Consider the following 130716-nt stretch of genomic DNA (forward strand, 5'->3'; position numbering starts at 1 on the left):
ATCATGATGTGCAGAAGTGCAATGCATTTACTATTTTGTGTTATTACACAAAAAGAAATACTGATGGATCTAAAATTGGATCCAATCATAATTTGTTGCTCTGTATATTCACACACTAAAATAAAGAAGCTTAACAATTCCCATCGAGTACAATCTGATCAAATGTTTAATCAGTTCAGCCTTCGGATGTGCAAGACATGAATATCAGATTCAGGTCAGAGGGGCACATTAACCTAGAAATTTTAATACACCAAAATGGGTGTGTCAGACAGGCATTACGGTTGAGTGCTATCAAAACCTTGAAGAACAACAAGGCCGCTGGACTTGATGGAATACCAGCCTAGGTCTACAAAATTGGAGGTAACCTGCTTCATTACCAACTGCATCAACTTCTTATCAAGATCTGGATAAATGAAGACGTACCAGCAGACTTTAGAGACTCAGCAATCGTTACCATCTATAAAAGGAAAGGTGACCGATCCAAATGAGGAAACTATCGTGGAATTTCCCTGTTAGCAACAGCAGGAAAGATCCTCACCCGCATCATGAACAACTGGCTCAAGCCTTTAGCCGAGCAGATCCTTCCGGAGACACAAGCCGGTTTTAGACCATCATGTGCAACAATCGACATGATCTTCACAATGTGACAACTACAAGAAAAATGTGGTGAACAACTTCAACCTTTGTACATGGCATTCATCGACCTCACCAAAGCCTTTGACTCGGTATCAAGGGAACTCCTATGGGATGTCCTATCCACCTATGGATGCCCTGAAAAGTACATTCGAATCCTGAGACTCCTACACGATGGCATGCTTGCCACAGTCATAGTCAGCAACAGTAACTGTGAGCCTTTTCAAGTCAAATCAGGAGTAAAACAGGGATGCGTGATTGCCCCAACTTTGTTCACCATCTTCATTGCGACAATCATCCACATCATCAAGGACGACCTACCCCCAGGAATCGAAATTGTCTACAGAACAGATGGCAGACTTTTCAATCTTGCCCGTCTCAAGTCCAAAAACAAGACATCCACGAGTTCCCTCATTGAATTCCACTACGCAGACGACAACTGTTTTGCAGCTCTCTCAGGAAACCACCTACAACAGATTCTGACTGCCTTCAACCGTGCGTACACGAAACTTGGACTTACCATCAATTCCAAGAAGATTCAGATCATCTACCAACCGTCACCAACTGAGACAAATTGGATAGAACCATCAATCCAACTTGGCAAAACAATCCTGGAAAATGTGGACCACTTTCCATATCTTGGAAGTTACCTCTCCTCCAATGTCAACCTTAATGACGAGATCCAACATCGTCTTAAATGCGCTGAAACAGCTTTTGGATGTCTCCGAACAAGAGTCTTTCATGATCGTGACATCCAAACAGACACTAAAGTGTTAGTGTACAAAGCAGTGGTGATCCCAACACTCCTGCATACATCAGAAACTTGGACAACATACTGACGACATCTGAAGGCACTTGAAAAGTTCCATCAACGCTGTCTTTGAAATATCTTAAATATCAGCTGGGAAGATAGAAGAACCAACGTCAGCATGCTAAATGAAGCAAAAACAACAAGCATTGAAGCCTACGTTATCAAGAACCAACTAAGATGGAGCGGTCATGTTGTTCAGATGAAAGACGAATGTCTGCTGAAACAAATCTTCTACTCCTAGCTCAAAGTAGGCAAACGTAAAAGAGACGGACAACAGAAGAGATTCAAAGACATCTTAAAAGCCAACATGAAGAAATGTAACATCAACATCAACAATTGGGAAACCAATGCCAAGGACAGGAAACTCTCAACCATCATCCGAGAAGGAACAGCAACCTTCGAAACCAACAGATGTGCAGAATTAGAGGAAAAGAGAAGAAAATGGAAAGAGAGGCAGCAACAACCAAAGCCCAATCTGCCACCTGAAACTACCTGGCCTGAATGCAGAAGAACTTCCAGAGCCAAGATTGTACTCATAAGCCACTTGAGAGCCCATAAATAGATCAACGGAACGAAGACCATCATCCTCGACCTCGAGGGATAGCCACGACAACGACGACAGTTGAGTGCTAATAACTGTTTCAATCATGGAACTCCTGCTGCTTGGAATTTAGGTATTAACCAGTCCCAAGGCCTCAGGAATTCCCAAAAGGACATTGCACTTTTCCTAGGCAGGGTCTGGGACAGAAGGGGATGGTGTGCACGTGGGTGCCGAGGGAAGGGGGAATGGGGAGGGCCAGCAGCCAGGAATCATTGCTCAGTATTGGTTGCTGAGAAAGGGAGGTGGCTGAGGAGGAGGAAAATGGTGAGCCTTAAAGGAGAACTGGTGTTTAGGGTCAGAGGCAGCAACCTGTCAAGTGGGCAGGGACTGGAGATCATGGAAGGTCAAACTGGGGATGTAGTAGGCCAGGGTGTTAAATTCCTGAGACTCAATTAACTCCAGATACTGAGGTCAAAAGCAAAATTGGAGGATTGGGCCCAAAGCATCAAAGATAATTATGAGACTTGCCTGATGGGATCCCAATTCGGCATGGTGTTTACAAAGTATAGTTATCCTGGGCCAGCAGTGCCCAATGATGACAGCTCCCAGAACAATGTAGATTAGGTCCTATGAAGACAGTGTCATGCAATTGGAAAATTGAAGAGACTAGCAATATGGAGTTGAATTTCTAACTCACAATTAAATTAAAGGAAATGCATTAAGAATGCTTATTAGTGCAAGGTACCTACACCACACCTGATTTTGTGGTAAGTATGGTGACATTATTTTATCAGTGCCAGAGAATGTATTGTTCAAAGCCTGGTATTGGTTTATTGTTGTCACCTGTACCAAGATACAGTGGAAAAACTTAGTTTTGCAAGCCATCCATACAGATCATTTTAAAACATAAGTACTTGGAGGTAGTACAAGGGAAAAGCAATAACAAAATGCAGAATATAGTGTTACAGTTACAGAGAAAGTGCAGAGCAGGTAGACAATAAAGTGCAAGGGCCATGACGAGGTAGATTGTGAGGACAAAAGTTCATCTTTAACAAACAAGAGGTCCATTCTTTAGATTTAGCTTCCAATGAGATACAAACTTGGGTCTGGTGGGCAAGAGCATGCCCTACACCCCCAACCTCACTATCTTTGCTGACTTTGCTATGATAAAAGGCACTGTATAAATGCAAGTTATTGTTGGTCTTCTTGATAATCACAACATCATAGAAAGATGTTTCACAAGAGGAGGCTGTTCGTGGAAACACAGAAAACTGAGAAAAGGAGTAGGTCACTCAGCCTTCAGGTCTGCTCCACTATTCAACACAATTATGGCTGATCATCCACTTCAGTGCTCTGGCATTAAGAAACCTATCTACCTCCTTCTTTAATATATTTAGTGACTTGGCCTCCATTGCTTTCTGTAGTAAAGTATTTCACTGGTTAACCACCCTCTGGTTTTTCTCCTGATCTCAGTTCAAATGAAATACCCCATATACTGACAGTGACCCCCTGGTTTTGGGTTCTCCAGCCATCTGAAACATCCTTCACGTATCTAATCTGTCTCATCCAGCCAAAACTTTACAGTTTTCTCAAATTTTCTTATGGCATAGGAGGCCATTCGGCCCATTGAGTTTATGTCAGGTCCTATCATTTCCTTTTCACCTCTCTCACACGTCCACCAACTCCAACTGTTTCTCCTGACAACCATCAATACCAGGGGTAATTTACAGTAACCAATTAACATGGCAACTAACATTTATTCAGGATGCAAGAGGAAACCAGAGCACCTGAGGGAAAACCATGTAATCACAGGGAGAACATGTACGCTTCATGAATGGCACCCAAGTTCAGGATTGAATCTGGGTTACTGGAGCTGTGCAGTAGCAACACTAGCTGCTGCATCACTGTGCCGCCTTCAGTGAGATGCCCTTTCATTCTTCTATACCCCAATGAATATACGCCAATCTGTAACAATCTGTCCTCATACATCAGTTCTGCCATCCAGGCAATTAATCTAATAAACCTTCATTGCATTGCTTCGACAGCCAGAATATCCTACCTCAGATAAGGATTCCATATGGGGTCCCGCCAACACCCTGTACAGCTGTAGCAAGACATCCTTGCTCCCGTACTCAAATCCGCTTACACTGAAGACCAATTTGCCTTCCCAATTGTCGGCCGCACTTGCTTTCAGTGACTGGTGTACGACAGCACTCAGGTCATATTGTGCCTTCTCTTTTCTCAAACAATCACCAAATGTACCCATGTTAACTCTTGAAGAAGCATATAAAACCCTTGCTGTAGCTCCAGGGCTGCAGAACATGGTACAAACATAAACACCTCTAGCTCTCTGGTTTTCTCTCATTTATGGATGAAGGCAATAGTGATAAAAAGGGACAAAACCATATTGCCCTTGAGATGATGGGGTGAGCCACCTTCTTGAACTCCTGCATCCTATACTATTAGGTAGGGTGTTCTAGAATTTAGACACAGTGATACATCTCCAATTCCAGATTTTGAGATATGTGAAGGAGCACCGACCTCTGGGCGTATAGTATAAAAATGCGATGGGGAGTTGCTGTAATTTGTATAAACTAAATACTTTTTTTAAAAAAATCACTAGGTCAATTATCTAATGATGCAACACGTTTTCACTTCAGTAATTTAAGACAATGGCTCACCAGCTGCTTTACAATGACAGTAATGGATAGGCAATAAATGCTAACTATGCCAGCAATTCCTAATCCCGTAATTGAATAAATTCTGTTAAAAGCATCAGACGTTTTTAAAAAAAACTGGGACGAAGAGTCCAGAACTAGGGATCACAGTCTTTGCATACGGGGCGTGCCATTTAGAACCAAGATCAGGAGAAAATTCTTTGCCCAGAGACTAGCGGACCCATGAAATTCTAGTATAAAGGTTATTCATATTGTGAGCAGCTGGGCGTTAATTTTTTTTCCATGCTAAAAGAGTGCAAACATATGAAATCAACCACGTGAATGTTTCCACAGCATTTAACGTTAGTGATAGCAGCTAAAAGTTATTGCGTTCTTGGACTACAAGTGTAAGAACTTGGATCTTTTTTTAAAAGCCCATTAAATCAACCACACTTCCTCACCACCTTTCACACGTAGTAAATGGGGGGGGGGGGGAACAAGGTTTGTGTCGTACTAACTGCAGCAAGAGCCGGCGAATCCCACGTAATTAACGGAACAATAGGCAGGAGAAGAGACAAAACAAAATAAGAGGGGGAGAGAGAGGGGGAAAAAAACAAGAAGGGGAAGGAAGGAGTGAGACAGATAGAAGGAGGGAGGGAAGAGAGAAGAGGAAGGGGGCGGTGCACATGTTGCCAGAGAGCTAGAGGGGGCAGCAGAGCGTGAAAGCTGCTCCAAGTAGGAAGACGATCAAAACCGAAAGAAGACAGAGAGAGAGAGAGGGAGGCAAAAATACCTTCCTCCACTAATTTTTGTATAGATTTTTTAAATAATTATTTAATCAGTATTTTTGTAAAATACGTCCAAGTACACATTGGAATTTGTGTTTATTTTTCTCCTTCCCCCCCACCTCTTGTCCTGGCATCTTTGTGGTGGTTGAAGGGAGGATTTATCTTTGCAGAGACCCATTGAAAGTTGAACTTGTGCAGGGGAGGAGGAGGAGGAGGAGGAGGAGGAGGTGGTGGGGGGGGGGGGCAAAGGAGCTGAAGTTGTGGAGCAAGGCGACGGAGGGGGGTAGTGGGCAATGAGGGTGAAACTAGGCTTCCTCTTACGCAGTCTGCTGATCGTCGGCACTTTCCTGGCTCTGGTGACGCTCTGGTCCCGGCTGCTGTCGACGCAGAGCGAGGACGGCGACCCCTTCGCCCGGCAGATGGTGAGTGAAAGTGGGGGGGGTGGGCGACTGAAGGAGGCCCGAGGTGGAGCCTGCGGCCCTTGAAAGGCGCCGTTGCCATGGTGACGGAGCCAGTCGCGGGGTCCCCGCCGCCTGAGGGCGAATGGAGCGGAGTGCTTCTCTCCTCCCGCCTCTACACCTACCCCCTCTTCCCCCCCACCCCTCCCCTCGCTAATTTCAGCCCCACCAGAAATTTTTAAGCTTCGGACCCGTTTATTATTTGAAGAATCGCTGGCGAAATAACGGGTGAGAAGCAGGCCAGAGCAGGCCTCGGGCCCCAGGATGCGACTCGTGTTGAGCTCTCCCTTCGTGGGTAAGGAAGGGGGTGTCTTGGGGTCAGCTGTGGGATGTTCTGCATCTTGCATTGGTTTCTGTTCTGTTTCACGTGTCTAATTCCATATACCTTCATAGCTGGGCTGACGTTGTAAAGGAAAAAGGTGGTTCTGGTTTTAAAAAAAGTCAAAATATTTCATATTCCCAGCCCCTCCCTTTTTATGTGCTTTGTATCTGTGCTCCTTGATGAAGAGGACTCTGGCTCACTTTCCAGAAGTCTGTTTTAATGGTTTTGTTTCACTGTACCCACGATGGATAAGTTTAGGGAGTTATTGTGAAATTGCTCTCCCTGCCAAGCTCGCCCTGTTCTTTCGACTGGATTTATGGCCGTTGATTTTGAACCCTCGGGAATAATGCATCATTCCCTTCAGATGAAAGTTACGGATATTTATTGCCTCCAATCCCAGTAGAGGACACTCCTGATTCTGCTATTTAATTCTGTTGGCGAACTTCACTGTCGTAGACAGTAGAAGGCACTACAGTCTATTGCATTTGATTTGATTATAACTTTGGGCTTCCTTTCTACTTCTATGTATTTGTCACTGCTTTAAGTCGTGCTTTGTTCTTCTGCGTTTGTTCTTTTTCACCTTAAATAATCTTGTCTACAACTTTTAGATATGAATTGTCGTCATTCACAATAACTAGGTGAAGAAAATTGTCAGTTGATAAACTTCTTGTTTGCTGAGGAATAATCTTTATTGCATTAATTGCACAAAGAAAGACGTGAAATACTGACTATTAGTTATTATGCGATATAAGGAATTCATCACCAGCCTCTGAGATATTTAAAATTTAAATTTTGAATTGACTGGGATTCAGTCGTATATTGTATTTTAAGTTTTTAAAAAGCTACTGTGTATTTATTACATGTGTTACTATGTAATAGTCACTTTTGCTAGATGATAGTACCAGTAATAATGGGGTGCCACAGGGATTGATACTAGGGTGTCGGTTATTGACTTCTATTATGACTTGGTTTAAAAATACATTGTATCATCAGTAGCATTGTATATGATACAAAGTTAGGAAAGAAAGTGGCCTATGAGGAAGGTGCAAAAAATCTGCAAAGGACTGTAGGCAAATGGGCAAGAATTTAGCAGATGAAATATAATCTGAGGAAAACGTAAGGTTATGCACTTTGTTCAGAACAATAGATAAAGCTGAAATATTTTTAAATGGGGAGAGACTTAGTAAATGTGGTACAGTGGGTGTTTTGCTTCGTGAGATACAGGCAATAAGTAAGCAGATACAGCAAGCAAATAGGCAAATTGTGCATTGTCCATTATTGCAAAAGTATTGGGGTGCAAATGTAAGGAAGATATTCTGTGATTATACAGTGGTTTGGTAACACCTCATGATCTCATTCAATGGTGGAGAAGGCATAAAGGGTCTAATGCTTCTCCTTCTAATATTCTCATTTGCAGTATTGTGTGCAATTTTACCCATAGCAGGAAATAAATGCAAAGGGTAAAAGTTGAGAAACTGCATATGCTGGAAACCTTTAAATCAGAAAATGCTGGGAATGCTCAGCAGGTCAAGCAGCAGAATAGAGAAAAACGGGGCTAACATTTCAGGTTGATGAATCAGAGCTGAGAAAAGTTAAAGTCAAACATGGTTTAAATTGTAGAGGAGAGCCCTGGAGGGATTAAATGGATGTCTGTGAGAGGTTGGAAACTAAAAGGGACTGAATCACAAAGTAGTGCTGGTTGAGGGGGTGGGGGTGGTGGTGAAGGCTTGTGAATCAGAGATGATCTATTTTCAGGCGATATAAACAAAGAGATAGGTGAAAACAGAGAAATTAAAAGGGAAAATGCTGCAACTGTAAGATAAAAAAAAATTCTTTGCTTCATTACTGAGAATCATTTCCAATAATACTCATTCCCCTTGGCACCTTCCGATGCAGCTGCAGGAGCTGTAACACTTTCTTGCTATCCAGGGATGCAAACACTCCTTCCAGATGAGGCAGCAATTCACTTGTACCTTTTCCACATTATGTATTTAGTGCTCACATTCTAGTCTCTATGTTGAAGAAACAATGCAGATTGCATGAATGCTTTGCAGAACACCTCAGTTCAGTCCACAAGGGTAACTGGAAGTCCCTGAACTTCCAGTTGCCCATGCTCTAGTTTTCCCATCCCACTCCAACTCTGGCCTCTTGCATTGTAAGCTTGAGAAATAGCTTCTCATTATCTGTTGGTCCATTAGTGCCTTCGGGATTCAACACTTCCAAATATCCAGTCTTTTCAGTTTGTTTCAAAACTAACTAGTTCACGTGAAATGTTATGAAACTCATGTTGCTGGAGTTCCCCAGACTTGTGCTGTGGAATCCGCCTCCCTGGTCCTATTCCTGGTCAAACCTAACACAGGATTAAAAACATCAGTCATTTGAATTGGATCTCTCGGTTTGTAGAAAAGAAGGAAAATTATTATGTTAAAAGCTACTTAATGCTAAAGTGATTTTGGGCTTTTTATTTAAGTAATTGTATTTTTAAGTATCTCTGAATGTCCAAGACGTTCTAAAAGTTAAGTTCCTTGTCAGTTTTGACAGGTGATGATAATCAGCCCCAATTTTGCCTTCTGTCAAAGGCTATCGGGGTGCTGCCTCAGCACCTGATCACCTGAAGCTTTTTCACCACTGAGGCCTTGCCATGTCTTGCCAGATGCCTCAAGGACCCAGCGGCCAAGCAAAATCCAATGCATCAGTATCATATTAGCATGACCATGGGGAGAATGTAGGTGGTGAGTTCAGACAGTAGGCTGGATCCAGCACAGTTTGATCCAGTGAAGGACAGAACAGGCTTGAAGGGCCACATAGTGTGCTTCTGCTGTTCTCTTTGGTGTCCTCTGTGCATGAAGAATAAATAAAACCTAAGACTTGACATCTCCACTAATGAGATCCAGAATCTTCCTTTGCTGTCATCAATGCATAACTTATTTGCTTCCAAAATCTTTCTTCACATTTCTTTACTACCTGTTTAAAATATTTAAAATGAGGCATAGTCACACATCCTGCAACAAATTCCCGTCTTTTTTTCTACAGTGCCTTAGTTGTTTAATTTGATTCTAGTCCAAGTGGTAAGTTGGATCCAATACCTAAGTGATGCCCTGGGCGGGTAATCTGAGAAAGAACTGCAATAAAAAAACGATGTGAATAATGCACAAAAACTGAAAAGGCAGACAGTAATTAATAGACTGAGAGTAAAGGTTGAGGAATCCTGGATTTACCCTTGTGATATTAGCATTTTTTTTTAAACTGTGAAAAGTGTTTGCTCTGAAATTAATTATACAAAGCTACCTAAATAGGAAATAGTTTCAAAACTATACAAACTATACTCTAATTTTGGGCCTTGGCTGTTGGATATAAGCAACTCAGCAGTGGTGTAGTATAAATCATCATCTTCCACTGAAAGACAGTTTTATCCTTGCAGGTGCTAGAGATTTTGCATTTGACTCTTGGTCTTCCAATGTAATTCTGCTTTTCCTCTTATTTATTGATGTATGTAGTTTTATGTATTAATTTATGTAAACCTTTCCTGCATTTTCAGCAATGAATTCGGACTGCTAATTTTAATCATTGTACATGGAGTGAAATTTGTTTTTTCCTCTTCTGGCTATGGTGCAGTGAAGGACTGTGTGAAGTCTTTTCTGACGAACTGTTTAAAATGGAAGTCATGAGCAAAGTACAAATAACATCTACTAAATTTAATTTTGGACTATGGTATAATGCAGTGATTTTTTTTTCACTGGCACAATGCCTGTCGATGGTTCCTCTTTTAAGGTATTTACTTTGACGTAATTCATGCTTGGGTAAAAATGTGTAGATTGGCTCATTAAATCTGTCTAATGCAGAGAAAAGTTTTCTTGCTTAAAATGATTTAGTGACTCATGGAAATTTCAGGAAAGATCCTATCAAATCGAATACTGCAATTTGAATCAGTTTTACAATTTCAAGTGGGGCCAGTCTTGAGTTTTGACAGCTTTGAGAAAGGGTCTTCACAAAATGCTTTTAGCTAATGAATTTGCTTGAAGTGTGATCATGTTATTTGTAGGTAGTCAAGATCTCCAACTGGATGAATCGATCTCCCCTTAAGCAACTCTGCAAAGGAACAAAAGTTGCTTGGGATAATCGCTAGGTCAGGTAGCATCTGTGGAAAGTGAAGCAGATTTAATGTTGCAGGTCAACGATCCTTCATCAGAACTTGAAGTGAGAAAAATAGGTGGTGAATTTGCTCGATTTCGGTTTCCACTGATGCTGTCTGACCTGTTCAGTATCCCCAACATTTTTCAGATGCCGATAATCCGGCATCTGATTGATCAGAGATCCTGACAGTCTGACTTCTGCCTCACTTATTCACCCAGAATGTGAGATGGGATCCCAGTGTGCAGACGGGGTGCGCACCAAAGCTGGGGGTCTGGAGTGCAACCAGGACCAGGGTGCAAACTATGGGCCAGGTGTGTGGCCAGAAACATGGTAGGTTTGCATCGGGAGCTGGGGTTCAAAGTGCTTGTATACATCGAGCTCCCTTTCAAGTCATCAAATCACCTAGTTCCCTGGAAATTTTATTATATTGTGGAGACAAAAAAACTGAAATAAAAATGTTTTGATATTAATAGGAATAACATCCAGTAGTCCAGAAAATCTGCTGGTCCAGTACTGACAAATTACCAGGGTGTGGATTATCAGAAATTTACTGTATCTAACATCTGCAGTTTGTTTTTCAATGACTGTGGTCTGTTTCTAGTGATTGTTGCACTTAAGTATTGCTGAGGAAAATTACTTTGTCCTTCAAGAGTCCCATAGTATCTCTTTAATTCTTCACTTGGTAGATGGCATTTTATTGCAGTACTCCCTTGGTGAGTTATGGCTTCTAATAATAATTAATTCTGTGTGCAAAGAGGAACTTCTTAGAAGTAGGGTTATCCAGCGCTCAATGACACCATGTATTACCTGACAAATAAAGCAGAAAATTTAGAGATAATGGAAAGAACAGAAACAAAATTGAAATACACTTTATCTTCAATATTTTGCAATTGTTGAGCTGTTAACCAAAATTTCTGAAGTAAAAACCTTTTGAAATTACTCCTTTTACACGTTGTCAGTGGAGAACAAATGCTGATTGCAACATCTATATTTGGAGACCAGTGGTTCAAGTTGTCTTTATTCACCTTTGTCACTGGGTTGGCTTGATAGGAACAGGCAGCAAGTGCTGAACTTCACATTTCATCCACCTTTGTTGATGTGATCATACATACAAACACACAAACTAGACTAGAAAAAGTGCAGAAATGATTTACCAGGATATTGTCTGGACTTTGGGACCTGTTACAAGGAGAGGTTGCGTAGATTAGTACTTTATTCCTTGGAACGTTGAGGGGCGACCTGACAGAGGTATATAAGATCATGAGGGGGGCATAGACAGGATGAAAGCAGGTAGTCTTTTTCATAGGGAGGAGATGCTAACAACAAGAGGGCATAATTTAAGATCGTAGATGAGAGATTTAAAAGGAACATCGGGCAGCAGCTTCTTCACGCAAAGGAATGAGCTGCCAGAAATAGTGGTTGAGGCAGGCACATTAGCAATATTTAAAAGCCATCTAGATCAGTACACAGATAGGAGAGGCTTAGAGGGCTATGGGCCAAACGCGGGCAGATGGAACTAGCTCACTGGACGATACAGTCTGCATGGATGAGTTGGGCCGAAGGGCCTGTTTCCATTCTGTCTCTATGACTCTATGTCTCTAAATTAGGAGCAGGATTAGGCCTCTTTGGCCTGCTTCACTATTTAATAAGATCATGTCTGATCTGATAGTAACCTCAACTCTGCATTTCATTCTACATGTGGTAAATTCACCAAATTGCGCTCTCAAAAATCTATTGACTCTGTCTTAAACATATGTAAAACTGCACACAATATTCCAGGTCCAGTGTCACCAAGCTCCTGTGTAATTTTAAATAGGACATCCTTGTTCCTTTATTCAAATCCTTGTAATGAAGGCCAACATATTATGTGTCTTCCTAATTACTTGCTGCACCTGCCTGTTGGCTTTCAGTGACTTGTGTACAAACACACCAAGGTAGCTTTAACCATCAACATTACACAATTTATCACCAATTTAAAAAAAAATACTGCTTTTCTATTTTGTGCATCGAGGCGAATAACTTCACGTATTCCACATAATATTGCCTCTGCCGTGTTCTCACCCATTCACTTAGCTAATCCATATCAACATGGAGTCTGTTTGGATCTTCCTCCCTCTTCACAATCCCAACCACTTTTAAATCATCATCACAAATTTGAAAATGTGGCTTTTGGTCCCTTCACCCAAATCATTGATGTAGATCCTGAATAGCTGGGGACCCGAACACTTCCTGTGGTAATTCACTGATTGCAGTTTGCCAACCTGAGAAAAAATCATTTATTGCCACTCTGTTTTTGTTCAATCTACATTAACATCTTACCTCCAACTCTGCTCTAATTGGTTAATTGGCCTCCTGTGTGGGATTCTTTGACAAGGCTTCTGAAGATCCAAATAGATGGCATCCATTTGTTCCCACTTTATTCTACCAGTCATATCCTCAAAGAACTCCAGTAGATTTGTCAAACCTGATTTTCCCTCAGTCTGTGGCTGAATATTGGCTAAATTATAATCAATAATATTGGCACTATGTTGCAATACCAGTTACTGACCCAAACCCACTAACAGATCCATTTTACATCAGCTGAAATGTATCAAGAGTGGATGGCAAGTGTATAGATCAAATTTCAAGTGTTTAGGCTTATTGTCATAGGCATACACACACACCGGGTATCAATGCTATGAAAATGAGCTTTTTGCAGCACAGCACAGTACATCATTTGAATAACTTGAGTTTGGAAGTGCAAAAGTATAGAGTTTTTGCAGCATAGGAATTGACTGAAGATTCATGAGAAATCTGTTTGAATTCCACCAAATTACTTGAGGAATTTAAATTTGGTTAAGTTTTTTTTAAAGATCTATTGGTACTGATGACATTGATACTACAGCTTGTTAAATACTGTCTGGTTCTTTCATGTCCTTCAGGGATGGAGATCTGCCAGACTGACCTTACTGAGACAGCACCTGGAATATTGTGTACTGTTTTGGCATCTTTATCCAAAAAAAAAAATGCAGCTAAGATCAATTAGACTGGTTCCAGGGATGACTGGTTTGCTCTCTGAGGAGAGATTCACTAGACTGAGATGTTATTCTCTAGACTTTAGAAGAGTGAGAAGAGATATCATCAAAGCTTACAAAGTTAATAAGCTAGATGAGGATGGATTATTTCCACGGTTGAAGTGTCAAATTCCAAGATCTCACTTTCAGAATAAGGGGTTGGCTGTTTAGGAATGAGATGAGAAATTTTTTCAATCAGATTGGAAATCTTTGAAATTCTCTATCCCTGAGGACTGTGGATACTCGGTCATTGTCTCTATTCAAAATGGGGATCAGTGGAGTTCTGTACATTAAGGTATTGGGTGATGTGGTGATAGTGCTTGAAAATGGCACAAAGGTTAAAAAACTCAGCCATGATCTTACTGAAAGTGGAGCAGGCATGAAATGTCTGATGGCCTACTCTTGCTTGTGTTTATTATGTTCTTAACAACATTATGTAAATGTAAAAGCAAAATACTCCAGATACTGGAAATCTGAAATAAAAACAGAAAATGTTTGAAGCACTCAGAAGATTGGATAATGTTTGTGGAGAGAGAAACAAAAGTTATCCATGTATGTGAGTTGTGTGAATTGCTGTTTCTGGTGGATTTCCCAGCCCCACCCCCACCATATCACTTTTACTCAACTGAAAGGTTTGTAAGAATGATGGTAATTGTTAATAAATATTCATCCCTCTTCATATGCTGTTCTGAGCAATTATGCATTTTGGACCCTACTCTTGCTCATCTTTATCCTTCAGAATCTTTCCATTGACTGCCTATTTTACTTTTAATAATGGATTACCTTGCAGTTTGCTACATTGAATTAAATTTGCCACCAATCTTACTAATTCCCCTTCCAAACTATGCCCTCCTGAATAGTTGCTATTTGTCAAGTCGCAACATTTATATCTTCGTTTTGTCTCAATATCATGCTCATTGTGCCCTTTGAAATCAGAAGGTACTGTTTTATACAGATGTGGCCCCAGGTTGTCTCCATGGCACATAGGGGCATTCAATAGTACAGGTGAAGTTTGTTGCCCTTAACTTTTTGTTTCCTGTCTGTGCACAAATTTTATTGTCGTTCTTTTCTATTTACCTCTATTGTTCTCAAGGAGTTGCTCAGCTGCTGAAAGATGAAAATTAAAGAACCTATAAGCAAGAGCACAATTTAATACGAAAATCTTGAAGGATAGCACTTTCTCAAATCAAAAAGCAAGAACCTGCTGGTGCTGGAAATAAAAACAGAAATGCTGTAAGTGTTCAGCAGGTTGGGTAGAGAGAAAAACAAGCTTTCGCATTTTAAGTCAATAATCTTTCACAAACTATTCTAATGAAAGATTATCAACCTGAAATGTTAACTCTTCCCCTCTCCATGTTTCAGATCAGCTGATCAATACTGATTTTATTGGTTGCTTTCTACATTTAATCTCTCTTTTTGTGTGTGACTGTATGAGAGTTCTGTTTGAATGCAAGTGGTTTTCTTCATCAGAATCCTTAATTTCACTGCAGTTGCATTTTTTTTAATCATTCCAGCACCTGGTAGCTTTGTTGAATTGTTCATTAAAGTAGGCACACCATTTCTTCCAAATGAAGTCTGGCTTAATGTTGTTTGACAGTGTACTAAAAAGCAGAAAATACTAAGTGGCTTGATTATAACTAGCCTTTTTGTAGATTGGACCACTGAAATATCAAAACCTTGTGGGTTCTACATGAGTCCATTTTGCATAGTTTACAACACACTTATTTTGCTGTTTGCAAATTGGTTTGCTTTTAAAACTGAAAGCCCTCCAATTTGCAAACTCTCATAAATGGACATCTGTTATGAGCAGTTAATTCCAATGGTTATTACCTGCCCATGTATAGTATAAGTAATTTTCATTATGCTTTGTTATAATGTGCCCTATCTCAAAGAGTGGCAGATAGCACGTATACTTCAGTTAAACTATACCATCTCAGTGTTATTTCTGAAATCCAGAACACAGCCTTGCCAATTTAAGTTTGTGTAAAGCATAATTTTAAGATAAATGGCTTCCCTGACTTATTCCTCTTCTGTTTCCTTTTCCCTCCTGCTATGATCCTCTTCTCAATCATCAATAAAGTAATGGGAAAAGCCATTACTTCTAGATTCAAACATCTACTTGCCAGTAAGCTGTTCAGTCTTGCTTGATTTGGGTTCTGCCAGAACCACTTGCATTGTACATTAATCCAGTAATTGCATACTAGACAAAAGCTATCTGCCTTTAACATCGAGGCAAGTATGGCCTCACAGAGCATTAGAAAATGGGTTGGTGGATTCAGGAACAGCAAAATAATCACAGGTCTTTGTGATTATGGGAAAGAAATGAACTCTGAACCTGTGCTCCTAGTTCTAGACTTCCCCTGGAGTGAAATGTCCTCTCAACGTTTTTTAAGTAAAGTTTTTCTGTACACATTTTTGTTTTTAAAATAAAGTAGACAATAATGAGATTGAACCCCTGCCCCTCTTATTCAATGTGGTATAATGCCAGCATGTTAACTCTACAGTTAACTCCTCAATTTGCTGACACCTTGAAGTAAGTTTGGTTGTGGAAGACCTGAAGATAGCTAAGTAAGAACTTTATTAAACTTGGAATATTTGCTTAAGGTGTGGATCAAAAAACTTTGAGAATATTCTTACAATTAATGTCTTTTTTATTTTACTTACATTTTATGTTATTAACAACATTGTATTGAAGCACTTATCAAAAAGTTGAACTTTAAAGGTTCTAGGAAGAACTTTTGTGCTCAAATACATCATTTTACTGCAGTTAAGTATTCTTCCCATCACTGAATGTGATTCTGCATTTGAAAAAATTGTTAGCTTTGTGTCAGTCATGTAAAATTATAGGTTGCTAATACTCCTGATATGATTTGACATTCAATTGTCGGTCCCTTGATGTGCAGTTTGTTACTTTGAATCTCAGCCTATGAATATGCAGAAATATCTGACAACCTGGATCATATCGAATGGCCTGAGAGCTACCTCCCTTCAGATTGCCTCTTAGAGCGAGTGGCTAGATGCTCTACTACTTTGACCTGTTGTGGTAACTTGGTCCCAAAGGTGTATCTTTATCAGGGTGCAGCACAGTGTGAAACCTTCCAAATGAAAATAGCAAACTGCACCCCAGAAATGCCAAGCACCTTGCTGTCAAAGTGTCCATATACTTTGAATATCTAAATGTCTCTGACATTCATAAGGTTTCAAAATGAACCAAAACCATTAATAATTAATCACACTATTGAAATGAGTACATTATTTAAATATTAAATATTAAAATGCTCTTGAATTAAAGATAATTAAAACATTACAAAATACTGTAAAACAACTCAATACAGTTAAGGTAATTAATTTGAACATTTAAATCTGTTCGTATCTGAAACTTGTCTATCCCCCTCAGCATTTTTATTTGTTCATTCTTTGAGATTGTGGCCAATGCTAGAAAGGCCAGCATTTATTTCCTATCCTTGATTTTAGGAGACATTTACCAGGACATTGATTGGAATGGAGGTCTATTGTTATAAGGAGAGATCAGATTCATTCTACACCCGTGGTGGAATGAATGAATGAGTGAATGTTTAGGATGATTATTGGCATGCCAGTCAAATAAGTTACTTTGTCTTGGATTGTGTCAAACTTGAGTTGTTGGAGCTGCACTCTTCGGGGGAAGTAGAGAGTATTAAATCATGTACCTGACTTTGGCCTTGCAGATGGTGGAAGGGCTTTGAGGTGTCAGGACGGGTGCCATTCACTGCAGGATACCCAGCTTCTAACTTGCCCTTGTAACCACAGTTTTTGCGTGACTGGTTCCATCTCGAGTTTCAGATGATCCCACCAAGGATATTGGTTTATCATTATTGCTACATGTCCTGAGATACAGTGGAAAAACTTAGATTTGCAAGCCACCCATACAGATCATTTAAAAACATTAGTGCTTTGAGGTCATACAAAGGAAAAGCAATAACAATGCAGAATATACTGTTACAGAGAAAATGCAGTACAGGTCGATAATACGGCGCAAGGGCCATGACGAGGTAGATTTTAAGGACAAGAATTCATCTTTTACAAGAGGTCTGTTCAAGAGTCTATAACACTGGGATAGAAGCTGTCCTTAAGCTTGTTGGTGGATGTTTTCAAGCTTTTCTATCTTCTGCCCAATGAGAGGTGTGGGGTGGGGAAGAGAATGTCCGGAGTGGGTGGGGTCTTTGATTATGCTGCGTGCTTCTCAAAGGCAGTGAGGTGTAGACAGTTCATGGAGGACCTCGTGTTGATAAAGCTGTCGAATATGAAGTGCAGCTTTTCACTGCAAATAAAAAAAAATCTGCTGATGTTGAAAATCTAAAATGAAAACAAATTCTGGAAATACTCAGTAGGTCAGGCAGCATCTTTGGGAAGAGAAAAACAGGATTAACATTTCAGGTCAGAAACCCTTTATCAGAACTTGTAGCTTTTTAGACACCTGTTGGGGGTTCATGTGACATTCATGGCTGGCACTTTTGTGGCATGAATGTCGCTTAGTTTCCAACAGCCCATGCCTGAATGTTGTCTAGGATTTGCCGCAAGCATGTGTGGACTGCATCATTTGCTGAGAAGTGGTGAATGGAACTGAATATTTTGCAATCATCAATGAATATCCCCACTTCTGATCTTATAATGGAAGGGAGGTCATTAATAAAGTAGTTGAAGGTGGTTTGGCTTCAATCCTACCCTGGTAAACTGCAATTATATCCTATAGTTGGGAAGATAGACTTTCAGCAATCTCATTGCTAATTCCAGTTCACTGTTTTACTCTTGATCCCTGTTTTTATCATTTCTAACAAGACATTGATATCATACTCAGAAACATAGAAAATAGGAGCAGGATTGTGCAATTTGGTCTTTCAAGCTTGCTGCACTATTCAATAATATCACAGCTGATCCTCTATCTCAAAACCATATTCTGGTTCTCTCCCTGTAACTCTTCACGCCATTTGTGTGTGGAAATTTGTCTGTCTATCTCAAATATATTTACTTATCAAATGCTATTTTGATGATCAAGGGCAGTGACTCTTACCTTGCCTCTGAATTCAGCTCCTTGGTCTTGTTTTTAAAGCCTTGGCACAAACAATCTGGAACTGAGTCCAGTCAGAGACTAAACCAGGCATCATTGAACAGGCTGTCACTAACACCTTCCATTACTTGGCTGGTAATTCACAAGACTGGATTTGTCCATCTCGAGCAAAGCATAACTGGGCAATTTCCCACATTGTCAGTTAGGTTGTCAGTGGTATAATATACTGGGAAAGATTGGTTTGAGCTTAGTCTTCAGAACAACAGCTCGGATATTGTCTGAGCCCCATGGCCTTTATTGTATCCAGCATTCTCAACCATTTCTTGACATCACATGGAGTAAATCAAATTGGCTGTAGATTTGGCACTTCTGGCCAAACATGGTTGTGAATGCTTCAGCCTTGTCTTTAGCCTTGTTCCTTCCTACTGCAATGACTGAATGTACAAAGTATAATCTAAGAAAGTTTTGGTGGGCAGATTTCCCATCGTAACTGCTAGAAAATCATAGGAAGTTGGCACTGCTGCTGTACTCCATGAGCACTTCTGTACCAGAGCACACAAGAATGTAAGAAATAGGAGCGGGAGTAAGCCATCTAGTACTTCAAGCCTGCTTCACCATTCAACAAGATCAACTTTACTTCTGTTGCCATCATCCTTTATTCTCAATGTCTGTAAGTCTACTGATCTGTTTTGATTCAACACAACAATTGAGCCTCCACTGCTCTTCAGGATGGAGAATTCCAAAGATTTGCCACTCTCTGTCCTAACTGGCCTAGCCCTTAGTCTGAAACAGTGACTGCTAGGCCAAGACACCTCAACCAGGGCAAGCATCTTTCCTGCACTTAGCCTGACAAGTCCCTCAAGAATTTAAAGATCTCCTCATTCTTCTAATCTGCAGAGGGTACAGTCCTAGTCTACCCAATCTCTCCTCATGTTGACTGAACCTAGTGAATCTTTGCACTCTCTCTATAGCAGATACATTTTTTTTAGGTAAGGAAACAAAAACTGTACATAGTATTCTAGGTGCTCTCTCACCAATGGCCCTATAGAATTGCAATAAGACTTCATACTCCTGCATTGAAATCCTCTCTGAAGAAGACTATTTTCCCTCTTAAACTCTTGTTGCACCTGCATGTTGGCCTTCAGAGAGTTATGTAAAGCACACATAAGTCTCTTTGAACATGAAAGCTATCTAATCTCTCACCATTTAACAAATAATCTACTTTTATGTTACACGCAGAGAACTTTTCCATGTTATATTCCATCTGCCATGTTCTTGCCCGCTCACTCAGCAAGTCCTTATCCCTTTGAAGCCTCTTTACACTCTCCTCTACCCAGCTAGTTTTGCATTGTCAGCTCAGGAAACTTGGAAATGTGGCATTTGGTCCCCTCAGCCAAATCATGGATACAGGTTGTGGAAAGCTGGAGTATTAATCCCTGCAGTACCCATTGAACCATAGAATACTACAGCAGAGAAAACAGGCCATTTGGCCCTTCTAGTCTGCGCTGAAACTTTATTCTGCTAGTCCCACTTACCTGCACCCAGTCCTTAACCCTCCAGACCTCTCCCATCCATGTACCATGTATGGTCACAAGTTGCCAACCTCAGAATAAGCTATTTATTCCTATTGTTTGCTTTCCATCTGATAACAAACTGACATTGATTAAGAATTGGTTATCCACAGTTCCATGTCCTCTGACTTCATGGATCAACCTCCAATGTGGGACCTTATTGAGTTCCTTCCGAAAATCCATTGGGTTCCTCTATATCTATTCTACTAGTCACATCCTCAAAGAATTCCAGCGGATTAGTCAAAGTGACTTTCCAGTACATGTTGGCTTTGTGCTGTCCTATTTATTAATTTTTGAGGTGCTCCGTTATTACAAACCCTCACCATAGATTCCAGCACTTCCTTGATTTTAGGCTAACAGGTTGAAAGTTCCCTGCTTTCTCTCACTCCCCTGTGAGTAGTGGCATTAGGTTTCTACTCCCCAATCCACAGGAACCATTTCAGAGTCTATAGAACTCTGGAAGATGATAACTAGATTTTCCACTGTCTCTAAAGTAGTTGGACTGGCAGCAATGAGGACCTCTGGGGAAAGTTCTGGAATCCTTTCAGTGAGCAGATCTCACAAATGATTAAACCTAGCCCTCCCCACAAAATTGTTGGGCACCACTGACAACAGCTGCAGAGCATATCCAATAAGAAACTAACCACTTGTATTTACTATTGTAATTATGCTATGATTTGCCTTTGGACTGAAAGGAGAAAAGACTTTCCAACCAACAGTTATGAATAGCCTCGAAGCTGAACTACCAGTGCATACTCCAACGCAAATGTTGGAATGCAATGAATAGGAAATAAATCATAAGATATACTTGAGGGACACATTTGAAATTGTTTATAATCCATCTGAAATTGACATCCAAACAGATTTTTCAATCTTGTAATAAATTTCTAGTCATCTCTTCTTTTTGAGCTTGTATAACTAACTGAATCATCTTCCTTTTCAAAAGAATATTTTGAGACTCTCTGTGCTATTATCTTAAGCTTTTTCTTGCATCTTTGGTGATAAATGTCACTGTGTAGCCTTGGCAGCGGTAAACATGCCATCAGCAGCTGTAAAACTAGTGTATGAATAGAATATTAATTTCTTTATATCAGTTCAAATAATATCACATAAGCCCATGTTTCAATGTTATTCATAAAAGCATTCCATATCAATTTCTTGCCCATTATGTCTTATTACATAATCTAGTCTCCTGATGTCACACAGAAGTTTACCTCCATACACTGTTTTTCATTGTGAAAGACTTGAATTTCTAGCACCTTTCAAGTCCTGTGGGTTTTCAAAAGCAATTTAGAACCGGTTTTAAGATGCTGTAGGAAATGCTGCAACCAATTTGTGTACACCATTGTCTCTCAAAAAGCAATGTGATAATGACCAGAAAATCTCTTTCGGTGCTGTTGGATAAGTGTTGGCCTGTGGAGCTCTATTATTTGAAATATTGTTCTGGGATCTTTTATGTGGACTCTATATCCCATACCTTTTCTAGTCTCTAGTAGCTGATCTGTGGTACAAGTTATAGTGGTTAATTTGCTTCAGAGATTTGAATAGTCTTCAGAGAGATGAACCATTTGATTTAGAGGCATGAATTTAAATCCCACATGGCAGTTAAGGAATTTAAATTTGTCGATAGATTACATAAATTTTTCTAAAAGTTGGTCTTAGTAATGATGCCTGTGAAGCTACTGGATTGTCATAAAATTCCACCTTCTTCAGGAAGTAAATCTGCCATCCTCGCCCAGTCTGGAGTTACATATAGGTCAGACCCCACCAATGTGGTTAACTCTTAATTGCTTCCTGAGTTGAGGTACAATTTAAGGATGTACAATAAATGCCTGTCTGCCAGTGATAACCACATCCCCTGAATGATTTTTTTTCCCCAAAGATAGCAGCTCCAGGAGTCTTGTCTTGGTAATACCAAAAATAATGGAGCTGTTAACTACTCTTGTCAATAAGTCTGATTCATTTAATCTACATGAGATACAAATGTGAGGCAATCGATATCCAAAGCTGTCTTTTGCACTCCAATATTGTTAGGCAATCTATGTCACGCCAGAACCATAGTTACTTCAGCCTTGGTTGTTGAGCTGTAGTTGTTGAGTTGTTGTTCTTTCGAAGGCTGAATTTCCAATTGATTCAACTCATTCATTGAATCATACAAGAGGATGGGCCTTGCACTCAACATTCCCAAACTAAAGGTCCTCTATCATGCTGTACAAAACTACCCTCCAATAATAAAGGTCTAAAACCTGACCCTAGATCTGTGTACTACTTGTATCAGAAGCCACCTCTCAGCCAAAGACTAACATTAATAATGAATTTCACCATTGCCTTCAATATGCCAGCAAAGTCTTTGGTTGACTGAGGGATAGGGCATTTGAAGATCAAAGTCTCAAACCTAGCACAAAACCCATGGTCTGTTGAGCGTCAGTGATCCCTGCACTTGTATATGCCTATGAGATTTGAACTATCCACCAATGCTGTCCTCCAGATCCACAGGCAGGATAAGTGAACCAATATCAGAAAACCACTCCCAGACTAACATTAGAACATAGAACAGTACAGCACAGGAACAGGCCCTTCGGCCCACGATGTCTGTACCATCCATAAACATTCTCGGCACTGATATTCCTAATCAGACTTAGCTAGCTTCATTGGGCAAGCCATGTTATTTGTATTCCTGACACTACTGAAACAGTGGCTCTGTCATGGGCAGAGACTAGCAGGCAGACAAAGGAAAGGATTCAAAGATGCCCTCAAAGCCTCGGTGAAGAAATGCAACATCCTCACTGCTCCTATGAATCTGTGGTCCAGGACCGTTTAAGATGGAGAGGATACTTTCAAAACAGTACTGAGAGCCTCGGGGTCCATGTTGGCAGCCCACAAAAGCCCAGATTTAAAGCAGAAGGAGCACATCACCTTCTAAACTTACCCACTCACTTGCTTCATCAAGTATCTTCTGTCAATTTGCAGCAGTCTCTGGTTTCCACATTAGCCTCATCAGCCACCTCCAGAACCCACAGATCTACAGGAGAAGTAAGTCATCCTTGATCTCAAGGGGGAGTCAAAAAATTCTGCAGATGCTGGAGCCTGAAGCAATACACAAGAAGTGCTGGAGGAACTCAGCAGGTCAGGCAGCATCTATGGAGGAAAATAAACAGCTGACATTTTGGGCCGAGACCCTTCATCAAGGGATTGCTTAAGAAGAAAACTGATGCCGTTAGTGAGCACTATGGGAGACCCTCAAAGGGATAAGGCCATTTTTGCATATGTAAGACTGGCTGATGTGCATTTCAGATGTGGGCACTGTAAATCAGTTTAGATTCATCCAAACAAATATGATGGGTAGCACATTTGCTGTTCTAGGTCCACCATAATGAAGCAGCAGGATATTTAACATCCCGAAAACAGATGCAGTGTGGTCTACCATCTAGGCTAATGTGCATGTAAAATCTTAAAATGGAGCTCCACTTCGGGCATCCATAATTTTCAGTACCTTTTGTGATAGGATTCAGGCCACTGCATTACAGGAGAGATCTGATTGTCTCTGATTTGTTATAAGAAGATTTTCAAGGCCAGTTGCCAGTTATAGAAGGATTAACAAAGCTGGGATTGTTTTATATGGAACAAAGAGGACTGAAGGAGATTTAATCAAGGTATGTAAGATTATGAATGGCCTGGATAAGGGAAATAGAAGTTACTTATTTTACTTTGCAGAGAGTTCAAAAACAAAAGGACACAGATTTAATTTGATTGTTAGGACAAATTTTGATCTAGAGAGTGATATGGAGCTATAATTTCCTGCCTGAAATTGAGCCATTGATGTACATTTAGAAATAAGTTTGTAGACTGAGAGCTGGGCAGTGATATTTACCTTTATCATTTAGCATGGACACCGTGGCCGCCTCCTGTGGCAAATAATTCTGTGACTATCCTGTATCTTTTAATGTTTCTTTTATCTTCTCCACGGCCACAGCTTGTCCTACAGATTGCTAATGAGTAAAATCTGTCTTTTGCCTGTCAGATTACACTTTAGAGATCCCTGTTTCATATTGCATCAGCAACAAATGTAGTCACCGTGAAAACACCGTGCATTGTCTGCAATTTATTTTAGAAATGCTTGATATTAATTGCCATGGCACTTCCCATTCATAAGATGCCATTCAGTGGCATCCTATTGTCATACTTTTATTCAAAATACAATATATGTATGCAGAAGTCTAAGTGACTTTTGCAGACATGTTGCTTTGGACAGTCAGGATGATTGCCAGTTTTATCGCATACATTATATTTTAATTTTTCAAGCTTCAAATCTTTGGACTTTTTGGTTTAAGTTTTGTTAAGAATGGTGTGAGTTGGTAGCAAAAAATGAATATTAGCTGACTATTTCTGAACAGTTACTACCTACCTCCACCCCCTCGTTAATGTGCCTGTAATCTAGTATCCAGACTGGAATGAAGTAGGCATTTGTTTAAATGTATGCATGCATTTCAGCCCTTCCCTAATAGCCAAAGCAGCCTCAGTTTTTAACCAAACAGTCTAAATGTTGGATTTCTATTGGAAAGGTATCTAAAAGTGTGGATCAAATGTGTGCTAATCAGCATTCAAAAGACAGCTTAGCAATTCTATAACCAACTGATCAGATCAAGGCCCTTCAGTACTTGCACATCTAGTCATGAATGGTAGTGCTCTATGAATCTGACAAGAGGAGGCAGCTCCAAGAATATTTTCAACAGTGGCAGGGCCCAGACTGGAAGCACAGAATGCAGCTAAACCTATGGGAATTTGCCTACCTATAGAAATTTGACTCAATTTTGTGTTTGCTGTATGATAATATCCCAGCTATAGCACTACAGATTTACACTTCTAAATAGGCCTTGCCTCTGCCTAAGCTATTCAACTACAGTTGCATCCTGGCATCTACCTGACAATTTGGTAAATTGGCTAAGTAGATCATCTCCAAAACTGCAGAATATATCCAGTCTGGCCTAGTAACTGTGTTCTCAATTCTCAACACTGAAGTCAAAAAGACCTACTTACAAACAAAAAACACAACCAGACCTCTGGAGACGGTGTTCCAGCTGAAGTTCTAAAGCTCAGCAGTGAAGACCTTTGGTCATAAGTCCACATCTATGAAGAAGAGAATATACCAGGGGACCTCAAAGATTCTGTAATCATGTATGTCATCATGAAAGTAGACAAATGTGACTGTGGTAACTGTGGAGGCCTCCATGCTGTCTGCCACAGGGAAGGTCTTCACCAGAGTTCTCCTCAACTGCCTCCTCTCAGTGACTGAAGAACTGCTTCCCAGTATGCAGTTTGGATCTCATCCATCTGGAGGCACAATGGACATGATCTTCAAGCAACCACTGTGAAAGAAATTCAGAGAGCAACACCAACCAGTACACCTGGCTTATCTTCACTTCACTAAAGCCTTTGACTCAATCAACCATTCAGGTGACTGTGGAACACTCTTTGAAATTGCCTGCCTATAAAAACTTGACTCCATCTTGTGCTTGCTGTTTGACGATATGCAAGTCTTGATCATAACTAACCTGTCCACAGCAAAGCCAATCTCCGTGAAGACTAGTATCAAACAAGGCTTTATCAATTATCCTGACACTTTTTAAAATTTTTCTCAGCATGGTTCTGCACCATGTTTCCAACAAGCTTCTCACTGGAGTAGAGCTAATCATGAACACTTCTCAAACTATGCTGATTAACTCCAGAATCAAGGTCACCCAACCTGAACACTCAAGAAGCAGAATGCAGATTACTCTTGTGTTTGCAAATGTTGGAGACCAAGGTCCAAAGCATTGCCTTGTTTACTGAAGCATAAAACAGGATGAGCCTTGCAATCATTCTTCCTCCTGATTCTTGCACACGCTACCTAAACTTGGAGCAATTTATAGTAGCCATTTAACCTAACAAATAGTGTATCTTTGGGACGTGGGAGGAGACTGGAGCATTTGGAAGAAACCCACGTGGTCACGAGAAGAATAAGAGGGGATATTACAGAAACATGAAAGTTATGAAAGAGACAGATAAGGTAGAGACAGGACGGTTGTTTCCACTGGTAGGTGTCCACTAGGGGACATAGTCTTAAGATTTGGGGGAATAGATTTAGGACTGAGATGAGGAGAAACTGCTTTTCCCAGAGAGGAGTGAATCTGTGGAATTCTCTGCCCAGGGAAGCAGTGGAGGCTACCTCATTAAATCGATTTAAGACACAGATTTTGGCATAGTAGGGGAATTAAGGGTTATGGGGGAAAGGCAGGTAGTTGGATCTGAGTCCACTGCCAGATCAGCCATGATCTTATTGAGTGGCAGAGCAGGCTCAATGGGCCAGATGGCCTACTCCTGCTCCTATTTATGTTCTTAAGAATATGCAAACTCCACACTGACAGTATTGTAGGTCAGATTGAATCAGGGTTACTAGATCTGTGAGGTAGCTGCATAACCTGCAATGCCACCATGCTGTTCAATTAACTCAATTATTGATGAACTTGTTCAAAAATATTATCTGCTACAGAGACTCTTTCCTTTGAAAGAAGCCTGCAAGGTTTTTGTTCTATTGAAATGTTGGGGACAAATTTTTGTTGGAGTCTTGTACTATGCAAGAAGAGAATGTTGTTTTTCCTCAAGCTAAGGTGGTGTCACCTGGCTCTTCATTTTTTTTAAAAAGAACTTTAGTCTTCTGAAAAGCATTCCTCACCCAAATGCATAAATTAACACCAAGAACACCATTGTGTTCCAGTGTTGGAAATGGATGGAAATGCAGTCTTTGACAACAGCTGTTTAATGCAGCAGCAAGTGCACACAACTGTTTTATTAAGCATCTGGGCAGAGCCACTTCAGTAAGCATTTCTTTAGTGATGTATAAGATTACATATTTCATTGCAGTTTTTCTGTTCTTTTGTGCTCTTTAATCTTTTAACAGTATGCTTTCAAAATTTATTGTTTGATAATGTCTTGTTAACATATTTTATATTGTTCAAGATTACTTGACTCTTGTAATGAATGACCATTTACAAGAGAACAGTGATAAGTTTAAATACTATGCATGAAAGAAAACTGAAATGTGACCTGACAGTAATTCGAACTTTACAAGTGAAAGAAAAGATCATAGAGTTCAAGAGAGAATGATTAAAGTTGTCTTGTCACTTTTTGCCAGGACTGAAGGGTGCTAAGAATACAGGATGATTAGGATTTGCTTGGTTGATTGCAAGTACCTCCCCACCTAAAATGTGATGTTGCCAATTCTGCAAAACTTTAACAATGACCACATATTATGTTACTCTTTAGTTCTTGCCTAAATGCCTGTAAACTTGACATTGCTCTATCTTGCACAATACAGTTCCATTACTTTGCAGTTAACAGACTGAACTGTGTGTGTGTGCACTGCAATGTATTTACAAGGCTTTCTGATAGGCCAATTCCTTTTTTGACCGTGGAGGAATGTTAAAGAAGTGGTTATTTTAAGTGGCATTTGTGTTAATGCAACCATGTAGGAAACAAAATGTATAAAACCTTTTTTAGTTTGAAAACAAGTAACCTATAATAGTTTGGCCAGCTTAGAGGTATCAAAAAAATAGTCAATAGATTCACAAAGCTCAACACAGCACAAAAGAATGAGAGAATAACACTTTTTATTTTGTACTATCAAATCCTATTTCTTCTCCTTCTACTTGTGCAGTCCCTTGAGGCTGAGATGACTCGCTTCCACTACAGTTGTCTGGGTTTTGAGGTTTGTTATGAGTCTGCTGCAGGTTCCACAGACCATGCCACAGTGAAATGTGAGAGAGCCAATGGATCACTGGGATTGTTGTACACTCCTCCTGATGGCCTCTATTTGAGCAGTATTGGTCCAGAGACTCCTATGACTCATTGAGGTTACACCTTATTTCTAAGGAAGTTTTGAGATATCCTTCAATTGATTTCTTGGTCCACCTGGATATTGCCATGATGGAGCTCGGAAGAATCCACGTTTCAACGGTCTTGTGGCAGGCATGCAGACCATGTGGCCTGCCCACTGAAGTTAGTTGAGAGCAATTAGACCCTTATTACTGAGGATGTAGACTTTGGAGAGGATACTGACATTAGTTTGCCTACTTTGTCAATGGATTTGGAGGATTTTGCAGAGACAGATTTGATGCTACTTCCCTCTATTTAGAGAGAAACAATTTATCTCTTGAAGTGTGAATTATTTGTGTTTCTGCATACAGGGGTGGGGAGGGGAAATCCCTGCTTGTGTACTAAAACATGGCAGAAAGGTATTTCTGTCACAATTTCATTACCTCATTTGGGGGAAAAAGGAAGGATGCCTGGGGATCTGAAGAATGCTCTAATTTCTATTAGTTTCATGAAAGGAATCTAGCCCAATTGTAATTACAAAGGTGTTTGCCTTGAGGAAATTCACAGCTCATCAATCTCCTCCAACCAGTGGCCAAAGGCTTTCTCCTAGACAGTAGTGTGAATTCCATATTTCAAGGGGCAAAATAGACCTGATCACTGCACAGTGACTCCAACAAAAATGTCAGGAACAGTACTATCCACTGTACTTGGCTTTTTTTTTGACCTTGTAGAAACATTCAACTCCATGGGGGACAAACAAAATGCTGGAGGAACTCAACAGGTCAGACAGCATCTGCGGAGGGAAATGGTCAACATTTCAGATCAAGATCCTTCATCAACTTCATCAATCCATCAACTCCAGGAGGGATTGTGGAGGATCCTTCTAGTATTTGACTATCTTCAAATTCATCACTATTCTCCATCTGCTGCAAGGTGACAAGAAATCTGTGATTTTTTTTCCCCCTAGCAAATCAGTCATAGACCAGTACAGCTAGGCTATGTCAATGCACCAATCTTTTTCTCAATCTTCCTCATTGCAATACTTCGCCTCCAACGAGCATGGAGTGAAGTTAATCTGCAGTATGACCAGAAAACTGTTTAGCCTTCATTATCTGCACTCCAAAACCAAGATCACACTATTGGCCATCAAATTAGTATACATGTGTGTAGTATACTCCAACTATACACTTGCATATGTTGTTAGTGTATAGTTGGAGTCCAACTATACTCCTTCATTGAAATGTATGAGAGAACAAGCCATACGCTAAACATCCCAACAAAGGCCCTAAAATAATCTGCCTCCACCACACAACATCACCACTTGATAAATGACATCCATTACAAGACCTTGGTCAATATGGATCACTTCCAAACACCTCTCAACAAAGTCCAACATCAGTGCTGAGATCCACCACCACTTGCATTGTACCAGCATTGCCTTTAGTCATCTGAGGGAATAAAAAAAGTGCACAGTTCAAGACCTCAAACTTCCAAGTTCATGGTATTCCAAACAGCAGGCCATTTGCTCTTCTATAAAAGAGACAGGTTGTGAATTGCAGGAGAAAAATGAAAGTGAACAAAATTCATTTATGACATTGGCAGATTTAAGAATTAAGAAAGTTTTAGATGAACACTGGAGTAACAGACATTTATTTTCTAAGGGCCACATGATGTAGCAAATTTGTATAGTGACTTTCATAACCACAGAACTTTCTGAAGCAGATAGCAACCAATTATGCAGTTTTGAAGTAGGATCACTGATATAGGGGAAACAGCAACCTATGCAAGGATTCATGGAAAGCACTGAAATAAAAGGCTTGATAACTTTTTTTAGCAAGTTGTTTGAGGGTTAAGTGTTGCTCTGGATTTTTGGATAACTGCTCTCACAAGCTCTGGATCTATCATATCTACCTGAAAGGTCTAAGGAGGCTCTCGAGTCAGCATCTAAATTTCATGTCATATTGTTGCAAACTTGTGTTATGTGCTCAAGCCTCTGGGACTTAAATTCACAACATACTAATTCAGAGGCAAGTTCTATGAGCTACCCACATGCCTACCTCTGGAGTTATTATACTTTTTTCTAGCATTTTAGTTGTAATTTATTCCTTGGAAGGATAAGGAATGTGTTAATAAATATAGAAATAAGTCTGTCGATGTAGTTGTATAAGGTAATGTATATTCCCTGTTGAAATAGTGGATTAAGCATTTTGTTAAATATACTGTAAAGGTCAGGAGTAATTTGTACCTACCCAAAAAAGATTTTCTTGTACAGTTTCTTCCTATATTATGGCAGCATTCCATTCCTGAGAACTGTTCATAATCCGAACAAGTCAGAAATGGGGCTGCAAACTGAGTTCCCACACAGCAGAAGATGCCTGCAGAGGTGGATTGTCCCATAGGAATAAATAGTCTGAAAAAGCATTTTAAATCTTGTTTTGCCATTCTTAGTAATAAAGCTGATATTAACAAATTTAATCTGAGCCCATCTTGGACTAATAATAATTTCAGATTTTACTGCAGACGAAGTTTTAAATGCTATTGACGGTTTAAAAATGACACTGCTGCTGGCCCAGACAGCATGTGTCTAGATAAGATTCATAAAATGGACATCAATATGTTAACTAGAATGTATTCTTCTTGGGTTTGATGTGGCAAAAATTCCAGGTAGCATCTAGAACAGTCACCTGCAGCCCTGCAGTAACCAGCAAAGCCATCCCACTGGTCTCCCAGATGCGTGTTCATATGTACAAGCTGTATGCAAGTCGGGTATTTGTAAGCTGGGGAGGACCTATACTAGGTATAATAAGAGAAAAGGAAATGTGTGTATTTGTAGAAAGCAGAGATATGAGTTGCTGACCTCTGGACTTGGGCTTCTTGATCTGTTACACATCTACTGCAGGTTAATGTCACTTATCGTCACTCTCCCATGAATGTTAACTGCTCTAGTTCAGGTGATGTGAGCTCTTAACTCAGTCAGTACATGGAAACAAAGGAACCTCAACCATGCATGTAACAGTACCTAACCAGACATTGTGATTTACTTTCACAAAAGGACCAATCACCCACATCAAACATCAAAGTGGGTCCTAAAATAAAACTCTGTATGTGAAATCTCCCATTTTTAAGCAAAATATGAAAGATCTGATATCTCCAAATGCTAGGAGTTCCATAGTTAAGTGAAATCAGTTAATGCGTTCACACAAGGATATTCTCCTTAGCTCATCCCTCCATATCTCCAAGGCCTGCCTAGACTGCCTATGTCCTTGCCAAATGTTTTGTGCTTTTCTACTTCTCTTCCTTTAAACCTACCTCCCGGAGAAGCATTTGGTCACCTGTCCTGTCATCTCTGCAGCTGATTCTCAAATTATGTCTGATAGTGCTCTTTTGATGTATCTGCATTAAAGATGCTGTATAACTGAAAGTAACTGGAACAGTTCCTCGAAAATAAACTTTTACAAGAAACAATCGACCATTGCTAATCTTTTTGTTATTGAGCTCTTTGTCAACTTACCCATACCAGTACAGAAGATTGAGAAATGTCAGACATAAATGCCATACAGCATTAACAATATCTCTGTGAACTTGTTTTTTATGCTACTTATTAAAATCCAGCAGAAGCTGACCTTGTCCACAAACTGATCATGTCTCTTGATCAAATCCTGGTGATTTTTTTTTTGCTAATTGCACTTGATTACGAGACTTTTGTATGTTGTAAACCTACTTTTTTAAAATCTCTACCTTGCTATTTATATAGCTAAGCCTGACGGTCATTCTCCCAATTCTTGGAAACTTCTTTGGTAATGTTTAATGTTTTGTCAGCATTCTGTCCCAACAGCTGTTTAAGTATAATGCTCTGAATCTTTGTGACTTATCCATGCCTTCCTCCAACTCCAGTTTAGGTGCGAAAAAGTCTTCATCAGCTTAACAACCTTTACAACCCATTCAGATCAACCCAAAGACCTTTGGAGCCAGCAAATTACTTTAAGCATAAGTCAGCATTGTAATACAGGAAATTAGTAAGTTGGTTAGTAAGCTTGCAAAGAACATTAAAATAGATGGTATCATAGCTAGTGAAGAAGGTTATCAAAAATTACAAGGGATCTTGATCAGCTAGGTAAGTGGGCTGAGAAATGGCAAATTGCATTCAATCCAGAAGTACAAGGTATTGCATTTTGGGAAGTCAAACCAGGGTAGGACTTTCACAGAACGGTAGTGACCTGGGGAGTGTTGTAGAACAGAGCTACCTACGAGTACCAGTACATAGTTCCCTAAAAATGGCATCACAGTTCAACAGGGTGCTGAAGAAGGCATTTGGCACACTGGCCTTCATGAGTCAGGGCATTGAGTACAGGAGTTGGGACATTATGTTGCAGTTGTACAAGATGTTGGTAAGGCTACATTGGAGTATTGCGTACAGTTTTGGTTACCCTGTTAATAGGAAAAATGTCATTAAGTTGGAAAGAGTGCAAAGAAGATTTACGAGAACGTTACTAGTACTCGAAGGCCTGAATTATAGGGGGAGGTTGGGCACTTTATTCCTTGGAGTGTGGGAGACTGAGGGGTGACTTTAGAGGTGTATAAAATCATGAGGGGCACAGATAAGGTGAAAGCAGTCTTTTTCCCAGGGAAAGGGAATCCAGAACTAGAGGGCATGGGTTTAAGGTGAGAGGGGAAAGATTTAAAAGGGACCTTTGGGGGCAACTTCTTCACACAGAGGGTGCTGCACATGTGGAACGAGATTCCAGAGGAAGTGGTGGAGGCAGGTACAATAACAACTATTTAAAGGACATTTGGATAGGGATATGGGCCAAATGTGGGCAAATGGGACTAGCCTAGATGGGCATCTTGGTCCGCATGTGCCAAAGGGTCTGTTCTGTGCTGTATTACTCTAAATGTAGTTGCCAATTTGTGCGCACAAATCTCCACTACACAGCACTCTGATAGATTGATGATCTGCTTTAGAAATGTTGAGGGAGGGATAGATATTGGTCAGATTATCAGGGTAAGTGCTGTGTTCTTAAAATAGTATGATGAGCTTCATCCCCAGCTGGCAGTGCAAATAATAAAATTCCAATAATCCACCATCCCATTGTTTAGAATTCCCAGTGGTTTGGCATCTGGCTCAGCAGAGCCCCATTTTCTGCACTCTGTTTAAACTCACCAGGGCCCCATTTTCCATGCACCCTTTAAAGTCTTAGGGCCCCATTTCAAGCACTCCACTTAAACTTTCCAGTGAATCTGTTAAATTTATTACACTACCAAAGAACATCTTAAAATAAGTGAATTAAAAGCGTATTGGAGTATCGATAGCAATAACATCAATAATCTGCAAAAATCTTCCATTCTAGCAGCATCAAAGTCCCAAGGGTGCTAGATTATCAGAGTTTTACTGTATTTGTAACTCCACATCCAACTCTCTCTGAAATTCAATTCCATGTAGTAATGCTAAATCAAATGATTTAATGAAAGCGTTAGAACTTCTTCATCGGGGTCTCCAAACACCTTGTCTTGGCAAATCACATGGAAGTACATCACTGAATCTTGTGGGATATATGTACAGTTTAAATTGGTGCTTTCGCAACACATGTTAGGGTTTCAGTTTAGGTCGTATCCTTCAGTGAAACTGATTTGCTAAGAGAAGCATAAGTTTCCAGACCTGCACAATTCGGTAAAGAAAGGAAGCTAGCGAATAAGAAAAAAAATAGAAATGACTCAGATCAGTGGCTGAATAGCGTAGGTTCAAATGCCAGGTGGGGCACAGCATAAGGTTACACCACTTCTAATATTAGATTTTAGAAAATTCTTATTACTCATTTTTGTTATCCGTTTACCTTTTTAGCCAGGAAGAGATGTCAACAAGCATCTGCCAAATATTCCAGATAATGGACCTGTTGTGAATAACAGATTTCAGCCAGTTGTCCCTTGGCCTCAAGTTGAAGGAGTGGAAGTGGACCTAGAATCTATTCGACTGAAAAATAAAAATGTACCACAGCAGGCCGCTGCTGACAATCAGCAAAATGCAATACAGAAACAGTTTGTTACTTTCAAGCCACAGAAGTTTGCTTACCCTGATCCGGTGTTAAGAAATGGTGTCCTGGGGAATTTTGAGGCCAAACAGCCAGAACCACCAGGTTTAGCAAATGGCCCTGGAGAAGAAGCAAAGCCTTTAGTACTGGGTCCTGAATATAAAGATGCCGTGCAAGCAACTATCAAGGAGTTCGGTTTCAACATGGTGGCTAGTGATCAGATATCGCTGGATCGAACAATCAATGATCTGAGACATGAAGAGTAAGTGTGAAATGGATCTAAAATTGCATTATTCAGTTAAAACATTGTCATAGAAAGACTTGCAATTCAATCACCTTCCTTTTGCATTTTCTCCACCTCGCTCCTGCTTAGTTACAATTCCACAGGTAATGAAGACTCTTTGCAGTAGTACTGATTCTTCATTTTCCTATGCTAGGGTGCTGTTTAACTATTGGGAACATTACAGCCAAGTACACCTTGAATACGTCAATTCCCAGCTAGTGTCGAAGTTCAAGTTTATTGTTATCTTAGGCAATCATACACAGGGTATAACTACCATGGAAAATTGTTTTTTTTTTACAGCAACAGCACAGTACATTATAAGACGAGGGCAAATGTAAATTATGCATAACATACATGTGTGACAAAATAAACAACACTAATGCAAGATTGAGGGAGAGAGAAAAAATAGTCCGAGGTAGTGTTAAGGTTTTTCAAGTTGGTTCAAGAACCTGATGACAGTGGGGAAGATGCTGCTGTTGAACATTGAGGTGTGGGTCTTCAGGCTCTTGTCTAATGGCAGCATCGAGAAGAGGGCATAACCCAGATGGTGGGGGTCCCTGATGTTTGTTGGATAGTGATAAGGAATAGGAAAGCTATTTCTCCTTCTGCCTGCCTTGATGTACCGTGGTTAGCGAACTCGAGGTACATTAGAAATTGAATAAACTGAAAAGAAGAGGAGTTGCAGGAAAAACTATTTATGTAGTGAGAGCTGATAATCTAGAACTCATTGGCTGTGGAAGTAGAGTCAATTGGAGCTTGATCATATTAAAGGCGGAGTCAGAATGGATTCTATGATCGTGCTCTATGACACAGACACAGCAGAGATTTATGTCTGGATGTAATGCCCCAAACATGAGTGAATTAGGTCAGGTACTCAGTATTAAGCAATATTCATTGAATGGTGAGAGGATCATTATTGATCTTACGATATATAATAAACAATTGCATCAATTGTATTAAGATTCATCAGTGTTTGCCACATCATCATAATGGGGAAAACAAGTGGAGTTATCCTGTAATTAAAAGTGTTGAAACATGCAGCAGGTCAGGCAGCATTGTGAAGAGGGAAGCAAAGTCAACATTTACATTTGATTTATTATTGATCAGAACTATTTTCTCAAGGTTGGGATTGGTCCTTAGTGGGGTGTGGAGTTCTGAGTGGATGGGTAGAGTAAGTGAATTGAAAAATTGAGATGTTCAGCATCACACTGTTTGTAATGGAAAGATCTAGAGAGGACACAAAGGGGGATGGGGGGACTTGAGGTGGATCAGGAATTCTTAAAATGGGAGAAAGACGCCACTGTGTGGGCTTAAAGATTTCTAGCCAAAGAAATAGGCACAAAGGCAAAGGTGGTGGAGGAAGAACTCAACATCACATTGTGCTTTCAAATCATTGAGATGTGAATATAAGCGAATGAAACTGGGGCCTCTGCTGAGAATGGAGCATTCAGTCTCAGAAGAGATGAGGACAATGTGGCTAAGGCAGAAATTGAAAGGGGCAATAGTATCAGAACAAAGTCAAGGGGAAGAAGGATTAAAGAATTCAAGATGTCGATATTTGTTGATCCTGAAAGTAATCTTTTGTCGAAGCATCCAATGTTGCCAAAGATAAAGTGGAATGACAAACCAGGACAGTTTGTCAGCATAATTTGGTGCTACTGGAGAGAGAGGTCAAGAACATGGACTTGTTGATGTATGGCGTTAAGTGTGGATCACAGAGTGGGATGAAAACAATGATCAGAGAAATGAAGATCTTTAGAAGAGATCTTTGACCATGGTGGATTCAATATGTGAAGATTTGAATTCCTGTTGGTGCCTACATGTAACTGGAAAGAATAACTCTATTATGCCTTTCACAAATACTGCACGACTTGCTGAGTATTTCCAACATTTTCTGTCTTATTGCAGATGTTCAACATCTGTAGTGTTTGGTTTTTATTATGAATAAAGCTGAAAAGTATTCACTTAAGACCTCACCTACCATCTCCAGAATTGCCCTGTGAATGGTTCCTGAAAATAAAGTTTGGGGATGTAATACAATAATAAGGAAATCTTGCTAGAACTATGTGCACAGTTTTAGTCTCCTTACATAAACAAGGATATACTTCATTGGACACATGAGAATGGGTTCACTATCTTGACTCCCAGAATTACCTAATGAAGAAAGATTTGAGCAGATTTGGTCTACACACCTTAGGATTTAGAAGAACAAGAGCTGATCTTAATGAAACTTAAAATTCTGAGAGGGTAAACATTGAAATAATATTTCCCCTTGTTAGGGGATCTAGAGCCAGAGGCACAATGTCAGAATTAAGCATTGCCCTTTTAAGACTGAGATGTGGTGGAATTTCTTTTCTGAGAGGGTCATGTATCTTTGGGATTCTTTACCATGGTAGGCTGTGGAGGCTGAGTCATTGAATGTATTGCACTGCGGCCTATTCCTGGTCCTATTTCTTCATCAGCAGAAAATATTGTTCCAGTAATGAACATCTGTTGTTGTGGAATATCCACAACTGATTAAAAGAAGCAATATTTCTCAACAATATGCATCATCACCTGTCGTGGCAGTAAAGAAGACAAAGTACAGGTGACATATGGAAATTGAGAATGCTTTGTGTGTTTCATTATCAAACCTTATACTGAGGATAAAGCAAACACACCCTGCTCAAAAGGGAGTGGTGGCATGGTAATTGTGTTACTGAATGAGAAATCATCAGAACTGATGATTCAGACATAATTATTCAGATGCCACAACAGTAGCTGGTGAATTTATTTTTTAATGTAACAAAAAAATAGAGCTACCTGTTTGTCATTTTGAAAAAAACACATCTGCCCCTCTAAATCCTTTAAAGAATGAAATCTACTGTTCTTGCCTGGGTGAGAGGGCATGAATTAATGTGGGCAGGCAAGATTAAAGAAAATTCAAAGCCATTTATAAGTGCATTAAGGGCAAGGGGGTAACCAGTTAGAGTAGGGCAATCTGTGTGTGGAGCAGGGAAAGGTCTTAAATGAATACTTTTCGATTGTATTCACTATGCTGAAGGGCACTATAGTTGAAGAATTCAGTGAGGAATACTTCTAGAACAAATTACCGATGAACAGGAAGAAGTATGAGATGTCTTAGCAGAATTAACAAGGGATAGCTTCCTAGGGCCTGATGTAATATATTCCAGACTAACATGGGAGGCAAGGGAATAGATTGCTGGGCTCCTGACAGAAGTTTTTAAATCTTTGCTGGACATAGAAAAGGTGCCAGATGAACGGAGGATGGCAAATGTGGTCCCTTTATTCAAGCAGCAGGGATAAGTCCAGAAGTTGCAGACCTGTGATGTAGGGAAAGTTCAAAGTCGAGTTTTTGTCATATGCACAAGTGCATGTACAGTATACACAAATGCAATGAAAAACTTGCAAAAATTTTTTACAAGAGAAAACACAATTAAAACAAAAAAAAAGCCCATCTTCATGCAAAGTGATCAAAATGGTCATAGTGTTGCTCGACGTAGTTATTAGGGTTGTGTGGATTAATCCAAGAACTGGTTGAAGGGAAGTAGCTGTTCTTGAACCTGGTGGTGTGAGACTTCAGGCTTCTGTACCTCCTGCCAGATGGTAGCTGCAAGAAGATGGCATGGCCTGGATGGTGGGGATCTTTGGATGTTGCCGCCTTGAGGCAGTGCCTCCGGTAGATACTATCAATGGTGGGGAGGGATGTGTCCATGATGTATTGGGCTGAGTCCAATATCTCGGCAGCTTCTTGCGTTAATGCACATTTGAATTGCTCTACCAGACCATGATGCAACCAGTCAGGATACTTTCAACAGCGCATCTGGAGAAGTTTGTTAGAAGCTCTGAGAGACAGGATTAATCTCCAATTGAAGGAGGGGGGAATTAAGGATAGTGAGCATGGCTTTAAGGGAAGATCCTATTTGACTAATTGGATTGAATTTTTCAAATGGGTAACAAGTATGTTAGTAAGGGTAGTACAGTCAATGTAGTCTATAGGAACTTAAGTAAGGCCTTTGGCAATTCCACATGGGGGATTGGTCCAAAAAGTGCGAGTCCATTGGAAAAGGGGTCACTTGGCAAATTGGATTCAAAATAGGCTTGTTGGTAGAAGACAGAGGGTGATGATTGTGGGCAGTTCTCTCAATTAGAAGTCTGTGACCCTTGCTTCAGGGAGTGGGGATTGACATCCTTGCTGTTATACATTAAGGATCTGGATGTGAATGTATGAGATGATTAGCAAGTTCAAAGATGACATGAAATTTGGTGATGTTATTGATAATGAGATTAATCTTTGGTTACTTAACTATATTGATAAGTTGATCAGATGGGCAGAACAATGAAGATGGAATCTCATAGAATCACAGAAACATACAGTGCAGAAATGGGGCCGTGTTGACAGACATTATCCTTGTCGACCATAATGCCTATCTACACTAATCCCATTTTCCTGCATTAGGTCCATCTCTCTCTCTTCATCTTTCTTCATCTAACTATGTCTTTTAAACACTGTATTTGTATGTGTCTTTACCAGCTCTTGAAAGTCATTCCAGATACTCACCACCCTGTGTGAAGAAAAACTTACCCCTCAAATCTCCTTTAAATTTCTCCCCTGTCACCTTAAACCTGTGCCCTCTAGTTCTAGACTCCCCTGTCATGGGAAAAAGACTCTGACTTTCTTTATCCTATCTGTGCCCCTCAATTTTATAAACCTCCATCAGGTCACTCCTCAGCCTCCTTTATTCTAGTGAGAATAAACCCAGCCTTTCCAATCCCTCCTTTTAACTCCAGCCCTCCATTCCAGGCAACATCCTGGTAACTCTCTTCTGCACATTCTCTATTGCTACCATATCCATCCTGTAGTATGGTGACCAGAACCATACACTCTTAAGTTTTGTACAACTGCAATGTAACATTCCAACTCTTGTACCCAATGCCTCAGCCTGTGAAGGCAAGCATACCAAATGCCATTTTCACTACTTATTCACCTGTGTCCCCATTTTCAGGGAGCTATGGACTTTGTTTAATGTTGAAAAATGTGAGGTGATACATTTTTTAAAGAGTAGTAGAGTCATACATTATGGAAACGGGCCATTTGGCCCACTACATCCACACTGGCCAGTGGGCAACCATCCATATTAACTCCATCTTCCAGCACGTATCCCGTAGTCTTCTATGGCTAGGTGATTTAAGTGCTTCCACAATCTCTCTGGCAATGTATCCAGGTGCTTGCCGCTCCCTGGGTGAAAAAGGTTCCCCTCAGACCCCTCTACCCTTTGCCCTAAATTTGTCCTCCCTATTATTCACCTCTAATAAAGGGAACCGTTCCTGCAGTCTACCATATCTATACTCATAATTTTATATACCTCAATTATGTCCCCTCTTAACCACCTCTCGAGGGAAAACAGACCTAGGCTTTCCAGTCTCTTTTGGGACTAATGAGGCTGCGATTAACATGAGGATCCTAGGAAGCACTGAGGAGTAGAGAGTGACCAAGGATCCTTGAAGACAACAGCACAGGGAGATCAGGTGATTAAGAAGGCATACAATATAATTACCGTCATTAGCTGGGGCATAGAATTAAGCGCAGGTATGGTACATCTTTTTAAGACATTAGTTAGATTTTAGCTGGGTGCTGTGTGTATTTCTAGTCATGATACTGTAGGAAGAATGTGATTGCACTGGAGGAATGCAGAGGATGTTGCCTAGGATTGAGCAATTCAGTTTTGAAGACGGACTGGATGGGCTGAGTTTCTTTTGCTTGGAGCAGAGAAAGTTGAGGAGGAACCTGACTGAGGTATGAAAAATTATGATGGAGGTAGATAGGGAGGAATTTTTACCCAGACAAAGGTGTCTATGAACAGGGCACAGATAAAAATGGGTAGTAGATTTGGAGGGAAGTTGAAGAAATTTTTTTTTCCCCTGAGGTGGGGTTGAAATCTGGACCATATTGCTTGAGTGGGTAGTGGAAACAGGTATCTCACAACCTTGGAGAAGTATTTTGATAAATTTGAAATGCCATAAGTAGAGAAGACTGGTGGTCCCAGCACTGGAAAGTGAGATTAATATGGATAGGTACTTGATGATCGGCACTGACAAGGTGTGACAAGGGTTCTGTTTCCGTGTTGCATGACTCTATAATATAAGAAATAGAAGTAGGAGTAAGCTATTCAGTATATATAAGAGAACTTCAATGAGTCCCGATGCAAGTTCCCTTCTGACCCCATGCCTTGCCCTAGCTCCAACCCCTGCTAGGTCTTCACCCTCACCCCTGACCACCACCACTCTGATGCTGAGCATTATATCCTCAGCAGAGACCTCAGCTTTGTACACCTGCACCTCAACAACTTCTGGGCTCATCATGATGTCGAGCTCTTCTTCCATCTCCTCCATGACTATTTATTTGACAAGCAGTCCTCTCCACCCACTGTGAATTTCATAGATTCACTATCCTTTGGGTGAAGAAATTTCCTCTCATCTAAGTTCTGAATGGCTGTTCTTTATTTTTGAGATTGTGGCTTTCTAAGCATCATCTGTGCCCTGTCAAGCCCCATAAGAATTTTGTTGGTTTCAATAAGATCGCCTTCCATTCTTCAAAATGCATGAGAATACACCAATCTGCCTCATCCTAGGAATCAGTCTTGCGCTCTCTCAATCATGTGTATCTTGCTGAGATGGGGAGACCAGATCCAGACACAGTATTCCTATTGCGGTCTCACCAGGGATCTGTGTAATTGCAGAAAGTACAAATGGGTATGAGCAAAGTGTAACTTCAGGAAACAGTAGAGGGATTTGTCACCTGGTGGTTTGCAGAATTCAAGGATGTCATACGTTACAATCATAGTCCAATATGCCCTTCCGCGTGGTTCATGGTGCATTCATGAAATGCTAAGTGTACTAGTCCCATCATTATACTGTTTATCTGTAACTATTTGCACAAGATGGGGACACTTAAGAGACTCCTAGACACATGAATGATGGAGAAGTGGACTATGTGGGAGGGAAGGGTTAGATCGATCTTAGAGCAGGATAAAATGTTGGCACAACATTGAGGGCCAAAGGGCCTGTACTGTGCTGTAATGTTCTATGTTCTAAGATCATTTAGATCAGTGTCCCCTTCCCTGGCAGCAGTTGTGATGTGTTTATTTTAATACATTTATTCTGTCCCCATTATTTGATCAAGAAAATGAATTCTAGTGTGTCTTTTATTCCTGGCAGTTATATACTATCCACCACTTGTGATTCCCTGGTGGCAGTTGAGCACTGTGTAGTGAAGTGTATTCATGCACTTCATGTACTTTGGACATGTTAATGGGGAGATTCTAGAAGCTTAGAGTGGGAATGTTGTGCATTTCCATCCAGCAAAAGCTATGCATATAACTTTTTTCAACCTCTTTGATAACTGTATAGCTGTCAATGTAGATGACCAGAGGCATGTTGCTAAGTATCAATCGTGAGATCACTGCAAGAGGCTTGCTTGTGATTTCCTTTGCAAAAACTATTGGCCCGGTGTCATTGTGACCTTTTCCTGTTTATTTCATCCACCAGTTGGCTGAACATTTGACCTCAAAATTGTGCTTTTTTTAACCCACTGCTGCAAAACTGCCATTATAACATTTTTCTCATCAAATAAATCTGTAACTAATCCTATATTGGAAACAAGTTGCAGCAAGTCAATAGCTTCCATTAATGTGGCACCTTTAACATGGAAAATAATCTGAAGGGATTTCACAGACTGCAGTCAGACAAAAATAAACTGATCCAAATGTATAGTTATTAAGAGATTGATCAAAGCACTGTAGGATTTTAAGGGGGTAGAGAGGTGGAGGGGTTTAGTGTTGGAATTCCAAATCACAGGACTGTTTACCTGATCGTATGGCAATTAATTGTGGAGTGAAGCTGGAGCAGTGGAAGGATAGAGTCAAGGATAGGTGGGGAAAGTTACAGAAGTAGTGAAGGGGAAAATCATTAAATGCATTTATGCAGTCATTTACCAATAGAAACATAGAAATTAAGAAAACTAGACCCTTTGAGCTTGCTTTCTTCTTCAGTGTGATCATGGCTGATCCTCTATTGTGGGACCATATTTGCATTCTTTTCCCATACCCCTTGATTCCTTTTGTGTCTAGCAACCTATCTATTTCCTCCTTTAAATATACTCATTAACTAGGCCTCCACTGCCTTGTATGGTAGGAAATTCACCACCCTCTGAAGAAATTTCTCCTCATCTCTGTCCTCATTGTCTTACCCTGTACAGGTCATCCCCAGGTTATGAATAGCTGACATGGCTATCTGTACATATGAATGAGCTCCCATAATATTATTAAATTCAAAAGATTTACAAGATGTCCTCTGGTTATGAATGGGTTCCTTTTTTTTTTACAGATGTCCATGAGTCAATTTTGTCCATGAGTCAGGCATTCATACATAAGGGTGTCCATAAGTCGGGTGTTTGTAACCCAGGGATGGCCTGTATTGACAAAATCAATTTGTGGATCTCTGTAAAAACAGAACCCGTTCGCAACCCAGGGATGTCCTGTATCCTGAAATTATGACCCCTCATTCTAAATCCCCCAGCCAGAGGAAATGTCCTCTCTATCCAGTCTGTCAGTCCCTGTCCAGACTTGGTACATTTCAATGAGATTCCCTCTCACCCTTCAGAAAATATCTGGGCCTCATCAACCCAGTGTGTCCTGGGATGATGGTCCCATCTTTCCAGCAATCAGTCTGGTGAATCTTTGTTGCACTCCCTCAATGACAAGTATATCCTTCCTTGGATGAAGAAACCTAAACTGCACACAATGCTCCAGATGTGTTCTCACCAAGGTCTTGTTTAATTGTACTATGTATTCAAAATCTCTTGTAATAAAATATAATAGTACCGCTTGCTGCCTTAACTGCTCACTGCACTTGGATAGTTGTAGCAGGAATGCACTACCTGAAGGGAGGCAGATACTCTCATGTCATTTAAGAAACTTGTAGACAAGTACTGGAATCACCAAAGCATTGAAGGCTACAGACCTAATGCGGGTAAATGGGATTTGTACAGAAGATACAGCAGGTGGCATGGACGTGGTGGGCCAAAGGGCCTGTTTCTTTGTTGGCCAAAGTTGATCGGAAGGGGATCCGAGCAGGAATGACAGTAGACCAACAATGGCAGGAGTTTCTGGGAGTAATTTGGAAGACACAGGATCAGTTCATCCCAAAGAAGAAGCATTCTAAAGGGAGGATGAGGCAATCGTGGCTGACGAGGGAAGTCAAAGACAGCATAAAAGCAAGAGAGGGCATGCAATATTGCAAAAATTTAGTGGGAAGCTAGAGAATTGGGAAGCTTTTAAAAACCAACAGAAGGCAACTAAAAAACAATAAGAGGAGAAAAGATGAAATATGAAGGTAAGCTAGCCAATAATAAAAAGAGGATACCAAAAGTTTTTTTTCAGATATATAAAGAGTAAAAAGAGAGGCAAGAGTGGACATTGGACTGCTGGAAAATGACACTGGAGAGGTAGTAATGGGGAACAAAGAAATGGCGGATGAATTGAATAAGTATTTTGTGTCAGTCTTCACTGTGGAAGACACCAGCAACATGCCAGAAAATCAAGAGTCGGGGCAGAAGTGAGTGTAGTCGCTATTACCAAAAGAAGGTGCTTGGGAAACTGAAAGGTCTGAAGATGTCACGTGGACTGGATGGACTACACCCCAGGGTTCTGAAAGAGGTAGCTGAAGAGATTGTGGAGGCATTAGTAGTGATCTTTCAAGAATCACTAGATTAAGGAATGGTTCCGTAGGACTGGAAAATCGCAAATGTCACTCCACTCTTTAAGAAGGGAGGGAGGCAAAAGACAGAAAATTACAGGCCAGTTAGCCTAACTTCAGTAGTTGGTAAGATGTTAGAGTCCATTATGAAGGATGAGACTTCAGGGTACTTGGAAGCTCATGATAAAATAGGCTGAAGTCAGCATGGTTTCCATCAGGGCAGATCTTGCCTGTCAAATCTGTTGGAATTCTTTGAGGAAGTAACAGGCAGGATAGACAAAGGAAAGTCAGTGGATGTCATTTACTTGGATTTTCGGAAGGCCTTTGACAAGGTGCCGCACGTGAAACTGCTAAACAAGATAGGAGCCCATGGTATTGCAAGAAAGATACTAGCATGTATAGAAGATTGGTTGACTGGCAGAAGGCAAAGAGTGGGAATAAAGGGGGCCTTTTCTAGTTGGCTGCCAGTGACTAGTGGTGTTCCACAGGTCAGTGTTGAGTCAGCTACTTATTACGTTATATATTATTGATCTGGATGACAGAATTGATGGCTTTGTGGCCAAGTCTGAAGATGATATAAAGATAAGTGGAGGGGCAGGTGGTGTTGAGGAGGCAGGGATTCTGCAGAAGGACTTGGACAAGTTGGGAGAATGGCAGATGGAGTACAGCATAGGGAAGTGAACGGTCATGCACTTTGGTAGAAGGAATAAAAGCGTAGACTATTTTCTAAACGTGTAGCAAATTCAGAAATTGGAGGTGCAAAGGGACTTGAGTCTTAGTGCAGCATTCACTGAAGGTTAACTTGCAGGTTGAGTTGGTAGTAAGGAAGGCAAATACAATGTTAGCATTCATTTCAAGAGGACTAGAATATAAAAGCAAGGATGTAATTATGAGGCTTTATAAGGCATTGGTCAGACCACATTTGGAGTATTGTGAGCAGTTTTGGGCCCCATAGCTAAGGAAGGATGTGCTGTCATTGGAGAGGGTCCAGAGGAGGTTTATGGGAATGATTCTGGGAATGAAAGGATTAATGTATGAGGAGCACTTGATGGCTCTGGGCCTGTACTCACTGGAGTTTAGAAGGATGGGGGGGGGGGGGGGGGGGGCGGAGAGTGGGGGGGGGGTATCTCTGAAACCTACTGAATATTGAAAGGCCTGGATAGAGTGGACTTGGAGAGGATGCTTCCAGTGGTGGGAGAGTCCAGGACCAGAGGGCACAGCCTCGGATTGAAAGGACATCCCTTTAGAACAGAGTTGAGAAGGAATTTCTTTAGCCAGAGGGTGGTGAATCTGTGGAATTCATTGCCATAGATGGCTGTGGAGGCCAAGTCATTGGGTATATTTAAAGAGGAGGTTGATGGCTTCTTGATTAGTAAGGGTGCCAAAGGTTATGGGAGAAGGTGGGAGAATGGGGTTGAGAGGGAAAAATAAATCAGGCATAATCAAATGGTGGAGCAGACTCAATGAGATCAATGGCCTAATTCTGCTTCTACGTCTTGTGTTTCTGACCTGTTTGACTCTGTTTGGTTTTAGTGGCTGATGTAAAAGGATGTCCAGATCCCTTTGTGCAACCACGTTTCCCAATCTATCACCATTTAAATAATATTCTGCCTTTCTGTTTTTCTACAAAAAGGTTGACGCACTATTCACGGTATTTTGCATGTATTTGCCACTAAGTCATCTAATCTAAATCTCCTCGAAGTGTCTTTGCATCCTCTTCACAACTTGCAATCCCACCCCCAGTTGTTCTCATCAGCAAACTTAGAAATCTTGCATTCGATTCTCTCAATCACTGCCTGCCACTCTGAGAAAGACACATTTATCCCTTCTTTCTGTTTCCTGTCTGTCAACCAATTTTCAATCCACGCCAGTATGTTTCTCTTAATCCCACGTGCAATAATTTTGCACACTAACCTCTTGTGTAGACTTTTTTAAAAGCCTTCTGAAAATCCAAATGTAACACATTCACTTCTCCTTTATATTCCATAAAAGTACTCCCAAATTTGCATACATGATTTTCTTTCATAAATCAATATTAACTTTGTCTAATCCCATTGATATTTTCTAAATGTCCGGTTATCACATTCTTTATCATAGACCTAGTAGTTTTCATACTGGTAATGTTAGGCTCATTGTACTATAGTTCCCTGTTTTCTTTCACCACCTTTAAGGAGTTTGTCAGGGTGGCAGGCAGCAATTAGTGGGATGCTACATGGATCAGTGCTCTAGCCACAGCTATTCACAATACTAATCACTGATTTGGATGAGGGAATTAATGTAACATCTCCAAGTTTGCACATTACACAAAAGCTGGGGTAGAGTGAGAGCTGTGAGGAGGATGCAAAGAGGTGGCCTGCAATCAGTAGCCACTAGGTCAATAAATTGGCCTTGCTACCATGCCCAGCCCTGAAAAATGTATTTTTAAAAAGTTACTCTTACAAATCAGATAGTTTTATTATGCAGGCCATGTCATTGAATATTGTTTAGAGAATGAGTGAGCTATGGAAACATGCATTCAACTTAAACAGTGATGTCCTATTTTATAAATTCCCACGCTTGAGTCCAAAACTTAAAATCTGTTCAATATATATTGTTTGAAAAAGACTTTTGTTCTAGATTAATGTTGCATATTTTGCAGTGAAATTCTTTCCATTCACTTTCTCCTCATAATGGCATTGGGCAAGGAATTTCTTCTCATCCAGTCTTGAATGGCCAATTGCTTTTTTTGAAGCTGACCTCTTTCTCTAGACACCCCATTCAGGGAAAATATTATCCCTGCATCTAACTTACCAAATCATCTAAGAATTTTGTCCTTTGCAATGAGGTCACCTCCTAAAAATCTCTTCATTCAACAATCCCCTATCACCCAGTCTGGAGAACCTTCAATGGACTCCCTCTATCATGAGTATCTCCTTCCTTAGGTGGAGAGACCGGATATGTGCACAATACTTCAGAATTCTATATAATTGCAAGAAATCACTTTACTCTCAGTGAAATCCTCTTGCAATAAAGGACAACCTACCATTTGCCTTCCTAATCTACACTTTAATTTCCATTAATTCATGGACACAAAACACCCAGGTTCCTCTGAACTCCAACACCTTTCTTTCTCTCACCATTTTAAAAAATATTACACTTTCCTACTAAAGTGGATGACCTAAGATTTTTCCATATTTTAGTTTGCTTGCCATGTCCTTGCCTGTTCATTTAGCCTGTCTATATCATTCCTAACTTTATCCTCTCAACTCAAACTGGCACCCAACTTTGTATCATTAGAAAATCTGGATACAAAGCTCTGATATCTGGCATACAACTCGCCTTTTAATCAAATATGTTGCTTACTCGAGAATCAGCCTTGAACCTGCCCCTGCGTTAGCCTAGCTGCTCCCTCAGTGCTACTGGTCCATCAGACTGGCTGCTTCCTCTTTCTAGTGCACACCAAATTGTAAAATGCTGAATAAGAAAGCTTTTACTGTACTTTGTCTTCCCATCCAGATTATTATACTATAGATTGTAAACAGCTAGGCCTGGGCAGGCACCCCACTAGTCAGAGTCTTCAACCCTGAAAATGACCTGTTTGTTCCCAATCATTAATCCACGCCAGTATACCAATTTCCATTCCCATCATTTCTGAAGATCAGAAACAGGCCCAAGACTTCATGTGCAGCTATTGACTTATTCACTGGTGCCCTCTTTTGGTACATTGCAGCATTCCAGGCAATTTGTAGATGGCAGCAGCATAGTTGATCAAATTGAATGAAGTAATAAATTCTGCACTTGGCATTGGGTCAAGAAAAGCTGTTTAAAAATGACTTTGTTATAAGTGCAAATGTTGCACAAATAATCTTTATTGCAGTACTGTGTAGATGTCTGTTTGGCCGCAATGTTAAAAACAAACACAGCAAAGGCCAATCCGATCTAAACACAACATGTATGGTCAGGTCCTGTTGGGCTCTGGTCAGATAATCATGCTCTGGTATGCTTAATTGCATCAAAGAGAGCAGTCTCTGGCAGATTGTAATGAGTAACTTGAATATTTTTTAATTTTACTACCTCTTGAGTTAAGAAATTGAACAATTTGTAATCAGATTATTGTGCAATTATCTTGAAAATAGATATAAAACAAAGTTACAAAATTCTACAAATAATTTAGAAGCGAGTAATGTGCAGTGTATTTCCAGCATTTCAATTTTGATTTTAGCACCGGAGACCACTTAACTCTTGAGACTATGCCATCTCTCACTAGTTCAGTCTTTCCCTAGCTCTGTATCCACGTCAGTTTATGAAATTGTATGTCTACAAAGCTAGGTGATTTTGTGTTCAGAATGAAGAATATATGATTCAAATTCAGAAATTATTCTTTAATTCTGGAGAGAAGTTGTGTGCTCCTTCATTCTCTGCAAATTTCATTCTCAGTTTATGTTGATGCATCACTCCCAGCTGGAGCAGCAGTAGAGGGCTCCACAATTGATTTCTAGATGTCGGTGGAATCGAGGGATAGTGCAGTTAGTGCAGGAAGATGGAGCTAAGGTTAAAGATCAGCCACGATCTGACTGAATAGCAGAGCGGACACAGATGGATGGCCTAATCCTGCTGCTTGTGTTCTTGTGCAACTCTCGTAAGAATCTGTGTGGACACAAGATGAAGCTGAGATTGATTTCAGGCTGTGATGTTCACTCTATCTCTGACTATGCTCCATATGTGACTATAGGTCTTTTTTTATTGTTATCTCTGGTAGCAACAGGGTTGTTTAAAATGAGCTTCTATGTCATTAGTGTTTTCATCCTGACCCACCAGTTAAAAGACAGCATGAAATAGGGACATATCCTCAACTCCCAAGAAACTGTTGGAGAGATAATTGGGTTGTGTGTGTGTTAAATGGAACAGAATTTTAGAAATATATCTGGTGGCTAATAAAAATTAGGATTTTACTGGCCAGCTTTGAACCCTTACCTCTTGTATGTTTTGCTTTGCGCTATCTTGTCTTATCTTCTGAAGCACAGAATAAAAGCAACATTATACGTTAGAATCCCAAGCCTTCTGGGAATCTTGGTTTACTGTGCCACATTGAAGTGCACATTTCAAAGCTTAAGACAAGCTTTAATCCCAAGGAGTTTGCATAAAGAAATTGTTTACCTAGTCACATGGAAATTCTTGTGTCTCTGCCCTAATATCTAGCTATACAAGAGACTGCAGATGCTGTAATCTGGACCAAAGAACAAACTGATGGAGGAACTCACTGGGTCAGGCAGCATCTGTGGAGGCGCAGGAATGGTAGATGTTTTGAGTCAAGATGCTGCATTGCTGCACTAGAACCTCTCTTCTTACACTGCTCAATTGCTGGAGGGAGAAATTGGAACCACATACTTGGATGAAGACTGTAAGAAGGGAAGCTTTTGCATGTGTACAGTTTTTCTGCCCAGCAATGTGCAGCAAAGTATCAGAGGTCTAATTTAATATGTATTGAAATACATATTCTTTCAAGCCAGTTTAAACATAAATGTTCAGCTTAAGGGTGCGACCACAACTCCCACCCACCCCCCCCCCCCCCCCCCCCCCCCCCCCCCCCCCCCCCCCCCCCGCCACACCCCCATTCTCCTCCATCCTCAAGTGCATCAAATTACTGGAAATATTATAAAAAATTGAATTAGGTTGTACTAGTCATGAAGATCTGAATGTGAGTACAGTCATGTTGCTCAAAGAAAAGAAACTGAAATACTTCATTTGAAAAGAACAGTGGAAGCTCAGTGATGAAATGTACTCTTCAAATAAAATAGAGGTGTACTGTTCAATTTTTTAATTATGCCTGGTCCAAACTCTCTGCTATAGACTTTCAGAAAGTGACTGTTGTGGTGAGGCTTCATTCAAATGCTGCTTCCTGTGCTATTCAGCTTTGAGTGAATTCCCTCCCCACTTTGACTCCTCAGATAATGAATCAGTCCACATCCAAATGCAGATCTGGACAATATCTAGGCCTGGGCTGACAGGTGGCAAGTAACATTTGTGCCACAGGTGCCAGGCAATGATGATATCCAACAAGAAAATCCTGCTATCACCTCCTGCCATTCAATGGCACTACTATCACTGAATCCCCCACTATCAATATCCTGGAAGTTACTGTTGGCCACAAACTGAACGATAGGGGCCATATACGCAATGTGGCTACAAGAGCAGGTCAGAGGCTTGGAATCCTACAGTGAGTAACTTCACAAAGCCTGTCTACCATCTACAAGACTCAAGTCTGAAGTGTGATGGAATACTCTCCACTTGTCTGGATGGGTGCAGTTTCAGCAACACACAAGAAGCTTGACACCATACAGGCCATAGTACTTGCTTGATGGGTACCCCATCTATAACCATTCATTCACTCCACCACCGATGCACAGTATCGGCAGTTTGTATCATCTACAGGATGCAATGCAGCAACTCACCAAGACTCCCTAGACAACACCTTCCAAACCCACGACCTCAACTGGCTGAAGGGACGAGGGCAGAAAAAGCTCTTTTTGGGACCATCCCCTGGAAGTTGTCTTTGTACTCATGGGAGTACAACTGCTGGTTAGGAGTGGGAACTGATGACTTTCCAACTCTGCTCCCCTACACAATTCTTATTCTCCGTACTGGACAGAAGGGGAAATTTCCTGTTCCTAATCTAACTGAGATAATCGGTCACAGCATAGATGGCTTGCCTATGTTGCTGAGGTCTTTACTACCCAATGCATTTTTGTGAAGGGGTGGGATGGAGGGGCGTAGAGCTTATCGATATTTTTAATTAGTTATTTTAAGTCTGATCAATCTGCTTGAGTAAACCATCGGCCACAAAGTCAAACTGCATCAGAATATACTGATATATGCCTTTGCAAAAGACTGACATTCGTATAACACCTTTCATAATTTTGGATGGTATCAGAGGTTTGCAGCTAATTAAATATTTTTAAATTTAGTGACTGTTCTTAGATCCTTGAACCTTTTCTAAAGGGAAAAATTTCCTATATGAATGCAAGTTATTCTTGCATCTATACCTTAAGATATTAAAAATAACAAATTGGTTGGGTTTATGTAACTCAGCCACATGGTGAATACAATAGAAGGGAAAAATTCAGTGATTACATGTGCTCAAGAAAAAGGAAAGATCTGTAATTATCAGCAGTTTTGGTGCGCCAATATTCACAAATGGTAAATTTCAGCCAGTGAAGTAACTAAAGTAATTTTCTAATTAATAGGAAGCCCAGAGCAGGAATGAAAGGTTGCCTAAGACAAGCTGCTGGAAGAACTCAGCAGATCAGGCAGCGTCTGTGGAGGCAGAGGGATGGTCAACATTTCAGGTTCATGAAAATTACTTATGAATATAGTGGAACGCAATGAAGGGTTGTTTTGCAGACTGGAATAAACTGTACAGTGCAGTTCCCCGGAAGGCGGGACAAAGATTCCCGCTTTTCTTATTATAAATCACTGACTTGGACTTCAGCATGCAGTTCACATTTTCCAAACTTGTAAATGACACAATACTTGGAACCTTAGTAAATTGTCAGGAGAATGGCAGTACACTTCAAGGAGATATGAACAAGATGATAGAATGGGTGAATAGATAGCAGTTGAAATTTAGTGCTGGGATATGTGAAGTATTACATTTTAGTGGGAAGTATAAACTAGAAGGCAAATCCTAAAAAAGGTACTGGAACAGAGAAATATGGGGGCCTTTAACATGTTAAATGGAAGTAGCAGAGCAGGTTGAGAAACTGATTGAAAATAGCATACACTGGTACTCCATTTAGCATTCCTGAGCATGAGTGCTAATTGAATCAGGTCTGAAAGTGGTCATTATTTTTTTTTAATTTCATTTACAGCGTGGTAACAGGCCCTTCCGGCCCAACGAGTCCGCGCCGCCCATTTTAAACCCCCAAATTAACCTACCCGTACGTCTTTAGAATGTGGGAGGAAACTGGAGCACCCAGAGGAAACCCACACAGACACGGGAGAACACACAAACTCCTTACAGACAGCGACGGGAATCGAACTCCAATCACTGGCGCTGTAATAGCGTTGCGCTAAACGCTACGCTACCGTATATACAACACATTTGCTGGGCAAATGTGAACAATATGGTTCAGTTTTATTTAATTTATTTAGAGATTTAGTTTAATTTGGCATCGTGTTCGGCACAGAAATTGTGGGCCGAGGGGCCTGTTTGCTGTGCTGTTCTGTGGCTTTTTTTTTACAAGATGTCTGAATACCTTCAGTAAGCTGGTAAGTTTTGTCCATTTTGGGTTTTTCTTGTTAGTATTCTTTCCTAGTTTTTTAGTAAAATTATATTTCCAGGACAAGGATACTATAACTGATCAATGCTCTTTTTACTAGTGCTAACTAGAGTACCCCTGTGCAGGATCCTGGACTTTATAAATAGAGGCATTGAGTTTGAGCATGGAAATCATGATGAACCTTCATAAAACACTGATTCAGGCACAGCCAGCGTATTGTATCCACTCTAGGAAGGATGTGAAGCTTTTGGAAGGGGTTGTAAAAGACATTTATAAAAATAAATTCAGGGAAGATGGACTTTAGTTACGTAGATGAGAGTAGAGAATTTGGGCTTATCCTCTTGTAAACATAAGATTACGAGGAGATCATGAAGGTACAGTCAGAGTGGATTGAGAGAAACTGTTACCCTTGGCAGAGGGGTCAGAAACGCAGGGACATAGGATGAATGAGAAGAATCAAAAGTGATATGAGGAAGTTTTTCTACGCAGGGGTCTGGGGTATTAGTGGAAGCAGATTGTTGTGTTCCGCAAAGAAGTGAATAAATATCTGGAAGAATTTTGCAGGACAGTCAGGGGAGGGATGAGCTGGTTTGCTGTTGCATAGACCTAATAAGGATTTGAGTGACTGACTGATATCCTCTTAGGCAATATCCTCTGTAAAGTTCTTTTACACTTTTGCACTTAATCTTAAAGTTCGTATTGCAATCATTATTGTCTAGTGTTCAGTAGACAATCTGCAACAGTGCAGCTGCGTTTTAATGAAACCTAATTCCAAGCAGCAGCATGTCAAAAGGAGCAGTTGTTGATGATAATGAAAGCTACAGTAGTAATGAAGCCATAGAGGAGATCCATTGGCATTCATTAATTAATTCAATGATATAATTCAATTAATTCATTTATTCAATCCACTATACTGAAAGGAATTCTTCAAAGCCAAATAAAGTTGACTAATGTTGTGGTCAATAAAATGGTTCAAATATTGACTGTCACTGTTTCAATATGTTATTTTGTAACAAATCTGTATTCCATATTTACATTCTCATATTGTCTTTTGATATGGAAGGAGGTGATATGGCTCTTTGAGTCTTGCTAGCTTTCAAAGCAATCTTGTTAATCCCATTACCCTGTTTATTTCCCTGTACACTATTCCCTCTCACATATCCATCAGCTGCCTCCGATTCTCCAGTCATCCACCACACAGGAGTAATTTACAGGAATTATTTAACCCACCAACCTGCATGTCTTTGGGGATGTGGGATGAAGTCAGAGCCTCAAGCGGACACCCATGAGATTACAAGGAGAACGTGCAAATTCTATACAGCACCAGAAGTCAGGATCAAACCAGGGTTGCTGGAACTGTGAGGCAGCAGCACCACCTGTTGAACCAGTATGCAATATATCTATGAGTACATGGAGCAGTAGGGAATATTTCCAAATATTCCTCGATTGACAAAAGGGTTGGAAAAATTCATAAATCATAAAGGCATTTCCCATTTTTTTGGTGTAACAAAAAATCCTGTTTGGCATTCCAAAGTGCAAGAATCTCACTTGGAGAAGAAATGAACACTTAAAAAACCTCAGCACAGGTATTGACAAAATGAAATGTAATTTTGTTAACAATTAAATAACAAAAGCATGCAAATTTGTATCCATTTGCAAGATGTAAGATGCTCAGATCAGGGTGGATACATCCTTTTGTGGGAGAGCAGGATAGTGTCTCAGTAGAAGAACTCAGTCATTTCAGACTGAGATAAGGTTTTTTTTGGTCTTTAGAACTTTCTTCCTCAAAGGCTGGTGAAAGTAGAATCTTCTTTAAGACAGATTCTTGAGAAACAAGGTGGTGAAAGGTTACTGCAAGCCGGGAAAGTAGAGTTGAGGCTGTATTCAGATCTGCCATAATCTTATTTAATGGTGGAGCATAGTCTTCTCCAGCTCCTCGTTTGTATTTTTGTATTTAAGTGGTACTGACCACTATGCATGGCAAGTGGTGACTGAGCAGGCATGGTAGTGTAGCGGTTAGCGTAATGCTATTACAGCATCGGTGACCGGAGTTCAATTCCAGCCGCTGTCTGTAAGGAGTTCGTACGTTCTCACCATGTCTGCGTGGATTTCCTCCAGGTGCTCAGGTTTCCTCCCACGTTCCAAAAGACGTACGGGTTAGGAAGTAGTGGGCATGCTACGTTGGTGCTGGAAGTGTGGCAACACTTGTGGGCTACCCCCAGAACACTCTACGCAAAAGATGTATTTCACTGTTTTTGATGTATGTGTGAACCAATAAAGATATCTTATTTTATCACTGATGCTCAATGCTGCTCGTGAATCCAACCTTGCTGGAGATCAGGATGTTGATGGCAAGGGCTTTGTGTGTGACTGTTAGTGGGTGGCTGTTGAACAAGACCTTAAAGAAGGTGTCAGTGGAAATCTGGACAGGTCCTTTTTTTTTGATCTGATAAAGCTTCTTAAAACAAAGCAAAATATTTTCTATCATGTGGCCAAATCTGATGTTGTGCTCATATTGGGATCAATTTTTTTGAAGATGGCTCTCGCTTTCACAAAATGGAAGAATGCCTCCAAAAACCTTTTTGTATTGAGTTGTTTTGATGGCAGTGGTGTGATGTCACTGGCTGCTTTTTTCCCCCCTTTGGTGATCTCTGTTGCACAATCTTCAACAGATCCTCATTTGTATGTTCTTCAACATTAGATTCCAATAACTTTATTCAACAATCCCTGCTTCATTTACCAACTTGACTGATTTCTCAGAAATTTCTCACATTTGTGAACTCAAGGGAGTTGGGTGCACACTCTGGCTGCAATTTCTTCCATACACCATTGTTGCATGGATTACCTAGGGTCTATGGTGACATTGTACCTCTTCCAAATTTCCTGACTTGTGAGTTTGTCATTGCTGCTAGATTCCAAAATGACATGCTCATTATGTCCTGCAGGTAATAACCCTTAAACATAGCAATAGCACCTTGGTCCATGGGTTGTAGCAATGAAGTGTTGTTACAGGCACAAATGCTTTCCAGATATTGTCAGCCATGTTCTCTGTGTTAACCAGATGTCTTGAGGTATTAATGATGATGAGCAAGGCTCTGTTATCAAGGTTGTTCCTTGGACGATATTGTCCATTGGACGATATTGTCCATTGGAGGGGGAAACTTTGTCATATAATCTTGAAAGAGTAGCACTGCCAACCGGACTTTTTGTTAAGAGCTTTACATCGCTGAAAATTGACTTTTTAATATTTCTTTGCATTCTCAGCTTTTCTGAATGATTGATTAAGTGAGGCTTAAACTTAGTCACAGTCGGCTTTGCCTACAAGGAGAAGAGTAGGGTGATCTTTGGCCGTCTTGAAACCTAGAGTGTTTATCTCATCCTTTTTGGCAAATGTGCATGAAAGCATCCTCTTCCAAAAGAGCACTGTCTTCATTCACATTTAACATTTGCTTAGTACGTACCGACCTACCTCAATGATTTGTTTCAACTCACTTGAAAACTTTTCTGCCACTACAATATCTGCACTTGCAGTCTCCCACCACATGACAACTATTATGCAAATTTGCACATTTTTTGAAATGTTCGAACCAGCCATGATCATCAAACTTAGGAGCATGTGTGACGATTATAATCTTCTAACGACATTTATCCTTTTTTCCCTTAAGTCCATTGCATCACTTCTGCCCTTCATAACATGCAGTGCACTTCCAGGAGAAATGTTCTGTGCATTCTGTCCAAGTCGTTACCGTCAGCGCTGCAGTGTTTAATAAATGGCCGATATCCACCAAATGTTCATCTTTTGCACTTCTATTAATCACATCCTGCTTAGATTTAATATTTATAGCCTCCTGTGATTTCTTAGAGGCAGTGTAATTTTCAGAACCACTAGAGCATTTTGAAACCATCTTGAAGGATGCACAGAAGAAATTATAATGCATCCCAAAAACACGCAGAGTACTGCAGCATCAGCGTGGGAGGAAGTATTGCATGAAACGCATTTTTTTGGAAACTGGCATGTATTTCATTATAGCAAGGAAAGCTTCATAAATTGAGGATGTGTATCCTAAAGAGTCACACCTTTATCTCAAAATTCATAAATCAACCATTTGTAAATAGAGGAATACGAACTATAATTTAGACTAGGTTAGTTTATTGTCATATACACCAGGTTGTGATGAAATTCCTTAGAGTAAACAGTATATGTGGTAATAATAAATACAACAATAATGTGTTTCAGCTTAAAACATAGTCACCTGGGTGCAAAAGGCATTGAATCTGGGAATGACTTAATATCACTTTCTTTAAGACTTCCTTGAAGAGAAACAAATTGAATATACCCTTGATGAAATCTTTGTGCTGTTCCAGTGACAACCAGTAGATGGTGGTGCTATTTTTGTAGTCACAAATCTATTCCCTTCTTGGTAAATACTTGTTTTAATATTTCTGTAGTTAAGGAACACTGAGTGTAATGTATATATTAATTTTCCAAGTTCATGTCTAAACTGAATTGTTTTTAGTTAATGTTTTCTAAATCTGGGCTTATGCTTTTTCCACGATGGAGTGAAATGCCTTTGCAAACTCAAAAGTTGTACCTCCCATATAAACAGAAGTAAGATGGCATTTGGGTCCCTCTTATTTCATGTTGCCTGCAGCTCCACTTAACATAGTATGCCGCAAGTCACAGTGAACTTTAAGCAAATGCCACTACTGAGATCTCAACTTTGAGATGTTGAGAGTATTAAAAACTTCCTGCTGGTACTAGTGCATGTCAGTTTGGGAAGACCACGTGGTACTGGTGCTCTTGCATCAATCTTTCTCTGCAATAGTAGTAGTGGAACTAGTACTGTAACAAAAGCTGCCTTTCATTCAGTGTACTTAAGATCTAGATGGATCCTATTACTACCTCTTGTATTTCCTGCCAACAGGAAAAGTGCTGGCTGCGTCTAACCAGTCAAACAGGAGGGTAGGAAGTGATAAACAGATTTACTCAGCCTTTCTTGCTCATAATGACCACCATTTCAAAATGGTGTCAATAGAGGCACCAGAAATGGAATCACATAATGCTTTTCTTCTGCGATAACCCCAATGTGAATTCTGTACCATTTCTTCTGTAATGCCCCTTTTGGACCATTGTAAGGAAATTTGGACCACTTGTCCTGGGCCACCAGTCATAAGCTAATTTTGTGGTTTCGACTGAGGGATAATTCTTGGCCAAAACAGTGGGAACAGCTTCACAACCCTTCAAAGTGGTTTTGTTTATTTTCCCCAAACTTGTGGAGCCTTGGCATAAGTCTCACTTAAAATATGGCTTCTCTGACAATAGAACACTCCTTCAATAGAGGACCTGAGTGTCTGCCCAGCTTTTTATGTTGGAGTGGTACTTGAACCCACAATCTTCTGACTCTTCCACAGTCTTCACAGTGGAAGTGATTGAGGCAAGTACATTAACAACATTTAAAAGGTACTTGGACAGGTGCATGGATAGGAAAGGTTTAGAAAAATATGGGCCAAGTGGGACTAGCTTAGATTGGAATCGCAACAGTTGGGCTGAAGGGTGCTTTTCTGTGACTTTAAGTCTATGACTCAAGGTGAGTGTGTAATCACTGAAGCACAGTTGACACTACTTTACCCATAAGAGGATTAAATTGAGAAATTACATTCAAGAATAGAGTACTCAAGTGCAGCATTTTTCTTTATTAAAATCAACACATTAGCTAACCTCCCACAGTGGATTTACAAACCGAATTATCGAGACGAGTTGGCCAGAATGGTCCTAGTCAGGCAATGCTGTGTTAATTATTCACATCCAGGTGCAGCAAGCGGCACTAGAGTTTACCTCAACTCATAGGTTAAGGAATGTAGAAGTCAGCACAGGCTCCAGATTCTAACCAATAAACCTCACTGGGAGCCAGCAAGCCATCTGTTAACATCTGATGCATCTCCAGAATGGTTGTACAGCCTCAAATGTGGAGAATGGTTACTTGAGTAGATTTTCAGGACTTTGCCTTGTTGTTACATGTTTCACTGTCACTGATTACTTATGCAAGTAGGCTTTGTGTAAACTCTAATCTGGAGCGTTTGGTTTACCATTCAGGATCAAGTTAAATCAGAGGTGAGAGGCTGGATATTCTATGATAACTGACTTGCTATCTACCACATATTATACACAAGGCGCATCAGGAATGTGGTAGGATAGATGCATACATCTTCAGAACTCAAGAACCTTTACATCATCCAGGACAGACCACTTTATTTAGCACTTATCCACCATCTTAAACATTCCTTCCCTCTTCCATCAGACAGTTGTGGCTGGACTCTGTGCTACTCACAAGATGTGCTCCACCAACTCACCAAGGCATCTTTGAAAGCACTTCCTGCACATTTGGCCTCCTCCACCCAGGTGAAGAAAAGCAGTAAGAGCTAGCTATAAATTCTCCTCTTGGAATTATATTGCTGTTCCTTTGTCTGGAGCATCATAAAGAAAAGCAGCATGGAAGTACTTTCACATATCTGATGTGATATGAAAAAGTATCTCTATCCCTCTTCTCTCTCTCTCTGGCAGTTCCTTGGGGTTATAGGCTATACTGGCCCAGTAGAGAATTTAGCTAACACCATCCCTCACAGAGAGATGTCTTCTAAGATATGTCATCATATCAGAGGTGCCTAAAACTAGTTCAGAGGGGAACTGAGGAAGAATCTTTTCACCAGAGGGTGGTTGAAATCTAGATCACACTGCCTAAGTGGCTGCTGGAGGCGGGTACTCTTAACAGCATTTAAGAAGTATCCAGATGAGCACCTGAGTTGTCAAGACATAGAAAGCTGTGGACCAAGTGCTAGTAAATGGGATTAGTGTAGATGGGTGCTTGAGGGTTACATGGATGTGGTGGGCCAAAGGGTCTATTTTTGTGCTGTATGACTCTTATGACTTCTGGAAAATGATCTATGTTGACCAGGATGTCATGGATGTCAATTGTTATGGTGGGAGGGTGTGGGCGGGCCAGGTTAATGAATCTTTGTCTTCTGGATATTTAGTGAGGTCTGACCTCCTGTATACTTCAGTGAAAGAATCACTGATGGATTAGAGTTCAACCTTTGAGTGTGCACACACATAGCATCATCTAGATTCTAACTTCATGACTTGAGGTTGGTCTGATCTTGGTTCTGGAGTTTCCTGCTCTTTGTAGAGCTCAACTGCAGTGGACAACCTTCAGCTATCTGATGCAGGGAAAATTATTGCAAGAATCCTCCTCAACAACTATCTCCCAATGGCTGAGGAGCTCCTTCCATAGTTGTGATGTAGATTCCATCCAGTAATAGGTACAGTAGACGTTATCTTTCGAGCATGATTAATCTTGTTTCTTTAAAAAGAGTAGAGAGCAGCACTAATTGCTCTATATGGCCTTTTTCAACCCCACAAAAGCCTTCAACTCTGTATAGGAGGGACATAGAAATTCTCTGTACCAAAATGGCCATAATACATTGCACCCCACTTTTTTGACTTACAAAATTACACTTAAAGCATTTTCCAGGAAACACATCTCTTTCATAAATCAAGGCTGTATCAGTGTAATCAGTTTTTCCCAACTTGTTTTCTGAGTGCATGTTAAGATGCACAGTATTGTGAAGCAGCTTCTACCTCTTCCTAAAATTCTGTCTTTCTTGTCCTACATTGTAATAATTTTTGTTCTGGAAGTTCTGTATAATGCTGTTCTGTGTTAGAACACAGAACATAGAACATTTACAGCACAGTACAGGCCCTTCGACCCACAATGTTGTGCTGACATCTTATCCTGCTCTAATATCTATCTAACCCTTCCCTCCCACATAGCCCTCCATTTTTCTATCATTCACGTGCCTAGCTAAGAGTCCCTTAAATGTCCCCAATGTATCTGCCCTCACAACCTTTGCCGGCAGTGCATTCCACGCACTGTCACAAACCAGCAACAAAAGAAACACACTGAGCATGATTCAGTGTTAAAAACTATTTTATTAATCACTACTTATGATAATACGTAAAATAAAAGTAAAAATGTTAGTATGTTAGAATTCAAAAATGTTAAACCTCGAACGTTAACCCCAAAACTAAACTCTTCGTGTGTGTGTGTGACAAAGTCCAAAACTCCCAGTTCCGGAATGGTTCTTAAAGTTCAGTTCCGCAAGCCATAAGGTGAAACATGAGCAAGGGCTTCTTCAACAACCACCGTTGTCTGAAGATAAGATGTAGATGTAGAAAAACATAGAGAGAGTACATACGAAATCCAAATGTTCCACGATGGAACCCAAATGACACTTAAGTGTTTACTCGGTAGTGACTTCCTCACCCCGAAAAGCATCCGAACCGTGGTCGTCCACACACAAATACCTGTTTCCTTCTACAGGTCAGCAACAAAGTGAACTCCACTGGATTACTTCCAACTTCCATACATGGATTTCAGTGGCAAACACAGTTATTGTTTCTCATCCATCGTAGAGAAAACAAGCAGGCTGGTGTCTCTCTCCCTTCTTCTTCTGACTTCTTCAACAACGTCATTACGTCCTTTATCTTCTATTGACGTAAGCACGCCCCACACACACATACACACACTCTCTATCTTAAAGGGACTTTCACTGAGTCCGTAACAGCACCCACTGCTCTATGTAAAAAAAAAACAACAACAACAACAAACACTTACCTCTGACATCCCCTTAAACCTTCCTCCAATCACCTTAAAATTATGCCCCTTCATGTTAGCCATTTTCGCCCAGGGAAAAAGCCTGACTGTCCACTCGATCTATGTCTCTTATCTTGTACACCTCTATCAAGTCACCTCTGATCCTCCTCCTCTCCAAAGAGAAAAGCCCTAGCTGACTCAACCCATCCTCATAAGACGTGCTCTCCAATCCAGGCAGCATCCTGGTAAATCTCCTCTGCACCCTCTCTAAAGCTTCCACATCCTTCCTATAATGAGGTGACCAGAATTGAACACAATACTCCAAGTGCAGTCTAACCAGAGTTCTTTAGAGCTGCAAACATTACCTTGCGGCTCATGAACTCAATACCCCAACTAATGAAAGCCAACACACCATACACCTTAACAACCCTATCGACCTGCGCGGCAACCTTGAGGGATCTATGGACGTGGACCCCAAGATCCCTCTGTTCCTCCACACTGCTAAGAATCCTGCCATTAACCTTGTGTTCTGCCTTCAAATTGGATCTTCCAAAGTGTACCACTTCACACTTTTCCGGGTTGAACTCCATCTGCCACTTCTCAGCCCAGGTCTGCATCCTATCAATGTCCTGTTGTAATCTACAGCAACCTTCTACACTATCTACAACACCACCAACCTTCCTGTCATCAGCAAACTTACTAAACCACCCTTCCACATCCTCATCCAAGTCATTAATAAAGATCACAGAGAGCAGGGGTCCCAGAACAGATCCCTGCAGAACACCACTCCAGGCAGAATATGCTCCATCTACTACCACCCTCTGTCTTCTATGGACATTTAAATGTTAGTTAAATAAAAACTGATTTTCCTTTTCCATGAGTGAAGCACAATTATGGCCATTTTTGTCTTTTTGCGTCACTCAAAAAGTTAGACAACGTCTCTGTTAACCGCTAATGTGATTCTAACACTATTTCCACATCCTCTATCATCTTTCCTTTTTCAGTGCTCCTTTTGGAGCATTGCATGGAGAATTTGAACCATGTAGCCTTTGGGCACCCCCATGATAATGTGGTCTTGACAGCACAGTGCCAGAATGGGGCATCTGCAGGTAAATGAAATACTTACCTGTATCGTTCCTCCATTCACTCTGACTTTCCTGCATTAAATAAACTCCTCCAGCACCTGTAGAACCCACCGCCACCCCCAGGAGAATTCCTAATCCCATGATCACCCTGCCACCCTCAGTGGAACTCTTGTTCTCCAATCCTATATTTCCCCCCACAGCGCTGTCAATCCGATCCCTTTTATTTTCTCCACCACCACCACTATCTATGCTGGTGTGATCTTTCTTCTGCTTTTGCACAGCCAAAAAAAACTAATGGGCTTCTGGCCAAATTCCAGCCCAGTTTTGGAAAAGGAGGATAAAAGCATGCAACCGCCAATTTATTATAACTTCGAGTGAAAGAAATGCCAAAATGATGTTGTCCCATCTGATCCATGCCATTTGAGTGCACTCTTTAAGGTACACTAGAATATGCAGGCGATTGATTCTATCATTGTTTGTTAAATTATTCTAAAGGACAACTGATTATGAAAGCTCTTTATTTCACCTCCCTCTTGCTAGGTTCAAAAGCTAGCTGTGCCGCTGCTTTTAAAACGTTACTACTAGTGTTGTTAAATGAGGCCTCATGCAAATTTTATTATGTGCAATTACTGCCCAACCTTACTCTGAGAGAACTTGCTCTTTGTGTGGTACTTGTATGCTACCAAGTCTGCTGAACACAAAAGAAAAACGAAGTAAATTAATTTCAGTTTGAAGGGATTATGTGATGAGAACTGTGCTGAATAGTATCTACACATAAGCCAACCTAGGGTTTTAATGCATCCGATGCGTCCAGTTATGATTAATGTTCATAATGCTGATTGAGTGTGTTGGCAAAGAAATGTTTTAAATAAAGTATATCTTTTCATGTCCATTCTGGTATCAAAGAGACAAAAGACTATTGTAGCGTGCAACTTCTGGCTTTTTATTACCTCCTTGATTTGTCTTGTCATTTTCTGCATATGTTATGTAATCCAATAAAACAAGTGAAAAGCAGAAATTCACCCTTGAATTAGGTGCAGTGTACAAGGAAAAGAGAATTGTACACAATTAATCAATTTTGAGTACAGAGACAAACTAATAAAAAGATTGGCAAACTGACTAGATGCACCAAAGATTAAGATTTTATTTACCAGTTAATTTTATTAATACGACTCAGAAGCATTAATTTAACTTGCATAGCTGAAGAAAATATTTTACACCACGTTTTTACTTGTTTTAAAGGCAAATAATTTAATCAAGCAGTCTTATTAAAGGAAGTTAAATCTTGAATAAGTATCCATTATATTACAATCCCTCAATAAATAACATCTGTCTTTCCGGTAATGGGATAAGGTTTTACACAGTTCAGTCCCAACAGCTGAACATGCCTTTGATTCTTTAACTGGTCTGGGATCTTGTCCAACAGGGAGTCCACCACATGTTTTTCAGAAGCTGGTCTCTGCAAGACTGTTAATGATTTCTTAAATACTTTAGTTCTCTGTTCTCTGCCATGATGTATATTAGCCTCTTAGATACAGGGGTAAAACCAAGGAAGTTAATGGAAGTTACCTAATGGAAAGAAAGCGCCATCCTACCTATCACAAATCAAGAATAATGGTGAGACCAGAGGCAATGTATCTTCATTTGATGTTCAAAAACCAAAATAAAGCAAATAATGTGGGAATTCCAGCATTTCTTTTATGTACCCAGAATCCCTGCCAACAATCTTTCTTGATGGCATATAGAATTTAGAAACGTTAGATCGTGAAATTTGACCCAGTAGCCCGAAATGTAATTTTTTTTGCAGATATTTTAGTACAAAATTTGAATTTTGTTAAGCATTTATGTTTTAGTTTAAACAAGCACTTGAGACAGCATCCATTCAGGGACTGCATTTTCCTTTTTAAAAGGTTGCTGCTTTTCTGCAACCATTTTTTAACCTCGCACCATGTGTATTCATTGTACGGCATATATCAAAAGGTTCTATGTTGGTACACCGTAACTTTTATGATATTTATTTGCTGGGGTTTGGCAGGAAGCAGTGCTTGAAAATATGTACATAGCCAGCTGTCAAATGTTAGAAATGAGAAAAATGTTTTTTTTAGGAGCACGACCAAGAAAAAAAACGCATAAATAATTGTTTTTCTAATTACTTCCACGTCCCTCTGTTCTCTCTGGGTCATGTTTGCCTCCCAAACGATTCCCTCGAGGTTTCCCCTCAGTAAGTAGAAGTTGGTATTTAGTATTTACCAGTAGGAAATGGGGAGAAGTGAGGATGGAGCTGTGATGGAGTTGACAGGGGGAAGAGGAAAAAACAAACCTTTTAATCCTCATTGGTGACCAGCTGTGGCCCTGGGGAATTCAAAATATGGCAAGGAGTAGTGATGCTGAAATCTTGCCTCCTGAAGACCATGAGCAATGAGTATTACTCTATGCAAGTCAAATAAGGTTGGAGGTGGGGATGGGTGGGCTGATCAAAATCTAGGTGTTTAAAAAAAAGTAAATGAGTTGTTCACTCATGAGTCCTTTTCAAGAAACACCAGAGATTTTTATCAAATTTCTGAAAACCATTCATGAGAAAAGTTGATAATATAATTTACTTAAGTATTTTTGCAGATAATCCAAGCAAATTTCAGATCCATTTTGCTGGAATATTTTTGGGTCATTACAAACGTGCAGTTCTCTAGTTCTGAATATTTTAAATGTGGGGCAAGGATGCGTATTCCCTCAAGGAATTAACCTGACTACCTTGTGCTAAATTTCCACTCCCAACCATGGAAAAATGAATGTTGTTGAATAATTTCAGATGTGAGATCAGGGCTGTCATCGTGCAGTAAATGATAAAAGAAAGATTTATGTAATTGTATGAGGTAGACCAGATGTTGATCTGTGTAAGACATAGCTCTCTGTACTATGGGATGTGACTAGTTAAATCAAAATGTGCAAAAGATCTAGCATCCACCATTCTGTATTTCACATTCTCAGAACACCTCAGTGTTTCAGGGTTAATAACTCTGTTCTAAATTCACCCTACACTGAAGCTATGTTCAGACAACGTAGCACCCCCTTCGCACAAAGCTAAAATACATGGAACATTTTAATTTTCATGTTATGAAACCATTTAACTAGAAATTGATCTGTGCATCAAAAGGTATATTAACAGAGACAAAGGAGAAACTGCAGGTGCTGGAAATCTGAAGCAATGCACACAAAATGCTGGAGGAACTCAGCAGGTCAGGCAGCATCTATGGAGGGAAATAAACAGTCAACGTTTTGGGTCGAGACCCTTCATCAGGATTAGAAAGGAAGAGGGCAGAAGCCAGAATAAAAAAAAAGTAGGGGAGGGCAGGTCATGGTGGGGGAGGGGAAAGCTGGGAGGTGATAGGTGAAAGAGGCAAAGGGCTGAAGAAGAAGGAATTTGATAGGAGAGGACAGAAGACCATGGAATAAAGGGAAGGAGGTGGGCAAGTCGTGAGGTCAGTGGGGGGAGGGGGGGTGGAGAGAGAAGAGGTGAAGGGGCCACAGGAATGAGGGAAAACGGAGGGGGAGAAGGAAAACAGGGGAGTGGTTACCGGAAGTTGGAGAAATCGATGTTGATGACATCAGGTTGGAGAATACCAAGACGGAATATGAGGTGTTGCTCCTCCAACCTGCGTCTGGCCTCAATGTGGCAGTATAGGAGACAGTGGACAGACGTGTCAGTGTGAGAATGGGAAGTGGAATTAAAATGGCTGGCCACCGGGAGATCCTGGCTGTTGCAGCGGATGGAGCAAATGTGCTCGACACAGTCCTCCAATCTGCGTTGGGGTCTCTCCGATGTAGAGAAGATATATTAAACCAAGATGTTGGAAGGACTACTGCATGGGTAAAGAAGTGGGGAATGCAAGAATATTCTTTTGCACCCAGGTCCAAGAGAATATGTGCAATAGAATCAGACTTGCATTGGAAAATGTACATTGCAAGTTGTATGGAGTACAGATTGCTGAGGCTTTACTTCGGAGGTGGTTGGGATTGGGAGCTGAACCTGAATAGGAGTGAGTTGGGAATATAATCACGTAGTGTGGGATGGAGTGGGGTCAGAAGACGACAAACTGCAATCCAGTGCTGGGGCCTCAAAGGTGGAATGGAAACGAGAAGTACGTACAAATTTTAAGTTGAGCCAACTTGTGGGAGTATCTGTGCTGCACCCCAAGCCACAGATCAGGTCAGGTCATTACATTACACTGAAGTAAACTTCACCTGCCTTCTGCTTCTGGACAAGGGCTTGTATCTTTTTCCATGTTCATCCCATGTATGCCCTGTCCTATGTTGGTGTCATCTGTAAATTTTCAGATTGTACTCTTAGTTCCCCAAGTCCAAATAGGTGTATATAAGTGATGAACAGCAGTGTATTCAAACTAATTTTTACAAAGCATCGTGGCTGAGAAATTGCATCACATGGAGCCACATTTTTGTGTGCATATAGGTTTCATTGAAAATCATAGACCTCACTTGAGTTGTATGAAGTCTGCAACAGTTTGTTCTAGTCCTCTATGCTCAGAAACACTAACACAGGGATGATCACTAACATGTACAACACCAGGATATCACCTCTATAATTTAAAATTGCATATGTGACCCCAGCTGTGAATAATGAGGAAGGTGGATATAGCTCACACAATTGGTAATGGTTGATAAACAAACTGCTTCAGTATTTTGTGTCTTGTGCTCTTGGTAATTGTTGCTGAAAAGTAGAACTTGCTAAGTTTAAATATTTTTCTCACCAGATGCAAGTATTGGCATTATGATGAGCGTCTGCTGACATCCAGTGTTATCATTGTCTTCCATAATGAAGGATGGTCAACGCTTATGAGGACTGTCCACAGTGTGATCAAGAGGACACCCAAAAAGTACCTAGCAGAAATAGTTCTAATTGATGATTATAGTAACAAAGGTAAGAACCTCCTTCCAAGGACTGAAATTTCACCCAGGAACATCACACCTCTGTCTTTCTCTCAAGCTTATAAACTACTTGCCTGACTTTTTTTTAGCCATATGTTCTAAACTTGAAAGATTAATATGGAGAAAAAATGAAATTTACGTCATGTCTTTATTGACCTCCAGATGTCCATAAGCATTTAACAGTCAGTGATTTTCTAAATATAGTGTCGCAGTTTAGAAACTATGACAGCTAATATCCTCATAACAAGCTCACTCTGTTTTAGTCATGTTGATTACAGGATAAATAATGGCCAGGCTGCTAGGGATAACACCTTTGGTTTCCTCCACATCCAAAGACATTTTGGTTGTGAGGGTAATTGGCTACTCTAAGCTGCCTCTCATGTAGGTGGTTGGCAGGAGAGTTTGGGGTGGGGGGGGGGTAGCAAATTGCTGGGTCTGTGAGAAGAGAATAGGTTACAGTACAGGAAAATAAGTGAGCAAATGGGACAGATGAAAATGCCTTGAGAGATGGCATTGACTTTGAGCTGAATAGCCTCCATCTGTACCATAAGAAAATACAAGAATCTAAGAAACTATAAAGTAATGTGATTTCTCACTTTTGTTCATTCTCTCATTTGCATTTCCCACCAACAATCCATTGCCTACCCTGGAATTTGTTCTCTCTAGTAAGAGGTTAAACAAAAGTATTTTTTTCAGGAATCCACAAGGGGGCATCATTTTGCAAGCTTCTACTTGATTTGGAACTGCACTATTATATGGAATATGTAGAAATATGTGCAAGAAATGCAGTATTTGACTGAGGAACTCCCAATGATTCCCAACACTTGTGAATGAAAGCCTCGCCCCCTCATTCATACTAGTAAAATAAGCATTCCCACTCGACCACCCCCTTCTCTCTCCCCCCCCCCCCCCAAACCCACTTCTACCCCACCACTGCCAAATTCAGGTAATCAATTTAAATAAAGGCAATCTTGAAAACAGTAGCCACAAAACTACCAAGTTGTTGTTAAAGCCATCTGATTCACCAAAGTCCTTCAGAGAAGGAAATCTGTCACCCTGACATGTGCAGTCATGGGCAATTAGGGATGAACAACGGTGCCAGTGATGCCTGCTTACTGGTAACAAGCGAAAACAAAAATGACAGCATTGAGTTGAAACTATTCATGGGACTGCTGGCAGCCCCAAGCCCAGAGCAGCTAGGATATCATTTTTTTGTTTGTTAACTTTTAGCTAATTTACCTCAATTCTATTAAAACCGCCTGGATCACCAGCAGTACCATCCCATTAGGTCCAGTGTACTAGTGGTTGTCAATTAGTGAGCTTGATTAACTTTAGCTCTGTTATAGTAACCAGATAGATTCTTATAATGTCAGTTCACCCTACTAAAGTGATTCAAAAAAAATACAGTAGAAGCATTAGTTGCTAAATGTAATTTGGCATAAATTAAGAATAAAACTAAGTAACTTCAAGGCATAATTATCTTAAAATTGGACCCATTCATTCACATCTTTTTATGTGTAATTTGCACAAAAATGCTGATTTCTGCACATGAAATCACACTAGCATGCATTTCAGAGCCGATTAGCGACCATCTGGAAATTGGCACATGGACTTCCAGATTTAATTCATCTTAGCACATCTGAAGTTTGCCCAGTGTCAGACACACATCTAAGAACATCATCTGGTGCACAGCAGCCATTTCTGCATTTTAAAAACTGTGATCTACAACTCACAAGGAAATAATGGAGTAAAACCCCTCAGCAACACAGCAAAGAGATAAAAATGTAAAGTGCCCACGTTGGAGCCAAGATGTTTTACCCACATTCTCTGCCAGGCTAATTTTTCTTTGCTCCATTTTTGTACACAAGCATCTCTATATTATGCATGTCAACACAAGATGTTTTGATTACCAGCCTCTTAATCCCTGTATCTTTTCAATGGCTTGGAACCATTTGTATCACAGGAATTGATTAGCCAATGCATTGATAGAGTCACAGTGAAGCAAATACAGATTAGGTGACTGCTTTGCAGAACACCCTCCATTCAGTTTGCAAGGATGATCCTGAGCTTCCAATTGCTTCTCACATCAGTTCTCTGGCACATTCCACTCTGATCTCTCTGTCTTGTGTCTCAGTGATCTGATTGCAGGATTGTGATTACGTTACTAAACTATTATCTGAAGACCTAGACTAGTGACTTGGAGACTTCAGTTATATTGTAATTGTCTATTCCACCATTGGTAGTTATTATTGTAGAAATTAAACTCCTATTCTTTAGATAAGAACACAAAATGATGGAAATACTTAGCAGTCAGGCCGCATTGTGGGGAAAGAAACCAAATTAACATTTCAGGTTGAATTCCCTCCATGGGTATTCCCACCTTCCTTGCTTTCAGAATGTTTCCAAATCCTTACCAATAGCTTCAGCACTGTTAAAGTAATAGCTGGATAAATCTCTCTTCGAGAGGCAGTCTTCATTTTGTATGTACAGATTTATTAATGTGGTTTTACATTTAGTCTATTGTTTTAAAAAAATGCTGCTGCACATGACTTTCAAACTCTGCACTCCGGACTGTTTCTTAAGTATGACGTTAACTTCAAATTCTATTTGGAGTATCCTGGGCTACAGGCAATTTACTGTTTTTTTTTGTTGCCTTGTCTCCAGCACACTTAAAAGAAAGGTTAGAGGAGTATTTGAAACAATGGAATGGATTAGTCAAGGTATTTCGAAATGAAAGAAGAGAAGGATTAATTCAAGCAAGAAGTATTGGTGCTCATAAAGCAACACTTGGACAGGTAGAGTATGGTTTCTTCACTCAAAATCTGTATAAAATGGAAAAATATCTGTTTCTAGACTATTAATTGAAAACTTGGACTAATGATGCAGAGACTTTTGTTCAAATCCTAGTAGAGCGCTAGGCAATTTAAATTCAGTTCATTAAATAAGTGAATAAAAGGCATGAAAATGTTGGATTGTCATAAAAACCCATCTGTTTCACTTATGTTCTTTAGGAAATGAAATCTGCCATCCTTTTTCACAAATGTTTAACTGTTAAATGTCATAGAATGGTTACAGCACAGATGGAGGCCATTTGGACCATCATGTCCACACTGGCCTTCTACCAGAGTAACTCACTAGTTCCACCTATTGCCCTCTTCTCTGCAGCCTTGCAACTTTTTTCACCATATATTTATTCAATTCCCTTTCAAAGGCCACAATGTGTATTCCAGATTCCAACGACACACTGCATTAAAGATATTTTCCCCATGTCGCTGATAATTCTCTTTCCTTTTGTTTCATACTTGTGACTTCTAATCCGTGCCATCTCCACCAATGCGAACACCTCTTAATATCCACTCAGTCTACACCCCTTATAATTTTATATAATTTTATATAATTTTATCAGATCCCACCCAAGCCTTCTCCTCTCTATAGTCTCAGCTTCCCTAATTTATTTTTGTAACTGTAGTCCCTCATCACAGGAACTACTCTTGTAAAGCTTTGACATCCTTCCTATAATGAAGTACGATTAAACACAATGCTCCAGGTGAGGTGGGACTAATGTTCTATAAAGGTTTAGCATGGCTTCTCTGCTTTTATGCTCAGTGCATCAACTGATAAGTGCCAGAATTATGTATGCCTTATTAACCACTTTCTCAATCTATCCTGACACCTTTCAATGACCTGTGCACTCATACCTTCAGGTATCTTTTATTGTCTCTCCTCATTCTTGATTACTGAAATGAATCTCGTCTTACTCTGTGTTAAACTTCACTAGTGATGTATCTGCCTGTTAATACAAGCCTGTTTATTTGTCACTATATGATTTATATGATTGACCTGTAGTTGCTGGGCTTATGCTTACTCTATTTTTTAAACGAAGGGGTAACATTCACCACCAGGTCACCACTTCCATATCCAAAGAGCATTAAAAGATTATGGTCAGTGCCCCTGTGATATCTTCCTGAGCTTCCCTCAAAATTATGGTGACTTACAAACTTGTAAGTTCAGCCAATTTTTCTACTGCCATCATGCTAACAATTTTTAACATATCAAGTGTTTCAACTATCTCCTCCTTCACTATCACTTTCGAAGCACCCACTTCCCTGGTGAAGACGGATGCAAAGTACTCAGTACCTTAACAATGCCGTCAGCGTTGATGTGTAGGTTCCCATCTTTTTGGCTTTAATAAGCCCCACTCTTCCATGTATTATCCTTGTACTATTTATATGCCTACCTTTTGCATTACCATTTAAATTGGTTGCTAGTCTTTTCTCACAGGCTCTCTTTGCCTCTCTTATTTGAGTTTTCAGTTCCCCTCTTGATTTTTTTTGCAATCAAACTGGCATTTATTTCCTTTGCAATTTCTGTGAGCTCCTCCCTGATCCTACCACCAGTCACATCTTCCCCTCTCCTCCCCTTGCTGCATTTTGCAGGGACTGTTCACTTCTGATTCCCTGGCCCACTCTTCTGTCCTCACTCTCCTCTCCCCATCCCACAGCATCTTCCCACTGCAACTGGAGAAGATGCAACACCTATCTATTCACCTCTTCCCTTCCCACCATCCAGGGGCTAAAACAATCTTTCCAGGTGAAGCAGCGATTCACTTGCACTCCTTCCAATCTAGTCCACCGCATTCGGTGTTCACCAATCTGGTCAGGCTGGAATGTTTCACTGTTATTGTTGTATATTTCCAGGCACTCTCAAGCACACTAGTGGGTTCCTTTTTATCTTCTTCCCAGCTTGTTGATGTGAATTGTTTGACTGTTAATAAGTGACATGTTCCCTAAAATGTGTTAATGTCACTCAAGGATCTGGCATTACACAGTTGCAACATCTGTTACAAAACATTTATTCCTTAAATTACCAGGTTTTGATATATCTTGATGCTCATTGTGAAGTTGGACCTAACTGGTATGCACCACTTATAGCCCCCATTACTGCAGACAGGTAAGGCAAGCTGTTTTGCTTCAAATGTAGTTCAAGAAAATAGGGAGTCAATAACTAGAAGAAGTTAAATAATTTGGGATTGTAATTTATTCAAAAGGGATATTACATGTTCCCATTCCATCTCCATTTATGAATTGTGACAATCATTTTTAATTTATTCATTTTCTGATTTCAGCCATTACTGAAAAGGCCAACACTTATTGTCCATTCCTAACTGCCTTTTGAGAATGCGTCATGCGCCACCTTATTCAATCACTGCAACTCTTCTGGTGAAGATGTTCCCACAGTGCTATTGAGTAAGGAGTTCCAGGGTTTAGATCCAATGACAATGATATATTGATAAATTGTTGAAGTGGATCCTGCGGGTGGTGGTGTCCCCATGTACCTACTGCCCTCATGCTTAGTGGTAGAGATTGTAGAATGCATGCACTGCAGTCACGATGCTCCAGTAGAGGAGGGAATGAATGTTCAGGCTTGTTTATGGGGTAAAAATCTAGGAGGCTCCTCTGCCCAGGATTGTATTGAGCTTTGCTGTTGGACCTTCACTGAACCAGGGAAGTGGAGAGTATCCCATCATGCTTCTGACTTGTGCCTTGTAGATGGTGGAAAAGTATATGAAAAGGATAAACATATTTTTTAGAGGGTCGTAGATCAGCACCAACGCTGGGAGTTCTGTAGTGCAAAGGCAAGAATCTTTGAGAACATCGGAAAAGTGAAAGGAAAGAAAAGCAGCACTGAAGATTCTGTGATGCTTTGGGGGATTTAAAAAAAAGTTGAAAATTCTTCCATGGCCTGGATATCTTTATTCCTTCAACTTCAACACTTTAGAAGAACCACCTTGCTGTTTGTACCAATGCTGTATCTGAGAAAACAGCCATGCACAAAATGGCTTCTATGTTTTACATACATAGAATTTAAAGAAGTTCAGTGTAACTTGTATTACTGAGATGTTTATGATGTGATGACATCTATACAGCTTCCAGTATTTGCTTCCTTGTTGGATTGTTGTGCTTATCCTTGCACCAATTCAGAGCCTTAGTAGGCTCTTGTATAATCAGGAAAGGACCATCTTTAACAAGAGAAAATCTAACTGGCTCCTTTTGACATCTGGTGTGATTACCATTTCCCACCAGCAGCATCTTGGTGCTCAACAATAATCAGAAACTTAATCACACCAGCTACGTAAGTAGTAGGCTAAAGAACAGCTCAGAGACTACAAAGAGTACTTGCTGACACACAAAAAGTGCTGGACGAACTCAGCAGGTCAAGCAGCATCTATGGAGGGAAATGAACAGTCGACGTTTTGGGCCGAGATGAAAGTCTCAGCCTGAAAAGTTGACTGTTCGTTTCCCTCATAGATGCTACCTGACCTGCTGAGTTCCTCGAACATTTTTTGTGTGTTGCTGTAGATTTCCAGCATCTGTAGTCTTTTCTTGTGTCTCCAAAGAGTACTTACCTTCTGACTTGCCAAATGTTTTCTAGTATCTACAAGGCATTAGTTAGGAATGTGATGGGATATTTTCACTTGCCTGGATGAGTGCAACTTCAATAAGAGTTAAGAACCTCAAAATCATCCAGGATAAACCAGCCACTAGAATGACACCCCGTCCAATAGCTGAAATGTTCACTTTTGCCACTGTTTTTCAATGTGTGGAATAATATATTATTATGGGAGAAGCCATTAAAACCACGTGTGATGCTGTTCATTCCAGCACAGCTTGAGAAGCATGTAAAAGAGATTTTAAATTGCCATTGACAGAACATTTCACAGTAAGTGACATATTCGTGGGTACTTAAATTACATTTGCTGAGTTAAGGTCCAGGAGCTCGGCAATTGATAGCAGCCCAAAGACTGCAATGGTTCACGAAGTTGGTGGACCACCATCTTCTCAAGGGCAGTTGGGAACAGCCAATAAATGCTGACCTTACTAATGACACTGATATCCCAAGAGTATCATTTAAAAATATATTTAATTTAGTTTTGCACAAAAACGCTCGAGTGATTAGCAGCTACAACTTCTCAATGCATTTCAGTTTGAATGGTAAACACATGCATATGCTAATTGTGCCAACAAATTCTCCTGAGTGATTAGAATGTTGTGACCGCACTTGTTATGGATACGTCATCAATGCATGATGACTGAAGTGTCGATTACTTTCTGGTTATCTCTGGTTATCCAAAGCAGTAGCTAGCTTGCTTAGAAAATGCCATTTTATCTTGAATCATAGAACCACAGGAGGACATTCCACTTTTCAAATCCACGCTAACTCTGTGTCAAACAATTCAGTCAGTCCCATTTCTAGGTCTTGCCTGTAGCCCCAAGTGCTAAACTAATTCCCTCCATGTATAATCACTTCTCTGCATAAAAAAGATTTATTCTCACAGTTCCCTGTATCTATAACTTTAATCTGTTTCTCCCCATCTGCTAAAAGGTATAGTTTATCCTCTATTTCCCTGTACTAGTTAAGAATTTAGATATCTCTTTCAATTCTCCTCTCAAGCTTCTTTGCTCCAAGAAGAACATCCCAAGCTTCTTCAGTTTAACCTTGTGTCTGCATGCAATGTACAGTTGGACCATAGAAAGTTCATAGTCATAAAGCTCACTGAATCCACACCAACCATCAAATGCCCACTTATACTAATCCTACACTAATCCCATTGTACTCTCCCACCATCCCATCAATTTACCCTAAATTCTACCACTCACCTGCACACTAGGGGCAACTTATAGTAGGCAATGAATTTATGAAACTGCATGTCTTTGGGATGTGAGAGGAAACCCACATGATCACGGAGTACATGCAAACTATAAACTAATAGCACAGGAGGTCAAGATTGAATCAGGGGTCACTGGAGCTGTGAGGAGGCAGCTCAATACTGTGCCATTGTAGCTATCTATCTCCATTTCAAAAATAGGACAAGTTTTAGTATCATCTACAAACTTCATGTATCCTATATTTGCTTAAGCTATTGATGTATACCATGAAATGGACCTAACATTGAGCCCTACAAAGCCCCACTTCCTTTTCTTAGGCAGTCCCTTGGGGTCAAGGATAACTTGCTTGACCCCAAGGGACTGCCTAAGAAAAGGAAGTCCCTCTCTGTCCTTGATGAGGTCACCTCCATTCTTGGCTCTCAATGCAGTGGATCCTTAGGGTTTTAGGCCATCAATGGCCTTGGTCACACTGAAGAATCCATGCACGTTCTGCTTCTTAGTGAGTTTTTGGGACCACTGTGCTTTCTACCCACCATTTGTGCCAGTGTAGCTTTTATAGCCGTTCTTTCCTCCTGATGCATGATGAAGCTTCCAATTCAAAAGCACCTTCAGTTCGTGATTAATTAGCTTTTGGACATCTTGGTTATTCTTACCAAACCAATCCTTTTTTCTGGTACAGAGGTCAAGTGTTCCTTCAGAAGTGCTAATTATGGTCAACTCCTGGGCAGTCCAGACACCATGGACATTTTGCAGCTCCTGTTCATTGGGAGGTTGTGAGGTGGTCACTTATTCCACAGGGGTAATTACTGAGAGAACACAATGGCTCAATCTTAATAGTGAAACCCACACAGTGTCAATAGTTTTCCTCTTACGGAGTTCCCTTCAAAAGATGATAAAGCCACCATCTTCTCTTGTTTGTTGAGCTGGCCATCTCTCGCATGTCATCTCACTTAGATATCAGTGTCAAAGCAGTTGTTCTCACACACACATATCCCCCTACCTGAGCTGCAGATGTTCTTACCTATTACAACCCCACCTTTCTCTTGCACTCTGCCACTTGGCCCCTCCTTCCTTTCCTGTATTCTCACCCCATCCACTCCCTCTTGGCCACCACTCTCCCCCACAACATTCTTTCTGTCAGTAAACTCCATTCCACCATTGCATTTTACTTTCAATCAGTCAGTCATACTTGAATCTGACTTGCCACTTCCTCTTGAGTTCTATGTTCTTTTACTTTTTTGAACATTCTGCCACGTCAAATACCTTGATAAAACCTTGTGGGCTACAAACACTGTCGTCGTGGTCCCTTCTTTAAAAACAAAACTGAGTCAAGCCAGTCAGACTCTACCTTCTCTTACCAAATCCATACTAACTCCTTTACTGGAGCATAAAACAGTACAGCACAGGGACAGGCTCTTCAGCCAACCATGTCTGTGCTAACCATGATGCCAGTCTAACTGATGTGCTTGCACATGGTCTGTATCCCTCTGTTTCCTGCATGATCATGTGTCTAAGTGCTTCTTAAACATCGCTATCATATCTGCTTCTATCACCTCTCTTGACAGTGCATTCCAAGCACCTACCACTCTCTGAATATAAAAAACTTGCCTCAACTCTCCTTGAAATTTTCCCCCTCTTACCCAAAGCCATGTCCTCTAGTATTTGACATTTCCACCCTGGGAAAAAGACACTGACTATATACCCTATCTATGCCTCTCATAATTGTATATACTTCTATCAGGTCGCTCCTCAGCCTCCGTCTGAGAAAACAATCAAAGTTTATCTGACGTGTCCTTGTATTTAATACTCTCCAATCCAGGCAACATCCTGGTGAACCTCTTCTGCACCCTCTCTAAAGCCTCTGCATCCTCCTGTAGTGTGGTGACCAGAATAGCACGCCATACTCCAAATGTGGCCTAACTGCACTATGACTTCCTGATTTTTGCAGCCAAAGCCCTGACCCATGAAGGCAAGCATGCCATACGTCGTCTTTACCACCCTTAGTTGTGTTGCCTCTTTCAGCAAGCTATGGACTTGCACCCTATGATCCCTCTGTACATCAGTGCTCTTATACGTCCTGCCATTTACTGTATACTTTCCTCTTGCATTTGACCTCCCACAATATGACACCTTGCACTTGTCTGTTTATTAATTTGTCCCTTTCTAAATCTTAAATTAGCTAAGAGAGAAGGAAAATAGCAAGCCATATAATTCAAGGGCAATTTGGTAAACCTTACTATGAAAGACTTCAAAAAAGAATTCAAAGGGCACATGAGTTACAGAGCCTTTATACAGATAAACTTATTTACAACCATATTAATGTGTAGTGGGTGATATGTGGTGTTCAGGCAATAGGTGGGTAGGGCCCCTAATGGCTTAATGAATAACTGCATCACCGAGCCAAGCAGATCTGGAGAGCACAGGTTACATTTCCTGGTCTTTTCAGAATTAACTTATCTCACCTGAGGTGCCAGAACCATCCCTTTTGAATTACAAGTAAAATTGCTGCCCTTGAACATTGTCACATAAAGTAATCTGACTGACTTCACACAGAGCACTTGTAAAAGCACATGCATTTATGTAGCACCTTTTACGTCCCTTTCAGGATGTCCCAAAGCACTTCATGGTGAATTTAAAACTTTACAAAATGCATGACATAAGAAATGCAGCACGTAGCTGGCACACATTAAGCCCACACAAACAGAAAAGCTGCACTGGGACACTGCAGTTGGTGATGCTGCCTCACAACTCCAATTAACACAGGTCAATCCCGAAGTTGGGTGCCGTCTGAATGCAGTTTCCACATTCTCCCTGTGTCCAAATGCATTTTCTCCAGTTGCTCCCGTTGCCTCCCACATGGCAAAGCAGTGCTGGAGGGTTAATTTGTTAATGTAAATTGTCCCTAATGTATGTGAGTGACAAAAGGATGGAGTTGGTGGGCATGTGGGAGAAAGAGTTGCTGGGGTAAAGGGAAATAAGAGGGTAATGGGACTGATGGGATTGTTGTACTGAGAGCTGGATGAACCCAGTGGACCAAATGACCTCCTTTGTCAAAATAAGTAAATGATATTGACTAGATGTTTTGCTTTAGTGATGTTAGTTGGAAAATAAATCTTGGATAACCATGAGAACATACAGAGCCTTGATTTAATAACTCATTTGAAAGACAGCCTCTCTGATAATGTAGCACTCCCCAAGTACTGTGCTGGAGTAAAAAACCTGATGCAGAGTTTTGACCCAAAACACTGACCATTCCTTTCCCCCCACAGTTGCTGCTTGACCCACTGAGTTCCTCCAGCAGACTGTTGCTGCAGATTCTAGCAGCTGCCATCTCTTGTACCTCTGCTAACAAAACAAACTGCTGGAGGAACTCAGCGGGTCAGGCAGCATCTGTGGAGGCAGCAGAGTGGTCAATATTTCAGGTCGATATCCTGCTGCAGGTTTTCGATCCGAACGTCAACCATCCCTCATGCTGCCTGACCTGCTGAGTTCCTCCAGCAGTTTGTTTATTGCTCCAGATCATGGCATCTGCAGTCTCTTGTGCCTCTACTGTACTGGAGTGTTAGCTTAGACTTTTGCCTCTGGAGTGAGACTTCTGCTGGGAACCCACTGACTTGGAGGCATAACCAAGCTATGGCTGACAACTTATGCTACTAAAAGCATGCCACTGGTTCCATGACGTGATGAGGTAAAACTGTGTTTTTTGCCCAGTAAATGCCAGCTGTAGTTCAGTTTACTTCAACTCTGTTAGATGTTCAATATTTAAATATGAAGGTCCAGCTTGGTTTATCTATCTTTGGTATATACTGTGTTCTTGAATATTTGTTTCAGAACTACATGTACAGTTCCCCTTATAGATTACATAGATGGCAATGACTTTACCATTGAACCACAGCAAGGTGGGGATGAGGATGGTTTTGCCAGAGGGGCCTGGGATTGGAGCTTACTGTGGAAGCGTGTACCATTGAACAGTCGTGAAAAGGCCAGAAGAATACATAAAACTGAGCCTTATCGGTAATTGCAGTTGAATTTATTTATTGCTGATTTCCATTACATCTCTAAGACCTATGATCTCTCCATTTCTCCCATGTAACCGGCTGCATCCCACTTTAATTCCAATAATATGTTGACGCATGGATCCTTGCACCCACCCTTTCCGCCTCTACCAACGATATTGCCAATGCTGCAGAACCTCATGTACTGTGCCACTTATAGATGCCATAAACGGAAATACTTACGCGATATCGCCACAAGGGGGTGGTGATGAAGATGGTTTTGCTAGAGGAGCATGGGACTGGAGCATGCTGTGGAAGCGTGTCCCCCTCTCCAAGCGAGAGAAGGAAAGGAGAAAACATAAAACTGAACCATATTGGTAATCATTAGAACTTTGATAATTGCCACTTATAAAAATCCGCACTCTGGTTCTGTATCCAGCTAATGTCCATGCATTTCTGTTCCTGTTTCATGTGTTGGGTATTTCTTCTTTACCTGAAAATGCTGCACTTACATATTGCCGAAATATTTCTAGTTTTAAATGTGAGAACGTATCCACACGTTATATGTTCTTAAACGTTTAATTGATTTAAGTTCTATAAGGGCTCGTCACCAAGTAAGGATCGACCAGTAGTTCTTTGTCAAATTGTGTGTGGAGACCATCCCAAAGTACTACAAACCAGAAGTTCCAGTTTAGTATGTCATGTAGTCAGATATGCAACCACTATTTGTGCTCTGTGCTGGTATTCATTGCAATGGGAGAATACTAAGCCCACACTAGTAATGCAATAACATTAACCTTTCCCAAAAATGCAACCAGGGAAAATAGTATTGCATGGAATATATTTAGTATATTGGTTTATTATTGTCACATGTACGAAGATACAATGAAAAGCTTTTGTTTGCGTGCCATCCAGGCAGATCATTCCACACATAAGTACATCGAGATATTGCATTCTTTGCACTAAAAAAAAACAGAACGAGGATTAATCCCTCCTTTGACTTGTGCAGAGATAAAAGTCTGACGAGAGGATGGGTTTCAGAAGAGAAGAGTTTAAATATTATTTGCATAATCCACTGAGTGCAGTTTTACCTCCATAAATATAGTACTTTACAGCGTCCTTGGCCACACTGCCACGTATTTTTCTTCACACACATCAAATCTTGGCATCCTATATGGGTTTAAGCCACTCCTATTATACGTACACATGAGTGAGTGCATTTAGGTGAGTAAACAAAGGGCTTCTATTATTTCTCTGTTGCTAAAACCTGAGAAGAAATCAGGTGGAAAATCAGTTTGAATTACACTGGTGTAAAATTACACAAAGCACTTGAGCTAAGAGTACAACTTTAACCCATTCTGAGAAGTCACCGAGTTCCCACACCGAAACTGGTTCCATCAAATACTGTGCAAAAGTGGATCTAGTACAAGAGCATTCATTTACCATAAAAATAAGCCATAATTTTTCTCTGAAAACCATTGTGAATAATGACAATGGATTAGAAAATCAATAAAAGTGAGCAGCTATAATATTAGTGGTTAGATACTGAAATACTGGGGTGCTATGTTGATTATATTACTGGACTAAAACATGACAACAGGAATTTAAATAATAAATATATTTTTTTCTGTTATTTAACAATTAATTAAATAAATCTAGGACAAAAAGTTAGTATCAGCAATCATGAGCAAGGTGCCACTAGATCATTGTAAAAAAAAAACCCATCTTTTCATTAAAGTCCTTTTCAGTAAGGAAATCTGCTGTCTTTACCCAGCCTGACCTCCATGTGCCTGCATCATCAGGCTGATTCTACTGAGGGTAGAATGAGGGTAGGGTAGTAGACTTTAGTAAAGATTTCAAGAAGGTCCCTCATGATAGACTAATTCAGATTAGTCAGAATAACAGCCCTCCACTACCACCCTCTGACTTATATAACTAAGTCAATGTTGAATCCAACCTATTAAGTCAGTAACCAGCGGTGTTGCAAAAGGCTCAGTGCTGAGACCTCTGTTGTTTGTAATATAAATGATTTGGGCAGAAATGTAGGTGGTCTAATTAGCAGGTTTACAGATGACACAAAAAACTGGTGGAATTGCAGGTAATGAAGGTTGTCAGAGCATACAACAGAATATAGATCAGTTGGAAATTTGAGTAGAGAAATGGCAGATGAGTTTTAATCCAGCCAAGTGTAAGTTGTCACATTTTGGGAGGTCAAATGTAAGAGGAAAGTGTACAATAAATGGCAGGACCCTTAGGAGCATTGATGTACAGAGGGATCTTGAGGTACATGTCCATAGCTCCCTGAAAGTAGCAACACAAATGGTAAAGAAAGCCTATGGCATGCTTTCCTTCAGTCAGGGCATTGAGTAAAAAAATAGTTGGGAAGCCGTGTTGCAGCCATATAAAACATTGGGTAAGCCACATTTGGGGTATTGTGTGCAGTTCTGGTCTCCACATTACAGGATGTAGAGGGTTGGAGAGGATGCAGAAGAGGTTCACCAGGATGTGGCCTGGATTGGAGAGTATTGACTATAAGGAGCAGTTGAACAAACTTGGATTGTTTTTGCTGGAGTGTCAGAGGCTGAAGGGGCGACCCAATAGAATTATGTAAAATAATGGGTAGATGGGGTAGAGGCATAGATGGGGTAGGAGGTCAGAGTCTTTTTCCTAGGATGGAAATGTCAAATACTAGAGAGCATGGGTTTAAGGTGAGGACGAAAGTTTTTAAAGTAGATTTACAAAGCAAGTATTTTTTTTACGAAGTGACTGGTAGGTGCCTGGAACATGCTGCCAGGGGAAGTGGTAGAAGCAAATACAAATAGCAACCTTTAAGGAGCATTTAGACAGACATACGCATGGGCATGGAATAGAGGGATATGGACCTTGTCCATGTAGATGGGATTAGTTTAGATGGGCAACATGGTCATTGCAGACATCCTGAGCTGAAGGGCCCTGTTCCTGTGCTGTACTTCTTAATATGTTCATAAATGAGGAGTAGGAATTTGGATGAATGGGCTTCTCAACGGCAAAGTATTTATCAACATTTTCATTAGTGACCAAGACAGCATTATCAATGGCTTTATCTCAATGTCTAGTAAATGTTACATTATGATGAAAGACGGAGCCATGCATAAATATCCTGGTGAAAAAGGTAGGTTTGTAATTAGCAAATGCATTGAAGTGGTAATGTTGTGCACTTTGCTTAATAAAATAAGCAAAGGAATTTTAGGAATATTGGGAAATACCATTTATTAGGAAAGAGCTCTGGAAGTCAAAGAAAATGAATCCTTAAGACAGGAAAAGAATGGGATATTTTATATTAAAAGAAATAAATTAATGAAATTATTCGGTCACTGCACAGACTTTAGATCTGATTGGATCTTCTATAATATATGCTGTTCTTGACCCCTTATTGAAAAAAAGAATGTAAACAAGCACATAAGCACTTATGAGAATGATTTTGGCACCAGAGAATAGAATGTATAAGGATGCACTCACCGACCTTGAGTTTCTTGGTTGGAGGAAAGAGGATCAAGGAGGGATATAGCTGAGGAATTTAATGAGATACAGAGGGGAAGTCTAGAGTATTTGGTACACGGCACCAGAACAAAAAGACATGGTTATACGATAAAACAAAAGGAACGTTCGGAAAGGGCAAGCAAAATACTCCTTTGCTAAAAGTGGCCATCTTATCAAGAGAGGTCACAGCAGATATGGATCTTTCCAAGTGCTAAATTAGAAAAACATCCTGAAGAAAAACATCTTGATAGCAAGAACCCAGTCTAGTTCTGGCCCTGAATTTGTCTGTCCTGGACATTCACTAAACGTTGCTTGTTTTTTTTTTATGGACCAGCCATAGCCATACTTTTTTGAACTTGCTGTCTGTGATATCTGATGTAGTATTGTGGAGTGTACAGAACTGGGCATAGATACTATGCTGCATGAAACCAGGAGTCACTGTATGGAAGTAGTACTTTGGTCGATCCTTACGTTATCTGTGGTCTATCCTATCATACAAGGTATAAGATGCAGTACTGCCTTTTATATGGAAAAGTAAACCTTGAGCTTAATAAGTCTTATTTATGAGTGGCACTGTGAAATTGCCTTTACTGTCTGGTAGTTCTTTAGACATCCATAATAATGTTAGTAAACAAATCACTCACTTCTCTCTATCCATTGAGTCAGCAACACAGTCAACATTGTTAACATTTAAAACCTAATGACTGAAATTTCACTCATAACTATAATCTCATGAAGTAGATAACAAGAGAATTTTGTGTGAATGCACGAGCGTGTTTGCTTCCTACCATGTCCAATATCTGTACCAATAACGTTGGGACTCTTTTTTGACTGCTGTGTTGTGACTTGACTCGAATGTGAGCATGACCAGTTGAAGGTATGGTTGCTGACTTCTAAAGTTGTTGAAAATTTTGTAACCATTAAAATGTACAAATTTGGGCAAAACAGAAGGCATAACATAAGAGTGCTTCCACCTGATTGTAGTGCATCTTATATTTTGCACAATGTGATGGGCAAAAACTGTTAAGTTTATAGTTCTTGGCATTGGGTGAGTGCAGCAGGCTTTAACTTGATTCAACCTTTCTGATACCACTAAATTCTCACTGCACTGACCTTGTGTCAGACTTGAGATTCCTTTACTCTCCTTGGGGAGCCTGTTTATGGTTCTGCCTTTCTTGTTCTAATTGCCTCAGTCCCATCTTTCCTAAGTATATTACAGTGCTGTGCGGATCTGACCAAATGAAAAGCTAGTGATGACGCATGGGGTTCTGCTGCTGCATGTATTTCCCATGTTTTAAGATGCTCTTCTAACACGACTCTTCCTTCTAACTGTAAACTGAAAGAACTTCAGTTAAGCTTTTATACTACTGATTTTTACTTTGCATTTAGATTTGCTTTTTGTTGGTATAATCTATTGCATTTAATATGGCGATCATTATGAAACCTGCATTTTCAATTTGCTTTGTATGTCATTTTACCACACTGTTTATTAACAAAGCCACCAGAACTGATTATAATATTGGCTTAATGAGAGGAGCAATTGGTTAAAATAGATGAGGAACTTAGAACCTTTGATCATGAGAGGGCTGTGCATTCTGTGGGAGTTTCTCTGCCTCACCTAATCCAAATTCAATAAAAAGTCCAGTTAAGGAAACTCTCCTATTCAATACAGTTTAAAAAAAACTGCAGTGATATATTCGTGATAAAAGTATTTCTAACTTCCAGTCTTGAAAGCATTAAAGGAAATTCAGTCCTAAAGTGATTTAAAAATTTTATTTGGGTATTTTCTTCCCACATCGAGGCAGATACTAGTGTTTTATAACTTTGTTGATATGATTGCTTTACGTTAGCTCCAGATAATTAAACAGATTATCATTTCCTTTAAAATTGTATAAACAAAATTAAGATTAACATCCTTCCTGTCAGCTGACTTGGAATCATAGAAATTTTTGGCACAGGAGTAAGCTATTTGTCCATTCAAGTCCATGCCAACCAAAAATAGAATTTGAGTTAATCCTGATATAGGAGATACTTCTCAATGAAGGCAAACGCTGTTAATGAACTTCACCTTCAATGTACCAGCACAGCCTTTGACCATCAGAGGAACAGAATGTTTGAAGATCGGGACCTCATTCCCTGCTCTAAACTCATGGTCTACGGAACTGCCATGATGCCTGCCCCCATGTGTGCTTCTGAGTTATGTACTAACAACACCAGGTACTTCAAAGTACTGAAGAGGTACCAAAAAATTTCTGTCTTCACAATATTTCCCAACACGTTGGCAGGATATGACCCGTATCCTCAGCATTGGGGGTTGAATTATACTCTGTTGACTCCAGTGGTAGGCCTCATTGTTCACGTGCCCAACACCAGGCTCCTGAAACAAACAGAGTACTCCAAGATCCATCATGGCAGAAGATTACAGGGTTAACAGATGAATGGATCCAAGCATGTTCTTGAAACCTCCTTGAGAAAGTGTTGCATACCCATTAACTTATGGGAATCCCTGACCTATGACTTCTCTAAGTGGAGAAGGAACATTTGGAATGGCACTGACATCTTCAAGTCCATTTGTTGGTAGTACACAGAAAAATGACAAGGGACAAACCACCTCCCAAACAGTCCGCCTTCCTGCCCCATCTAGCACCTCTCGATCCACTTGTAGCAAAAACTGCCACTTTGGCTTCATCACTCGCGTCCTGACGTCCCCCAGAGCCTTTCTACCACCCAAAGGCACATCAGAGTGATGGAATGCTCTCCACATGCCTGAATGAATACAATTCCAACAATCCCCAGAAGCCTGGACCATCCAGGTCAAAACATCCAATTTGATTCGCAGCCCATCAACCACATTAAATATTCATTCTGTCCATCACGAGCATAGTTGTGTACCATTTACAAAATCTACAGACTACTATGACAACGTCCCCAAAACCCTTGACCTCTACAACCCAGAAGGATAAGGGCAGTAGGTTCATAAGAATACCAAAACCTGCAGATTCCCTTCCAAGTTGTACACCATCCTGACTTGGAAACATAGTTCCTTCATTATTGCTGGCTCTAAATCCTGGAACACCCTCCCCAACAGCAATGTGGTTGTACCTTCACCAAAAGGACTGCAATGGCTCAAGAAGACAGCTCACTACCATCTTCTCAAGGATAACTAGGGATGCACAACAAATATTGATCTTGTCAGCAATACCCAGATCCCAAAAGAAAAATTAAACAAAAGTTACCTCAGGACCTACAGAACTGGATTAGAAGCAAATCATCCTCAATTCTGAGGGACTGCAGGAAGACAACTCTCTATTCTAGCTACAGCCTAACTAATATTTTATACAGGTCAACATGATCTGTCTCCTGCTGTATTCTATGCCTCATCCAACAAAAATAAGTATCCTAAATGCCTCCTTAAACTGCCTTATTTAGCCATCTTGCTACCTTCAGGGAGTTGTGAACTATTCCTCTGTACTTCATAATATCCTACCATTTTATTTTATTAAATAAGTTGAGTGAGGTAGAAAAGTTGGATTCAAGCCATGCAGCAGAGGTGAAATCTGTTCCGAGTCTTTGGTGGAAAGCCCAAGTCAAATGGTGGATCAACTGAAAGCAGTGTAAGCCACAAACTCGGGTTTAGATTAAGTTGCTAAACAAAAGAATATGTCAGTTATAGGAGGCGATGGTTGAAGATATGGAAACAACTAGTGAATAGAAAGTGTTTAAACAAAGCAGGCAATGTTTGAAGTGTATATGTGGCTTTCTGGGGGAAAAAAGTACAAAGGTTAAAAGGATAAAGGTTTCAATGCTTAAGTATTAGAAATACAGATGTGGAACATTACAACTGAAAACCAATTGCAAACAGGTTGAGACTTGCAGTCAGCATTAAAGTAAATGGGTAAGAATACCAAGAAAAATACAGGGACATGTCTGTTCTCAAACTAGCAGGATGTAGTTTTGAATATAAACTACAGATCTAGCATGACATATACTGTTAAATTGAAGGGGTGGGGTTAGGTCAAGATAAAGGTAAAACAAATTCTTCCTCTTAAAATGGATCAAAGGTTCTAAATTAAATACTTCCATTACTTTGCATGCTTGCATTGTAATTAAAAACATAAAGGTGGAGTTCTGTTACCCACCATAGATGTATTGTAAAATTAAATAAAAAACAGAAACTGCAGATGTTAGCAATCCGAAACAAGAACGGAAAATGTTGTAGAGCTCAGCAAGACACTGAAGAGGTTACACTTGAGGCATTACCTTGGCTATTTTTTTCCTTAGTTGCTGAAAATTTCTAACATTTTCCATGTTGTTAAGTTGCATTTCCCTTTTTCACAAGCCTTCAAGTTTTAAGGCTACTAAAATCCTCCAAATGATTATTAGCTTTAATGTATCTTTTGCTCTTGTGTTAATTAAATATAAATTTTGCCATTTGTTTTATACATAATACTTCCTAACCATTAAATGAATTAATATGTCAAAATTAATGGTTGTCTGTATCCTAACCTTGAAAATTGACCTGAAATTGGCATATTCTTTGGAAAAGGGAACTGCAGCTTTAAGTTATATGAATTTAACTTCTAAAACCTGCAATTCATAGAAATTTAGGTGCATAAAGAGTAACACAACAGCTGGAAACTTCTAATTTGGTGTATATTTGTCTAACAATAACTTTCTCAGGTCCCCAGCTATGGCTGGGGGGTTGTTCGCTATTGAACGAGATTTCTTCTTTGAGCTGGGGCTGTATGATCCTGGTCTTCAAATCTGGGGAGGTGAAAACTTCGAGATATCCTATAAGGTAATATATATAGAGAGAGAGTGAAAGTTTTCTTCAATGCATAATGCAGTTACTGATAAAAGGACATCATAACTACTGGAATATCATTGGCAATGCTTTACAATGTTAACTCAATTCAGAATAATATTACCATGCCAAAAATTGGCAACTAAAATAAAATTTGAACACTTTACTATTATTAAAAAAAATTATGGAAAATCTTATTTGTAGAAATTGCTCTATTCTGAAAACATTGACTGAAATTTTTGAGACGATGCCTGAACATTCCATGTAATATAATCATTGAGAAATGAAGTCAAAGATTTTTATCCCCACCCAACAAATGTTTCCTTTTCTCTTGTTCATGTCCTTGCAGATATGGCAGTGTGGAGGAAAATTGCTGTTTGTACCGTGCTCTCGTGTCGGTCATATTTACCGTCTGCACGGGTGGGCAGGGAATCCACCACCTGCTTATGTTGGGTCATCTCCAACGTTAAAGGTATGTCTCTAATCGATTACCCAACTATGAGAACAATTTTATGGAGCTTTCCAAAATGTCTCAGTTTGTAGCAGGGCAAGAATTTCAACAATTCAGTATTCAAATTTCTCTTCTGTTAATATCATAACATTGATACTAATTGCCAATTGTTCTTCTGTGTTGTTTTTTCTAATCTGTGATCATTTATTTTGTTTGACCTTTGAGTAATTTCTACCTCTTCTCCTGACCCCACAACCCAGCCTTTACTTACCACAGTACCAAAGGGTCAGGTTGGTTAGTGGACAGACTGGCGCATCATTCTGAGCACATTAATATATTACAAGGTGACAGGAAGGAAATAAGTAGTGGAAGTGCAGTCTTAATGGTTCTGTGTACACAGCACAACACAAACCAAAAGAGCACAATGTGAGGCAGCTTTCAGAAGAGTTAAGCAAGGGTCTTCAACCTGAAACATTAACTATTTCTTTTCCACAGATGCTGCCTGACCTGCTGAGCTTATCCAATATTTTCTGTTTTTAAGGAAAGTTAGCAGGACCTTACATTATCCAACCAAAAAGATAGAATCTATATCATAGGAGATGAGAATTTCAAGAAAGTTTTGTGCATCTAAAAAAAATGGAGATAGTGGGAACTATTGACTATGCAGAAATAGCGATGTGCAGGATTACTGCAAAGTAGCAACCAGCAGTAAGGTGCTGAGGGTAGTTGGGACTGAGAAAGGTATTAGTACATTCAATGAAAGGCAAATTTCCAGCCTTAAATATTTATAACATCATTTGTCATTTTGTTTCAATGGGCAGCTTTCAGGTCAATTTTTTTTCCCTTTTATAATAGTAAATTTTGGATCTGTGCAGATTATTGATCACTTTAGATCACTTGTGCTGGTCATTATTATTACATCACCATTATTCTTTACAGAATTATGTTCGTGTTGTGGAAGTCTGGTGGGATGAATATGCCGACTATTTTTATGCAAGCCGTCCAGAAACAAAAGCCATGGCTTATGGAGATATATCAGCACTGAAGAAGTTTCGTGAGGAACACCATTGCAAGAGTTTTAAATGGTTCATGGAAGAAATAGCTTATGACATTCCAGACCACTATCCATTACCACCCAAAAATGTAGAATGGGGAGAGGTAAAATTACTAATTCACTCTTGATGGATTTGTATCCCCCAAGTGTCGGGGGGGATAAATGCATTAATCCCTGCAGCTTTATTAAGGCAGTACAGATTAGTTCAGATTGTATGAATGGTTGCAATAGTGTCACTGCTGTCTGTTGATTGGAGTTGACTACAGTGCTCCTGCACTTGGAGGTTAGGAGTGAAGATGCCAGATTTCTTCTGGAGGGACAGTCAACATTGAGGCACCACATTTGATGCTTTAATTGGTCTTATCCAATTCTTTCTGAAAGTGAGCATTTTTGAGTGGGCACGTAGCTGAGAATGGAATTAGATTGGCTATGATGATCAAACAACCTGCCTCCATTCACCCTACAGACTTTCATATAAATCTTAGAATTCATTCGGACCAGACTTCAATGTGAGTTTTGGATTATCAAGGAATGCACTATATGCGCAGTTAGGTCTGGATATGCAACTTCTTAATTATGATATCAAATGTTATTTAATAAGTCCAAATTGTATGAATTTCAAAATATGAAACCGTTTAGTAATGTTTGCTGAAATTAATCACACATTGGATTATGTTGTAGAACCTTAACCCAGACCTGTTTCAATAATTACATGCCTTTTACCACACCAGTTTTATGGGACCATTCACTTTTCGTTTCAGATCAGAGGGCACGAAACTGATTATTGCATTGACAGCATGGGTCATACCAATGGTGGATTTGTTGAGCTGGGGCCTTGTCATAGAATGGGAGGAAATCAGGTAATCCTTCTGTCAGTTTTACAGCAAAAAGTAAAAGATGAAGTAGTTAAGCGTAACCAATGCAGCAAGCAGAGCTCAGCTAGAAATCTATAATTTTAGTAAAAGCCAGATCAAACATGCCAGTTTGGCATTGGCTTCGCATGAGATTTAGTGACTCCAGGAGGTGAACGAATGCCTGAGAAATGCAATTCAATGTTAAGATCTAAAAGCAAAACACTGCAGATGTTAGAAATCTGAGATAAAACAAAATGAAAATTCTCAGCAGGTCAAGCAGTATCTGTGGAGTGAAAAGCAGAATTATGTTTCAGGTCAGGGAGCTTCCATTAGAATTGGAATTTTCACCAGTTCTGATGAAAGTTCAACAGCAGACTTGTTTCTCTCTCCACAGATGTTGTCTGATCTACTTCCAAGCATTTTCTATATTACTACAACAAACAGGGTGATTTGCAGGGTTCTGGTTAGTTGAACACAGATGGATCACAAGCGATCTGACCTTTTCTTGCTGTGTTTGATAACACGTTTTAACAAAAAGGTTAGATATCAGCTCTTGAATCATTAGAAATCTCCAGCTAAATGAAAAATTCAAGGTTAGATCTTTGTTTTAAACCTGTCCTGTCAGAATAAAGCTATGACCTAGATATGAAGGAAACTCAACAGAAATGGGCAGCGAGAAAACATTTTATTCATTCTACCTGTCTATTGTGTGTATATGTCAATGCCAAGTGACACCATTGTCCCCCATCCAACAAGAACGCGGTGTGCCATCTACCTTCTCGATTCACAGGTTCGTCTTTTCAGTTAATACTGGCCTCTCTTACATTGCGGTCTTGCTATTATTCTTGCCAATTTCTCTGCCCTTAATTCATTTTAAATTTGTACTTCTAACCTGCCATTCAAGCTAGTGCAATTCTGTCCATTTTTCCCACCTTTAAAATTGTTGTTCCCCGGTTCTCATATCCCCACTTGGATAAACTCTGCTTTGATAAAATTTTCATTTGTTTCCAAATCACTCCATGGCCTTGCCCATCTATCTCTATAACCATCTTCAGCCCTTCGAATCCTCACAGATCTCTGCAAGCCTTGTACTCGGGCCTCTTTCACATCCCCAATTTTAATTGCTTCACTGTTGGCAGCTGTGCCGTCAGCTGTCAAGGCACTAAGCTCAGGAATTCCTTCCCCAAAAACTCTCAGATGCTGTTAAGCAAAAATGTTTTTGAATTCCACCTCTTTAACCAAGCCATTGGTTAACTGTCCTCGTATCCTCTCATTTGTTTAGTAACCATTCACGTGAAGCACCTTGTGATTGTCGACCAGATTAAAGCTTGTGTTTAAATGCATGTTGCTGATGTGCATTTACCACTTTCACCTCAGAACACTAATTCCACTTTCGTTGTCATGGCCAGCCCCACTTGTTTCCTTCAGATTCTTCTTCCTTGTGCCTTTCGTTACCATCCCTAAGCCTCCCACTGCACTCAGTGGCCCCTGTGTTGTCACTCCTTGCTTGAATTCTATGGCACTCAGTGTATAAGTCCCGTTCTTGTAAGAATTTCTGCCAGCAATTGCAGTCATCATCTTGCAGAACCTAGACAAGAATGGGCTTGAGGAAAAGAAGGCCCAGTTTATCTTGGGAGCATTCCTGACGCACAGATCCTCAGAATGTTGTCAACCTCCAACTTTTGCAGTCAGGTGCATTGGGCAATAGCTTGGTGACTGATAGCTTGAGAGGCAAATGCTCCTTGACTGTAAGATGTTAAGTCTGATGCAATTCTTCTTTTGACCTGTTCAGATTCTGTTCAAATCATCCTTGCAAAGTGGTAACAGTTTTTCACCACGTTGCTTATTGGGCAGGTTCAGAAACTCTTTTGAAATAAACTTGTAAGCTTACAGTGTCTGAAACCAAGAAACGTTCTTGTAATTGCAAAGCTGTAATGGTCATAGTTTTATAGTAATGAGAAAAAAGTACTTGAAGCATCATAAACTGAACATTATCTTTCAGCTGTTCCGAATCAACGAAGCCAATCAATTAATGCAGTATGATCAGTGCTTGACCAGAGGAGCTGATGGCTCAAAGGTTGTGATTACACACTGTAGTATGAATGCATATAAAGAATGGCAGTATATAAAGGTAAGGTCAATGTTATTACCACCAGTTTGTTATAAGATTGAACAGACTAGGGCTCTCTTCTGTAATAGTTACAAAACTGATGTGAAGCCAAATTGGTCCTTAAGGTTAAAGGAAATAATAGAGTAGACATAACAAAGCTGTTTCCACTTGTGGGAGAGTCTGAAACAAGGCCCCTGAATATAAGACAACCAGTCATAAAAAGAAAGCAGAATGAACTTCTTTAACCAGAGAGGGCAAGAATGTGTTATTTATGATCACAAGGAGCAGCCGAGGTGAAAAGGAAAGGTAGGTTGCAGGAAAAGCTAGAGAAGGGAGTAGAAAGGTTTGCTGATGGGCAGAAAAGATGAGTGAGAGGCTTGTATGAGGTGGGAGATGTGACATGATTATGTGCTATACACCTATATAAACTTGTATAGTTCAGCCTGAGTTTTCATCTGTAAATGCAAAATTGTATTTTAACTTGTAAGTTATGATGAACTGTAAACTTCTTTATATTCTTAGTTTTATTTTGATGTATGTATATCTATTAAAGTCACTGATAGCCGCAGTACTCTGTTGAAAAAAGAACTTTAATCACTACATTACTGTGGGGAAAACACATAATAAAGATGTCATTACAGTACATGATTCACCCTTTGACGTAGTGAGGGGTTTGTTGAATGTTAAAAGTAACAACTATTAAAACAATGACTTAGTAGTGCCTTGTATATTTTGATTCCTGTGCACGTTTAAAATTTGAGCCCTTTCCTCTCATTAGATTGCATCTGTATCTCCACTTTCCATGCCTTTACTGAATCCACCCATTTATTCCCGTCCCAATTACTTCCGTTCTCGCAAGTTGGGGTCTTTCCATCCACTCTCACTGCCCCAAGAACTAGCATTTTATTTCTGCTTGAAATCCTACACTACCAATGCTACCTACCTACGCAGATAATCTAAATGAGCTACAGGAAACCATCTTCCATCCCAACACTAACTAGTCATCAAATACCTTCCTTTCTCCTGCCCCACATCACTTTACCCCATCCTCCCTCCACTTTACCTTCGCCATCAGCCTCGGCTTTCAATTTCAAGTCCAATATTGGCTTGAGTTGTACATTGTACAGGTTTATCATCACAGTAAACCAGCATTTATGATGGCACATTTTTGAAGATGCATTTGACAAGAATTTATTTTTTCTTTAATTGGTATGATTTACAGGAGTGAGGAGGCAACTATTTCGTGCCCATAATATTCCCAATAATGATGTGTTAACCCTTTAAATTATTATTGTTTAGTTAGGGGGGAGAGAATGAGGTTAGTTGTAATCCACTGTTTTTAGGTCCGTACATGACTGAAAACACAAGAAAATGAGAAGTGGGAGTAGGCCACCTGGGCTCTCCAGCTTGCCTCATCATTCAATATGATCATGGCTGATATGCTCCAGGCCTCAACTTCTCTTCTGTGTTAGTTCAACAGAGCCCACATTTTTCCAATCTTTCAAAACTTCAACTACACCCTCTTTGAATACCTCCAGTGTTTTAGCCTCCACAACCCCCAAGGCAGAGATTCACCATCCTCTACTGAGAAGATATTACTATATACCTCAATTTTAAATGACTGCTCCTTTATCTTGTAACTATGTCCCCCCATATGAGACTCTCCCAGCAGTAGAAAACATCTCAACATCTAATTTCTCATACCCCCTTAGGATCTTATATGTTTCCACTAAATTAAAAAGAATGCACATCTAACTTTTTCAACCATTTGTGATTAGGCAATCTCTCATCTCAGGAATTAGCATAGTGAATCTTTTCCAGACTGCTTCCAATGATATTTTAACCTTTTTAAAACAAGGGGATCAAAATTGGACACAGGTGCAGCCCCACCAACTCAGTGCAATTGTAACAATAGTCCGATATTAAACTCCAATCCTCCAGTAATAAAGGCTAGTGTGCCATTTGCTTCTTAATTACTTACTGCACTTGCCTGCTAACTGCTTGTGTTTCATGTACAAGAACACCTAAATCCCTCCACCTTCCACCCTTTTGCAGTCTCACTCCATTTAGATATTACTCTGCCTTTTGATTCCTCCTACTGACATGCATGATCTCACACTTGAAATTACATTTGCCTAGTTTGTATTCACTCACTTAACCTACCATTCCAAATATCCACTGCAGCAGGCCTCTCACCTATTTTTTGTCATGAGCATACTTGGATTGCTTCCACTCTGCCCCCTTCTCCAAATCATTAAAATAATTGAGGGCCAATGACTGATCCTTGGAGCACTCTCACCAGTTACATCTTTCCAGCCTGAAAAAGACCCCTTTATAACAAATCTATCTTCTAAGTGATAACCAGTCTTCAATCTGTGGGAACACACTTTCCTCAATACAACTTAGTGAAATTGTCATAACTCTTGAACAGAAAGTCTCTACCTTTCCTTTCAGACATTGCATAGATTCACACACATTCCAACGGGCAAGTGCTTGGACCGCTCCGAAGTGCTTCACCAGATTTTCATCTCCAATTGTGATTCTGCAAAGACCTCGCAAAAGTGGGAGATGAATAACCTACTGGCGGTGTAATTTGTCATATAAATGTACAAGATGGAAAATTATCTGTATATTGCTGCAAAAAAATGTACAGTTCAGTGTGTAAATAATTTTTGACACACTTTCAATGAAGGATCTAGAAAATTGTGATTATGTAATAATCAAAATTATGTAATTACACTATAATTTTTTTTAATACCTTGAAAGTTCTTAGATGTTTACAACTTATTTTGCTGTTATCTTGACAGACTTTACCTTAGTAATAAGGTGCAATCCAATTCTTTGGGGGATAACACTCAGGGGCGCTGAACATTGGTTGCTTTTCCTCAATAGGTTTGTTTCAGTAGGTACATTGTAATCAGGGTCAACTAATTTCCCCAGTTAGGCCAGAGCTGGATCTTAACTTCTAAACTTTCCAGTATATTTGATATGTATTCATCAAAGGTAGCCCAAGAGCTTTTCATTAAATTTGTGTTCTATCCAATAACTATTGTCTTACTCCAATCTCAGACGTTGAAAGTGGTCATCTGTGAGTTTCTAATGGCTCTTGTTCAGTCATGTTCAAACTTTCATGTTGGTGGAGGGGCGTGGTGTTCTTTTCACATATCAATTTGATTCTAACAATGTCAGTTGCCAAAAGAAAAAGGTGCTATTAATGCTGCAGACATTGATTATTATAAAGAGACATAATGTTCTTTTTAACGACAAGTACAGAAATAGGATAGTGTTAAAAAAAAAATTTCTTAACCCTGTGAATCCCTACAGTCCCTTTGGGACCAGTGATACCAGTCTCTGCTCCATCCAACATCCTGATGGTAAACTTAATTCGATGATCTTTAAACTCTTAGTCAAAGAGATGGAGAAATACTGATTTTCGGCATTCTTTCGGAAATTCAAAATCCTCTTCCAAGATTTCAGCCAACTTGTGTTTGGAGTTTTGCTGCTTTGGCCTTTTTAAGCAGTAAAGCCCTAAAGTCTTTGTGCTGCTTTGTAACCACTCTATTTATTGAAAGAATGAATATTTATCTTAAGATGTTTGTGTTTTATATTAATTGCTAAACTAGCATTGCCATTTTTAAACATCTTGGATTTCTTGCTCAAATTCCCTTTACACAGATGACATTTTCCTCCAAATGGTTTTGTGTAAAATTGTTGCCATGTATATCATTCGGGAAATTAGCTGGTCTTGTAAAACTCTGTGCCATATGAAATATATTTTTCTACAATGTACTTGAATGTTGGTAGGAATAAAGGTATTTAACTTTGTACTTCAATGTCATGGCTGCAGCAATTGATCACAATATGTTATTTTTCTTTTCTTAAGCATTTCTAGATTTAAAAAAAAATGAATTCCTTAAAGTTACTGTAATATTTAAGTCCAGCACTTTGCTGCAATTGAGCTATCTGTAAATGATTGGAGAGCAGGTTCAAAATTCATCTGCCAAAACACACCCTTTATAACTAATCTGTTGTGCAAGTTTTCTTTTGGTTATGCACAAGTGTTGACAGACTGTAAATATTCCCTCAAATGGCAATTCCTGTACATACTGTAAAATGGGGATGACTTTAGCAGGCTAAAATTTGGGATGGAAATGATATCCAACTCTTTTCAAAAATTAAACTATTGTTTGTTCTACTGTACATTTGTTCTGAAGTTGTCACCAAGCCAAATAAAACGAACTACAACATACTTGAACAGTCTTTGCCAATGTTCACTGTTCATAGTTTTCAAAGTTGGCAACCATAAATACAAGATAGCGACTATTAAATTCAGTAAGGAATTTGGGACAAACTCTTTTACACTAAGAGTAGTGAAAAAGTGGGCCTGTGTACTACAGATAGTGAGTTAGAGGAATATTATAATTTCTAGTAAGCTAGTAGGTAAAAAACAAAAGGAAGCTGATAGTCAGAGAGAAGGAGTGGGAGGAAACTCATGTGGAGCGTCCATCAGATGAGTTGAATAGCTTTATTCTGTGCCCCATATTCTCTGTCATTTGAATGTGTACAGTTTTCCTCATATAGTCTTCATACCGAACTAGGAATTGTCACTTAAAATGAAGCTTTCATGCTTCCTCCTGCTATGTATAACATCAACCTCTAACACACCTTTGGTTTGGTATCTCCCATTCTTCTGTTACAACCAGACCTTTTGTCCAGTAGAGAATGGTGCAAGATTAATGGGTTTACCTCAGATGTTATGCTGAAAGGTAACAAAAATCTTCCTTCTATCTGTACACTAGATTAGATCCCTGAATAAATTGATTGGATGATGCCCCTTTGCATGTAATGGTATGTGAATTGATTGTTAAAATGTTTGGAGTGTGATTTACTCAGACAGCTTGCAAATAATAGTACATTTAACTAAGCCCAGTGTTTCATTTTTTGTCGGCAGATTTGCCATCCGTGGGGTCTGTCTCTTTCCTCTCATAGTCCCTCACTCCACTTCTTCATCACTGCATATGAGACCATTTCAAGGTATTGACCTGGTAGGAAGATCTGGTCATTCAAACCTGCAGCTGAGCATTCTGGTGAATCCCAGTTTGAGCTTGGGTGTACTACTTCAGCACTGCATTGACTCTGTAGTTCCTTGTCCCTCTTCAATAATAAACAGATGCAAATTAAGCTAATTGAGTATAGGATGTGCTCAAGCAGTTCTTTCACAGTTCAAAGCTTCAGCCTTTCTCCAGCCTATGTGAGAGCCAGCGTTGATAAGCATCACAAATGTTTTTTTTTGCTGGAACAAGCCAGTGGTACTGCATATAACTTCTGAAGCCAAGCCATAACAACAAATAATTACCATGGTACCTGTTTTCACCAACATTATTTCATTTGAAGTAGTCCAGATTAATGCTGATCATGCACTTGGCTTTAGTTTTACTCTTCCAAAGAACTTGGTCCACTCCCTTCGTCTACTGTATATAATCTCAATTCCCCCACCCTCCCGACAAATAAATTCTGGCAGAGGCTCTGAGGATTTTCTTGAGTAACATCTTATTTTCATGAATTGTTTTTATACTGTTAATTATGATCTGGAACGCACAATGTTATAGGCTGGTGGAAGTATTTTTCAATACAAATGTTTTTGTTCAGTTTATATTTGACCATCAGATTTCCTTTTGAATTTGGGCAGTAAGCTATTCAAAAGAACATAAAACAAGAAGCAGAGGTAGCCAATCTCTTGACCTCGCTTTGCCATTCAGTAAGTCCACAGCTAATCTGATCTTGGGCCTCAGTGTAGTCTTCCCAAAACCCTTCATTCCCCCATCATCCAACGATGGCAGCCTCAATGACAGCACGTCCAGAGCTCCACGCAGGGGGAAGCTCCCCATTGTTCAGCGAGGCCTCTCACTCCCAGAGACGTTTCCCTATTGCTGAAATCCAATTTTGGATGTTCTCTCATGCTCATGGGGAATTCTTTTTGTTGGAACAAACTCTATTGCTGAAATAATCTTTTGTGGGGTGGGTGTACAATGCAATGCTGCCTGGAATTTACAGGTACACTACAAATCAGGCATTTGTGGTCTCTGCTAGTTTCAAACAATATTTACATGAAAAGTTCATCGGAAGTCAATTTAATGATAGCACAAGGAGTTCAAGGATGGATCAGGAAGCGTTTGGGGGGTGCAGACACTGGCTGATTACAGGGCACCATCAGTAGATCAACATTGACGAGGGCCCAAGCCAAAAGGTTGTGGGTTCAAGCCTTATTTCAGAATGCAGATAACATCTAGCCTGATATTCTAATGCAGTACTGAGGGTGTGCTACACCACTGATTTTACATTTGTTAAATGAGGCTTTTATCTGCCCTTACTGGTGGAAGTAAGAGTTTAGCGTAGAACACTACAGCACAGTACAGGCCCTTCAGCGCACAATGTTGTGCCGACATTTTATCCTGTAAGATTGTGCCCTCCCACATAGCTCCCCATTTCTCTATCATTCATGTGTCTTAAGTCTCTTAAATGTCCCTAATGTATCCGCCCCCACAACCTCTGCAGGCAGTGCGTTCCACGCACCCACCACCCTCTGTGTAAAAAAAAACTTACCCCGACATCCCCCTTATACCTTCCTCCAATCACCTTAAAATTATGCCCCCTTGTGTTAGCCATTTTCGCCCTGGGAAAAAGTCTCTGACTGTCCACTCGATCTATGCCTCTTATCAGTTTCTCTAGTATTTCTCTGGAGTTCACACGTGTTCATATTACAATCATTGAATGGTTACAGCACAGAAGGAGTCCATTCAGCTCGTTGTGTCCACAACTGCTACCAGAGCAATTCACTAGTTTCATCTTCCTAGCCCCACCCTCACCATCCAGCTTCTTCATAGCCTTGTAAATTTTTCTTCAACATATATTTATCCTCACTGACCATCAACACAAGCACACCTCAGGGCTGCCTGCTTAGCCCCCTGCTCTACTCTCTCTACACCTACAACTGTTGTGGGTAAGCAGAACACCAATGCCATCTACAAATTCGCCGATGACACTGTTGTTGGCAGAATCATGGATGGTGACGAGGATGCATACAGGAATGAGGTAGGTCAGCTGGTTGAGTAGTGTTGCAACAAAAACCTTGCACTCAGCGTCAGCAAGACCAAGGAACTTATTGTGGATTTTAGGAAGGGGAAGTCAGGCAAACATGCACCAGTCCTTGCCTGTCAAGGGTCTGCAGTGGATAGGGTGTCAACATCTCGGAGGACCTATCCTGGTCCCAGCACCTCTATTTTCTTAGAAGTTTAAACACCTCTATTTTCTTAGAAGTTTAAAGAGATTTGGCAAATTTCTACAGATGTACAGTGAAAAGCATTCTGACTGATTGCATCACAGCCTGGTATGGAAACTCCAATGCACAGGAACACAAGAGGTTACAGAGAGTGGTGGACTCAGCCAATTCTATCACGGGTATATCTCTCCCCAGCATCAAGGACATTTACGAAAGGTGATGTCTCAGGAGGCGACATCCATCGTTAAGGACCCCCACCATCCGGGCCATGCCCCCTTCTCGATGCTGCCTGAAGACCCACACCTCAAGGTTCAACAACAGCTTCTTCCCCGCTGCTGTCAGGTTCTTGAACTGACCCGAAAAACCCTAATTCTACCTCGGACTATATTTCCCTCAACTTGCAGTAATGTCATTATATTTATTTTTGTTTATTTTGTCGTGTAAGTTAAGCATAATTTATGTTTGTCATGTACTGTGCTGCTGCTGCAAAAAAACTAATTTTCATGGCATTTATACCCTGGGTGTGTGTGCCCAAGACAATAAACTTGAACTTGATCCAATTCCCTCTTGATGGCCATAATGGAGCCTGCCTCCATCACATCTGCAGACAGTGCATTCTAGCTTCCAACCAGATGCTATATTACCCATGTCACTATTAGTTCCCTTCTCCTTTATTTATACATATGATCTCTAGTCAATCCATCTACAGAAGAGATCAGCCTCCAGCTGTTCACTCTGTCCAGGCCCCTCATCATTTCATACATTTCTATCAGGTCTCCCCACGGTTTTCTCTTCATAAACACAGTCCCAGCCTCTCTAATCTATCTTTACAACTGTAGGCCCTCATTTCCAGGAATGTTTTCTGGATGCTCCCTAATGCTTTCACACCTTCCCATAATGAGGTGACCAGAAATGGATTCAATACTGTTTGTATACTCCATGCCTCCATTGATAAAACCCAGAATTGTGTATGCCTTATTAACTACTTCCTCAGCCTTGGTGACAGAAGATGGGGTAGCAGTGGATGGGTGTTTTTCTAAATGGAAGTCTATAACAAGTGGTGTTCCACAGGTTTCAGTGCTGGGGCCTTTGTTGTTTCTAATACATGTAAATGACTTGGATGAGAATGTAGGCGGTCTGATTAGTGAGGTGCAAATGACACGAAAATTGGTGGAGTTGTAGATAACATAGAAGGTTGTCTAAGGATACAGTGGGACATAGATCAACTGGAAAATTGGGTGGAGCAGTGGCAGGTGGAACTTAATCCAGACAAGTGTGACAGTATTAAACCAATTACCATGCCAATATGTTACCTTCTACACCATGAACTTTGAATGGAATCTGTTGCACTAGTTAAGTTTCTGAGCCAATGCCCACTTGAAACCAACAGCTGACCTCAGTAGAAAAACAAAGAGTAAGATAAGATAGATATCTTTATTAGTCACATGTACATCAAAACAGTATGCATCTTTGCGTAGAGTGTTCTGGGGGCAGCCAGCAAGTGTCGCCATGCTTACGGCGCCAGCATAGCATGCCCACAACCTCCTAACCCGTACGTCTTTAGAATGTGGGAGGAAACCGGAGCACCCGGAGGAAACCCACGCAGACATGGGGAGAACATACAAACTCCCTACAGACAGTGGCCGGAATTGAACCTGGGTTGCTGGCGCGGTAATAGCATTACGCTAACCACTACACCACCGTGTTAGTGGGAATCAGTAATACATGTAAACTATCAGAATGGGCTAAATATCCATTTGGGATTACTTATAACCATGAATAAAGGAAATATTAAATTAGAAAATTTACTGTTCAACTTTTTAGAATTACAACCTTGAGACAGTTGTTTTTACACTTGTTTTAAAAAAGTTTGCTGTACCACATCCTATGTGACAAATAATTCATAGTGCGTTATCAACCAAACATTTATTGTCACTAATTTGGAATTATATAATCAGTTGATTTTTCATAGTTGAAAATGACTGACATTTCACCAAAAGGATAAATATTAAATATAATACGTTATCTTCTTTACGCAACTCTGCTCGAGTGTCTGAAGTAATTACCTTCCTGCCTGCCCACAATTTCTTCTCCTCACAGCAGGAAGATCCAATCACGGTGCTTTAAACTTGGTTTAACAAGAGTTGCACCCCACGCTATGTGGTAGAGAGATCTCTCAATATGAGAAGAGTGCAGAGGCTTCCACTGTTATAGAGTCTGATTGTGAAGTGGTGCTGCTACTTGTCCTGTATGATGCTCAATGGCAATGGCTTTGTATGTGTGAAAACGGCTGAATGACTGCAAGTTTCCAGTCAGATACTGCAGGAAGACGCATATAGAACATAGAACAGTACAACTCTTCGGCCCATGATGTTGAGCTGAACTAATTAAGCTAATGATGTCTAATTAAACTAATACTTTCTGCCTGCACATGGTCCAAATCCCTCCATTTTCTGCATATTCATGTGCCTATCTAAGAGCCTCTTAAATGCCTCTATCATATCTGCCTCCACCACCACCCCTGGTAGCATGTTCCAGGCACCCACCGCTCTCTGCATAAAAAAATTGTTCCACACCTGTTCTTTGAACTTTCCCTGTCTCACCTCAAATGCATGCTGTCTAGTATTAGACATTTCGACCCTGGGAAAAAGATACCAGCTGTCTGATATTCTCATATAATGAGAATATTATATGATATTACATTATAATATCATATAATGAGAATATTATAACCAGGTAGAGTGGAAACAGTTGGGTAATTTCCTTGTCAATCTGATTGTCCACACAGCTATAAGTGAACAAAATTGATTTTATGCATGTAATTTGTATGTAACTATATTTCATACAGTCTTTTTTGAAAGAAATTGCAATGTTTTTAATGGCATGTTGCTGTAGTTTGTTTCCTCTGCTCTTTAATAATCCAAAATAAGTTGACTTTGCAGAATGTAGTCTGGGTTGGGGACTTCACTGTCCATCGCCAATTGTTCCCTGGGAACATGTGAATCCAGGCAACATAGCTGCCATACTGGGTTTACAAACAGTAGTGAACTACCTTCAAGGCACAGGGTAGATTCATGGAGTCATAAAGCATGGAAACAGGCCCTTCGGCCCAACTTGTCCATGCAACCAAGATGTCTATCTGAAAGACAGATTACCAAACATTAAAAGAACCAAAGGATGTGGGGTTTGTGCAGGAAAGAAGCACTGAAGTAAAAGATCACCCAATCTTATTGAATTGCAGAGGAGCCACAAGGAACTATTCCTATTTCTGTTTCTAATACATGATAAACCCCTCTGACCACATCCTCACCAACCTACCTGTTTTAAATGCATCTGTACACGACAGCATTTGGAGAATTGACTGCTGCATAGAGCTTGCGGAGGTAGACACCCAATCTTCTCACTGACGGCACCCTCCATTTTTCTCATGTGCTGGCTAATGAAGGCAAACATACAGTATTCCTTCTTTACCACCCTATCTGCCTGTGCTGCCATCTTCAGGGATCTTTGGACTTTCCACCAAGATCCATCTGTTCCTCAGTACTCCCTAGGGTCCTACCTTTCATTGTGTATGTCCTATCTTTATTTGACCTCCCAAAATGCATCAACTTGCACTTATCCATTTTAAATTCCATCTGCCATTGTTCTGGCCAGTTCATCAGCTGATCAATTTCTTTCTGTAGCCTGAGACTATTAATAACCCCACCAATTTTTTTTGGCATTTGCAAACTTACTAATTATACCTCCTACATTAACACCTAAGTCATTAATGTATATAACAAACAATAGAGGCTCTGGTAATGATCCCTGAGGTAAATCATTGTCCACAGGCTTCCAGTTACAATAGCAACCCTCCACCATCACCTTATGTTTCCTTTTACCAAGCCAATTTTGAATCCAATTTGCCCTGGATCCCATGGACTCCAACCTTTTGACCCACCTTCCTTGTGGGACCTGGTCAAGTGTCCATGTTCTATGTGGCAATAAGCTCATGCTAAATGGGATAGACTCAGAACATATCTAACTGCTTAAAACTGCACACCCACAAGGCACATGGAATCATTAGCAGCAGCAGAAAAGTGTGCACCACCAGAATCTATAACTCATGGTACAGCATATACTTCACTCTGCCAGTACAATCAAGTTAGGGGATCAACCTTGGTTCACTGGGAAAGGCAGAAGGAGATGGCAGGAAGAGCATCGGGCATATCTAAAAATGAAGTGTCAACCTGATGGAGCTACAACACTGAACTACATGCTTGCTAAACAGCAAGAACAGTTGACAAAAGACAGATCTAAGTGATCCAAAACCAAACCAAGGCAGCTTAATGCTCTTCACAAATCTAATTATGAATGGCAATCAATAAATAAACAGCTAACAGGAGAAGAGGCCAGGCATGTGAGTGCTAAAGACATGGCTGAAGCATTCACAACCTTGTTCAGCGAGAAGTAGTGAGAGGATGATTTACCTTGACTTCTTCCTGAGATTCCCATAATCATTGTCTTCAACTAATTCGATTCACTCCATTTGATGTCAAGAAACAGCAAAGACTGGCACCTGACAATATCCCCGCTGTGGCTCTGCTCTCAAGAATAAACCATACCTTTACTCAGTACAGTTATGACACTGGCATCCATTGATAATATGGAAAATTGCCTAGGAATGTGTGCTCACAAAAATCCAATCTGGCTCACTATCACTCAATTGATCTACTTACAGTCATCAGCAATGATGCTATCAGGTAGTACTACATCAACAATAATTTAAGTGGGGACTCACCAACATCTTGTACAGTTGTAACATGGTGTCCTAATTCTTGTACTCAGTGTCTGACCAACGAAGGCAAGCTTGCCAAACACATTCTTTACTACCCTACCTGTGTGGCCACTTTCAAGGAAATATGTGTGCAATGTGCAGTTTTCTATGCAGTTCCGGATGCCTGATGATCTATTGAAAGGCAAGGCAGGTCTGAGGAGCCACATGGCTGGCTTGTGAGACTACACTTGGAGTATTGTGCGCAGTTCTGGTCGCCCAGCTATGGGAAGGATTTCCTTAAGCTGAAGAGGGTGCAGAAAAAATTCACAAGGATGTTACTGGGTCTGGAGGGCACGAGTTACATGGGGAGACTGGGTAGGCTGGGGCTGTTTTCCCTGGAGTGTAGGTGACTAAGAGGTGGCCTACAGTTGAATATAAAATCATGAGGGGCAGAGATAAGGTGAATAGCCACAGTCTTTTTTTTCCAGGGTAGGAGAGTATAAATCTAGAGGGCATAGACTTGAGAAGAGAAAGGAGAAATTTAAAGGGAACCCGAGGGGCAACTTTTTCACACAGAGGGTGGTGGATTTATGAAACGAGTTGCCAGAGGAGGCTGTAGAGGCGGGTACAATTACAATGTTTAAAAGACATTTGGACAGGTACACTGATAGGAGAGGTTTAGAGGATATGGTCCAAGTGCAGGCAAATGGGACCAGCTCAGGTAGGCAACATGGTCAGCATGGATGAGATGGGCCAAAGGGCCTCTTTTCGTGCTGTGTAACTCTATGACTCTCTGTAGTTGAACCCCCAGGTGTCTCTGTTCTACAACACTCTCCAGGGCCCTGCCATTTACTGTGTATGTCCTGACCTAGTTTAACTTCCCAAAATGCAACACTTTTCACTTGTCCAAGTTAAATTCCATCTACCATTCCTTGGCCCACTTTCCCAGTTCATCTAGATCCTATTATAATCTTAGACAACCTTTTACACCGTACTATACCATCAATGTTGGTGTCATCCACAGACTTACTAACCATGCAAATTACATTCTCATCCAAATTGTTAATATAGATGACGAACAATTATGCACAATTCAGGAATTCAAATACACATAGCGTACATTTTGTTTTATCTTATAATGTTTTACAGCATGGAAGCAGGCAATTCAGCTCATCAAGCCTGTGTTGGCTCTTTCGGTCTATTTATCCCAGCCTGGCTCTCTTCCCAGCTGCTGCATATCTCACCTCGAGTGTGCCTGAAAGTTGCTATTAAATCTGTTTCCACCCACATAAACTTCACCTTTCAAACAGTGCACACTGGAGCACAATAATTCAAGTTAAAAAAAATCTACTTTGAAAATATTAAGCAGTCCAACAAATGGAACCCAGAAAAAGGAACTTAAAACCACAGAGCATAAAAAAGTCACATGCCTGGAAATTCAATTGCGTAATTCTGTTTTGTTTTTTCGATGTTGTGCAATTGAAAATTGATTTTTTTGTTTCATGAGTGAAATAGGATAGAGAGCATTTCTGGGTCATTTTGAATTACTGGGGAAATGCAGTTGAGCCTGTCCTGTTGTGAACCATCCTTGCGATCCTGATATCAAGGATGCACAGTGTATGCCATTCTCTATGCAACAGCTCTTTCGGACCTTTGCACAGGAATTTGGCCCTGTTACCCTGTGGGTGACTATCATCTGGTTTTCCTATTACAAAATGGGTCTTACCAGCACAATCTGAGCGAGGAAGCCTTCAGGTAAATACTCACTTAACTCCACTGCCTAGGAACACCCATCTGCAAACCTACTAACCATTTCAGCTACATTCTTAATCAAATCGTGAATGTGGATGACAAACAACAGGGTACCCAACGTAGAAACCTGCAGCACACCATTGGTCACAGGTCTCCATTCTGAGAAACAACCCTCCACTACCACCCTTGGACTCCTACCACCAAGCCAATTTTGTATCCAGTTGGCTAGTTCACCCTGGATCCCATGTGATCTAACCTTCCCGACCAGCCATGTGGGACCTTTTCAAAGGCCTTGCTTAAGTCCATGGTAGACAATGTCTACTGCCCCACCCTCATCAAACCTTTTGGTCATCTTTTCAAGAAAGGTCTGCTATTCTCCCAAACCTGCTACCCTGCCCACCCCTCAGCCAATTATTTTTATTCCAGATCTGGCTAGGCCAGCATTTAGTGCCCATCCCTAATTGCTTTGAGGTGGCGAACTATTGCAAACTTGGCCTCCAGTACCTGCCTTCCAAATACGCCCACACCCTTCACTCCTCCCTCCCACCCACCGCCTGTGCAATTCATACTCAATACCACACGTTTTGATGTCACCACCTTTATTGGGACCACACTACCAGTAAATCCTGGCAATATTCCCAACTCTTCCCTTGCCAGGTACCCCACCAGGCTCAAGACTAACCTCCCAATTCTGGCCTAAGGAGAGGACTGGGCACCTTATTTTCAACACCACAGTCACAATAGAATTTTGATCCAATTCAACAATAAACAAAATGGTCATTGCTCCTTACAGCTACACTATTGTAGCACATAATCTGGTTTTGAATATTTGCACAAAAGGGTCACATCAGGTAACCTTAGGCTCAAAATTCATTGACAACTTTTATATTGATGCTGTTCATAGACCTTACTTGATTCTCCACCTTGAACGCCAAGTCCACTGTGGAACTTGTAGTGTTCTGGAACCCTTGATGTCTTTATTAGCGACCCAGAAATAGAATCTTAAGGTTTGCCAGATGTCATTCTTGTTCCAGAAGCTTGAAATACATTCAGGTCCCAAAAAACTCCACATTATAGCAAGTTTATTTCCCCATGAAATATAGAAGTCCTTTGTTTCACTCCCCTCCAGTGCATCCAGGTGCTTTGGTTCTTCCCACTGAAGTATTTGGGAACGTGTACAGAATACTAGCTAAATAGTAAAAATGACCAGGTCCAAAATTTGCATCGGCACTGAGTCTGAAACCTTAGGAGCAGTGTGTTGATGCCTCACAGCTCCAGAAACCTCTTAGATCCTGATCTCAGGACTGGAGATGAGGTATTTGCAGAATTATCTGCAAGTTGCAGGTAGTATTTACTACTTTCACTCCTATGGAATGTTTGTATCACTGCCAAGGACAGGGTTAATGCCACTGAATTCTCAGTCTCTCATCTGCTCTTCTAACCTTTTGCATTGTCTAATTAAGGTCAACAGCAACCCCATTTTTATGCTCCCCAACATAATCTACTCAACCACATCAGATTATAATAAAAAGTCAAAGTCCTGCTATTGTATTAGAAATAATATACTTAACTGCAAACACCAAGCACAATGTTCCAGGATTGAAAGAAAAGACATGTACACACAAGAAATCTCAAACTCACTGGTCAGGAATGCCTCATTTGCATGGCTGCTGTTATATCCCTGATACTTCAGATTATCTACTTTTTTGACATTAAAACCTGAATATGAAACCACAAGTTAATGTTTCAGTTTTATTAAAAAAGTATTGATTCTTATCATGATCTAACCATGAAAAGTTAGCAATCACATGTAGTGACAGAAGATCTACAAAAAAAACATTGGCAAAAAAAATTGGTATTAACTGCGAGACAAAAAAATTCTTACTACTTTTGCCATTGAAAATTTCACACAAACATTAAATAGGCAATAACATTCCATGACTCTGGAGTCCCTCTCTTCTTGAAAGGCAGTGCCTCAAAAAAAATCAGCTACTTACAATTAAAACAGTACAGGGCCTGGCTACACAGTGTAAAAATACAACACTAACTATACACAGTTTTGTACAGTTTCTTTACACCTAAGCCATTGATCCAAATTACAAATGAGTTCACATTTCCTGTCCTCGCAAAGAAAAATAGATCAAGCTTAGACAAAGATTTTTTTTTACATCTGTTGCTATTTAATCATCATCCTCATCATCCTCTTCCTCCTCCTCCTCCTCATCTTCCTCCTCCTCCTCCTCATCTTCCTCCTCCTCCTCCTCATCCTTCTTTTTTGCAGCCTGTGCTGGCTTGGCAGCAGGTTTCTTATTAGCATCATTCTTGCATTTGGCACGATATGCTGCAACTTCCTAGAAGGCACATTTAAACATGAAAAAGTTACATTTCAATCGCCATTCACTAAACCATTAATTCAAATCAAAAGATAGCAATGAAAATACACCCATTAGCTCACAGCTCAAGGCATCTAATTAAAGCCCTGGGGGATTTGGCTTCTAAGAGTTACTACAACCCCCAAATGATTCAACCTCACCAACTGTCTATAATGCAAGATTTCTCAAGCTTAGAACTACTTTTAGAACGTTGTGTAAAGCTTTCTCTTGTACCACAGCATGTTTCATATACATTGACTGTAATCAACTCCAATTCTTTCACTTCCCTAAGGTACTGAATCTTGTGTTTGGAGCATGCATACAGTATCAGCATAATTGTCCCTCAAGTATGAAGATGACTGGGAACTCCGTCAATCATGATAACTTAGATCAATTCTGTTCATGCAATTAACTTTGCTCATCCTGCTCTTCAACTACTTACTGTACGATTAGAAGTTGTTGTTGTTTCTACCATGTGTTTTCTCCATTCTTTAAACAGATTCTACTTCCTGAGTTAACTGACTTTGCTGTCAACCCAAATGTACGTCCCAAACCCATCGCCAACTCATTGGCTAACCTTTGTCAATAGCCCCAATTTGAACAGATTCATTACATGAGGAAAGATCCAAATAATCCTTCCTCGTGTAACAAATCTACACTTTATCTAAGACATTCAGCAAGAGCCATCAAAAGGCTGATCAGTGGGAGCCAGCAGAGAGCAAAGAAGGACCAATAACGTGATGGAACACAAAGAAATACACAGCATAACTGAAGCTGGTGTTTGAGATCTGTTTGAAATTGAGTTTGGTAGAAGAGATGAACGGCCTCCTATAATCACAAAAGATTATGGACGAGACAAAGGATGAAAAACTGGAAACTGATACAAAATGAATACAAGCGTACATATTAATGAAGATGAAGACACGAGTTTAGCAGAATCCAAAGGCCTGCAAACAAACTCACTAATTCAGTCAGGCATTGAGAGATTAAGCAATTGTTCAACACTGTTCTCCTCCCTCCCCCACACTCCTCCCCACCCCAAAACAAATGCACAAGAGAACCAAATTTTAACTGTTGAGTATAACAGGACTTCAATCATTATCTATACTCAATAGAGAACTTTACAACAAGACTATTAGATTGCTGACAAATAAAAGCATCAAGTCTTCAAATAAATAAAAGCATCAAGTCTTCAAATAAATAAAAAAATTTTAAAACTCAAGGCCCATTTACCTTTTCATACTTCTCCTTTAACTTAGATGCCTTTTGCTCATACGGTTGCTTATCCTTGGGTTGCACTGTGGACCACATCTCTCCCAGTTTCTTTGCAACGTCACCAATGGACATTCCAGGTGATTCACTCTTGATCTTTGGACGTTTGTCAGAGCAGAAAATGAAAAATGCTGATCTGCAAGAATAAACATGTTATTTAGAAAAAAAAGACCCAATTTAGAAAAACATCCCCTCAAGCACATAAACTGAAATACATACGGGGGTCTCTTGGGAGCATTTGGATCCTTCTTCTTCTTCTTGTCCCCCTTTTGAGGAACATAGTTCTTCATCTCCCGATCATAACGGGCCCTGTCATTCTTGGCCAGGTCTTCAAACTTTGACTTCTCTTTGTTTGACATGGTCTAAAGAGAAAGCAATTCAAGTTATTGCAGATACATAAAATGAAATTCAGAAGGATACAAAAACAGTGTAAAGTCCCTCACCTTCCACCTTTCAGAACATTTCCTTGAAAACTCTGCAAAATTGACACTGGCTTCCGGGTGTTTCTTCTTGTGCTCCTCTCGACAAGTCTGCACAAAGTAGGCGTACGAGGACATTTTGCCCCGAGGCTTATTAGGATCTTTTCTAACCATGATTGGTTTGTATCTGCAATACAAAAAAATTATTCCGACATCCATAGTGAAACCTATACTCAGCTATGCAAGTTCAGTTGAAACTGCTTTTCAAGTTCTTTGTTAAAAAAATCATTTTTCCTAATCAGTAATCTCCAGATGAAGTCGCTTTAAGTACACTGGTAAAGTACAGCAGAAATTTAAGTATGTTTGCAACCTCAGGACATCTGCAGTGCTACTCAGTCAGCAGCCTACCTTTCAAGTGTTTGGAAACCATTGAAAAAATATTAGTGCAATGCAACCAGTGATGTTAAACGAGTATGTAATGCTCTGGTGTTGGACAAGAGATGAATCCATCATGACAAGTTGTTTACATTGTTCTCCAATTGAGAGTGATAGAATTCTTGTGGTTTGGAAGGATTAGAAGTGCTGTTTCACAACCAAATTGAAGGTGAAGTTTACTTCAGCAAATGAAAATGGCTTTCAGTTCAGGTTTCCTCAATTTTAAGCTCATAATGGAGGGTATTGATCTTTGCAGACACTTTAAATCCAGATCATTGCTTAACAGAACTTAAGAATTTGGTTGCCCTAGTGCAGACACAATGAGCCAAAAGACCTCTATGTGCTGTAAACATCTACACTTCCTGTTGCCAGTCACCATAGGTCCCATAAAAACAAACTCTGCCTTGAGTGTAGTAGAAATGCAGGTGCACCTTTCATTTAACATACAATGCTACCTATTGTTTGCAACATAAAACACTAGAATTCCTGCTTTCTTTAAATGCTGCCTCTGCAACTTTATGCATACAAACAAGGGAAAAAGTGGTAGAGAAATTAAACTCAAATGTTAAAGAATTTTACAAGAAGATTAGATAATGAAAATACTGTTTACAGGTCAATTTTATGCATATGGAATGCACAAAGCAAATTGAGAAACCTTGTTTACATTCATCTACTGATTTAAAAAAAATGAAGTATTCAGTTTGAGTAATTAAAATTACAATTAATGAAAACACTTAGAACTTCCGTACATGAAGCGTATTATGCCTTTTTAATGGTTAACTGAACTAAAACACGTTATATACTGGAGGTATAACATCTATTTTTCTTGTAAACACAAAAGAAAATAGTGCTAACTCAACAAAGATGTACATGGAACACTTAAATTCTCTGCAAAACTGAAAAAGTTAACTTTCGATAGATTTTACTAAAAAAAAATCGTGTGGGTGTATGAAGTTATATTTAGAGTACATATACATCAAAAAACAATGTAAAAGTTTGTCTAAATTTATCCAAAACGAATAAGTAAACACATTATGCACACGCACAAATTCAATTTAATCTGTACTTCAGCAAAACTTTTCCCTAAGATCTGATACAGCAGTTTTTTTTAAGGAAAAGTATAATTTTTTAATGTATAAACACACGAAAACTGCAGTAATAGCATAAAAAATTAAAGCATAGAAAAATAAAGAAAAGGCAAAAGGATTAAAGAAAAGGCAAAAGGATTAAAAAAAAGGAAAAGGGCGGGCGGTGTAACAGATGTAGAAGCTGCCTGCCAGTGCAGCCACCTCCATTTTACACACAGACACACACACAATACAGCAAGCAGATGGAGCAGCAATAGAGAAAAGACAGAGAGAGGACTTTGTACGAGAAAGCTGAATTCAAAGAACAAGTAACTGCATGCAAATTTTAAATCCGTTTGCAAAGTGAACAGGCATGCACTTATCAGTTTAACTGCATTTATTTTTTTTTACAGAAAAACAGGGCAGCATCTGCTGCGCACTTTGCATTAATGAAGCTCTGAGACACATTGAGAAACCCAGAGGCGGCCATTTCCCCGAGAAAGAACACACACAACCTCTTCCATCATCACTTTCCACCCTTTTCAACTCCTGCTTGCAGCCCGGATAACCCAACGTCGAGACATTAAATTAATTCACAACAACATATATTTTTTTTGAAAAAACTCGCTTCGCGCGTATTTTCCCCCCACAAAAAAAATTGTGCGATTAAAAAAAATTCCACATTTCGCAAATGCACTTAGTTAAAACGAATGACTTGCAAATAAAACACAAGTTGCTGCACTTTTTAAAAAAAATTGCTTCCTCGACCGTTTTTTCCGTTTAAAAAGTCGATTAAAAGAGGTTAGAAAAGAAGTAAGAAGCACAATGGTTTTTTTTAAAGCTAAATAAAATATCCCGCGCACATACACACTCCGTACAGTGATATACATAGGGATACCTACCAGGCTCACACTACACAAGGCGTCAATGGACTACAAAGCTACACAGGGCGCTGGTTCTCACTATGCTACCCTTCACCCTAACTTCATTACACGTTTCCTTCCCCAACGCTTGTCAATCACGGCGCAAATCCAGCGGCGATTGGTCAGGAGCCCAGCCCAGGGGCGGGCTGGGGACGGCGCGTTGCAACGCTATTGGCTCTTGCGCAAGCCCGCCAGCAAGTTAGGCTGCGCCTACGCCCTGATTCTTTCCCCCCCACCCCCGACTTCATCTAGCTCAGCCATCCATTTATTCCACCTCCCCCCCCCCGTGTCTCTGCTACGGGATGTACCAGTTTGAATCGCAGGCGGTCGCGTCCGATTGGTCGGCGAGCGCCGGGCGCACGATTCGAAAGGCAGGCGGTTTGGCAGCCGATTGGTCGGCGGGCAGGCGGGGGCACGCCCGCCGATTCAGTTGAAGGCGTGACGTGTTTGTTTTTGAAAAAAAACGGTCGGCGGCGACGCTCGAGCGCACTGGCGGGGACAAAAGGGCGGGTGCGCAGCCCAGCGCCTTGCAGCCGGGGTTCAAGGGCAGCGCTAATGCTGGGGCAGGCATGAACCCAGTGCAAATGCAGCCGATAGAGGGGGGGGGGGTGCAATGCACAACAGTTACTGAATATTTACTTCCTGCGGGTTACAGTTATGCAGCCATTGTGTTTGCCGCGCCAGCCAATTGTTTTCCCCACTTTCGAGGGGGTTGGTTTGTTTATCATCAACTCCTTTCAGGACGTCCCCGAAGCGCCTTCACAGCCAATAAAAGTACTCTCTGAAGTGCAGCAACTTCTGCTGGAGGTGGAGGAGACGTGGCGCTAAATGCGCAGAGCAAGATCCCACAGGCTGAGGAAAAAGATGGGTGCCGGGGTAGACCGGGCTGCACCCCGGAGCTGTGCCATTTTCCTCTCTCGTTGCTGACACTCGTTAACCTCCATAAATCATGCCCTGTGGCAGGATCCATTTTTTGTTTTGCAGGCTGACTTTTGTTCCTCTTCCACAGATGCTGCCTGACCTGAAGGTTTCTAACATTGTCATTGTAAAACTTCTTTTTAAAAAAATATATATAACAAAAGATGCTGGAACTCCTCAGGCTGCCCTGAGTCAATGACTTTGCATTAGAACTGAGGAAAGTTAGAAATTAAATGGAGGCACAAGAGAATGCAGATCCTGGAATCTGGAGCAACAAACAAATACCGGAGGAACTCGGTGGGTCCAGCAGCAACGTTTTATGTCTTTGCGCTCTACTGCTCCTGCAAAAAAAATAACTTGCATGTCATGTGTCAGTGATATTCTGAGCATCTGTGGAGGGAAATGGACAGTCAATGTTTCTGGTTGAGACCCTTTGAAGGAATTAAATTTGAAGGAATTGGAAAAGATTCTGAAGTATACGATTAATCTACACTGGAAAGGCAGGGATTTATCAGAAATAGCATAGATTGATTGGTGGGAGATCTCGTCTGACTAATTTGGTGTAAGGAGTTGTTCCAGGTTTTTAAACAATTTCCATATTTCACAACAATTGAACAGCCTAATTGAGACCATCATCTACATGGAGACATATGACACTGCAGATACTGGAATCTGGAGCAACGAACAATCTGCTGGAGGAACTCAGCTCAGCTCGACTCACTGAGTTCCTCCAAGTAGATTGTTTGTTGAATTAAATGGTTGGGTTGTAGAGAAGGTAGATGGATGGTGAGGATAGTGAGAACGTGTGGGGTGCTTCTTTCTTGAACTGCTGCAGTCCTTGAGGTGTGGGTAAACCCACAGTACCGTAAGAAAAAGAGAGAGCTCCAGGATTTTGATCCAATGACAGTGAAGGAATGGCAATATATTTTCAAATTGGGATGGTGTGTGGCTTGGAGGACAATGTCCAATGTTGAGTCCTGTCAGAAGAGGAGAAACTGTTCTTGGAGCTTATGTTGGGATTCCTAGTAACAGTGTGAGAGCAAAGACAGAGAAGTGAAAGTGGGATAAAAAATAAATATGACAATGGAAACTCAAAGTCACCTTTGTGGATTGAACTGAGGTGTTTTGCAATGCTAATCTAGTGTGGATTTGGTTTCTCCAGTGTGGAGAAGACATGAGCATTGAATACAATAAACTAAATGGGAGTTGTGAATGCTTCACTTGGAAGGAATATTTGAAGTTTGGATAGTAGGAAGGGAACAGCTAAAAGGGCAGGAATTAATTTTGTTCCTCCATTGTGAGTGGAAGGTTATGTAGATGAAATTTTGGTCTTCATCTTTCCTCAGAAATTGCATGCCAATAATAATTGCAAATATCTACAGTGTATAAAGTTTTATTGTGGTGTGCAGTTATTGAACAATAGGAAGATGACATAAATTAATGAAAATTTAAAATTCCACTATTTCCCTTGCTCTGGTTTGACAATATGGACAATACCTTATCCTAGGGCAGACCAATGGCAAAACAATTCAAAAACACATCAAGTCCCATATGGATGCTAGGAATGGCCAGCTTTACCTTCACTCTATCTCAATCTTTTCACGCAACTGACAGACTGATTCTCTTGTCAGACTTCATCTCTAAAATTTACTTCAGTTAAATAAACACTGGCAACTCTCAGCAGCATTGTTTTAGGGCTCTGCCATAAATAGTGTTCTTCAGCCAGAAACTTCAATACCACCCACTAACCAGCTACTCTGATTGCTCATAGTCTCATTTACTTAATTGACCCTGAGTTTATACAAGGAATATACATACTTACTCAGTCCAACCAGTCTGGATAGTGTCTATGATCTGAGATCATATCCTCCCCATCACCAAGACATAATCCTACTGGCAATATAATAACTCATGAAGGAGCACCCATTACCCCTCTGCTCCAAAAGCTAGTTCAGCAACAAATTGATATTAAAAAAAAATCCTAGTTTTCAAATTCTTATATGCCTTTCCTTCTTTCTAGTTGCAATCTCTTCCTGTTCTATAACCCTGCATTTTCCTTTTCTGACCTCTTGTCCACTTACCACATTTCCCAGAAGTGCCAATATGCCTCCATCTTTTCAGGAGCTAAACTTGGGAATTTCCTCAGCACCTTGCTTCTGCTTTTTAAAAGTTTTACATTCTCTCTCTTTAGCTTGTCTGTTTTTTTGCTCCTTGGGGTGTTTTATTATGTCAAGGGTGATATATCTGTGCAATTTGCTATTGCCATAAATCAACATACTTGCTTTAAGACTTGCCCCAAAGAAAGATGTAATAATTATTTTTGGACTAAACAATTTGCTTTATCTAGTGTGTCAACTAGGAGGTGGATTATCAGAAGAATCCAGGCTCAGATCAGTCACTTTTTATGGTTCTGATGAAAGTTCATTAACATTAACACATTTGCTGCCTGACCAACTGAATATTTCTAGCATTTCCTGGTTTATTTCAGAACAGATGTTTGTTTTAGAATTTTGATTACTGCAGAAACTCAGTCACTGCACTGGAGGGCTTGAGTTATAATGAGAGATTGATTAGACTGGGACTTTTCACTGGAGTGAAGGAGGTTGAGGACTGGTCTTAGAAAGGTTTATTAAATTATGAGAGGCATTGATAGATATTCACAGACTATTTCCCAGTGGAGGGGAAAGGTTTAAAGTGGATCTGAGGCTCAGGTTTTCACACAGAGGGCAGTGGGTACATGGAACAAGCAGCCAGAGAAGGTAGTAGAGGTGGGTACAATTACAACATTTACAAGACATTTGGACAGGTACATGGATAGGAAAGTGTAGAGGTGTTTCTGGATATTGGAGGAATCAAGAGAAATTGGGATAGGGAGGAAAACAGTACTGAAATAGCTCAGGCATGATTTTATTGAATGGTGGCGTGGGATTGCGTGGCCTCTGCTCTCATTTCCTATATTTTTAAAATGGTGAATCTGTAACTCACACATGCAAGTACGTTCTGGACAGTGCTGACATCTGTGGTTAGGGTTAGTTGGAAATGCTAGAAATATTCAGTTGGTCAGGCAACATCTGCGTTAATGCTGATGAACTTTCATCAGAACCATAAAAAGTGACTGATCTAAGACTGGGTTCAGATCTAGAGGTTAAATTTAGAACTGGACATGATTTTCTTTATATTATTATTTATTCATTAACAGAATGTGTCAAGGCAAGCCCTTATTCCTGGTCAGAGGAACTGGTTAAGATTCAACTACATTTGCAGTGTATCACATTCAATTTTACTATTAAAATGCCTTTAAAAATTCACATGCACAAGACATCCCTCCATTACTCCATCAAAAACACTATCTGCCTTTGACAAATCTGTTTTTAATCCATTAACATGTATTCTTACAGATGCCCTGGAACTTTGTCTGAGGGAATGTCTCTAAAAGTTTCTCACCAGCAATATTAGGCTGACTGGCCTTTATTTCTCGTTTATCCCTCTCACTTTTTGATGGAACAGGTGCTTGTAATCCTCCACCTCTTTGACACGCTTACTTCTCTGGGTAACCTACGGTACATCTCATTGGAGCAAGGTAATCTTTCTGTTTTGAATACTTTTTATACCTGATTTTGATTTAGTTCACAAACTGGATGGTATATCCTTTATGTAATTATGTCAGAATCATCTTCTTTCGTCAAGATGGAATATCTCCTATTGGTTTCTGTCTGCACCTACCCTTCCTTTAATTACCCTTTCACTTTTTATAAAAGGCTTTGGGATTCCCTTTCAAAAGTGACTCATATTCTTTTTACTATTAATTCTTTTTTCAGATCGTTCTTGTTATATTCAGCTTGGTTCTCTATTGAATTCTGAACCTATTTATCATAAGCTTCCATTCTCTTTTTCATTTTATTCTCTAATTCGCTAGTCATCCACAGAGCTCTAACATTGGTTATCCTTTCTTTCCTCGCCTCCAGATTCATGTCTAGCCTGTCCACAGACCTTCTCCTGTTTGAAGGGCTCTTAATGCTCATTGATTATTTTACTAGCTAATCTTTGATTCCAATCCACCAACTCCACTTCCTTAAGATACAGGATTAGTATAGTGAGATACTAACTGTAATCATCACAGCACCTCATGGATGCCCAGCTCTGAGCTGCCAGATCTATTTTTCAGATCCTGCTGAGTCCTCCAGCGTTTTGTGTGTTGCTCCAGATTCCAGCATTTGCAGTCTCTTTTGTCTCTATTTTTAATCTAACCCATTGAGCAAGATGGTAGTGTCATAGAGCAAGATGGATGTCCTTGGTGTGAAGATAGGATTTAGACTCTATAAACACTGGGTGGAGGTCAAACCTTCCAAGGTCATCAAAGACAGACACATTTGTGGAATTAGCTCAGCAAGGATGACAAATAAGTTTTTCTTTTACATATGACTTTTCAACTCTTGCCCAGTCTGGCAGTCATTTATGTCAGGTCTCAGAAAGCTCTGTCAGTGTCTGTAGCCACTACAGCAGATGGACTTTGGTCTCTCTTCTAAAGTACTGGACCCTTGCCACCCTCAGCACCTCTTCCAATAGGTATTCAACACAGAGTACAGATTAATTTGCTGAGGAAGCATGGTAGGTGGAAATCAGCAGGAGCCTTCCTTCCCTATGTATATATGATTGCCATGAACGTCACAGGATCCAGGTTAGTGTTAAACATTTGCAGTCCTGATCCCTCCCAATTGTGTACCACTGTCCTGCCACTTCTGGGGCTCTACCTATTTGTGGAACACGAAATACCGGGGATAGTGGAGGAGGAGCCTGGAACAATGGTTGAAAAGTACAATTCCATATGTTCGACTATGTAAAACTGTTAATTGTCACACCTCTCCTAATTTTAGAACAACACCCCAGTTATTAGTGAGAAGGGTCAACTGGTACCCATTAGCTTTTATTCATTCTGATGCAGGGTGGACAATATTTTAATTATTGTCATATATAGCAATTTGATACAACTATGTAGCTTGCTAGACCATATCAGAGGGTAGTTTAGATTCCACCAAAATGCTGTACATCCAGAGTCATACATAGTTCAGATGAATAAGGATGGTAGATTTACTTCCCTAAAGGAAGAGCGGTGAAGTCTTATTTGAGAGTTTCTTTGTCACTGCTGTTGATGCTGGCTCTTCCTATTCCAAAATTATTTAATTGATCTGAAATTCCCCAGGTACTGTGCTGAATTGATGTCTCCGGATGCTTAATTAAGGCTCTTTAATTACTATTCTAAAAACATAATCTCTATGCCACTGTTCCAATATTAAATATGATGATAAAAGGATAGGAGCAAAAAACAAATTGGTGGAGGAATTTGGCAGGTTGAGCAGCATCTGTGGAAGCAAAGATATAGTTGACATTTTGGGTCAAGAACCTACACCATGACATTTCGACCCGAAACATTTGCTATCCCTTGTGTCTCCCTGAGAAAAGGATAGGCCTGAAGTGCTAGATGGCAGAAGAGTGTAAGAGTAGGTATCTATCTGCAACTGTTTCAAGTGTTGACTAAAATTGTTGATGAGTGAGTATTTTTCAATACAAGTATCAGTACAAACAAACCATTGCAACAATGGAAGTATCTTTTTTTAAAAGAAAATCCATTCTTAGAATGTGAACAAGGCTATGACATTATGCTTAGTCTTTGCCAAACAGAAAGAATTTGGCTTTTCTTGAATTGTTGCAGTCCACATGACAAAGGAACTCAATAGTTTTAATATAATCACATAGCTTGTTCAGCCATTTCAGAGGGCAGTTAAAAATCAGATATCTATATGTGAACTATGGTCACACAAAGGCCATAATGAGTATCCCAAGTGGACGTCAGTGTATTTTGGAAATTTTATGGCTATCTAATGTCATTAATAGACTTTTATTTCTAGATTTACAAATTGGATTAAATTTCTAAAATTTCAAAGTGAGATTTGAATGTATATTTTCAAAGTATACCCAGCTTTGTGTTTCTTTTCCAAACAGAAGACTGCAGTTAACAAATGACAAGTTAAATGGTGCATAATACTTTATTCTACTAAAGAATTCTGAATTGAATTTATATAAACATATTAAATTCGTGTCAAAGTTGTTGATTTTGATTACTGCAAATGGTATGAAGTATTCTAACAATTTTAAAATATTGCTTCATTCTTAGGATAGAAGTTTGTCCAGTAATTTTTGGTAACCTGTAAGTTTAATTACTGTGGTGTTGTTAATGAGCTTGTCCTACAGTTTTTTTCCCCCAAAAATGTACTTTATTCATAAATTATACATTTATACATGGCATCATCTTCATTCACTGCACCGAGTGTATTATCACATTCACTTAAAATAGTTACAACATAACAACATTTAATCAGTTTTTTAATCTCAAACATTCTGTCAGCAATAAGTTTGAGAGGTTATTACACAGGGTCAACCCCAAAGTGCCCATTGGCAGGACCCTACATTGTGGCCTTTCACCACAGGCACAAGCACCAAGCTTCAGTGCATCTCCTGGCATGCAGAGTCAACGAACCTGTGAAATTTTTAATCTCGCACCCACAGTAAAATTACCCAACTTCCACATTCAGATATTCAATCATCAATAGATGATTAGAGCAGGATAAAATGTCAGCGCAACATTGTGGGCCGAAGGGCCTGTACTGCGCTGTAATGTTCTATGTAATAAACATGCAGTTGACAAGCATATGACTCTTGAAACAGGTAACAAACCAGGTGATGTGCAGCAACAGATCGTTGATTCACTCTCTCACACACTGTGCTAATTCAAACGTCTTTGGGATGTCAATCTAAATAGGCATTAGATATTGATTAGCTGCATTACTTTTGTATTTCAAAGATTATTCTTTCACCTCCCTGTATCTGGTTTTAATTAATTATGGAGGTCCCTGGCAGACCTTTAATATATTGCAAGTTTGACTCTGAACTTTCAAAGATTACGACCAAGTGGCGTTGCTTCAGTAGCATAGTGGTTAAGTTACTGGACTAGCATCTACTTACCTGGATCATTAGTCTGAGTAAAAACAGAAAAGGCTGGAAGCATTCAGCATGCCAGGCAGCATCTGTGGAAAGAGAAACTGAATTAACATTTCAGGCCCAACACCCTCTGCCAGAACTCTGAGAAAAGCTCTTGTACTTCAAATATGAACTCTGTTTCTCTTTCCAAAGATGCTACTTGACATGCAGGGTTTTTCAAGCATTTTCTGCTTTTATTTTAGATTTCCAGCAGCTGCACTTTCTTTTTGATTTATGAGTTAAAGTCCCACCATAGCATCTGAAGAAATGAAATTCATGTAATTAGATGAATCCATTAGCATCAACAATAGCAACCATGAAACTACCTGACTGTCATTTAAAAAAAAACAACCTCAGACTCCTATTTATTGACTACAGCCCCGCCTTCAATAGCATAATTCCAAACAAATTCATCTCCAAACTCCTCGACCTAGGACTCAGCACCCCCTCCGCAACTGGATCCTTGAGTTCCTGACCAACAGATCGCAATCAGTAAGGATAGGCAGCAACACCTCTGCCACGATTACTCTCAATACTGGTGCCCTGCAAGGCTGCATCCTCAATCCCCTGCTCTATTCTCTATACACTCACAACTGCGTGGGCAGATTCTGCTCTAGCTCCATCTACCAGTTCGCAGATGACACCACCGCCATGGGCTGGATCTCAAATAATGACGAGACGTGGTACAGGAAGGAGGTAGAGAACCTAGTGACATGGTGTCAAGACAACAACCTTTCCCTTAATGTCAGCAAAACAAAAGAGCTGTTCATTGATTTCAGGAAGTGGGGCAGATCACATGTCTCTTTGTATCAATGGTGCTGAGGTGGAGATGGTCGAGAGCTTCAGGTTCCTAGGTGTAAACGTCACTAACAGTTTGGCATGGTCCAACCACATAAACACTACGGCCAAGAAAGCACACCAGCGCCTCTACTTACTTAGAAGGCTTAGGAAATTTGGCATGTCCGTGCTGACCCTCACCATTTTTTATAGATGCACCATAGAAAGCATCCTATCTGGATGCATCACAGCTTGGTATGGCAACTGCTCAGCCCAAGGCCACACGAAATTGCAGAAAATTGTAGACACAACTCAGTCCATCATGAAAACCAGCCTCCTCTCCATGGACTCTGTCTACACTTCTTGCTGCCTCGGTAAAGCAATCAACATAATCAAAGACTCCTCCCAGCCTGGACATTCGCTCTTCTCCTCCCTTCCATCAGGCAAAAGATACAAAAGCTTGAAAACACGCACCACCAGCCTCAAGGACAGCTGATCTATCCTGCTGTTATAAGACTTGAATGGATATCTTGTATGATAAAGATGAACTCTTGACCTCACAATCTACCTCATCATGGCCCTTGCACTTTATTGTCTACCTGCATCGCACTTTCTCTGTAATTGTAACACTATATTCTGCATTTAGTTATTGCTCTTCACTTTGTACTATCTTGATGTACTTATGTTTTGAAATGATCTGCATGGATGGCATGCAAAACAAAAATTTTCACTGTATCTTGGTACATATGACAATAATAAACCAATTACCAATTGATTCACTGATGTCCTTGCCTTATTATATGTGATTATGACATGAAATTTTGCACAGGGAAATATGAAATTATTAATTTTGTTAGGAAAAATGAGAAGCAAAACAAACTAAACAGTACTATTTTACAGGGTGTTCAGGAACAGAGGAAGTATGCTCTTTGTGAAGGCAGAAAATTTGAGGAGACATATTGGATCCTTGTTTTATAAATAGTGCTGTAGAGTACAATGGCAAGGAAATTGTGTTAAGCCTTTACATAAAACTGCTTAGGCTTCAGTTGCACTATTGTGTTTGATTTTACGCGTCACAGAAGAGGAAGGATGTCAAGGCTGCAGAAAGGATGCAGAGGAGATTTATCAGAAATGGTACCAAGGATGAAAGACTTAGCTATGTGAAGAACCTAGTGAAACTGAGTTTGTTTATTTACCCAGAAAGGGGAAATTTTATTGAGCTGTTACAAGCCCTGAAAATATTTGGTAGGCAAATTAAAGAGAAATTCTTTCCTGTGGTGGGAGGATCTGACCAGAAGGCACAGATCTAAAGCAATGGCAAAATGACTAAAAGTGACAAAGGGAAAAAAAAATGCAGTGAGCTTGAAAATTTTGAATGCATCACCTGAAAGAGTGTGGAAGCAGATTCAGTAATAATATTTTGAAGCAAATTGGAGAAATACTTTAAATGGAAAAAATTGTAATGTTGTGGGGAAAGAGCAGGAAGTTGGAGTAATTGGATATTCATTCAAGGAAATGGCACAGAGAAAATAGGCTGAATGCCTTCATCTGTGCCATTTCACTCTACAATTCCAGACTTTCATGTTCTTCATGTTTGTATATGCAGAAATGGTCAGCAACATTAATCATGCCCTTGGCATTAAGTAATCATTAAAAATGGAGTCTTTCCCAAAGGTTACAGAATAGCAATTGTAACAGAAAATTCAAAATGCAGCATGGACGTTCATTTGAAATGTAGTATTTTTATTATTTGGATTTGGCTTTGCAACTGCCCTTTTAGTCTTAAGAAATTAAAATTATCTACAGAAAAAAAAATACAGCCAGACTTAGTGCACATATTGCAAGGCGCTCAAATAGTTTTTTAAAACTTCCATTTCAGGGAGGAGCACTTATATTGATAGATCACATAACACTATTAAAAAATACCAGGGTACTTCCCAGTTAGACATAGGCAGAGAAAAATTGGGACGTCCTGAGGTGACTAGACTCAGAGTCTTTTTAAGATTCTTGGTTGGGAGTTCTAAAGAGTAAAACAAATTGCCTTTAACAGACAAAGGGACGAATAAAAGGTCTATCAGAAATGGAGTGTTCAGGGAGTGTTACAAATGCCCCTCACTTCCAACAAACTTCCCATGGGAATGGTGCTAATCTTTAAAGCTAATTGGAAACTGCTCAACTGTTGCAGTTTAATGTGGGGAAGTGTGAGGTAATGTACTTCAGTAAGAGGAATCAAAGGCAGATTATTATGTAAATGACGAGAGCTGCAGTGAAATGTAGAGTAATCTAGGTGTTCTAGTGCATGAATCACAAAAAGTTAACAGGAAAGTCCAACAAGTAGTTAAGAAGGCAAATGACATTTTGGCCTTTATTGTGAAGGGTTTGGAGTTTAAGAATATGGATGTTTTGTTACATCTGTACAGGGAGTTGACAAGGCCACACCTGGAATACTGTGCACAGTTTTGGCCTCCTTAACTAAGTAAGGATAGCATTGGAGGGTGTCCAAATGGGATTCACCATTGGGATGAGAGTGCTGTCCTATCAAGAGAGGCTAGACAGTTTGGGTCTGTATTCCTTGGACTTTAGAAGGATGAGGGGTGACCTTATTTCAAACATATAAGATCCTAAGGGGGCTTGACAGGGTAGATGTTGAGATGTGTTCACTCGTGGATGAGTCACAAACAAGGGGGCATAGCTACAAAATAAGGGGCCAGTCATATAAAATTGAGGTGTGAAGCAATTTCTTCTCTCAGAGGATGGTGAATCTCTGGAATTCTCTGCCCCTGAGGGTGGTGAAAACCAGATTTTTATATATATTTAAGGTGGAGATAGATGAATATTTGAAAGATCAAGGAATTGAGTGTTATGGGGAACTGGCACAAAAGAGGAATTGAGGTCAACATTGATCAGCCATGATCATATTGGTGGGGCAGGCCTGAGGGACCTGGTGGCTTACTCCTGCTCCTATTTTCTTGTGTTCTCGTGTTCTTGTATGGTGACTACATAAGAGAATCAAAGTCATCTTAAGACACTGGAAAAATATCACCAACAATATCTTCACAAAATACTCCAAATTCACTAGAAGGAAAAGTGAACAAACCTAAGAGTCCTCTTCCGGGCCAACACCCTCATCATTGAGGCCTAGTTACTCTCAATCAGCTTTGTTGGGCAGCCCATGTCATTCACATGCCTGACAACAAACTCCTGAAACAGACACTCTATTCTGAGCTCTGCTGTGGAAGGAGATTACTGGGCAAAATGAGAAGAAGTTTTAAAGCTGTGCTCAAAGCTTCACTGAAGAAGTACAACATTCCCACTGACTCCTGGGAACCTGAGGCCCATGACCACACGGAGTGAAGAAGGAGCATTCGGGATAGTATTGGGAATTTCAGGTCCCTGCACTTGGAGCACAGAGAATCCCAGTGTAAGCAGCAGAAGGAACAAACCACATCACTACACATCTGCCTGCCCCATTAGCCCCCTTCTGTGCCCTTTGTGGAAAATTCTGCATTTCCCACATTGACCTGAATATCCACCTCAGAACACACAAAATTGGAGTGGAAACAATTCACTCTCAATCCTGAGGGACTGCTACAGAAAAGAAGAACAGACCTGAAGAAAATTGGAAAGACAGATTTTAGACATTAACAGACATACACACCAACATCCCTCTGCCTCTCCATACCTCTCAGTATCCTTTTGCCTATTGTGCATTCCTTTGCTTTTTTGTGGCTTCCCAAATGCCTCATACATCTCTAGATTTAATAACCAGGGATATATTTCATCTGGGGCTGGCAATGTATCCTCTTTGCCTTTTACTATGTTTATCCCAATGCAGTACTTCACACTCTTTTTCCTTGTCAACAATTTTAGCAACATTCTCTCTCATTAAAAATCCAACTCACATCCCCTGACCCCTATGTATAGTTTTTCTCTTTGGTCCCTAATAAGACCTACCCTTTCTATAGTGTAGAACACCAATGACACACTGTGAGTGAGTCTGAAAATTAAAATAACATGACTGGAAGCTTGCAAACATATATCTATTTGAACATCAATGTTTCCCAATCTGTCACCATTGTAAAAAATACTCTGCCTTTCAGTTTGGAGACAGAAGAGACTGCAGATGCTGGAATCTGGAGCAACACACAAAACACTGGAGGAACTCAGCGGGTCAGGCAGCATCCATGGAGGCAAATGGAGAGCCGACATTTCGGGTCAAGACCCAGATGAATCTCTTGAGTATATGTTGGCACTCAGTGAATTCCCATCAATTCCATTCCTCCGCGTATTTCCCTGTAATTTATTCTCACTCATATGCCCTTTTAGCTCCTCCCTCTCCCCTCCAATATTCCTGCCATCCACTTACATTTATTTATAGTTGCGATTTAACCTACCAACCAGCATGGCTTTGGGATGTGGAAAGAAACTGGTGAACAGGGAGCATATGCAAACTATTTATAGAGAGCATCCAACGTCAGGATCGAACCCAGGCTGCTGGAGCTGAGTGGCAGCAGCAATAACTGCTGTGCCACTGTGCTGCCCTGCCATGTTTTCACCTACTCACTTAGCATTTATATCCCACAATTTTTGTATCACTGGAAAAAATGTAAAATTTAACATTTGGTCCCCTCAGCCAATTTTTTTTATTGTGACTAACTGGGGCCTAAGAACCAATCCCTGCAGTGACCCACAAGTCGTAGCTTGCCAACCTGAGAAAGACTGACTCTTATCTTTCTGTCCATGAACCAATCCTCAGCCCATCCCAGTGCACATCCCAAGTCCATGTGCTCTAATCTTGTTGACCAACCTCCTGTGTGGGAAATTTTTGCAAGCCTTCTGAAAAGTTTGAGACACTATTGGTTCCCATTGGTTCCCCCCTTATCTATTCTACAAATTGCATCCTCAAAGAACTCCAGTACATGTCAAACTGGACTATTGGACGTGTACTTGAAAAGCCATGAGTTACAGAGCTATGAACCCAAGTGCTGGAAGGTGGGATTAGGTAACTCAAACAGCATCTATCTTAATGCAAGCAGTATAACTAGTAAAGTAGATGAACTCAAGGCTTCAATTAATACATGGGTCTATGATATCGTTGACATTACTGATATACTTGAGTGGCAGTCAGACCTGGCAACTCAATATCCCACTCTTTCAGTTCTTTTCAGTTCTGACAAAGGTCTCTGACCCGAAACATTGATTCTGTTTTATCTTCCCACAGATACGCCCTTGGGGTACAAGTCCATAGATCCTTGAAAGTGGCAGGTAGATAATGCGGTTAGGAAAGCATATGGGATAATGGCCTTCATTAGTAGGGGCACTGAATACAGAAGTAGGGAGGTTATGCTCCAACTTTATAAATCTTTGGTCAGACCTTAGCTGGAGTACCATGTGCAGTTTTGGTCACCACACTGTAGGAAGGATGTGATAGTGCTGGAGAAGGTGCAGGGCATGTTGCCTGGGATGGAGCAGTTCAGTTATGAGAAGAAACTGGAGAAGCTAGGTCTGTTCTCCCTAGAGTGGAGGAGGTTAAGCGGGGACATGAATGAGGTATATAAAATTATGAGGGGTATGGGTAGGGTAGACTGCAGGAAACTTTTCCCCAGATCAGAGATAAAACTACAGGACATAGATTGAGGGTAAGGGGGAAGAGGTTTAGGGTAATGGGGACCTTCTTCACCTGGAATGCACTGCCTGAGTGAGTGGTTGATGCTGGGTCACTGACAACATTTGTCTAAATGAGCACTTGAATTGCTAAGGCACAGAGGGCTATAGACCAAATACTGGGAGATGGGATTAATACAGAAGACTGCTCACTGGTCAGCGTGGACAAGTTGGGCTGAATGGCCTGTTTCCCTGCTATACCATTCTATGACTATGACTCTTTTTCATCTGGCACAGCACAGATGGTTTGAATGATCTCCTGTGTAATAAACTTTATTCATAATGACATAACGAACAACGGAGGACTGGAGGAGAGCTAATGTTGTTCCGTTTTTCAAGGAAGGCTCTCAGAATCAGCTGGGAGATTATAGGCCGGTGAGCCTGACATCAGTCATGAGTAAATTACTGGAAGGTATTCTAAGGGACAGGATATATAAGTATTTGGATAGACAGGGCTTGATTAGAGATAGTCAACATGGCTTTGTGCATGGTAGGTCATGTCTAACCAATCTTATAGAGTTTTTCGAGGAGGTTACCAAGAAGGTCAATGAGGAAAAGGTGGTGGACATTGTCTACATGGAATTTAGCAAGGCCCTTGACAAAGTCCCACATTGATGATAACGTGGTAAACTGGATCAGCAAATTTGCAGATGACACCAAGATTGGAGGCGTAGTGGACAGCAAGGAAGGCTATCAAAGCTTGCACTGTGACCCTGGCCAGCTAGGAAAATGGGCTGAAAAATAGCAGATGGAATTTAACGCAGACAGGTGTGAGGTGTTGCATTTTGGGAGGACAAACCAGGGTAGGACTTACACAGTGAAAGGTAGGGCTCTGAGGTGTGCGGTAGAACAGAGGGACCTGGGAATACAGATCCAGAGTTCCTTGAAAGTGGCATCACAGGTAGATAGGGTCGTAAAGAGAGCTTTTGGCACATTGGCCTTCATAAATCAGGGCACTGAGTACAGGAGTTGGGATGTTATGTTGAAGTTGTACAAGACGTTGGTAAGGCCAAATTTACAGTATTGTGTGCAGTTCTGGTCACCTACCTACAGGAAAGATATCAATAAGCTTGAAAGAGTGCGGAGAAAGTTTACAAGGATGTTGCCAGGACTTGAGGACCTGAGTTATATGGAAAGGTTGAATAGGTTAGGACTTCATTCCCTGGAGCGCAGGAGAATGAGGGGAGATCTTATAGAGGTATACAAAATTATGAGGGGTATAGATAGGGTATGCAGGTTTTTTCCCCTCAGGTTGGGTGAGGCTAGAACTAGAGGTCATAGGTTTAGGGTGAAAGGTGATATACTTAAGGGGAATCTGAGGGGGAACTTCTTCACTCACAGGGTGGTGCGAGTGTGGAACGAGCTGCCAGTGGAAGTGGTGGATGTGGGTTCAATTGTAACATTTAAGAGAAGTTTGGATAGGTACATGGATGGGCGGGGTTTGGAGGGATATAGTCCGGGTGCAGGTAGATGGGACTAGGCAGAAAACCAGGCCAGCATGGACTAGATGGGCTGAAGGGCCTGTCTCTGTGGTGCTCAGTGACTCTATAAGAAAATTGGAGCAGTAGTAGGCCACTCAGCCCTTCATGCCAGCCCCGCCATTCAATGTGATTGTGGTGGATCTGCCCCAGGCCTCATATCCTCTTCTGTACCACTTCCACATGGCCCTCAATTTCTCAGTCTTTCAAAAATGATCAGTTAGCTTAACACTATTACAGCGCCAGCGACCTGGGTTCAATTCCCGCCGCTGACTGTAAGGAGTTTGTACGTTCTCCCTGTGTCTGCGTGGGTTTCCTCCGGGTGCTCCGGTTTCCCCCTACATTCCAAAGACATACGGGTTAGGAAGTTGTGGGCATGCTATGTTGGCGCCGGAAGCATGGCGACACTTGCGGGTTGCCCCCAGAACACTCCATGCAAAAAGATGCATTTCACTGTGTGCTTCGATGTACATGTGACTAATAAAGAAATCTTATCTTTAAATACCCGCAAAGGTTTAGCCTCCAAAACCCTCTAGGCTAGAAAATTCCAGACATACACCATGAAGTTGCTACACGCCACAGTTTTAAATGACTGCCTGCTAATCTTGAAATATCTCCCCTCTTTCAAGATTCTCTCATTAGTGGAAACATTTCAACATCTCCTCCGTCCTGCCCCCCTCAGGATCTATATAAGATCACCAGTCATTCTTTGAAATTCCAAAGAATATAGATCTAATTTCTTTAGCAGCTCTCATCCCAGCAAATGGCCCAGTGAATCTGATTTAGACTGCCTCCAACGCCAGAATATCCTTTCCACAATAAGGGGACCAAAACTTTGCCACAATTATCTAATCTTATGTCAGACTGATTGTCTGACTGATCTGTGGGATAATTCTCCCAATTTAGAAACATTGCAAATGTTTGTGAAGAATTCTTTGGATGGTTAACAGGCCTGGGAATGACACTGTCATGACTGAATCCAAAGCCTACATCAATGCTGAGTGTATCTGTCACTGTCTATTATTTTGTTATTGCTATTTCATTGCAACTGAGTAGTTTGATAGGCCATTTCAGAAGGCAGTTAAGATTCAATCAGGTCAGACTGGGTAAAGATGAATGATTTCCTGACCACAAAGGATATTTTTGAACAATCCAAGTTTCATTGTTGCCATTGGACCCAGGTTCCATCCTGACCTCAGATGCTATCTGGAGAGTTTGCACGTTCTCTTCGTGACCCCATGAGTTTCCTTCGGGTTCTCTGGTTTCCTCCCAATTCCAAGAGACATGTTGGCAGATTAATTAGCTACTGCAAATTATTCCTTAGTTTGGTTAATGGCAGAAAGAATGACAGGGGAGTCGATGGGTGAGAGAGAATACATTGCAAGGGTATAGTGAAATATGGAGAGTGGTAATGGGACTGGTGATATAGCTCCCCTTGGAGCAGACATGGACCCAATGGGATAAATCAGAGGGTCATACAGTGCAGAAACAGCCCTCTCTGTTTGTTGTTATAATTTTAAAACTTTTTTAAAACCTTATTTAAATTACCATATGTCATGGTGGGTTTTGAGCTCAAATCCTTGGATCTTTAGTCCAGACTACTGGATTACTAATCCAATAATTTAACTAGTAGTCTATCAATTCTGGTAAATATTAAACTCCACACATTTATTAATAAGCTTGTATTAGTGGGTTGAGACACTCTTCTTCAAGTGAAATGCCATCTGTTGATGTAGGGGCCCTTGTAAAAACTTGATGGAGGGGTTTAATATACGTAGCTCCAGTTCTTTGAACTCTTTCAATTTTATGGCCTCCATCAGTTCAAGCAGATGAGATCTGTGAAATTATTCTAATGCACTATACCAAATCAGTTTCAAATCAGGAACTGACTGCATGAAGAACTTTGATTTCCATCCTTTTTCTCTTTGACATAAAATGCTCGAATACAGAGTCGGGTGGAGCCTTTAAAAGAAATTCATAATTTTATTTTTTTTTTACCTAAATAACTCTTGTTTAGTTTCATGAAAACCTAAAGAACAGTGAAGTTGCAAGCAAAACCTAAAAATCTACAAAAAAAGTGTCAAAGACAAGAGGGCATAGGTTTAAGGTGCGAGAAGGGGGTTTAGAGAGGATTTGGGGGGAGTGGTGGATTTTATTCACACGGAGTGGTTGGAATCTGGAACACATTGCCTTAGGAGGTGATGGAGGCAGCTAGTCTCACGATATTTAAGAAGCATCTACACAAGAACTTGAATCATCAAGGCATAGAAGGTAAATGGGATTAGTATAGATGGGTACAACAGTTGGCACAGATGTATGGGCCAGAAGGCCCTGTTTCTGTGCTGTTCTTTAATTTCTGTATAAAATATGTTAAATTCCCAGTTATGCGCTACTGAAAAAAAATTCAATGTGTTGTGTTTTTAGTTATTTATTGTATTTATAAAATTAATGATAGAATACTCTAAACTGAAAAAAATAATTACAGACTTGATTAGTTGGAGACAGTTGGAATGATATGATTCAAAACAAATTATTTCTTTGTATGAATTAATGCTGATATTAATTCTCTGGGTCTACTTGATTTGTTGGAATAGGGGGAAGGAAACAAGGAAACTGAGCAAACTAACATTGCTAAAACAGTCTACAAACTATAGAAATGTAAGTTCCAGAAAGCAAAATGTTTCCTCCTCCAACTAAACAATAACTGTCCTTTTACTTCCAGTATTGCCACCCGGCATGCGAAATGTTTGCGATGACATAACCATCCACTTAATACACCTTTTCAATATTTTCATCTGCCAGGTTGAAAAATATATACTCTCTAGATGTAAACATCATGCACAAGGCTGGCACTCTTGCCCCAGGCCATTGCAAAGGTACTTTTACAGTGATGTTTTGCAGAGTCTTGTAGGATTTTGACACAACACAGTGAAGGAACGATGAAACGATCACTGTCAGGATCCAGGAAAGCCTGGCACTGATGGTATTTACAAGCTCTTATTGCCCTTGTCCTTCGAGCTAGCTGAAGGTCGCAGGTTTAGAAAGGAATCTTTGCTAGTCACTACTTTGTCCGATTCTCTCATTTTACTATGATCGTTGCTATGGTCCCAGTATATCTTTGCCCTGCCACAAAACAAGGCTCTAACGTCATTACACACGTGCTTTCTTTTACAATCAATGTTTAATTTATGCATCCTCAGTTTTCCCTTCAGTACCATCTTTTAAAGAAGCCTCAGATCAGCCGGTTGT

At 40.3% G+C, this 130716-nt stretch overlaps 2 protein-coding genes across 3 annotated transcripts; one reads left to right on the top strand and one right to left on the bottom strand.

Moving 5' to 3' along the window:
- Positions 1–5257: 5257 nt before the first annotated feature.
- Positions 5258–95569, top strand: galnt7 (UDP-N-acetyl-alpha-D-galactosamine: polypeptide N-acetylgalactosaminyltransferase 7). 2 transcript variants are annotated; one of them, XM_052019320.1, is made up of 12 exons: positions 5258–5852; positions 33706–34154; positions 66692–66858; positions 69531–69661; positions 71737–71816; positions 78723–78905; positions 86728–86845; positions 87201–87323; positions 88242–88460; positions 89118–89216; positions 91213–91341; positions 93775–95569. In XM_052019320.1, the coding sequence occupies exons 1-12, from the start codon at positions 5724–5726 to the stop codon at positions 93910–93912; spliced, it is 1965 nt and encodes a 654-aa protein (XP_051875280.1). In that variant the 5' UTR covers positions 5258–5723; the 3' UTR covers positions 93913–95569. The 2 variants fall into 2 exon arrangements, with proteins under 2 accessions (XP_051875280.1, XP_051875279.1); XM_052019319.1 differs by lacking the exon at positions 78723–78905 and adding an exon at positions 78365–78547 and having other exon boundaries at positions 5696–5852.
- An 11084-nt stretch (positions 95570–106653) lies between these two features.
- hmgb2a (high mobility group box 2a) lies at positions 106654–111877 on the bottom strand. Its single transcript, XM_052019301.1, has 5 exons — positions 111575–111877; positions 109195–109357; positions 108971–109113; positions 108713–108887; positions 106654–107458 (listed from the first exon to the last, which is right to left on the bottom strand). Exons 2-5 carry the CDS (start codon positions 109342–109344, stop codon positions 107288–107290), a joined length of 639 nt encoding a protein of 212 aa, XP_051875261.1. The 5' UTR covers positions 109345–109357; positions 111575–111877; the 3' UTR covers positions 106654–107287.
- Between the last annotated feature and the right edge of the window lie 18839 nt (positions 111878–130716).

This window comes from Pristis pectinata, chromosome 7 (genome assembly GCF_009764475.1).
Source record: "Pristis pectinata isolate sPriPec2 chromosome 7, sPriPec2.1.pri, whole genome shotgun sequence".
Lineage (NCBI taxonomy): Eukaryota > Metazoa > Chordata > Chondrichthyes > Rhinopristiformes > Pristidae > Pristis > Pristis pectinata.

What these genes read in the sequence shown, in the direction of transcription:
- hmgb2a (XM_052019301.1), bottom strand. Translation starts at nt 109,344, where the DNA reads ATGGTTAGAAAAGATCCTAATAAGCCTCGGGGCAAAATGTCCTCGTAC. An exon ending in AATGTTCTGAAAGGTGGAAG is followed by an intron (nt 109,114 to 109,194) that starts GTGAGGGACTTT and finishes CTTTCTCTTTAG; the next exon opens with ACCATGTCAAACAAAGAGAA. An exon ending in AATGCTCCCAAGAGACCCCC is followed by an intron (nt 108,888 to 108,970) that starts GTATGTATTTCA and finishes TTATTCTTGCAG; the next exon opens with ATCAGCATTTTTCATTTTCT.
- galnt7 (XM_052019320.1), top strand. Translation starts at nt 5,724, where the DNA reads ATGAGGGTGAAACTAGGCTTCCTCTTACGCAGTCTGCTGATCGTCGGC. An exon ending in ACCCCTTCGCCCGGCAGATG is followed by an intron (nt 5,853 to 33,705) that starts GTGAGTGAAAGT and finishes TTACCTTTTTAG; the next exon opens with CCAGGAAGAGATGTCAACAA. An exon ending in TGATGATTATAGTAACAAAG is followed by an intron (nt 66,859 to 69,530) that starts GTAAGAACCTCC and finishes CCTTGTCTCCAG; the next exon opens with CACACTTAAAAGAAAGGTTA.